Source organism: Capsicum annuum, chromosome 5 (assembly GCF_002878395.1).
Source record: "Capsicum annuum cultivar UCD-10X-F1 chromosome 5, UCD10Xv1.1, whole genome shotgun sequence".
NCBI lineage: Eukaryota > Viridiplantae > Streptophyta > Magnoliopsida > Solanales > Solanaceae > Capsicum > Capsicum annuum.
The window spans coordinates 119,208,861-119,353,039 of NC_061115.1; the positions used below are offsets into that span (position 1 = coordinate 119,208,861).

The following is a 144,179-nucleotide window of genomic DNA, read 5'->3' on the forward strand; positions in this document are numbered from 1 at the left end:
AAGTAATTCAGCAACGACTGAAAACAGCCCAAAGTCGACACAAGTCATATGCAGATAGTAGAAGGAGAGGGCTAGAGTTTTCTATAGATGATTGGGTATTTTTGAAGGTGTCACCAATAAAAGAGGTAATGAGATTTGGCAAGAAAGGGAAGTTGAGTCCATGTTATATAGGCCCATATAAGATCATTCGAAGGTTTGGACAAGTTGCATATGAATTAGAGCTACCCCAAGAGCTCTCATCAGTACTCCGATATTTCATGTATCAATGCTTTGAAAGTGCATCGGAGATCCATCACATGTCACTTCTACTGAGGATGTGCAAGTTGCGGAAGATCTTACCTATGAGGAAGTGCCTATTGTTATTCTAGATCGCCAAGTTAAGAAGATGAGAAATAAAGAGATAGCATCGGTGAAAGTACGTTGGAGAAATCATCAAAGGGAAAAGATTACATGGGAAGCTGAGGAAGCAATGAAATCTAAGTACCCTCATTTGTTCAAAAATGAAGAGAAAGTTCAAGAAACGGAGTTAGAACATTAACAAGTAAGTTTTTTTAATATATGCATAGTATTTATGTGATGATGTCAATGTTAATGATGGACTTGAACTTGTTTCGGTTAAATAACTACACTAACATTCGAGAACGAATATCCTAAAGGGGGGAAGGACGTAACACCCCATATTCAAGTACGTGTATTGGCATATTCAAGTACGTGTATTGGTCTTATTTATATAAAATTAATTTTTTTATTTTATTTATACCAGAATTTGCCCGTCGATGATTCCATGCGAAGGTTATTGAATAAGATTTCCAATGATATAAAGATTTCCAAAAACGGATAGGTTTCAGATATAATCGAGCACGTTCGAAACTATAAAATGGTGGCCGGGATATTTGGGAATAGTAAATGTGCAGGAAAATTTTCTGCACACAAACTACTGAGGCCAGCCAAATTTTTAGGTCAAATTTGAATAATCATAACTCCCTTAATATAATGAACTGGGAGATTTGCAACCTATGAAAAGAAATATCTTTTTGTTTTCTTTCCAATGAAATTGGTTTCATCCAAATCCAACGTCTAAGTAAGGAGTTATACTCGTTTTACTTCAGCCTATCAAAATAGATTTTTAGGATCAAATTCAAACGACCATAACTCCTTGTACAAGACGAACTGGGTGGCCTACTTTATATGAAATGAAAGCCCTTTGAATTATCCTTCCAACGATACCAATTTCACCCAAATCCGATATTGTAGCAAAGAGTTATGGTCGATCTACTTTAGCTTATCAAAACAGTCCACCAAAGGACAGATTTGACATTATTTAAATTTTAAAGGCATTTTGGTCATTTCCTATTATATTATGGACGGGAATATGTGTATATATACATGTATATGTGTTCAAAAACTCATTTTCATCATCAATCATTGAGAAAGAACAAACCCTAGCCAAATTTGACCTTTAAATTACTTTTGATTCAACCGTAGAAATTCCAAAGTAATCCGATAACTGCGTTTGTCATCTCGAGAGGTTCGAATGACATGTTTGTCATCTCGAGAGCTTCGAACGACACCTATTATTTGTTCAAACAGGATTGCATAATCAAGAGGTGAATTCTAAGGTATGAATATTGTTTGCCTTTGTTCTTTTCCATATGTATATGTGTGATAGAGGATTATATGTATCGGTTGTTATTGAAAGGTGATGAAAATAGGATTATGGACAATTTTACATGGTTTGGTTGTATTGAACTGTGGAAGGTGGATATGGTAATTGAGTTATGGAATGTGGATATGGTGATATACTATTGAATTGATGATTATTTATGTCTATGGCTCAAGTTGGTTTAATGGATTGGTTGGAAGGATAAATGAATCCAAACTTGATATTGGAGGATGTTGTATGAATATGCATGGCATGTGAATGTAATTGGATTATAAGAGGGTTAAAGTGACACCCTTTATGGTGTAATTAAGGCTTACTACTTAACCACTAGTTCGGTGAATTCAAATAATTGAATTATGACGTTTGGTCGCTAATACTAGATTGCTATATATGTTCATTGTAGATAAGTAATCCAAAAAGACGGGAAGTCCATTTGGGACTAGTATTGAAGGTTGACAGTCAGGTGTGTAAAGCATACTCTATACCATATCTTTGGTATGAAAGTGAACAATTGTTCTATTAAGAAAGTTTCCAAAGTTATTCAGTAACATGTGATCCATAATGGTTTTGTATGATGTCCTACGTTACCAATGAACTTGTTTTCACCCTGCAAGATGTCAAGACATTCCAATACTTACTTGTTTTCCAAATCTTACATGTTTATTGCACTAATGAATGTCAGAAGGTATCCGGTTACTCAAACAAAATCCATGTGCTATTAATGACTCCAAAACATTTCATTGATATATCAATAAGTTCCTACTTCATTGTTATGGCATTGATGACTCCAAAATACTTTGTTGATGTGACAATGAGTTCTTACTTCATTGTTATTGCATTGATGGTCTATTTATATGTCTCTTATTGATGTATCATTGTTTCAAAGTATCAAAAATGCGGTGGCGACCGAAATAACAATCTCAAAGATTAATTAAACTAAGTGATGGAAGTTCTCTCTTATCGGGTGGTATCCCAAGGGCATAAGCCTATCATGGGTCGATCCCTATTTATGTATTTATGGGTGGTATCCCAAGGACATAAGCCTATCATGGGTCGATCCCAGTTGATATGTACTGGAGGCAGCCTAATGGTCACAATACAGTATAGTAATGATTACAAAGATGATAAGAACGAAGGTAAAGTGATTGAATAAATACAATGTACAGGTTGTCACAAGTTCTAGTAAGTGTGGTCCACTCCGATTACGATTTATTCACCTGTTTCTGATTCCTATTGAGCTCCTATATCATATGTGATCATCTATAGCTTTACATACTCAGTATATATTTGTACTGACGTCCCCCACGGGAAACCTGTATTTCATGCTGCATGCACTGGTACCTCAGCTCATACACCGCACAAGTAGGAGCCAGGGTATCCAGCTGCTTTTGGTGAGCTCCAGTTTGCTTTGGGGCTTTCCGTGTCATATCCAGTCACTTTTGATATTGTATAGAAGTTAGTTATACGGCGGGGTATGTCCCGACCTTAGTTAAACTCTGTGTATTGTCTAGAGGCTTTGTAGACCTAATGTACAGTCAAGGTGATGTTTTGTTAATAGACGTGATGGCTCCAACGGTCAAATATTGTATATACATATATATGTGTGCTCGAGCTTATACAGGTGATTATTTCCTTTTATATGCGACATGATGTTGTCCGAATTTTGGGTTGTCATAGAGGTATGCATGGGAAGTATAAGGTTATGAGCTGGTTCTCCTGGGCCTCCTCGATTACGGGTGCCAATCCGCCCCAATAGGATTTGAGGTGTGACAGGGTATATCCACCACAAAAATTAGTAAAAACAGTATGATCATAATTATACCAGTTTGTTGTTTCAAAAATTGCAAGAGGATCCTCATTAGCCCCAACAGCAGTACCATCACCATTACCACCACCAATAGCTCCATTACCACTAGCACCATCAGTAACAACAAGCCCATCCTCCCAAAGTATTTTTTTTATGACTGTTGCTCCAACCAATTCATTTTTTATTTAATCAATAACCTTAGGGTTCGATAAAGTTTGTATAGACCATAAAGTAAGAAAAAATAGCATCTTCAACTCTTGATTGGTCGAAACAAGCCATGAATGCATAATCTAAAATAAATCAGTATATATATTAGAATAATGATTAAATCATTTAAATAAATCATTAATTAAAATAAAAAATTAATTAGAATTAGACTTACTGATTTCTCTAGGGGGTTGAAAAGATCAAAGATTTTTTATCACTTTTAGTCGACAACCATCTCAAGATTCGTGGACCTGAAACTTCTTCTTGGTAGTTCACTTGTTGTCTGAGATAAGGAGAGACTTCAAATGTCCAAGCCTATAAATTACGCTAATAAATCAAAAGCATTAATCAATAAGACATAAATGAATCATAATAAAAAAATATTTACCATGAAAATCCATATAAGTTGACTATCTTTGTCGATAACGAAGTCAATGAATTTTTGACAACTATTTTGAAGCTTTCATAACTCCAAGGATAGTTGTTAAATGCCTCAAGATCCTCGAAGAGATTTATTAAACTAAGTGGTATTTTTTAGTTAGCGTCTCTCACCTAAAGAATATTATGTACAAACTAAAAAAAGCACAATGATTACTTGTGCTTCTTTGAAAGTCTTTTGCCTTTCAACTCTTTTATCAAATTTATGTTTCTGAAGATTGGACCAACAAGGGATAATAAGTCATCACCATCACTTGACTTCCATTTGCCTTTTGATGTGCGGGGTGCTTTTTAGGGTTAGAATAGGTATAAGTTGAAAAGGAGGATAATATTTTAGTCCAGTAACTATGGAAAACTCCTTCCAACCAAAACAAACTGGCATGCTACAGTAATTTATTCACACCTCATCTATCTTATCTTTATTTTCATACATAAACCTATACTTGACAAGACCATACACCATGATCATTTGGAAACGAGCATTGTTGTCCACAATTAATTTAATTAAGTTCTTAAATTATGCTTGACCCTTTAAGTTGGTCAATGTTACCAATACCACATTCAAGACTTAAAAGTCACTTTTCCTTCAATTTTCTCAGTTTCATGCTTACATTTAGATTTTAAAAAATATCTAATATATAAATAAAGAAAAATATTATTTCTTAATTTTTAGATAGGTTTTTGTACTTTAATATATTTTAAGAGTCCTTAAAAAGTGTCAAATTAATGTTACAAAAATAAAAAGTAAGAACAAAAAAAATCTTTGAATTAAATTTTTAACGTTGGTTTGGGCCCGGCTATATGGCACTAGTTATGGCTTATGAATTTAAACTAATAATAAGTGAAACTTCAGTTGACAACCAGGGTATAATGGTCTACATATATTTCGGTGACAAGTATTATAATTATATGTTTATATTTCTGACACATATTCATCGTCTTGATTTATGGACAAGTGGCTTGTTTCATAATTTTTCAATTTCCATTTCTATTACCCTTTTACTTTTTTGAAAATGCTCATTTTTGTTCTTTTCCTTTCTGCATTATTACTTCTATGAGTTCTTGATTTTTGGGTTATGCAGTATTTGAAGCATTTTGCTGAAAATCAGATATCATGAAGTCATAATTTCAGCAGTTTTAGGTTGTTCAATTTATGAGGTTCTTTTTTCCTTTTTTTTAAACTCCTACGTTCTTCAAGTGATAGATGTCTATAATTAAACATATTTATGATCGTGTATTATTTAATTGAGTATTTAGTATTCTTGACTGTTGCATGTGTAACAAATGTGGAAATTAATAAAATTGATTGTTAGGGTTAATTTTTGGTTGATATTTTATTTGATTGTTTGCCTATTTTTTTTTAGTTCTTATTGATTTGTTTGTAATTCTGGTATATTCATGTTGCATGTATTAACTTTTGGATTTTGCATTATGAAAGTTTTCGTGCACCGAACTACCCTTTAGGTTGTTGTATTTGTCTTCTTCCACTTTTCTTTCAAAAGTTCAGGATTTGAATTGATGTCTTCTTATAGATTTCTGTTTATGGATGTCAGAATTTTCTATTTCATCTGTCCATTTGTTAAAAGAGGAATTGGACGAAAAAGACTATAAACAAAACAAAACAAATCAAATCAAATCAATTGATATTTTTCTCTTTTAACTTTTTGGTTTTCACAGGTGTATTACATGATCACAACTTGAAATGATATTAAGATGGTAGATGCATTAAAAGGCAGATTCATGTTTTATTGAAAAAAATTCAACTTTTTTCCTCAGTTTACTTAGTTGTACTTGGTTTCCTTGAAGATGACTATCTACAATTTTTGTGTGACTATTATAATAGAAGTTACTAATCAGGGTAGCATTAATGTGATAAAGCTAGCTAGGACATTTCCTTTACTGTTCTCTAGGTTCTTATTTAAAGCAAGAATATTTTTTAATTTACTTTCTCAGAGAAGAAAAATGACACAAAAAAATTCTTATTCTTACCTCCCCTTAATCGATGAAGAGAATGGTGTTGTAATTGCTTACTCAAAAATATTGTCTATGATCAAGCAATTGTTATGAAATATTCTTAGATTCAAGTTGTACAAAATCAAGAGATGCGACTGTGTTTTGTTTGGTATATAATGGAGCTATTTACCTTGACACAAGGCCTAACACGTTGGTGTTTGTAGACGAGGACTATGAATATCCAATGAAGGAACAAATGATAAATAAATGTCAAATATATATTTAATATCAGGAATATGACTTCGTAGCGACAATTTGGTGCAGGGATAAACTAAAACTTATCTTCATGTGGTGTGTACTTTCACAGATATGCAGTATGTGGTTTTCCACAACAACATAGCGATGAAGAACCAGAAGCTAACTAGGTACTTTATTCTTCTAAGTATTCAGAAATTTTATATTGGTTCATCGCTTTAAATCCATTTAGAACTTACCATCTATATATTCATGAACTTTATTATGTATCTTATTTTGTTCAAGGAATGGTGCATTAGACATATTGATGGATCATCACGTAATCGGATGTGAAAACAAACAGTAATTTAATGTCTTGAACAACTATAGAAAAAAAATCATCACCACTTTCTCCTAAGTTTTAATCTATGCACTTGATGTTCTGACACTTAGCCTCTTTTTTTCAGTGAGTAATATTTTGTTTCTTTGTCAAGATCTAATAATTCCCTACTTATTTGGTACGAAGGCGTAGTAGTTGTTGTCATTATTGTTATCAAGATTTAATAATGGAAACTTAGTAGAAAAGTAATTGAATCTCAATGGAATTGTTTTTTTGGAACAATTTTCTGATTTCTATTACTGGAAGAAAATAAACTTGTTACAAGAAATAAAATGGTGTTCAACAATAACAACATACCCAATGCAATCTCATAAGTGGGGTCTAGGGAAGGGTGACGTGTACACAGCCTTACCCTGCCTCGGAAGTTAGAAAGAGTTTTTGATAGTCCCTGAATATAACAAAATTAAAGGAAAGATAAAAGGCACATAAAGACCATTGATGGGCTTGATTTCTACAGATAATTAGAAAAAAATTATTAGAAGGAGGAAGAGAAGTATCAAAGAATGAAGGAAAAGAATGTGAAGAGTAAAGAGAGAACTGAACTCCTCAATTTTGTATACTTTTCACCATAGCCCCAACATTTTTAAATGAGCAAGCAAACGGTCGCCTAAATTCAACTAGACACCCCTCACATGATCATTATAGTATCTGAGTTCATTGCATTCTGGCCAATTACTATGTAATGATGTTAGTTATCTGCCATTGACCACTTGATTATTTTAGCCACTGAAATAAGTAATTTTCGAAAGGGTACTATGTTAATTAAGCATTTGTGGTACATACTGACAGCGTGCCGAAAGACATCTCATTTTTTTGCATAGGTCAATCTTATATCATGTCCATTAATTTAGCAATTTCTCTATTTAGAAGAATAAGCAATTGTGTGTTTGTCGCCTTTTGTTGTGTGCAGAGTTTGGAAATTCTTATGCTATGCTTGTGAAATTATTTAATATAATTATAGGACTGAATTAAACACACTTTACATGGATCTTCTTAAGTTCTTTTCATATATTCTGTTGTAGGTCATTGGTGCAATTGTTAATATAGTTAAAAAGCCATGGGGACGTGTCATAAAGGGCCAACAACATGACCATGGTAAGCCTTTTGATTTATGAAAGAATTTGTTGCATATTTCTATAATGAATTTCTCCTAAATGAAGCTTTGACTTACCTTATGCTGCTAATATTATAAATTGTAAGTATTCTTCTTGATTTCTCATCTTTCACTTCGTTGATTTCCTTATTTTTCGACTCTTATGTCATTTCCTTGGGGTGAAATTAATTTTCTTAGACCAGTACATGAGTGATTGGAATTCCTATTGTAAGTTATGATAAAACATTTTGAGTCATAATGTAACTTTTTTTTTCCTACATAATTATATTTTTCATAGAATTAGCCAGCATTACATACATCTTAGTTTTAATTTAACAATATGGTGTCAAATTTGATAAGGCAAGATCAAGTTCAAAATCAAGTCTGAGACAATCTTGCTTCCAAATAATGAGTTATGTCTGTCAAAGCTTTCCAAATAGTTTAAATATTCTTATTTCTCATTTGATCATGATCATATTTGAAAGTTAGATCTTCATGAAAAGCTATAACATTGAGATTGATAATGGCTACAAACTGGTTAATATAGTTAACAAAATAAACCTGACTTACCATTGTAATTCTTGTTTGGCCACATTATGAGTTATTTCTATAGTTTTTATTTTCCTGCCTATCAATGTAGGTGATATCCAAGTCTTATTAGGCAGAGTACTCGGTACCTGTCTAGTGAGGTACTAGGTACCCAGTGAATAATTTGGGATATGTGCAAACTGGCTCAGACACAAAATTTTTCAGTCATTTTCTTATGTTGGTAGCATATGGCCCTTTACTTTTGTCTGTCTTCATAGTACTAAGCCATTAACTTATTTCAGATCTCTAGGATTTTTTATATTCAACGTGCAATTAAATGAATTATATGGATATAAGGAGATTGTATTGGTTGTTATAGGGGTTTTGATTTGTCACCTGAGAGAGTTCTGCCTGCATTGATGAAGACACTTATTGAACTGCAACTGCATTATCTTGATCTCTGTCTGCTACTCCTTTCTTTGCCTTTTTGCGGTATTTAGTTGTAGTCTTGAAATCTAATTGAGATATCTGAACATTTTATGTGGAAACCCATTGGCCCTTTTGTTTGAAGGACGGAGCGAGCATGCCTCTAAGAGCAGGGGTAGTGTCCGACTTCGATTATGAAGGAATTTGGAGAGAAATAAAGATGTTAGTGACAGATAATTGGTACGAGATATTGGAGTATGTAATTTCACAGTCAAGCAACTTAGTAAGCTCCAAAATATTGCACAGATAATGCCTTATGTGTGTCAGGTTAGTTGAATATTCTAATGTCCCTTTTTTTTGGGGGGGGGGGGGGGGGGGGGTATTTAATGGGTGTAAAGTTATGTACTCAGATGGAGATGCACCCTGGATGGAGACTCGTAGTAGAGAGAGTAGTAGGAAAGCTAAATAAAACCCCAGGGCAGGTGCTTGTGTAATGGGCTATGCAAAGAGGAACCGGTACAATTCCCAAATCTGATCATACTGAAAGAATTGAAGTGTTCTTATGGGAAATTCTATTTTGCAAAGTTCCTTAGAGAGAGTTGTCTCGGCCCCCTAGGTATTCTCTACCTACCCACATGTGTCAGTTTTGGGTATAAGTACCTTCTGTCATTCGAGCTTTTCTTGGGAGTGGCATGGGCCAGAGCCAACTTCCAAGCTATTTGTGATATCCCAGATCAGGTAGTGCTCTCTTCTCATTTATATAATATGGTGATTTATAATTTGTTAATAAATTGTTACCTTTGTGAATTGGCATAATATATACATAAACATGCTCTTGAACTTTCCGTTGGCATCTATATATTATGCCTCTGGGTGTGCATGAGTAGACGCGTAAATTTGTATAAAGTTTGACAAGTTGAACATGTATGACACATACTGAAATCATCTCTATGTCTTTTATCTCAAACACTGCACAACATATCATTATTAATACTTTTCTTTCTTTTTTCTAGTTAATGCATGGATGTAACTTTGTTGCCAACTATAACTGCATGAATTCACATTTTTAACTTTGGCACTTTTGCAGCAAAAAATATTATATCAATGTAATACTTTTAGAATCTGTACAAATAAGCAGGACTTACCAATGTAATATGAAGTATAACATTGTATTATGTAACTATAACATGGCACAACTTACTATTTCATTTACTGATACTGCTTTCTTTACCATTAGAAGTCCGCCCGTGCATCGCACGGGCACGAGCCATCTAGTATAATATAAAGTAACATTATCTTCTGCGGATCCGACTCCTCTCAATTTTCACTCGATTTTTTCCAAGTCCCCATTCTGATTATCGACACATAACCTAATTAAATTAAATAACTAAGATTTAATTTATTTCAAACTAAATCTCACTATGATTAATATAATAAATATATTATATCAACTAAAAATAGGTTGATTATTTCTATCGTTTCTCCATATTCCCTCCATGATTAGAGATTTAATTTGGAATAAATTTAAAATAGGTAATCGATCTTTGAGGGAATATTGAAAAATAATAGAAATAATCAGCCTATTTTTAGTTGATATATTAATCATAGTTTAAGATTTAATTTGAAATAAATTAAATTTTAGTCATTTAATTTATTTAAATTGTGTCACTAATCAGAATGTCTCGGGAAAAATGGAGAGTAGAAATGGAGAGCAGCCATCCGTCTTCTGCTGACAAAGCTCCCTCGTGGCGATGGGAATTTGTTTGAAAGGGAAACAAAATGGTAAGTGCAGGTGTCGCCCTGCGTTTTTCGATTTCGACCGAACTCGTCGCAAGGCCCTTTTCTCTCCTCCACCTATTTTCTTCTTTTCTGCTCTGCATTCCCATTTCAATTCTTCTTTACACAATAACAATACAAAAACACTTTCAGTCAAATTCTGCCATTTTTCGTATATACTGCGGCTATTTGTCAATACAGAAACTCATTTTTTTTTTCAATTTCTTTCCCCAATTATCTATCACGTCTGATGAGTATTTGTAATGGCCGTTCCATGGATACACCTTTTCTTCTTCCACATTCTTGTTCACGTTATTTTTCTTAGTTTTTTCTTTGTTTCAGCATCACTTTCTGACTTTTCAATTGTTGATTACAATTTGGATTCCGATCCATTGAATGGCGACTATGCACCCCCATCACCACCACCTCCGTATCCACCACCCCACCCACCCTCTCTCACATGCCATGAAATGCGAGGTATTGGGTCACTGAACACAACATGTGAGCTGAATTACAACGTGAATTTCACACGTGATGTGTACCTTGAAGGTACAGGGAATTTGTTCATTCTTCAAGGGGTTGTTCTCAGTTGCCCTTTTCCTTCTTGTTGCGTTACCATTAATGTAACGGGACACCTTAAGCTCAAGGCTAATGCCAGAATTTTAGGTGGGTCTGTGTATATAGTAGCAGGAAATGCGAGTTTGTTTAGTGGGTCGGTTATAAATGTAACCGGATTAGCGGGTGACCCACCTGAGCAATCAACAGGGACACCTAAGGATTATCAGGGTGGTGGTGGAGGCCATGGGGGTAGAGGGGCAAGCTGTGTTATGGATAATAAGAAGCTCCCAGAAGACGTGTGGGGTGGAGATACTTATTCTTGGGAGTCATTGGAACATCCTTTCAGCCATGGAAGTAAAGGGCAGAGTACTAATAAGGAGGATGATTATGGAGGTAATGGGGGTGGGAGGATCTGGTTGGAGGTGAAAGATATTTTCGATGCTTGGGGAGCTCTTTTGGCTGATGGAGGGGATGGAGGAATCAAAGGAGGTGGTGGCTCTGGCGGCAGTATTTACATCAAGTCCAAGAAAATGTAATGTAATACAAACTTCTCTTGTTGTTTCTTGTGTATACTGTTTTTCATTTAAGGATTTAACCAATATGTGCTGACACTACCAAAGATTTCTGCACTACTACTGCAGTTTGACTGTAACATGTTACTTGTGATGTTTTACAGGTTACCAGCCAGTACTTGTTTATATAGGAAACTGGTTGTGTTTAGCCTTGAAGTAAACATACAATGTAAAAATTTTCTTCACCTATAATTTTCCTTACAGACCAACTAAGTTTGTCTGAAGATGGTTTGCATGTTTTCCCCAACATAAACCCTTTCCTCTTTGATTATTGATTCTTGTTCTAGTGATGGAAACTTTTATCGTCAACTGTCGAGTTGGAGGTTGAGTTATGTAGAGGGGAAATTAAAACATTGTTTATCGCCATTGGAGTGGTAATCCCTAGTTCAAACACAGAATTAATGGTTGAAGGTTCAATTACATTATTAGTAGGAATATTAGCCTAAACATATCTCATTGAGTTTCAATATAAGGGACTCATGCTTCCCTTACATAAATGAAAAATTAGGGTTCTTCTGAAGAGGTGAGGAAGGAAAGAGAGAATACAACTTGTTTTCCTAGGAGAGGTGGGAAAAAACTTTATCCCCTTTTTCGACCTAGAAACTGAAAAAGAATTCTACTTGGGAAAAAATATGAAAAGAAACTAAAGGAGACCCTATCTTATGAGATGGAAAATGTGAAAATGATGAGTTGAGCAAATAGAAATACTAAATCATTGTAGATTTCATAGTAGAGTTCTCCATTGGAAGTTGCTCACCTACTTTGGATTGGAGGTGTATGTCTGATGTCTCAATTTTACCGGGACAATCTATTCTCCTGTTATATTATCATTTCTGGATATACGCAAAATTAGCACTAGCCTGCCAAAGCCTACATGATTGCAAAGCCTACATGATTGCAAAGCCTACACGATTGCAAAGCCTACATGATTGCATGGTGTATGTGTTCAAGTATATGAAACAAAAAGCTAAAGTTGATGTCATGCAAATAAATCTGAGGATTACATTTTTTGAGTTTGGAATAAGCCAAAGGAACAACGCCCTGGGAGATGTACGTTACACGAGGTAACCATTACCTGGTGCTGTGTGTAGTATCTTTTTATATCTTCCTTTTAATATATTGATGAGGGATACCCGAATGTAGAAAGTATCTACAAGTTAAATGGGTGCTCTATATTGATTCCGCTCTATTTATGCCTCCTCTCTGTTTGGGCTTATTTCATTCAAAAACCCAATGGCTAAAGTTGGATTGAAGACATCATATAAAATGCTCAGGCATGTCTATCGAGTCCAGAAAAGACCACTTTTCCTGCAATAATTTAAATTTTCTGATTTTTTTTTTTGAAAAGTTTTTCCATTAACTATTCATCAGTTGTTAATATAAAAACTATTGCTATTTCAACCGGGGGGGGGGGGGGGGGGGGGGGGGAGTAGGATATATTTTGCTGTGGGTTTCAAGTCTTATGATAATTTTAAACTCAAGTTAAGGGCTGAAGCCTGGTTCAATTAAGTGGAATTAAGCCGGAATTCGATGCGTAGAACTACTTTCAGTAGGAAAACCATGGAGTGGGTATGCTTTGTTTTACTGTAGGTTTTAAGAGAACTGATACACAGGTGAGAAGATGATAATTGAAAGAACAACAATGACTAATCTTCTACTTCAGGAAAAATAACAAATAGTAGATCACTAATTATTATCCAAAGGTTATGTGCAATGTTCTGGAAGGTTATTTCATTTAAGATGGAAACTTCATAAAAAACAAGATTTAAGAGCCTTTATTACAACAACAACAAACCCAGTGTATTCCCATAGCGTGGGACAGCGTGGTGTCTGGGGAGGGTAAGAATTACGCAGTCCATACCGCTACCTCTGAAGAAGTAGAGAGGCTGTTTCTGATAGACCCCCGACTCAAGAAGGTCTATTGAATTGTGTAATTACATTATTACATTGAGGCTCCATTTATAGATACTACATTCCAATCCTTTTTCAAGTAGGGTTCTATATGTTATTCCTATTTCTACTCATATTCTCACACTCTCCCTTAAGCTGGTGCATACAAGTCATATGTACCTAGCTTGTTACAAATGTAATTAAGATGAGGACTGGTGAGGGACTTAGTGAAGATATCCACAAGTTGATCACTCGACTTCACAAATTTTATAACAATATCTCCTGAGAGTATCTTTTCTCTGAAAAAGTGACAATCAATCTCTATGTGCTTAGTCCTCTCATGAAACACTGAATTTGATGCGATATGAAAGGCTGTTTGGTTATCACACACGAGTTCCATCTTACTGGTTTCTCCAAATTTTAGTTCTCTCAGCAACTGTTTGAGTCAAACTTGCTCACTACAACCATTGCTCGATATTTTTCTTCCGCACTAGATCGGGCAACCACACTCTGTTTCTTACTCTTCCAGGACACCTAATTATTCGGATGTAGAACGTCTATCAGAGGGTGATCCTGCCCAATCAACATCTGTGTATCCAATGATATGCTCATGGCCTTAATCCTCGAAGAGTAGTCCTTTACATGGAGACGACTTTATGTATTGCGAAATACAAACAATTGCATCCCACATGGGAAAGTCATAAACTGACTTACAACACTCACGAGAAAGGATATGTCAGGCCAAGTCACTTTGAGATAATTCAACATTTTAACCAACTGCCTATACCTTCCAGGATCACTGAGTGGCTCCCTATGTCCCAATAGAAGTTCAGATTCGGATCCATAGGAGTGTCAGTGGGTCTCATCCTATCATTCATGTCTCCTTAAGAATGTCTAAGGCATACTTGCGTTGAGAAATAACAATACCTGATCTGGACTGAGCAACCTCAATACCTAAAAAATATTTTAGTTTGCCGAGGTCTTTAGTCTAGAAATATTGAAAGAGATGTTGCTTCTAATTAGTGATACCATCTTGATCATTGCCGGTGATAACGATATCGTCAACACAAACCACTAAATAAATACGTAGATTTGGTTTAGAATGTCGATAAAACACTGAGTGATCAGCTCAACTACGAATCATGCAAACTCCTAGATTACTGTGCTAAACTTCTCAAACCAGGCTTGTGGGGATTGTTTTAGACCATCGAGTGACCTGCACAATCAACAGACAAGGCTACTCGACTCATCTTGAGCAACAAAATTAGGTAGTTGCTTCTTATAGACTTCTTCCTCAAGATCACGATGCAAAAAAAATTCTTAATATCCAGCTGATAAAGAGGCCAATAACGAATGACAACCATAGATAGAAAAAGAGGGACAAATGCTATTTTATCTACGGGAGAGAAAGTGTCACTATAATCACGCCTAAGTATCTGTGTATATTCTTTGGCAACAAGGCGAGCCTTAAGCCTATCAACCTGACCATTTGGACCAACTTTGACTACATAAATCGAACGACAACGAACAGTAGATTTACCTGCAGGAAGGGAAACAAGCTCCCACGTATCAGTTGTATGTAAAATAGACATCTCATCAGTCATATACCTGCAGGAAGGGAAACAAGCTCCCAAGTATCACTCGTATGTAAAATAGACATCTCATCAATCATAGCCCGCTTCCATCCCGAATGGGAAAGTGCTTCACGTATAATCTTAGGGATGGAAATAGAGGACAAAGATGATACAAAAGCATATTGGGGTGATGATAGACGATGATAATTCAAGAAAGTATAAAGTGGGTTAGCATTATGAGTTAATCTTATACCTTTTTGAAGTGCAATTGATTGGCTAGGAGGAGGCAAGTCCGCAGTAGGGGCAGCTTAAGGCGCATGACATGAATTATTTGGGACTTGTGTTGGACGCAGGTGACGATGATAAGTCAAAAGTGGTGGCACTGCAACTGGAGATGTAGAAGTAAATTGTCGATTCCTCAAAGGTTGGTGTGGGTAAGACCTCAGAGATATCAAGATGATTAGAATTAACTAATGAGAAAATAGACTCTGAAAGACTCTCAGTACTACGTGAAAATGTAGCACGGGGGTGTTTCCCAAGTTGACACGAGTCACAATCTAATGTGGATAAACTAGACAAATTGGGCACAATCTTCTATAGTTTGGATAGAGTCGGATGTCCCAAACGTTTGTGAATAAGATCTAAGAGTTTGTAACAAAGCATTCTGTGAAGAAATTTGAAGAGGTAAGATGGTTAAGGCCCTGTGATTCATGTCCTGTGCCAATCGTTTGTCCTGTACTACGGTCCTACATTAGTAAAGAATCAGCAAGAAAGTTATACTACAATGAAGGGCACATGTCAAATGACTAACAGATGCAGGATGAGATGCAAGATTATAAGGACAACTAGGGACACAAAGAACAGAGTCTAGAGTGACAGAAGATAGGGGTTTGGCTTGGCCAATTCCTTTTGTTTTTTTTGGGATCCCATTGACTAAAGCAATAGCACGAAGAGATTTGTCAATGAACAATATCAGACAAAAGTGATTTATTACCAGTAATGTGATCAGAACCACCTGAGTCCACAACCCATTGGAGATTGTCTAGTTGAGTCTATTGGTAGAGATATATGCTTACTTGCTCGATACTGAAGATACTCATTATATTCCTTGTAAGATAAATATACCCATTGATCACCTCTGGTGTTAGAATGAGCAACATGAGCATTTTTAGGTGGTCGATGATGCATAGAATAACACATTTCATGGGTATGTCCAAGCTTATTACAATAACTGCACTTAGGTCGGGAATAGCATATGTCACGAGTATGTCCAAGCCTTTTACAATAATTACATCTAGGTCTAAATCTTCCAAATCGGCCTCCTCCTCACCAATTCTTCATGGACTATGACGTTTGATATTCTGATTTCCTCATATAGGGTTTAGATTTAATCATAGGACTTAATTGAGCAAAAATGGTTAGTCACCGAAAAATTTGTCAGTTGCCGCAAAAAATCAATTTGCCCAAAAATTGGATTTGATTGTCGAAAACTGGCTAGAATCAAGAAATAGCTAAAGGGATAACCTTGGAATGAAGAGGCAACCTCACTGGAAAAAGAAATCTTGCTAGAAACTGGCCGGAAACAACTACACGTACCGAAGCGTGATGCGCGTGGTGGCGCAGATCTGAGACTGCCGGCGGCGCGTGACAACGCGTGAATCACTGGAACTAAGAGTCGATTATTGGGGTTGCTCGCCCGAGTGTTTTGCACCTCGTGGTAGTGTTGGCTTTTGCACAACACTTATAAAACAGACTAGGGCTCAAATTACCTTGCCGTCACTGGAAATTGACGCACGGTGATTGTGTGATTGAGTTTTCTTCCCTGTAAGTTTCTCACCAAACCTACTCTGATACCATGTGAGAAATGTAGGAGAAAAATATTATTAAATGTTGTGTCTATATTATTTACATTGCAACCCTATTTATAAACATTACTTTACAATCTTTTTCCATGTAGGATTCGATATACTATTCCTATTCCTACTCATATTCTAACAATTGCAAATTCTCAAAAAAGATAGATCCTAAAATTCCTTGTGCGGACTTTGTTAGAGCCAACAAATGATAGACGATGAAATTATGAAGTCTCTGTTACTCCTTAAAAGAAATGCAGTCAAGAATTTGGTATGTAGTTCAAAATACTAGGACAAGGAACAATGGAAAGAAGCCATGAACGTGGAACAATGAAGGTTTTTAACTCAAAATTATACCTCGGAAGGTTAAGGGGTTGAATTGTAGATCCTAAAGAAGAGTGATAAGCATGTTGGTTCTTAAACAGAGAGGTGGTGTTGTCTTTTGTTTTTCGAAGATAAAACTTAAAAAGAAACATTGAGGAGGCAGTTAAGCAGTTATGGGGGAACATGAGATAAAGTATGGATAATTGGAGGCTAGTGGAGCTAAGGAAGTATCCTAATATTGCTGGTTAAAAAATATGGGAAGGGGAAATATCTCAACGGGGTCTCTCTCTCACATGCAAATTCGTATCTCGAACATAACATTTCAATCAGAACATGATCGCGATCTATGCTCCAAATTGTACTAGAGCAAAACAAGAAGTAACAACAACATAACCCGTGTAATCCCACAAGTGGGGTATGCGCAGGGTGGGGTGTACGCAAATGTATAACGTACATATAGTAGCGAAGAAGCCATGCTGAAACTAATGAAGAAGAGAATAGTAGCATTAACAAATAATACGATAACTTAAACAAAGAAACCAATTGGTAACAGTAAAATTGAAGAATACGATAGTAAGAGAGTAATGATAACACTACTGGGAAGGAAACTTGACAACACTCGACTATCTATTAACCTTTAACCCTAATCCTTTACCTTCATATCTTTCTATCTCAGGTCATGTTCTTAGTAAGCTATGGGTGTGTTGTCTCGTCTAATCACTCTCATAATACTCACTATAGACAACCCTCTCTCTCACTAGGACATCTGTGCATCTTCTCTTCATATACACGAATCATCTCAGTTTCTCCTCCACCACGTAGGACACTCTCACAATCCTCCTCCTCTTTATTCGAGTATGAGACTATCAATGTGAAGTTTACATAGGATCCGAACCTTAATTAGTAGAGGTTTCCTTTAAGTTTATTGCATCATGAAAAACTAGATACTATTAACTCTAAATTTTCTTCATACAAACATAAATATGTATTAAGACTCTTTTATCAATATTGAAAACTTAGTATTTACCCAGTGTTTGGTATATGACATTTCTCATGTGAAAAATTAAAAGGTGATAAATTTCCCCCAGTGGATAGAGTTCACTTTTTCCTATTATCAGGAGTCAAATTAGGGAAGAAATTTTGTAATTTCATGTAATTAAAAGGGGAAGAGGGAGAAAGAGGGGGGGGGGGGGGGAGAGAGAAACTTGTCGAGGAGAGATTTAGAGTTAGACAACCGTTTAAGATTTGGGCAGGCAAAAGCTCGCGGTATGATTTAGTAGCGTAATAGTATAATGATAAAAAAATTGTATCATTCAATATTGACTTTTTGAATATTTTTAATTGATTCGAAAAATGAGTAGTGAGATAATAAATGTATATATGATCTTGTTCGATAGTATATTTAATTTGAAATAGAGGGTTTTCATGTAAAAAAGTATCTCTGCAGGGGTGTATAAAACTTTATTTTAGGTTGAGTTTCTTGAAAAAGAAAAGTACATTTGACAAAAACATTATCTGTGAGCTTATGAAACTATCTTGAGCTTGAAATTTAGACGCATTTTTGAAAAGAAAACTTGTCCAACAATCAAATCAAGGTCTAAAATTTTTGAAAGTATACTTTGAGAATTGAACATTTGTGTGCTTTACATAAAATTCTCTTAGAACTTGATAAATAAATAAACATCAATGTTACCAAAGGCCAAAACCATAAAAATACACTGATTGTCTGTTGGGGCTTCAAGCGCAAATCGCGGTTGTAGTGAAGAAAGACGAAAATGATGAAAACAAATATATATATATGTAATTTCAGGGGAATAACCCTAAACACAAACAACAATTATGTGAAATAAGGAGTTGAAACTGCTGTTAATTGAAATATATGAAGTAAAAACTTTTCGATCAAGTGCAAAGATGCGTGCTTGCTAAAGTGGTGGTTAAGCGAAGCAAAGGCCTAAACCGGTGCTGCAGTAGAATATACTAATAAAAAACGCTGATAAGCATAACCCAACAGTTAAACTTTGGATGAGGAGTTTTAAAAAATATATCATGGTTTTTTGGGAATCTTTGACCTCGGCATATTATGGTACGAAGGGGTCTATAAAGATTTTGAAAGAATTCAACAAAGCAAAATCATTATCAAGTGGTTATATGCATACCTTTTTATTATAATTCTAGAAAATAACAATCTAGTGTCCATTGTGTATTTTTCTACTTTTAGTCTATCTATACATTGATTGCCTGATTAAAATTCTAGGGCAGATTGTCATTCTTTTATGACGAGTCTCCCTATATGCTACATTTTGCTATTGGTTAAGTCATGCTATCCGATGAGTGAGGACATGTCTTTTTGAGGTAGTATCATGTATTCAAAGTTGACTTTTCTTCTAAGCAGGACAGGAGGTGGCAAAATAAGTGCTTCTGGGGGGAATGGATTTGCTGGAGGAGGTGGTGGAAGAGTTTCTGTTGAAGTCTTTAGTAGGCATGACGACCCAGAATTCTTTGTTCATGGTATGAATAATTACAAATAAAGTTTATACTTCTCTGTCATTGCTTCACAAGTCGTGTTTTTCTGAGAATTTTGCTGCATTTGAAAACCATCTTTGGTTTGAGGATAGGGTTTTAGGGCATTATAATATTGTTGAATTGTCAACTGAGTATAGGGTTGTAAAGCATTAACAATTTTTGCAAGCTTCAACTTGTTTGTCAAATTAATTATGCTTCAACTGAGAATACGGCTGATGAGCATTATTAATATTAGATTCAAAAAAAAAAAACATTATTAATATTCTACAAACTTCAACTTGTTTATTAAATCAATTATGCAGAGAGATGCAGAACTCATGCATATCTCCTAGGGACCAAATATGAATGTGAACGAAAGACTGCATATATCGAGGTTTTAAGTCTTTGCTAAATGGAATGTAGAAGCATATTGCCCACCCATTATGGTTGTTAAGGATTTCCAACTCCTTAACCTTGATAGGAAGATGGCTTATTCAATAATTCGTGCATAAGGGTAAGGAACTTTGGATGAACTAATGCGAATGGGTGTAAGCCTCGCTGCTCGGAAACACCCAGTGCTGACCACACTGAGAGACACGAAAGCGCAGGTAACGCCAGTTGGCGAAGTGGCGTTAAGCATCCCTAGCGGTACGAAAAGAGGGGTCGTGATGATATCATCTACGTCCGTACCGCTCCTCGTGGAGTAGATCCCGCATCAAACCAAGTCTTTGACCAGGGAACGGGAGAATTCCCACTACCGCTGGCAGGCCAGCCGGGCCGTGAGCGCGGTGGGAACGGGCTTCCCAAGAAGCCAGCCCGGGCCGGGGTCAACATAGAATGAAGGGGACGGCCCTAATCTTGTGTTGGCTTTGCGGGTTGCGGGCGGAGAAAAGCGGACGTGGGGACTCGGGTCGGGGCGCAGCGTAACTAAGAGAGCCATTCCATTTAGGGCGAGACAAAATGGGCGGGCACGGGCGGTCTGGTGTCTGAGCCGATTGGTCAGACGACGACTACTTCACTTATTATTTTAGTATTAGCCGCCTATCCCGGAATGGAATGGGATGGAATAGAAAGAACGCGAAGCGCTAGCGCTACAGGGTCGGTTTTAATTGCCTACCCATTTTAGATGGTAAGTATTTTGGTAATCAAGAGGCAATCTAAGAGCCACACTCTATCTACTCATCTGCCTACTTGAGGTATAGAGATTTCCTGTCACTTTAGACCAGTCTAATGTTTAACACTTGATGCAATGGATGTTAGCTGCAAATTTTCTTTAGGAATCCAGCCTTCCTGAGTCTGTTCCTTCTCCTCATGCTGAACCACAGAATAGCTCTTCCTAATGTGTTATCTACTTGTCAATACTTAAAATTGCCTCATTTTTAAATAAGCTAAATCGAAGTTCTTTGAATACTAGGATAAGCGTGTATCATAAGCTAAAATTGAATCATTTGTTATTGTTTTACAAACCTTGGCACAACCAAATCAGGAAATTCCCATTAATAAACGTTTTTACTGTGATAGGACCTCCCCTTAGGGGATATATGGTTTATATGGTTTTCTTTAGGTTCTCCAAGCACAAGTACCTTTGTTTAAGAAAACATTTTTGGTGTATAAAGTCTAATTCTCAGGATCTTCCATGTATGTCAACCTCCTTTCCCTGCTGATTTGGGGACTATGTGAGGGCCTGCTTTCTGTTCTCTTATTCTAGTTTCTCTTTTTCCCTCCAGCGTAGATTAGAGCTTTTGTTTTAGGAGTTAGGAAAAAGGGCCAAATTTACCCCTTTACTTTTAAAACATTATCTAAATGTAACTTCCATGAATACCATTAGCAAAGTTCTGATTTTTGCCCCTGGCCTGCCGAAAACCCCCTATCCCCAAATCAATGTTTAATTTATTTTCTATATTTATCAGAATATCAAAGAAACAAGAAAATCCATTAAATTGGTTTCTTATTGAGATCCAAACTTAGTATTTTATAAATTGAAGTCTGTTATTAAATTGGAGTCTTTTATTGAAAATTCATTTTCCCCCCAAATCTGTAATTTTAGTCAATACGAATGTTCATATGAATCTAAAATATAAGTGCATTGAAATACTTCAAGTTTGTTTACTTACTTTTAAATTTAGTAAACTGCTTGTAGTTTGAAACATTGCTATCATCTACTTATTATCTCAAAAAAAGGAAACATTTCTATGATCTACTTATAGATTAACTAAGTTATATATATATATATATATAGAGAGAGAGAGAGAGAGAGAGAGAGAGATAGATAGATAGATAGATAGATAGATAGATATAGATATTATATCCACTTTTACCAAAAAAAAAAGTTTTTAAATATTTTAATAAATTGACCAAAATTTTCCATGTAGTAAAAGCACGGTTCTTATGAGCTTAACTGAAGAAGTGAGGATTCATATAGGTGACCCAACTTGTTTGGGACTGAAGCGTAGTAGTTATAAAAGCACGACACTTAATTAACTCATTCTAAAGATAGGGCGCACAAACTCTACCCCTTAGTGTGGACAACTTCGTGTAGTTGAAGGATAAGCAGCGGAGATATTTAGTCAAATCCGCCTATGGTTTCTATGAGAAATAATGGAGAAAAATATTATTGAATTGTGTAATTACATTATTACATCGAGGCTCTATTTAAAGACGCTACATTCCAATTCTTTTTCAAGTAGATTCTAAATGTCATTCCTATTCCTACTCATATTCTAATACTCCCCCTCAAGCTGGTGCATACAAGTCATATGTACCTAGTTTGTTACAAATGTCATTAAGACGAGGACTGGTGAGGGACTTAGTGAAGATATCTGCAAGTTGATCACTTGACTTCACAAATTACGTAACAATATCTTCTGAGAGTATCTAAAGTGACAATCAATCTCTATGTGCTTAGTTCTCTCATGAAACACTAAATTTGACGTAATGTGAAGGGCTGTTTGATTATCACACACAAGTTCCATCTTATCAGTTTCTCCAAATTTTAGTTCTCTTAGCAACTGTTTGATCCAAACTAGCTCACAAGCTGCTACAACCATTGCTCGATATTTTACTTCTGTAGTAGATCAAGCAACCACACTTTGTTTGTTGCTCTTCCAAAACACCAAATTACCTCCTACTAAAACACAATCCGGATGTAGAATGTCTATCAAAGGGAGATATCAAAGGGTGATCCTGCCTAATCAATATCTGGGTATCCAATGATATGCTCATGGCCTCGATCCTCGAAAAGTAGTCCTTTACCTAGAGACAACTTTATATATCGCGAAATACGAACAACTGCATCCCAATGACTATCACAGGGGGAAGTCACAAATTGGCTTAGAACACTCACAGGAAAGGATATGTCAGGTCTAGTCATTGTGAGATAATTCAGCTTTCCAACCAACCGCCTATACCTTCCAGGATCACTGAGTGGCTCCCTCTGTCCTGGCAGAAGTTTAGCATTCGGATCCATAGGAGTGTCCTATCATTCGTGACATAGGAGTGTCAACGGATCTACATCCTATCATTCATGACTCCTCAAGAATGTCTAAGGCATACTTGCATTGAGAAATAACAATACCTGATCTGGACTGAGCAACCTCAATACCTAGAAAATATTTTAGTTTGCCGAGGTCTTTAGTCTGGAAATATTGAAAGATGTTGCTTCAAATTAGTGATATCATCTTGATTATTGCCGATGATAACGATATCTCCAATATAAGCCACTAAATAAATACATAGATTTGGTTAAGAATGCCGATACAACATTGAGTGATCAGCTTTACTACGAATCATGCCAAACTCTTGCATTACTATGCTAAACTTCCCAAACCTGGCTCGAGGGGATTGTTTCAGACCATAGAGTGACTTGTGTAATCTGACATACAAGCCGACTAGACTCCTCGGAGCAATAAAACCAGGTGGTTGCTCCATATAGATTTCTTTCTTAAGATCACCGTGCTGAAAAGCATTCTTAATGTCCAACTGATAAAGAGGTCAATGACGAACGACAACCATAGATAGAAAAAGACAGTCAGATGCTATATTAGCCACGGGAGAAAACATGTCACTATAATCAAGCCCAAACATTTGCGTATATCCTTTAGCAACAAGACGAGCCTTAAGCCGATCAACCTGACCATCTGGACCAACTTTGACTGTATAAACCCAATGACAACCAACAACAGATTTACCTGCAGGAAGGGAAACAAGCTCCCAATTATTATTGGTATGTAAAATAAATATCTCATCAATCGTAGCCTCCTTCTAACCTGAATGGGAAAGTGCTTCACCTGTAATCTTAGGAATGGAAATAGAGGACAAAGATGATACAAAAGAATAATGGGGTGATAATACACGATGATAACTCTAGAAAGTATAGTGTGGGTTAGCATTACGAGTAGATCTTATACCTTTTTGAAGTGTAATTGATTGGCTAAGAGGAGGCAAGTCCGCAATAGGGGCAGCGTCAGGTGCATGACATGAATTATTTGGGACTAATGCTGGAGGGGGTGGCGATGATAAGTCAAAAGTGGAGGCACTGCAGCTGGAGATGTTGAAGTAACTATAGATTCCTCAAAAGTTGGTGTAGGTAAGACTGGAGGTATGGGCAAGACCTTAGAGATATCAAGATGATCAGAAGATTTATAGTAAGGTTGAGATTCAAAGAAGATGACATCGGCGGACAGAAGGTAATGACCTAGATCAGGTGAATAACATCGATATCCCTTTTGAACTCGAGCGTAACCAAGGAAGATACATTTGAGAACGTGAGGGGCTAATTTATTTTTTTCTTGGGCTAAGTTATGAACAAAACATGTGCTCCCAAAAACACGAGGGGTGATAGAGTAGAGATGTGACTGAGGAAATAGTCTGGAATGGGGAACCTGACTCTTAATCGAAGATGATGTCATTCTATTAATGAGATAGCAAGAGAATGATGTCTTAGTGAGAGGCCTAATTTTCTTTTTTGCAATACCGTTCTGTTGAAGGTTGTATGGACATGATGTCTGGTGAATAGTTCCTTAGTAAGTCATAATCTCCTGAAACTGGAAGGATAAGTATTCTAAGGCATTATCACTACGAAAAGTACGAATAGAAACACCAAATTGATTTTGTATTTCAGCACAAAAACTTTTGAATATAGAAAATAACTCAGGATCTTTCATTAAGAAAACCCAAGTGCATCTTGAAAAATCATCAATGAAACTAACAACAACAACAACAACAAACCCAGTGTATTCCCACATAGTGGGGTCTTGGGGGGTAAAATGTACGCAGTCCATACCGCTACCTCCAAAGAAGTAGAGAGGCTGTTTTCGATAGACCCCCGACTCAAGATAGAGAATAGTAAACAAAAGCGTAATGAAACACGAAGCATGATGAAAGGCATAACATATAAAGAGATAAGACATAATAAAACAGAAATTAGAGCAATACGAGATAAGAAAAATAAACGCAATATGAAATAAGAGATAAGAAATAGGACATCAGGAATATGACCCCCACCTAGTAGTAACGTACACTCACAGACCAGAGATACCCGCCGCACCCAAACCCTCCTGACTAGGGCTCCTACCTATGGACACAGTCCTAGGATTACTAACCCGGCTATACATGAGCTCTTGTAACTACTTGCTACAACCCACGCACACATTCTAGCCTTTTACCCTTATCCGCGACCTTCACACCTTCCTATCTAGGGTCATGTCCTCAGTCAGTTAAAGCTGCTCCATGTCATGTCTAGTCACTTCCTTTCAGTACTTCTTCGACCTACCTCTCCTTTTCTTGAAGCCATCCAACGCAAGCCTCTTACACCTACGAACTAGGGCATCCGTGCCCCTCCTCATCACATGCCCAAACCATCTCAGTCTTTCTTCCGGCATCTTGTCTTCCAGCAAAACCACTCCCACCTTCTCCCGGACAGTCTCATTCCTCACTCTATCCCCTCTAGTAAGTCCACACATCCAACGCAATATTCTCATTTTCGCCACCTTCATCTTTTGAATGTGGGAGTTCTTGACTGGCCAACACTCTGCTCCATATAGCATGGCTGGACGGATTGCCACTTTGTAGAATTTGCCTTTAAGCTTAAGTGGCACCTTCTTATCACACAACACTCTCGAGGCGAGCCTCTACTTCATTCAACCTGCTCCAATACGGTTAGAGACATCCTCATCAATCTCGCCATTCCTCTGAATCATAGATCCAAGATACTTAAAACTATCCCTCTTACAAATATCCTGGGAATCCAACCTCACCACCACATCGTCCTCCTACCTCAAGTCACTAAACTTGCATTCCATATACTCCGTCTTGGACCTACTTAACCTGAACCCCTTAGATTCAAGGGTTTGCCTCCAAACCTCCAATTTTTCATTCACACCCCCCCCGCGTCTTATCAATCAACACTATATCTTCCGCAAACAACATACACCAAGGCACCTTCCCTTGAATACTCCGCGTCAACACGTCCATCACTAATGCAAACAGGAACAGACTAAGAGTCGAACCCTGATGCAACCCTGTCTCGACCGAAAAATGCTCTGAGTCCCCTCCTGCCGTTCTCACCCATGTCTTTCCTCCATCGTACATGTCCTTAATAGCTCTGATGTACGCCACCAGGACCCCTCTCGCCTCTAAGCATCTTCAAAGAATCTCCCTAGGGACTTTGTCATACGCCTTCTTCAGGTCGATGAACACTATGTGCAAATCCCTCTTCCTTTCCCTATACTGCTCCACCAGTCTCCTCACCAGGTGGATTGCCTCTGTCGTCGAGCAACCAGGCATAAAACCAAACTGATTCTCCGAAATGAACATGATCCTCCTCAATCTCCGCTCAACCACCCTCTCTCAAATCTTCATAGTATGACTCAACAGCTTGATACCCCTATAGTTGGTGCAACTCTGAATGTCACCATTGTTTTTATATAACGGAATCAACTTACTCCACCTCCAAGCCTCCAAGATTCTCATCGTCTTAAAAATGTCGTTAAACAAATCAGTCAACCACCTTAAACCTGCCCCACTTATACACTTCCAAAAGTCCATCGGAATCTCATCAGGCCCCGTCACCCTTCCCCTCCGCATCTTACGAATATCTCTCTGACCTCCGTAACCTTACAGCGTCTACAATAACTGAAATTACATCTCTTCTCCGAGTGCTCTAGCTTCCCTAACTCAATGCCTCTGTCCCCCTCCTCGTTCAAAAGCCTATGAAAATACTCTTGCCATCTCTTCTGAATGTGGACATCCTCCGCCAAAACTCTACCATCCTTCCCCTTAATGCACTTCACTTGGTCAAGGTCCCGACCCTTCTGCTCTCTAGCCTTAGCAAGCCTATACAACCTCTTTTCCACGCCTTTCTCCTCTAACCCCGCATACAAGCTCTCAAATGCTGCTGTCTTAACAGTCGTAACTGTCAGCTTAGCCTCCTTTTTTCCTACTTTGTAGACCTCACTATTCACCCGCTTCTCCTCTGCATCTTTGCTCTCAATCAACTTAACATAAGCCCCCTTCTTAATCTCCACTTTCTTCTTAACTTCTTCATTCTACCACCAGTCTCCCTTATGCCGTCCTGCTCGACCCCTCGCCACATCCCAACATTTCTCTAGCAGTTTCTGTGATGCAACTGGTAGCCCTATCCCACATAACATCTACGTCCCCTCTACACTCCCACACCCCCAATCCCGCTACTTTCTCCTCTATCTCCAGCGCACTCCTAATTCTAGGCCGACCCCCCCGACCCTTCTCTTCTTGATAATCAAGTCCATCACCAAAAGCCTATGCTGGGTCGAAAGATGCTCACTCGGAATGACTTTACAGTCCTTACATCATCAATGAAACTAACAGAGTAACAAAATCCTAAGGGTGAACTGACTCTGCTAGGACCCAAATGTCAGAATGAACTAATGAGAAAATAGACTTTGAACGACTCTCAATACGACGTGAAAATGTAGCACGAGTGTGTTTCCCAAGTTGACACGACTTACAATTTAATGTGGATAAACTAGACAAACTAGGCACCATCTTCTGTAGCTTGGATAGACTCGGATGGCCCAAATGTTTGTGAATAAGGTCTGGCGGGTATGTAACGGAGCATGCTGTGAAGGAATTTGAAGAGGTAAGATGGTAAAGGTCTTGTGATTTATGTCCTGAGCCAATTGTTTGTTCGGTATTGTGGTCCTGCATTATAAAAGAATCATCAAAAAAGTTTATACTATAATAAAGGGCACGTGTCAAACCACTAAGAGATGCTAGTGTAAAAGGACAGCTATGGACATAAAGAATAGAGTCTGAAGTCTAAAGTGACAGAAGATAGGGGGTTTGTCTTGTCCAACTCCTTTTGGTATTGTTCGGATCCCATTGGCTAAAGTAATAAGTAATAGCAGGAAGAGATTGTGAGTAAACAATATCAGACAAAAGTGATTTGTTACCAGAAATATGATTAGAAGCACCTGAGACCACAACCCATGATCCAAAGGTAGAAGATTGTGCAGTTGGGGCTATTGGTAGAATATATGCTTATTTGCTCGATACTGAAGATAATTATTATATTCATTGTCAGATAAAGATAAATAAACCCATTGATCAACATGAGCATTTTTAGGTGGTTAACCATGCAAAGAATAGCATATTCCCCGTGTATGTCCAAGCCTATTACAATAACCACACTTAGGTCGAGAATAACCTATGTCACGAGTATGTCCAAGCCTTTTACAATAACTACACCTACTCCGAGATCTTCCAAATCGACCTTCCCCTCGTCGATTCTTCATGGACTGTGATGTTTGATTTTCTGATCTCCTCATTAATGGTTCAGATTTAATCATAGGACTAAATCGGGTAAAAAAATTAGAAAATATGGTTCCAGAATCTGGATAAACAGTGTTCAGTCGCCGGAATCATAGATTTGTTATCGAAAAAGCCTCTGAAAATATTCAGAAACTAGATCGGAAAATGCCTTAGTCGCCCCGACGCGTGACCGAGATCTCACGAGAAAATCTCACTGTCGTCAGCGCGTGAGGGAGCGTGTGGAGATATTTTCCGGCGTTTCTTGTCGGGGTTTATTCGCTGGAGATTATCGAGCCTCGTGGTACTTTTGGTTTTCCACAACACTTGCCAAACTGAAGATGACACAAATCGGTCATCGGAAATTGAAGCAGAGTGACCTTGTTTTCTTTTCCTGAAGTTTCTCACCAATGCTCTGATACCATGTGAGAAATATTGGATAAAAATATTATTAAATCGAGTAATTACATTATTACATTGACACCCTTTTTATAGACACTATATTCCAATTCTTTCTCAAGTAGGATTCTATATGTTATTCCTATTCCTACTCATATTCTAACAGATGTAACAACAATATAAGTCCTAACTGGCCTTGGAAGATGATCTGGAAAGTTAAGATCCCCTACAAGGTGGCATGTTTTATTTGGTTGGTGGCCAGACAAGCTGTTTTAACAAAAGACAATTTTGTGAAAAGGGGTTTTAACAAAAGACAATTTTGTGAAAAGGGGTCGACATCTTTGTTCCAGATTGTTTTGGGTGTATTTTAAGTTGAGACAATAAACCATCTTTTTTTTACGTTGTAAAGTGACAGAACAACTCTGGCAGTTTTTCATCAAGTTGAGAGGGATCGGATGGACTATTCCAAGGAATACATCAGAAGTTCTGGCTTTGCTGGAACAGAGATGGCAATTTCTCAGGACACTGGGAGGTATGGAAGATTGTCCTAGCTTGTATTTGGTGGACAATATGGAAGGAGAGAAACTAGAGATATTTTGGAGATAAGAGTAGCACCTTCCAGATTTTGAAGATGAATCGTTTAGTACTCTTTTACTTTTGGAGTATTCATTATTCCCTCAACAGGCAGAGGATTCTAGTGTTCAAGGATGTTTATAAGGTATGCCGGTGGTAGGTATTGCTCTCCGACCACTACTTGTAAGTATTAATGAAAGTACACCTTTTGTGTAGCTTTCTTTGTTGTTGATAGACATGTTCACTTCTCAAAAAGAAAAAGAAAAACTCTATCTCTAGATCCAATAGAGGTTAATTTCTCTTCTTTATTTTTGGCGTAAAGAACAGTTAGTTGATGATGTTGAATCATTACTAGACTTTTTGGTCTCTTTGTAAGTTTTGTTCGAGGCTGTATCTGTAGCTATGATATACCAGGCCTGTTTAGGGTGCTGATGAATCTAACTTGTTACCAATTTCGAAAAAAAAACTCTAGATCCAATAGAGGTAGAAATATCTATAATTGCAAAGATCAACCCAGAAGAAGAAGAAAGAGAGACCGAAAGAAGAAGGGTCGTATATTGGTGAATTGGATGATTTATTTAAAGTGTTAAGAGTATGCTATAGAGGTAACACTATTTGATGATGAATTGACAATGCCCATTTGGAGGTACCTCTTTTACCATGGTACGACAAGTTTATGGGATGATCGAAGAATGTTAGTCATCTTGAACATTTGCAATCTCTAGACGAGTTCAGAGAAATATAATCAAGGTGAGCAAGCAATTAGGGGTAATTACAGGATGTTTTGGGCATGAGATTCTAGATATGCTAATAAAGATGGAGCAATGGAGAATTCATAGATTACAAAACCTGAGCCCAAAGCCAAAAACCAGCAAGTAGAAGAAGAATCAACTGAAATCGGTAAAGTTACACTGTAGTCTGAATTCTGATAGTAATAAGGGGGAAGGGAGGGGGAGGAAGTGCAAAGATATTAGGGGGTTGAACGAGCCAAGCAAGAGGAGGGACATTAAAGTTCTAGTACGACATGGGAAGGCTAATATTGTGTGCTTTCAAGAGACAAAGATTGGGAATTTTTCGAACTCTTTAGTGAGACAAAGACGAGAAATAGATGTGCTTCTTGGGCAGAACCAAAGCAGAAGGAAGCAAGGGGGAAAAGGGATATTATGGGACAAAAGGCCGTGGAGGATGGCGGCTGCGCTGGATAAAATTCTGTGTCACAAAAATTAGATATCCCATTTTAGTTAAGGGAGACCAGTGGTTTTCCTGCACAAAGGGCTTGAGGGCTGAGGGCTTGAGGGCTGAGGAAAGATTACCCTTTATCATATTTTCTCTTCATCCGAGTAATGTGAACCATCAATAGAATGATAAAGTCATCCAATATCAGTGATGACTTTTAAGTAGGGTCAGAACAGGGGAGAAAGTCACTGTTCCACGCCTTTTTTTTTCTTCTTCTTATAATACATTCTGTAGCACTGAGCAAAATTAGACGAGATACATTAAGTTGCTACTCATATTTGATAAAATATTGGGATTACACATTAATCTTTGCAAATCAGTCATCCATCCAGTAAATGCAGTGGACCTGGCAGAAATATTGGGATGCAACATTCATACTTTTCCTACCACATATCTTGGATTTCCATTGTGAGCCATATATATAAAACATCTCAGTGTGGCAGGGAGTAGTTGAGAAGTTTAAGAAGAAACTGGCTACAATGCAATCACAATACTTATTTTTGGGCGGGGGAATAACTTTGATTAATAGTGTGTTGGACAACATTCCAACCTCTTTTATGTCCCTCTTCTCTCAATTCAAGGAAAGGTACTTTCTCGGCTGGACAAAATAAGAAGGTTTCCTTGGGATGGCAATAGTTCTCTAACATAAGTTTCATTTGGTGAAGGATTATTTTGCCCAAGGAAAGGGGAGGTATAGTGATTAGTGACTTAACACTTCTCAATAAAAGTTAATTGATGAAGGGGCTATGGAGATATAGTAATGATGAGGAGGCCTTGTGGAGGAGAGTAGTGCCAGATAAAACATGGAGCAGAGGGTTTTAGACACACTAAAATAACAGCAGTCCCACATGTTAGGGGTAACGTGAAAATACAGGTAGATAATGGAGAAAATACCTTATTTTGGCTAGACAGAGGGAATGGCAACAGGGTTTTGAAAGAAGATACTAGGTAGTGTCTGGTTTTGTTTATGATCCTAAAGCCTCAGTAAAGCAGCTCCGGGAGATTAACTCCTGTAACATTAGTTTCAGGAGAGAATGCCATAGACAATGTCACGACTGGAAAACTGAAGAGATGGTGGAATTTATGACCAAAATTCAAGACATTCAGGTGCAACAACAAGAAAAAGACAAACTGATATGGGGCCAAAAGCCAAGGTGGATTCACTGTCAAGGAGTTGTATGAGGAAATGGCTAGCTGAGGCAATATCATGGAAGATTGCCAGATTGGCCTTGGAAGCTAATATGGAGAACCAAATCACCTACCAAGGTAGCATCGTTCAGCTGGTTGGCAGTTCAAGGATCATGCCTAACATGAAGCATGAAAGAAGAGTAGAATAGTTTTGTGCAACAGGTGTTACATATGTAAATGATGGCGTGACCCTACCAGAAAAGAAAAATTGCTAGAGAAGTGGTCGGAAAGTGTCTCACGCGCCGTTGCGCGGTCAATTCTCGGTGGAGGTGACAATCTTCCGAGCAGCACGTGGAGGCGCGTGGGAGGTCGATTCACAATGGTGCTGGTTGGGGTTTGGTCGCAAGGAGACACTAGACCTCTTGGTGGTGTTGGTTTTGCACAACACTAACGAAAAATGAAACTACGTATCTGAGGAGTCACCGAAAAGACGGATCGAACTACACAAATCGGATTTGAGTCGCTAGAAAGATGCGCGGTGCTACACAATATGAGAAATTAGTCGGGAAAGACGCACGGCGCTATGCAACTCAAATATGAGAAAATAGTTCAGAAATATGCTTGGTGCTATGCAAATCAGACATGAGAACGTAGTCGCTAGAAAGATGCATGGTGCTATGCAAATTAGTTATAAAAAAGTAGTCACCATAAAGATGCATGGTGCTACACAAATAAGATATGAGAAAGTAGACACCGGAAAGATGCACGGTGCTATGCAAATTAGATATGAGAAGCCGCCGAAAAGAAGCATGGTGCCCCAACTTTTGCTAACATAATCATTGACCAGACGAGCAACTAGATGAGCTATAACCGTCCGTCGGCTGTGTAAGCTTTTTTTGTTTTTTAGTTCTCTGCCAAGATCGATGAGACACTGATACCACGTCAAATTATAAGAGAAAGATATTATTGAATTGTGTATCTGCATTATTACATAAGACCCTATTTATAAACGCTACATTCCAATCCTTTTCCGAGTAGGACACTACATTACAATCCTTTTCCAAGAAGGATTCTATATACTATTTCTGTTTTACTTATATTCTAACAACTACGACATCCTGGCATCAGAAACAAACAATGAGGAAACGACTTCCAAAATTTACAGGCAAATAGCAACTCAAGAACAAGCAGGTAAAAACATCAGTGAACTTGCAACAAACCTCCTTTAATTTTATCGGGTTTTATAGTTTCATGGAGTCTTCCGTCTTCCACGTTAACCATCACACAATCTTCTGCAGATATTTAATCACAAATTAGACATTCAAACAATGTTCCTTACATAAGACTTGTAAGCGACAATGGCTATAAAAATGAAAGAAATCATAGAACTGCTATTTTTAACATTATACGAGATGAATCAATAGATGCTTAATCTTTTTGCTTGGAGTAACTCTTCTGATGTTATTGCTCATTAGGACTTTGTAAGCTCCTTGGGCAACTAGGAGAAGATATCTGTGTACTAGTCTTTCAATATTTTTGTAATCAATTGCATCCACTGGATATTGACTGAGTGGAATTTTATTTAACCCGATAAAAAAATTGAGAACTTTATCTTCGACTTAAAATGATAATTTACTTTGTATGTCAAATCTGGAATTTTGTGGATCATGGAATCTTTGTTTTCGTATCCATAATGACTGTAATTGAATATGTGGTACTGTGGGTAGGGTGTTAGTGCCTTTCCTATTAAACATTCAAAACAATGTTCCTTACGTAAGACTGAATGAAAGAAATCATAGAACTGCTATATTTAACATTATGCCAGATGAATCAATAGATGCTTAATATTTTTGCTTGGAGTAACGCTCTGATGTTATTGCTCATTAGGACTTTGTTAGCTCCTTGAGCAACTAGGAGAAGATATCTCTGTACTAGTCTTGCTATATTTTTATAATCGATTGCATCCACTGGATATTGATTTAATATAATTTTATTTAACCCGATAAAAAAGTTGAGAACTTTATCTTCGACTTAAAATGATAATTTTCTTTGTACATCACATATGGAATTTTGTGGATCATGGAATCTTTGTTTTCGTATCCATGATGACTGTAATTGAATATGTGGTATTGTGGGTAGGGTGTCACGGCCTTTCCTTTTTGTTGTTTGACAGGGGGAAGAAGTTTTGGCTGTCCCACAAATGCAGGTGGTGCAGGGACATTCTACGATGCTGTTCCTCGAAGACTCATTGTTAACAATCACGACTTGTTGACAGATACTGATACACTTCTGTTCGAGTTTCCGAATCACCCTCTGTGGACAAACATTTATATTCAAGATCATGCACGAGCTACTGTTCCTTTACTTTGGAGTCGTCTACAGGTCCATCATATCTTCTGTTCGTGTGACAAGTACTACTAATTATAACATAGTCGGGTATTTTGCCTCTGTCAGAATGAATTTGGGATTTGGCAGATGTCGAAGCAGTGGGTTGACTGTCCAGACTGTATCTAGCCTTTTTCTCACTGAAAACTTTCAAGTAACTTGGGCATGTTGTGGCATTTTTTTTTAGTAGTCAAACCCTACGGAAGTAATGTATGTGTAAAAATCAACTAAATAAAATATTGGCTATAAATGGAGCTGTTGCAGTCCGAACGACTATGTTTATGGAGCGGAGTGTTGGCCTGTTAACAACTCCCACATCCAAAAGTTAAAGGTGGCGGAGATGAGGATGTTGCGATGGATATGTGGTCATACCAAGAAAGATAGGATAAGGAATGAGATTATTCGGGAGAAGGTGGGAGTGGCTTCGGTGGAGGACAAGATGCGAGAAGTAAGGTTACGTTGGTTCGGGAACGTGATGGGGAGGGGCTCTGATGCTTCAGTTTGGAGGTGTGAGACACTGGCTATGGATGGTTTTAGGCGGGGTAGAGGTAGGCCGAAGAAATATTGGAGAGAGGTGATTAGGCATGATATGGAGCAGTTACAGCTTACGGAGGACATGACCCTTGATATAAAGGTGTGGAGGACACGGATTAGGGGGTGGGAGTACGTCGATAACAGTAGGGGAGCATTCTTTATTTGTGTCTGAAGTTTCTTGTTCGTGGTGTTGAGTGATCTCTATGGTTTCAGATAGATAGTTTTTAGTATTACCTTGTGGCTCTAGTATTATCTTGTGGCTAGCGGTGATAGTTTATTTTGCATACTGTACAAGTTTATATACATTTATGTTTTGTGTTTGTTATATTGTTATTGGTTCTAAGTTGGGGGTTTATCGGAAACAACTTCTCTACTTCACCTGAGGTAGTGGTATGGTTTGCGTACACTCTACCCTCCCCAGACTGGGTATGTTGTTGTTGTAAATGGAGCTGTTATAAAGATGATACCAAATAGACACCCCAAAAGCGGGTTCAGTTTTTCCAACTGCAGTTTTTCAACCCCATTGAGAGGAATTGGTATGAATATCTGGAAGTAGAATAAACACTAGTGTCGCCACTTCCCTCTTCTTTTTGCATTTTCGTTTAGCACTTCCTTTGTCTTTTTTACTACTTTGTCCTTTTTACGCCTTTCTGGGCACATATCATGTTCCAGGAACAGAAGCCTAAGTTCATAATTTGAAAATTGTGTCTGACATTTGTTTCTAGTTGGCTTTCTTCTACTTCATGCATATAAATTTGACAGTTAATCTTAATTGGGCGTGTGTGAAGTTGATATGCTATTTGTCATTTAGGTTCGAGGACAACTTAGTTTATCACATGGTGCCATTTTGTCCTTTGGGCTTGTACATTATGCCTTATCAGAGTTTGAATTGCTGGCTGAAGAGCTCTTGATGAGTGACTCAGTAATTAAGGCAAGTATGTTCTCTAGTGTTTTACCCTCTTTCTATTCCAGTAAAAAAAATGCACAACCTAAAGTCTCCTTTTTAATTGGTCAGTCTTTTTAATTTATTTCTGGAACATATTTGTTGGGTATTGTATTTAATAGATTCTTGCAAATTTCTAGATCTATGGGTCTTTGCGAATGTCTGTCAAAATCCAGTTAATGTTGAACTCAAAAATGCTTATAGATGGTGATGGTGATGCAATTGTTGCAACATCTTTATTTGAAGTGAGCAATTTAGTTGTGCTAAAGGTAACTCTTTCTTTTACCTTACTCTTACCGTTTTAGTTATATTTTCTTTCTTCATTACCCATCAAAACATTTTGGCTGCAGGGATCCTCGGTGATACAATCAAATGCGAATTTGGGAGTTCATGGACAAGGTTCACTGAACTTAACTGGACCTGGAGATCTTATTGAAGCACAACATTTGATTTTGTCCTTGTTCTACAGCATAAATGTTAGGCTCTTTGTCTACTTAATGCTTGCTCTTTTTATGTTCAACATCTGCTTTTGTCTTCTTCTGTCAAAAACAAGTTTATACTATCCTCATCTAAATCTTCTGAACCAGTATTCATTCAGATCTTGCTATTCAACTTGCTCTCAAACCAGCTGAGTATCAGGATATTTCTCACCTTAATCATTGAGTGTTTCATATCAATTGAATTGTTCTGATTATAAAAATCGTTGAACTGTATTTACCATTTTAACGGTTAGTGAAACTATTTGTACCATACTGGGTAAGATATATAATGTTCGTTTGTGTGGCTTGGAGCAGCGATTGAAACTATTCTGCATCTTCAGTTGTCTTCTCAGAAATTTTTCTGTTTCGATGATAAAGAAACAAGTTGACTTATAATTAAACCACATACTAATTAACCACATACTAATTAACCCAAACCAATATACGCGGAAACATTGATTAGGTCTAACATAATGAATTACCATAAAAGGTAGTAAATCTGATAAGAGTGCAGAAGCTATAAATCCCAAAGCATAATACTAAACATCTCCAAGACTAGGTGTCGCATTGTCACGAAACTAGACGAAAGTTCTAGGGTCAACTAATACAAAGTTCCTCTAGTTAAGAAATAACAATAAGATAAGGGACGTAGTGGCTCCTGCGAAAGAAGGCAGGTGGCTCTCCATAAAACCGGATCCTCAACGTTGGAACTTGTGAGCTTTGCTGAAAAGGGCATCCAAAAATGATCAGAAGTGCAACAACTGTAGTATGGGAACGGAAGTGAAGGTGTAGCCGGCAAGTTCCGATGACCGCTCTCAACAAGGTAGTGGCAAGAGTTACTTTGGAAGAAAAAAACAAACTTACCATTACCTGTGCAATACATAATGAACTAAAGGTAAAAGAGCAATAACAGAAATAAAAGCATGTACTTGACAATTATCAACAATCACAATTCAAGTAAACCAAGTAGATGGATTCAACTTAACTAATGAGTTAAAGCAAGCAAATAATCAAGAAATGGAGTAAAGACAGGATCTTTATCACATATTCCACTTCTCAACCTTATTGTCAAACTCATTTCAGAACCAACGTGCACACTGCAAGGGAGGTACCAAGTCAGTGACTCATGAGGGACGAATTCATATCTACAAGCGCTCCTGATCATTTATATTATCTCACGGACCCTATGGTCCTTGCATGTTACCTTCTCAATCTAGGCCCACATTTCTATATCAACTCAAACTCATATGGTCCACACAATGCCTCAAGATGGGACTCCGACGATCCGCACAACATTTTAACATTGGACTTGTTAGAATATGGTTAGGAATAAGAATAGTATATAGAATCCTACTTGGAATAATATAGTAACGTGGTGTCCTACTTGAAAAAGGATTGGAATGTAGTGTGTATAAATAGGGTCTCAGTGAAATAATGTTGATGCACAATCCAATAATATTCTTCTCTTATATTTCTTACATAGTATCAATGCATTGGTGAGAAACTCAGTCAGATAGGTCATAGTGCGTCAATTCCCGGTGATTGTCAGGGCTGATTTGCGTCATCGTCTATTTGCGTCAATGTTGTGCAAAAACCAACACTATTATTAGCTCCTTTGTCAGTTTTTCAATGAGATTTGTCAAACCCCTTTTGATTTTTCTGGCAGTTTAGTATAATTTCTACAACGTTCATTGCCGATTTTGGTTTACTCATATGATTAAGTCTGAACCCTTAATGAGGAAATTAAAATACCAAACGTCATAATCCATGAAGAGTCGACGAGGAGGAGTTCGTTTTGGAAGATCTCGACCTAGGTGTAGTTATTATAATAAGCTTGGGCACACTCATGAGTAACGTATGCTATTCTCAACCTAAGTGTAGTTATTGTAATAGACTTGGACATACTCGTGAAATATGCTACTCTTTGCATGGTTGACCACCTAAAAATGCTCATGTTGCTCAGTCTAACACTATAGGTAATCAATGAGTGTATTTATTTGAAAATGAATATAATGAGTATCTTCAGTATCGATCTAGTAAGTAGATTTTAGCCTCAACTGCACAGTCTCCTACCTTTGGATTATGCGTTGTGGACTCTGGCGCTTCTGATGATATTTCTGGTGAAATATTACTTTTTGTCAAATATTGTGTATTCACAGTCTCTTTCGACTGTCATTTTAGCCGATGGTAACCAAACCAAAGCTAAAGGAGTTGGACAAGCTAATCCCCTATCCTCTATCACTTATAGTTCTGTTGTATATGTCCTTGGTTGTCCTTTTAATCTAGCATCGGTCAGTCGTATGACTCGTGCCCTAAATTGTGTCATACTGTTTCTGGACTTTCTTGTCATGCATGATCGTAGTATGGGACAAACAATTGGTGTAGGATATGAATCACAAGGTCTCTACTACCTTACCTCTCCTGACTCCTCTATTGCATGTCCAGTTACAGATTCTTTGGATGTAATTCACAAACTTTTGGGACATCCTAGTTAGTTCAAGCTTTAAGAGGTGGTGCCTAGTTTTTCGAGTCTGTCCACATTAGATTATGAGCCGTGCCAACTTGGAAGATACACTCGAACTACCTTCCAAAATAGTGCTGAGAGTCGTTCGGAGTCTTATTTTTTTCTTAGTTCACTCTGTTATTTGGGGTCCTAATAGAGTCAATTCAACCTTAAAGTTTCATTATTTTGTTAGCTTCATTGATGATTATTCAAGATGTACTTGAATTTTCTTGATAAAAGATTGTGGATTTTCTTGATGAAAGATCGCTCTGAAATGTTTCCTATATTCAAGAGTTATTGTGCTGAAATACAGAATCAATTCGGTGTCTATTCGTATGTTTTGTAGTGATATCGCCTTAGAATATATGTCCTCCCATTTTCAATGATTTATGACTCATTAAGGAATTATTCATTAGACTTCTTGCTTGTATACTCCTTAACAGAATGGAGTGGAGTAGCAGAGGGAAGAATAGGTACCTCATCAGGACTTGCTCACACTCTTCTCATTCAATCCATGCTCTGCTACGTTTTTGGGGTGATGCAATTCTTTGTTCTTGCTGTTTAATTAATCAGGTGCCCTTATCCGTCATTCAAAATAATATTCCTTATTTAGTATTTCCTCAGTCAACTCTATACTTTCTTCCCCCTTGCGTGTTTGGGAGTACATATTTTGTTCATAACTTCTCCCAGGGAAAGATAAATTAACCGTTCGTGCTCTCAAATGTGTCTTTCTTAGTTATTCTTGAGTACAAAAGGGATATCATTGCTACTCACCTGTTCTTCGTCGGTACCATATGTTAGTTGATGTCACATTCTTTGAGTTTCGATCTTACTTCACATCTTCTTCAGATCGTGATCATCCTAACATATCTAAGGTCTGACCTATATCAACTTTTGATTATCCTACAATTACTTCTACATCTCCATCCATAGTGCCACCAGTCTTACCTGCACCGACTTTTTGAGGAATCTACAATACCTTCTACAACTTCATCTACAATGCCACCACTCCTGACTTATCATCATCGTTCACATACAACATTAGGCTCAGATGATTTTCGTCCTGCACCTGCACCTCACCTGACCCTGCACCTACTACACACTTGTCTTCTCTAAACAACTGGTTGTACTTCAAAAAGGTATACGATCCAATCATAATACTAATCCTCATTATACCCTTTTTAAGTTATCATCATTTGTCATCACCCCATTATGCCTTTGTATCATCTTTGTCCTTTGTCTCCATCCCTAAGTCCATAAAAGAAGTACTTTCTCATCCAGGATGACAATAGATGATGATTGACGAGATGACTTCTTTACATGCAAGTGGTACTTGAGAGCTTAGTCCTCTCCCTTCAGGTAAATGGTTTGTTGGTTGTTGTTGGGTTTATTCCCTAAAAGTTGGTCCGGACAGCCAAATTGATGGCTGAAGGCTCGCGTTGTTGCCAAGGGGTACATTCAAATATTGGGCTTGATTATAGTGATACTTTCTCTCTCGTGGCTAAAATAGCATCTGTTCGTCTTTTCCTATCCATGGTTGTTGTTTGAGACTGGCCTTTTTATCCAATATAAATTAAGAATATTTTCTCTATGGTGACCTTAAGAAGGAAGTTTATATAAAGTAACCAACTGATTTTGTTGCTTAGGAGGAGTCTAGTCTGGTGTGTCGATTGCACTGGCCACTTTATGGTTTAAAACAGTCTCTTAGAACCTAGTTTGAAAAGTTTAGCACAGTAATTCAGAAGTTTGACATGATTCATAGTGAAGTAGATCATTCTGTGTTTTATTGACATTCTGCTCCAAATCTATGTATTTGTTTGGTGGTTTATGTTGATGATATCGTTCATACCGGCAATGATCAAGATGGTATCATTAGTTTGAAGCAACACCTCTTTCAACATTTCCTGGCTAAAGAACTCGACAGACTGGAACATTTTCTAGGTATTGAAATTGCTAAGTCCATATCAGGTATAATTATTTTGCAATGCAAGTATGGCTTAAACATTCTCAATGAGACAAAAAAGATGAGATGTAAACCCATTGACACTCCTATGGATCCAAATACTGAACTCCTGGCACGACAAAGAGAGCCACTCAGTGATCTTGGAAGATATAGGCGTTGAGTTGGTAAGTTGAATTAGCTCATCGTGATCAGACTTGACATTTCCTATCCTATGAGTCTTGTAAGTCGGTATGTGGATTCTCCTTACGATAGTCATTGGGAGGCAGTTGTTCGCATTTTTTGATATATTAAATCAGCTCCAGATAGAGAACTGCTCTTCGAGGATCGATGTCATGAACAGATCATTGTATATACAGATGCTAGTTGGGCAGGATCACCTTGTGATAGATGTTCTACATTTGAATATTGTATTTTAGTAGGAGGTAATCTGGTGTTTTGGAAGAGTAAGAAATAGAGTGTAGTTGCTAGATCTAGTTCAGGAGCAAAATATCGAGCAATGTTGGTTGCCATTAGTGAGCTAGTTTGGATTAAATAGTTGTTGAAAGGGCTAAAAATTAGAGAAATCCGTCAAATGGAACTTGTATGTGATAACCAAGTTGCTCTTCATATTGCATCAAATTCGGTATTTCATGAAAGGGCTAAGCACATTGAGATTGATTGTCACTTTGTGAGAGAAGATACTTTCCAGAGATACTATTTCCAGAGATACTATTACAAAATTGTGAAATCGTGTGATTAGCTTGCACATATTTTCACCAAGTCCCTCACTGGTCCTCGTATTAATTACATTAGCAATAAGCTTGGTACATATAATCTATATGCATCAGGTTGAGGGGGAGTGTTAGAATATGAGTAGGAATATGAATTTTATATAGTAGGAACGAGACAATCTCCCTCAATATCTAGAATCCTACTTTGTAATAGAGCAAGACCATCAATCCCTATTGTTGTGTTTATCAATGTTAGCCCCCCCTTGTTTTGTTATCCAAGCTCCAGTTGTTCAGTTCATTCCTGGTAGGGAACTGTTAAGTCCTACATTGGTTGAGGACAATATTTTTGAAAGCGAGAAGTAAAAAAAAATGACCAAGGGTTTGCTTCTCGCGCTATTTTAAGAGAATATCATAATGAACATTGCACAAATAAATAAGATAACTAAATCAACTAGAACTCAAACAAAAACAATATCTTTCAATTTGAAATGATAAGATCTTTATGTTTGAGATAGTACTACCATATGTTATGTTAGGTTTGAGTTGAAGAAGCAGAGTAGCATAGGGGTCATCCTATTTGCACTCTTTCTGGATTATAAATATCTACGATTTATGATAAATTATCTTGGGTCTATGATATAGGGAAATGGTGAGATTTACGAGGATGTCTCCCATCATATTGGCGCAAGGTGGGTGAAATAGCGGCTCGCATTCGGAGTCTTGTGTGATAAGAAAGTGCCTCCTCGACTTCTTTATCAGAAAAAAGAAAGTGCCCCCTCGACTTGAAGACAAGTTTTATAGAGTGGCAGTTAGACTACAATGGAGTGTCGGACAATTAAGAACTTTCACATTCACACGATGAAGATGACAAAGATAAGGATGTTGCAATGGATGTGTGGGTTTACTAAGATGGATAGGATTAGAAATGAGGTTATACGTGGCAATGTCGGAGTGACTTTGGTAGAAGACAAGATGCGTGAAGCAAGGTTGAGATGGTTCGGGCATGTGATGAGGAGAGACAGGGATGCCTATGTTCAGAGGTGCGAGATGTTAGCCATGGATTGATTTAGGCGAGGTAGGGGTAGACCGAAGAAATATTGGAGAGAGGTGCTTAGAAATGACATGGAGCAGTTACAGCTTACCGAAGACATGACTCTAGATAGGAAGGTGTGAAGGACGCGTATTAGGGTAGAAGGTCAGTAGGATGGGGCCTAGTAGTTGTAGCGTTTCATGGGTAGGATCTTGTTGGAGTTTTTGGGTGTTGTTTGTGGTTCAGGTAGATTGTTGGTGGTATTATTTAGTGTTAATCTTGTTTCTGCTGTCTGGTGTTTCGTTACTATCTGTTTTGTTACTACCTTGTATTTCTTGTTCTTATATTATGTATTTTCATACGTTGTTTGGTCTCGAGCCGGAGGTCTATCGGAAACCACCTCTCTACCTCACCCCTGAGGTAGTGGTATGGACTGCGTACATTCTACCCTCCCAGACCCTAATATGTGGGAATATACTGGGTATGATGTTGTTGTATGATTTATGATAGGGTAGAATTTTGATAAGTATGTGTAGGAATATAGATGGTAGGAACATAAATACCTGTTAAGGCTAAAAGCCTTAAACATAAAGTACTTTCGATGATGGAATTGGATGGGGGCACAAATTCTACCTTTGTGGGGGACTGTGTTATTGTTCTATCAAACAGCCACTTTGTACTCTGTTTTGGCTATGATCTTCTAGTTTCAGACATTGTATAAAGGGCTTATGTCTCCACTTGATCTCAGGTTTTTAGATTTGTAAAGGTAGTCTGAGATTCTTTTGCTTGATTTTTCGTCTTTGGCTAATGCTATTTTGAATTTTCTTTGCATATGAAACTTGAAAACCTAATACAGCATAAGTATTGATTTGTGAGCGTGCTAATGACAGTATTTCTCTATTTATGTGTGAAGGTTGGTCGTGGGTCTGTTTTGCGTGGTCCCCTCGAAAATGCAGGTGTTAATCACACGTAAGGCACAACTATCTACAGCTAGTTCTTTTTGCTGGAGTTATTATTGTTTTCAGCAAGATATTATTCACGATTGCAGGACAATAAGACTTTCTTGTGGACATGCTGGTTGCCCAATCGAATTGATATATCCCCCTGAGGACTGCAATGTAAATGGCTCACTATCTTTTACTCTTCAGGTATTTGTGCTTATCAAGTTCATCACTCAAGGGTATCTTTCATCTTTGTACCTATGTCTGTTTAAGTAGATTTCGGCTTTGACTGCTGTTCTGTATTCGAGATGATCCAAACATAACTGATCTGTTCCATTCGTGTAGGTCTGCCGTGTTGAAGATGTTTTGGTTGAGGGCTTCTTAGAAGGGTCTGTTGTTCATTTCCATTTGGTTAGAACAGTTATTGTGAAATCTACAGGATCAATAAGTGCCTCAGGGTTAGGTATGCTTATCTCCTTTTCCTTTCCTTCATTATCTTTGCCCTTTTTGTAAGCTTTCATGTTGCTGTTGAACAAGAAAATCCTTTAATACGTAAATGGAGCTTAAAAGACCACAATTTTCTATCAATTACTCTATAATCTTATTTGTCCAGATTCAGAGCTAAATGATGCTTTTTTGTATGAAGGTTGCACTGGAGGGTTGGGCAGTGGTGTGCTCTTACCCAATGGCCTAAGCAGTGGTGCTGGACATGGTGGAAGGGGTGGTGATGCGTATTATAATGGCAGCTATATAAGGGGTGGTATTTCATATGGTGACACAGGTTTGCCTTGTGAATTTGGTAGCGGAAGTGGAAACCATAGTTCGGCTAGTTCAACTGCTGGAGGTGGCATAATTGGTTAGCATTTAGAATTTTTTCGTTATTCTCTTTTTTACTTTCCTTACGTTATCCTCTGGTTTTTATGGTTGGACCACCCAAATCAACCTGCAGAAAATAATCTCAAATACAACTCCGTAAATTATTTGAATAATATTTGAGCTATATATGATAGGTTTTTGTAAATGTCACATGCATAGAATATATTTTTTTAATCCAAAATGTCACATGCATAGAATACTTTAATCCATGGTGGCAGATTACTCTTTTTACCATGCTGGATATTCTTGGACTTTAGTTGTTTAATGTTATATTCAAATTTGCTATCAGCGATTAACTGCTGAGAAAGCCTATTCCAGTGAGATGATGAATTCCTTGAGAAGAGATGCTTGTTGCGGTTTACAGTAAAGGGCAAGCTTATACGTGAACAAATCTTGCAGTTGAGGAATGGTCAAAATTCAAATATTTTCACTTTTTTTTTTCTTTTGAGAAAGTGACGTATTAAAAACCAGCAGTTAGGTAGTGCAAAAAAGATCCCTTTACAACAGAAATAAAAGAAACTCTTGATCCTAGCATGACTCTAAACTCCTAGGATATCTTCTGCTTCTATAGGAGATTTCCTTGTACACTAAAAACAACAACAACAAACAAATCCAGTGTATTCCCACCTAGTGGGGTTTGGGGGGTAAGATGTACGCAGTCCATACCTCTACCTCTAAAGAAGTAGAAAGGCTGTTTCCGATAGACCCCCGGCTCAAGGCACGAGATACCACACAAACACATAGTAAAGCACAGTACAAGATTATATATCATAAATACGGCACCCATAAGTAATATAAAACAGAGAAAAGCCCACCAAGTAATTCCCTACACTAGCGACCCAAACTGGCCCTAGTCCTCTGCCCTAATCCGCGTCCTCCAGACCTTCCTATCTAGGGTCATGTCCTCGGTGAGCTGTAACTGCTCCATGTCCCGCCTAATCACCTCACCCCAGTACTTCTTCGGCCTACCCCTACCCCGCCTAAAACCATCCAACGCTAGCCTCTCACACCTACGGACCGGGGCATCCATGCCTCTCCTCTTCACGTGTCCGAACCATCTCAATCTGGCTTCCAGCATCTTGCACTCCACTGGAGTCACACCAACCTTCTCCTGGATAGTCTCATTCCGAACTCTATCCCCTCTAGTCAGCCCACACATCCAGCGCAACATCCGCATTTCTGCCACCTTCATTTTTTGGATGTGGGAGTTCTTAACTGGCCAACACTCCGCTCCATACAACATGGCCGGACGGACTACCACCCTGTAAAATTTGCCTTTAAGCTTGGGCGACACCTTCTTATCACACAGCACCCCCGACGCGAGCTTCCACTTTATCCATCCCGCCCCAATACGGTGCGAGACATCCTCATTAATCTCACCGTTACTCTGGATCACGGACCCGAGATACTTGAAACTATCCCTCTTACATACCTCCTGTGATTCCAGCTTCACTACTACCTCATTCTCCCGCCTCACGTCATTAAACTTGCATTCCACATACTCTGTCTTGCTTCTGCTCACCCTGAACCCTTTAGACTCAAGAGTTTGCCTCCACACCTCTAATTTGTCATTCACACCCCCTACAAAAGCAAAAATTCTCTGGACTGTCCTACTCCTATCTTCAAAATTTCTAGCGTACCTCTCCCTCCAAAAGTTCACCAAATGCAAGCTGGGATGCTTCTCCAAATTCTCCTATTCTTGGCTCCGCTTCCAGCTTCTTTCCAATTACAAAGAGTGTCAACAATCTTGCTAGTCATTGTCCTTTGTATGCCTCTGAGATTGATAAAAATCTTCCATAGTTGATCAGTAATTCTGCAATGTAGGAAGACTGCCTCTTTTGCTAATAGCCAAGAGAAACATGCCACCTTCAAAAGTGTTTGAGCTTTCCAAATTTGTTTCTACGGCCAGATGTTGTTCGGCCATCTAGTATCATATAGACGCTTGTATTCAAACTTACTTTGTATACTTCTTTGTTGTGTCCATTCCACCATAATCTGTCCATCCCATCTTTCAGCCGTTGGAATGTATCAAGAGATTTAAGCAACTCAACCATTCTTGGAATTTTCCAGTCATTCAATCTTTTTCTATCTTCTTCTGAAGAAGAAATTCCACCCTTGAGGAGACCATATGTCTGCCGCAGTATTGTTCTGATTTAGAGCTAAATCAAACATATCTGGAAACATTATTGATCAACTCATGTTACCTAACCACTTGTCTTTCCAGAAACCAGTTCTTCTACCATCATAGACTGCAATGGTAGTGTGATTAAGAAGAATAGGTCACCAACATCTCATAGATCCCCAGACAGTAACCCCATATGGGTGGCTTGCTTCTTTAGCAACCCAACCATCCAATTGCCCATGGTTCAATTTGATCGCCTTTTCCATAGGGAATGTTGCTCATGAGCATATCCCCACAAACCATTTCATTTTCAAAGCTTTGCTCTGGTTCTTCAAATTCTTCATTCCAAGACCTCTCTGTTTCTTGTCGGTTATCAGCACTTTCCACTTGACCAGCTGATAACCCTTTTTGGTTTTGTTTATTTGCCAGAAAAAGGATCTCCTAATCTTATCTAGCCTCCGTACCACATCTGCAGGGATTGGGAATAAAGTAAGCATATAAGTTGGAAGGGCATCAAGAACATCCTTAACCAAGGTAAGTCTACCCCCCATAGACAAGTACTTGGCTTTCCATCTAGAAACTGTTGACATTTCTTCAGAACCGAGTCCCATATCCTTTTTGATCTTGCTTTAGCCCCCAGAGGCATACCTGAGTAAATAGATGGTAAGGCGGGACTTCACCTCCCATGACTGAGGCAAGAAGATCAATATTTGGAACTAGATTAATAGGGACACATGGATCTTCCTCCAATTAATGTGCAAACCTGAAGTGCCTTCAAAGAGTACTAGAATTATTCTTAAATACCTTAACTGCTCCTCTTTTGCCCCACAAAAGATCAACATATCATTAGCATATTGGAGATGTGTCACCTCAAGGCTATCTCCATTTCTTGTTGCCACCTCAAAACCTGAAATCCATCCATTGTCTTTTGCAGTCTTGATCATAATATTAAGACCTTCAATGGCACGGATAAACAAAAAAGGGGACAAAGGATCTCCTTGTCTTATACCCCTTTGGGCTGCAAAGAAGCCTTTAGGTGCACCATTGATCAATTCACAGTGGACATGCAGAACCTGAAATCCATTTTTATTACTTAATTAATTTGTTCTTGTTTATTTTTTGTAAAATGGTCTCATCGGCTCTTCAATTCAGTTCTCATATTTGTCGTCACTTTTTCTTGATAATCCTTGCATAATGAACATTGCCTCCATAGGAACTTACTTTAAATACAATGTGTAGAGAGTAATTTTTTGTGATATCTCTCTTGAAACAGTTATGGGTTCATTGGAGCATTCACTGACAAGGTTGTCCGTCTATGGTTCAATGCAAGCTGATGGAGAAAGCTTTGGCAAGTATAGTTCAGAGGACGATAATAGGGTTCTTTTAGACATAGGTCCTGGTGGTGGATCTGGCGGAACAATTCTTCTATTTGTTCAGTCTTTAGTCCTTGGTGATTCTTCTACTATATCAACTATGGGAGGGCACGGTAGCCCTAATGGTGGCGGCGGTGGTGGTGGAAGGATTCACTTTCATTGGTCGGACATCTCTGTTGGAGATGAATACCTGCCTATTACAAGTGTAAGAGGCACGATCAATATCGGGTTCGTATCTAATCTACTGTACATACTCATTGCATTACTTGAATTCACTTGCTTAGGAAGTTTTGTTTTCTGAAACAGCAAGTAATAAAGATAAGCTTTATAGTAGCTTATATTGAGTAGTTTCTTTGGATCTGTAACCTTGATTCTTTCAGGCCGTGACCTAGGCACTTGAAGGATAAAACCATAGATATGTACCAAGTTGAATTGTTCCTACTAACCTGTGAACACGGGGTTCATTAAAAGGATAACAGCACATTTGGTTTGCATTATCTTTATTGATCCAGATAATGAGCATCTTAAGAGAGTAAGACTGCTTTTCTTGACTGTAAATGAGAGCAGTTTCAATCATGTAGGTTCTGAATCAAAGAACAGACCGGTATCTAGCTTCTATAACATGAACCTTTGTTGTCTATGTAATGTTCATTAGGTCAGGCACCCAAACTTTGTGGATCAGTGTTACTTTTTGAGTTTTCAAGGCTAGATAGTTATTTCTGCTGTTGCTACACTTGGTTGTGCTTAAAATTTACATTCTTGTACTTTTAATGACACTTGTCTATTTAATTCCAATCCTTATTGGATATCATTCTGATAATGGAAGTGCAGGGGAGGAATTGGTAGAGGTCTGGGGCAAGATGGAGAAAACGGGACTCTTAGCGGCAAACCTTGCCCACAGGGGCTTTATGGGATATTCTGTCAGGTAACCTGTAATTTCTACTTGCATTATTCAAAAAAAATTGCATTATCAACACTTGCAATTTCTACTTAAGATTGTAATTACTTGAGAAAGATTTGGGGCCTGAAGAATTTGATGCTCGTTCAGAAAAACGATAGAAAATTGTATGTGTTGAGATTGTACATTACCACTACTGCATGTTGGCTAATCTTGTTGCACATCAAATGGTTTGATCACACTTGCATTGTTTTTACTTCTGAGTTTTCTCTCTCTCTCTCTCATTCTTGCATTCAATGTGTGCTGTCCATGATATTTGGATAATCTTTTACTCTGTATCTTATGAACGTGGAATCCATGTTTAACCTTATAATTTTCCGTGATTAAATATGTGGATGAAATAACGCAGGAATGCCCTATTGGTACTTATAAGAATGTAAGTGGATCAGATCGATCCCTGTGTGCTAAATGCCCGTCTCATGAGCTTCCTCATCGGGCTGAATATATTTCTATACGAGGTACGTCCAGTCTTTATTATGATAGTTCAGTGGGGATTTCATCCGGCACTTTTGGCGAGTTATTATTTTTCAGTATTAAGTCATATTAATCATATTTCTTACTGGTAGATTTTTCTCGCAACTCCAACTGATTCCGGATTTAAGGATTTCTTGATTGATAGATGTGTATAAGTTGGTGGAAGAATTGGTGAAATAAGATTGTTCTTGTTGAATAATAGCATTACTATAGAGTGTGATTTGTAAGAACTTTAAAAGTTTTCGCAATCAATGATTTTATCATACAAACTTTTTGGGGTGGTGCTTTAATGCTGCAGGTGGTGTCACTGATACTCCATGTCCATACAAGTGCATTTCTGATCGATATCACATGCCACACTGTTATACAGCACTTGAGGAATTGATTTACACCTTTGGTGGCCCATGGTTATTTGGTTGTCTTCTTTTCAGTCTCCTCATCCTTCTAGCTCTTGTTCTTAGTGTGGCTCGGATAAAATTTGTCAGTGTCGATGAATTGCCTGGTCCAGTGCCAGCACGTCGTGGATCTCCAATTGATCGTTCATTCCCTTTTTTAGAGTCATTAAATGAGGTCCTTTGATCCTCCACCTTTATTTTGACCATTTCTTTTTCGGAAAAGGACCTAAAATGTCCTTCAACTATGTGAAATGGTGCAAAAATGTCCTCCGTCTATTTATTGGGCCTAAAATGCCCTTCTCGTCTATCTATTGGGCCTAAAATGCTCTTTCCATCTACCTATTGAGGCTATTTTGCCCTTTTATTTTAAAAAAAATTATATGATACCATAACTTATCTTTATTTAAACTGCATAAAATTCCTATCATTTTTATTAATATTAACCAAATAAATAGTGCACAATATCAATTTTTCGACATTCTAAATTGATCTGATAAATAAAAAGAAAAACAACATAAATAGCCATTTTAAAAAAATTATTGCATATACATAGCTGTATTAGTTGGTTGTCAGCATATAAAATATTTACTTTTATAACATATCCTAATATATAGAAAAATAATTATATATTAAATTTTCATATTTCTTAGTTATTGCCTATTTTTATGGACACCTTTGTTCATTCATTTTTTTTATATACTATATCAAAATTTTATGTTTTTCATTTTTATTGCCTGCTTTCACGTTGCCTCCATAAAAATATATGATATATTTATATCATAAAAATTCATGGTATATTTATATATTATATAAATTATATTTATATCATAAAAATACACGGTACATTTATACCATACAAATTATATTTATATCATAAACATATATTGTATATTTTAGATATAAAAAGTTTATACCATGTAATACTGGAAATATATATTTATATTTAATAAATAATTTTTTAATAAGAAAAGTACTTCCGACATAATGAGATATACCATGAATATTTATCTCATAAATTATATAAAAAATATAATAATAATTGGACTTTGCCATAAATTATATTTACACAACAAAATACATGGTACATCTGTACTTCCAACCTAATGATTTTTATTCCATAAATATTTATCCATACAAAATTATGGTTAACCCACTATATTAGAATTAAAAATACACGATAATGAAATAATATTAGATGATTAACATACGTAAAAACAAAACGAAACATACACGAGCAAATAATGAAATACTTAGTTTATTTAAAAATATTTGAATTTTGAATATAAGAGAGAGATTTGAAAACAGGGATTATCTTTTCCACTTTTAATTTGAATATTGAAAATATATCTCTTAAATTAAGGTGAATTGATAATTAGTTATAGCATTAAATAAATTATAAATTATAATTATCTTTTCTGATTTTTTTAAATGGCTATATATGTAAAAAAAAATATTATTTTTATAATATTGGAAAAGTACTATTATTTATGTAATTAAGTTTTAAGGATGGCCTTTTCATGTAATTTGCCTAAATAAAAGGGCAAAATAGGCCCAATAGGTAGATGGACGGAAAGAACATTTTAGGCCCAATAGGTAGGTGAAAAGGGCATTTTAGGCTCAATAGGTAGATGGGAAGGGTATTTTAGGCCCAATTGATAGACGGAGGGCATTTTTGCACCATTTTACATAGTTGAAGGGCATTTTAGGCCCTTTTCTGTTTCTTTTTTCAGCTACTGTTCAACCAAGATTTATGCGTGGAATGTTAGAAATGTCCTCTTGATGGGTATTCTGATTTAATGCAAGTGTGTTATTTTAGGTGCTGGAGACAAGTAGAACTGAAGAATCGCAAACACATGTGCACAGAATGTACCTTTTGGGGAATAACACTTTTAGTGAACCTTGGCATCTCCCTCATTCTCCTCCTAAAGCAGTAAAAGAAATTGTGTATGTTCTCTCTTATCTGCTATTGGACTTAAGGTTTGCCTATGCATTTCATGCAGAAATACTCAAAACTTGTTCCTCATTAATACTAGTGGTTGAAGAACCTATTTGCAGCCAATATGTTAATGTCTATGTTGATAGTTTTTTTATAACCGCGGTGTACAGGCCAGCTTGCGGACACCTCGACTAATTCCACGGGGTTACCTGCTACGTCCTACTCCGCTTGGATTTGAACCTGAAACCTCATGATTCTCAATCCACTTTATTGACCACTAGGCCACACCCTTGTGTTCTGTGACTGTAATTTCTTTTCATCCAGATGTACTTGAGAATTTTATAACATTCAATGACATTTTCGCATTGTTAATCATATCAGATATGAAGATGCATTCAACAGATTTGTGGATGAGATAAATGATTTGGCTTCATATCAGTGGTGGGAAGGATCAATATATGGCATACTTTGTACTTTTGCATACCCACTTGCATGGTCTTGGCTGCAATGGCGTCGGAAGAAGAAAATGCAGAAGCTGCGTGAATTTGTTCGTTCCGAATATGATCATGCTTGTTTGCGCTCTTGTCGTTCACGTGCGCTCTATGAAGGGCTCAAGGTAATATCATATGAACCTTTCACCTAGTTATCATTCCTTCAAAAATTGTAGAAGTTTGTCAAATAATCTGGTAACCGGTTAGAAAATGCTATTAAATGTATGTAGTAATAGAGTTCCTAAATGTCAGTCAAGATATTTGCGTATGGCGTCCATGCAATTTAATTTTCTCTGTGAAGATATGCTTTTAAATTTAGAAACTTAAACGAAACTCATATAGCCAACCCTACCTTGATTGGGATAGAGATGTAGTTGTTGTTTTTCTATAAAATGCTCTTTTATATCGCGTTACTACAACTCTACTACTGTGTAAATGAGCCACACTTATCTGTATCTATCTTGGCAGTTGAGGGTAGGTTTTCTTCTGGATAGCTTCATTTGAATGACTGAATGATTGAAATGAAATGAAAGTAAGTTGAGTTTCTGGATGTGATCTCTTTTCACCTGAAACACCATCAACCTTTAGAAATATGCTTAGGCATGGGTTTAGCTTGTTTATGAAGCATGAACACATAGTTGCAGCTTGTGAGTAGTAAAGATTGTCTCCAACTTGCAGGAGATTACAGCTTGTAGGATTTAGTCTGATGCTGTTGGTTAGACTCTTGATATTTGCTGCAACTTTTCGATGCCATTTTTTGATTCATTCTCGTGGATGCTTACTACCATTGGTGTTGATCAATATCGATTCTAGTGTAGGTAGCTGCAACTTCAGATCTGATGCTTGCATATGTGGACTTTTTCCTTGGAGGAGATGAGAAAAGAGATGATCTGCCTCCTCTTCTCCATCAGAGGTTACCAATGTCTATACTTTTTGGAGGAGATGGATCTTATATGACTCCTTTCTCTCTTCAAAGTGACAATATACTGACCAGCCTCATGAGTCAGGTTTGTATTTATTGCTTAAGTTAGACAACTGCGTGTTCAGGATTTTGTGGGTAAATCATTTCTTTTAGCACTTCTGTTTCTCCTTTCTTTTAATTAGAAAATTTTGAAATATGATTCTTCTTCTTTTTACATCTCATTGCAGTCTGTGCCACCTACAATTTGGTATAGATTAGTTGCTGGTCTAAATGCGCAACTTCGTTTAGTTCACTGCGGACATCTGAGGTCCAATTTTCGTCCAGTTATTAGCTGGCTCGAAACCCATGCAAATCCATCTTTACTTGCCCATGGCATACATGTTTATCTTACTCAGTCTCAACCTTCAGCCAGTGGTTATGACCAGTTTGGACTACTTGTATGCACTGTCGAAAATGAACCAGTGATGCCATCGGAAAGCCCGAACAGATCTTTATTGCTTGAGAAATACCCACGGTAATTATTCACATGTTACTTTAGTTTTTTGCTTTGATCATCCTGTAGTTCCTTAATTCTTTTTCCTTGAATGCAGTACGCCTGCTAATCGTTGGAGAAAGGCATTTGATCTTGTTAGAGTTAATGAACATGCAGCAATGCAGAGAAGAATACCTGGAGAAATTTTAAATGATAAAAACCTACAGGCTCTTAAAGGCCAATTGACTCTATGCTACCCACTTTATTATATAATTCGTAACACAAGACCTGTTGGCCATCAGGTATGTTTGATCTCAGGTGCTTTGCTGTTCTTCTTTCTTGATCTGTCAGCCTCACGATTTGCTCATTGATGCGTGTACTATTCTTGCAGGATGTTATAGGTTTGGTTATCTCAATACTCTTACTAGGAGATTTTAGTCTAGTCTTGCTCACATTGCTACAGCTGTATTCAATTTCAATGCTAGATGTGTTTTTCTTTTTGTCTATTTTTCCTCTTGGTATACTTCTTCCATTTCCAGCTGGAATCAATGCTTTATTTAGCCACGGACCTGCACGATCAGCGGTGCCTGCCCGTGTCTATGCTCTGTGGAATATCATTTCAACAATTAATGTTGTAAGTAGCCAGGGACTATTTTTCTTAAAGATTCCATACCTCGTGTTCCTTACCCTGTCTTTTCTCTTTCGCCTAGATTACCTTGATAAATAATTGATCCTCCATGCTACAGCTATGCCTTCATTTGCTTGGTGTTTAGAATAGGAAAGGACCTTTTCTGATTCTAGGCTTTAACTCCTTACCCTCCTTTTTTTTCTTCCAAATGAATAGCAAAGTAAATGAACAATTTCTTTCGTCAAACTTACTGTATAAAAGTGAATTCCTATGCCGTATGTTCAGTCCAATTGCTAAAGTTCTGAATGGAATTTGATCTTGTCCATTTTAAGAGTTCAAGGAGCATCGATATGAACTATTATTAGTTAATGTTAATAATTTTAAACCTGCTGGTCATGTGAACGATATAGATCCTACAATCATACCTCTGGATTAGTCTAATAGGCATCATTATACTAAGAATTCTTACCCCTCACTGCTAACTCACTTGTATGGCTTGATGAGCTTTCTTAACAATGATAGGTTTCGCTGACCCTGATATTTCATATTCTGAGCCATTCTTTCTTCTCGAAACATCTGCAACAGGTAGTAGCTTTCATTTGTGGATTTGTTCATTTTCATAGCCAATCCTCCGCGAAAAGACATCCTAACTTTCAGTCCTGGAATTTTAGCATGTAAGGAGCGTCAAGTCATCCTGAGGCAATGGCCACTTACCAGTAAATTACATTATATTGGTGGATGTTATTAATTTTCTGACATGGGAACGCGGTGTTGTTTGTGGGTGCAGGGACGATAGTGGTTGGTGGATGCTGCCTACTGGACTTTTCCTATTTAAAACAGCTCAAGCAAGTCTTATAAATTACCATGTGGCCAATCTTGAGATTCAAGATCGCACACTGTACAGTAATGACCCTGATGTTTTCTGGAGGTCATAAAAGAAAACAAGAAAAAAGAATCTTCCTTTGTCATTCCTTTATTGGTTATTTTCATTGTCTATAGTTTGTAGATAGAGGTCAATTGTGTATAGGATAAAACGAGGGTGTTCTTGCAAGCTGGTATGCCTGTGAGGTATGTGGAACCATGTTACGAATCTTGTGAAGAGACTTCCTAATGCATATAGATGTTGAATTTTATGTTTACCATGATTGATAATCTTCTTAGTGAAACTGTGTACTGCATTTGTGGCTTGAAGTCTGTTTTAGCACTGTACTATTTTGACCTTGTGCCTCGTCTTTTGTCTCAACTACTTGCTACCACAAGTCGAGTTAAATCTCACGTGCTTAGTTTCTTGATGTAGTCGGTAGTCCAGAGAGATTTTTCTTTTTTGCTTTTCTTTTCCTACGGCTATCTGAGAAGCAGGAAATATCCAACTTGACCACTACAAATAATCGAAATTTGAACGTGACAGCGAATCACATCACATTTCCATCCTCAGGCTGGCAGATTCCACCACAACAAACTCGGAATATTGTATACAAATCTTATCTGGACAGGTTTCCTACTAGGACATCCAACATAACTTCCAAAGGTTGGCAGATTCCACCACAACAAACTCGGAATATTGTATACAAATCTTATCTGGACAGGTTTCCTACCAGGACATCCAACATAACTTCCAACATTTCCCATCATCTCAACATCATTCATTCTGGCCACTTGTGGGGATGTTGCCGCCTTTGATTTTATGTCAAAGGAAAGACATGTATGAGTGAATTTCTGATGTTCTCGGCCGGATAAGTGGGAAAGACGTTTAGGTTTCGAGGTCCATGGTTTACTTACCTCAACTGCTCATGATAAAGTTGTCAATTTTCCCCCTTTTAGAGACCTTGGAGATGGAATATTCAATGCAGCAGATGAGATTTGGTAGAAACCGGAAAACAACCAGCATTGAGTTCTGACAGAGTTCGTTTTTGTGGGGTCTAACCCATGTAGTAAATCTCACGTGCCAAATTATTTGACTAGAAAATGAACAAGAAAATATCTGTGGAGAAATTTGGATTTTTTATCCTTTTATTTTTTTTTCTAAAAAAAAAAAAAATTGTACTTGGAGCTCAAGTTTATTCATCGTTTAAGGATGATCATTCTTCATTGTTTAAGCCGTCCCAAAGATTATATATCCTTTGTAAGAGTAGGAAATCGAGAGAGCAATTATCTAAGGTGTAATTGATATATCTCTTTTTTCTTTGCTAATAGTTTAAATGTAGTCGTTCTCTGGTAGAGATGTAGGATCACTTTGATCCGAAGTATGTTAAATTCTTGTATTCTTTCTTTCACGTTTTTGCCAACAACTGGTATTACAGTCGAGGTTCTCTCTGAGTATGCTCAGTGGTTACAGTATAGTCTTTACTTTCACATCAGAAAAGAATTATTGGTCTTCTGTATTGTCATCTACTCCATTTCAAAATAATTGAATTGTTGAGGTATGATACACCCCTTAAGAAAAATCTTTTAGGACATAAATTGTAGGTTATTTTTTACTATTATTCTTTTTATTGTTCTTAAATTACTATTCTAGAAAATGTGAAGTACTTAAGAATCTCATTAAATGAAAGGGTAAAATTGAAAGAAATTTTCAACATATCTCTTGAAGAATTAACAATTCATTTATTTTAGATAGTAAAAAATAACTCAACAATTTATTTATTTTAAAATGAAAAGAGTAATAAATAATCTCTGTAGCAAAAAAGTGAAGAACAAGAACAATGAGTTTCATAAAGTTTGAAAAGATAAAATTCAGTGGGCACAACAAATGTGGGGGCAACAAATTAAATATCAAAAGCAACAAATGTGGGGGCAACAAATTAAATATCTTTTATAATGAAGTTATTTAAGAGTGAAGGTTCAATCTATGCTATCGACGGAAAGTACTCAAAGGCACATCAGATTCAGATAAGGAGAGATTGAAGGGGGGGGGGGGGTGTGTGTGTGTGTGTGTCGAGTGTAATCCAAATGTTCCATGCCCCTAAAGTAATCTGTGAAGCGAGTAAAGAACCAACGAGATTGCCAAACAGTTGTGGAACAAGTTGTAAGTGCTTTACCAGGATCGTTGGTGACAACAAAGGATGTTTTTTTTTTTTTTATAAATCAAAGTCGGACCCATTTATTACAAAACATTATTTTGCTTTACATGATCAAGTCCAATAGTGACCTGGCTCAAACCAAAAAGGAAAAACACTAAAAAGCAACAAAACAATTATTAAAATTAACTAATATGTAATAGAAAAAGGGAAAGTGAAGAGATAGTGGAAGTCTTTAGTCTCTTCTACCATGGAATTGTATTTTTGGAACAGAGAATCATTCCAAGCATGGAATCAAATGTTAGATTGGTGGATTGATTTCTCCATGGAATTGCATTCGATTCACCCCTGCTTCTTCGATGTCATTCAGTCTCCCCTCTTCAGTGTCAAGTTCGAAGTCCACTTTTAGCTAAGTCTCTTAAATTCTTGATATCTTATCTTCATTTTTCTAGGCATTTTAATCTCCTTGTCACTAGATCAGTGAATTGAACCTCATATGAGATTAATACCACCACTAAATCTAAGTATAAAAGAGATATAGAATGCCTAAGAACTATGGATCTTAGCTATTTTCTTATACTGATGCAGATGTACGAAAATTTTCTGATATGTGGATCTGTTAATGTGAAGGCCAAGATCCGTCAAACTTAATTTGGTATCGAGGATACACCCAAAATTCTCACAGGTGCGGATATCCAAATCAATAAAATTTTTTCAGTCTGAGAAGTTAATTGGCGTTCATATTAATTACCAGCATATCTAAGATGCTAAGCATACCTCTAAATCCATGTGAAATTACTGTCGTTTTCCTTTTCTCTGAATTTTAGTATGCCTCTGCTTGCTAGGATACCTGTGAAATTACTGTTGTTTGCCCTCTCTGTTAACAGTGAACCTTGCTGTTATTTCCTCTGTGTGTTGGCTTGACGGCTTAATGTTACTGCTTAGAAAATAGTTACAGAAGTGCTAAAATCTTCAATGATCTCTCTCATAACATTTGGCAGACTTTGCTTGTCTAGGATTAATATATTTTTTCCAATGCAAGGAGTATCTTGAAATTAATTTATTTGATGAGCACTTGTAAAAGAAAACACAAGATTAGCAAAAAAATCAGCAAGAGTATTTTCGTCCCTTAGGGAGTGTTGTACTCTTACTGATATGGTCTCCATTAACTCAAATATACTTCTCATTTCCTCTGTAATGAGCGAAATTACAAGAAATGACCTGAAGGGTCATTAAAATATCCATTAGAAAAGTACTTTTGTCAGCTAAAGTAAAGGATTATGATGTACCTGAAGTCTTGAACAAGTGAAGATATTGGGTCCACATCTCGCTCTCGATCTCCCAAGTAGACTCCTCTACGGGCGGTGCCTCCATCGAACCTTAACTAATAGAATCTCTCTAGTCTTCAACCACCTGACATCATTAGCCAAAATGAGCACAGGCTCCTCCACAAAGGTCAAACGCTCATCCAACTGGACTGAGTCCCAACTAAGCACATGAGAGGAGTCAGGAATGTATCACTGCAACATAAAAATATAGAAAATAGGATGGATAACAGAAAAGTCTGGGGATAATGCTAACTTATAGGCCGCCTCAGCTATTGTGCGAAGAATCTCAAAGGGTACAACATATCTGGGGCTGAGCTTGCCTTTCCCCCCAAAGCTCATCACACCCTTCATGTGCGATACACGGAGGAACACCCGATCAATAATTCCAAACCTCAAGATACGAAGTCTATGATCTACATAAGTTTTTTCCTACTATGAGTTTACCCTCAACTTATCCTTAATCACCCTGACTCTATCCAATGACTCCTGAATCAAGTCGGTACCATCGGGCATAATCTCAAAGTCTCAAACCATCTGATCGGAGAACGACATCGCCTACCATACATATCCTTAAAAGGCGCCATTTTAATACTAGAATAATAACTATTATTATATGCGAACTCTACCAAGTCTAGGTGTTACTCCCACTGACCACCAAACTCTATTATACAGGCTTAGAACATATCCTTAAGAACCTGAATAGTCTGCTTGGACTGCCCATTGGTCTGAGGATGAAAGGCTATAATAAGATCCACCTGAGTACCCAACTCATCCTGAAATACTATCCAAAAGCTAGAAGTGAACACTGAACCCCGATCCGAAATGATAGATATAGGTACACTATACAAATAGACTATCTCACTATTATAGATACAAGCTAAAGTCTCGGTGCTGAAGGACATCTTAATTGGAATGAAATACGCCGACTTGGTCAGCCGATCTACAATGACCTAAACACCATCGTAACTAAAGGAATACGAGGCAACCCACTAACAAAGTCTATGGTAATCCACTCTAATTTACACTTGAGAACAGGCAATCTTTAAATTAAACCATTGGGTCATTGCAACGCCCCGAATCTGATACCCGGAATGCTACACGGTGCTCATGTCTCCAAAGGACCACAAGCTAACCCATGACTGATATCTATACCAGAACACTGCAAAATATACTATATAATGCAGAAATAAAGGCTGAAAGACCATAAGTTTCAAAATTGTAATATAACTGATAAAACATAACATCTGGATGGGGTATGAAATACCCAAAACAACTGAAATAAACTGTTTTAACATGGTAGTCTGAAAAGCCTCTAACTGTCTGAATAAGGAGTTGATGGGATATGTCCCCAACTAACTTCAACTACTAAAATAAACTAAGTAATGAAGAAATAAAGTAATGATCACGTCCTCGAAGGATGAGGACTCACTGCTAACTCTGACTGCTGAAAATGGAATGCTACTGATGCTCTGGAGCTCGTGCTTCTGAACCTATGGTATAAAACACCATAGCACAAATGCGCCGGTACTTTTGAATATACTGGTATGTAAGTAAGGTAGGCTGGATGCAAAGGATTCAAATGCATGAACAATGCTAACTGACTGAATAACATGAACGTGAGAATACATGCATGAATAAGTGACTGTGACTGAATTCGTGATGGTACTGACTATTGAGTCTGATTACTGATAACATGAGTCACTGATAACTGATATAATTGATATTAAGCGATTGCATCTGACAGTCTAGGTTCTAATGGAACTAACTGAGTTGCATACTATTTTGAGTTGACGGTATCTGTCAGTCCTAAAATTCCGAAGAACTATCTGAGTTTTATTACTGAGACTGATTCTGAAACTGTAACTATGGGAAGTAGTCATCTAACCGACATGCCCCAAATAATACATTATAGCTGAGTTGGAGTCTAATCTGTAACCCTAATTGGAAGGGTGTCAATACCGCACCACTGGTAAAGATAGGTTATGGGTGACCCTCATCTGACAGTGTCCCCAAAAGAGAATGGTGGGACCCTCATCTGACAGTGTTTATCCACCTCATCAACCCTCATATGACAGTGTTGATGTCTCAACCTATGCTGGCTACATAGTTCTGGACGCAAGGATGACTTCTAAGAATCATACCCTCATCTGATAGTGTGTGTTCCCATCCTTGGGTTCACTCGGTGCTAATTTCTACTCCCATCTGAATAGACACTGAACATGATTAACTGAACTGGACTACACTGAATTCATGGAGTTCCGTTAACTGACGGAATACTATTGAGATTACTGAAGTACTGAGCTTTCCTGAGTTACATGACTGACTCAGTTCTATGGATCATGGCTTGACTGAGGATATTGTGAAACATGTCACTGACTCTAGGCACACAACTATATTTTTCGGGTACAAGTACCCCCAAGACTCGATATAAGAAAACTGACAAAGCATGATTTTCTTGAATACAGGACCAACATCAACAATACATAATCCATTAGCTAAGGCATTTCATCAAACACTTGACATACATAACTTGTACATGAATGGGGATTTCTTATTATCATACTAGTATAACACTTTGCCTTCACATAGGCCATTAATCAAACATATGGGGAGCATGCTTTGGTTATACGATTATCAACACATCTAATAATCATGTATACATAAACCAACTTATAAATTGAAGGGTTTATCATGAATACCGCATAAATCATCACATATTAGAATCAATTCTTGTAAATAAATAGTCTATAACTTGGAACGAAACCAACCAACAACATGAACATCAAATTTCAATTCAATTAAATCATTAACATTCCTAAATATACAAATCTTGGATTTTGAAAAGAGATTCTTGAGCTTCATCGGTGAAAGAGACCCATGAATCAACACATGACATACCTTAGAATGTAACTCCATAAAGATCCTTGGAGAGATTCTTGATCCTTGCCTTTAAGAATGTATGAAGAAATTGGAAAATATAGAGTGAATAATGATATCCTTAGGTCATGTAGGGTTAAATTTCGTGTTTAAGGCTGAACTAAAATCATGGGAAAAGCCCATTTAACCCTGGATGCATCTTTTAAATTTTGAGAAAAATTTCTCGACCTGGACCCCTGGCACGACGCGGTGCAATCGCACCGTGTCACTGGAATTCGACAACTGGGAAATTGGACGACGGCGCGACGCGGGGTCATTGCGGAGCTTTACTGGATTTTAACAATTGGGATTTGGGAGACCCCCACGATGTGGTGAAATCGTGGAGTCTTACTGGAAATTGACAAATGTCATTTTGGCTTATGGTGCGACGCGCCACTGACTGAGATGACAGTGTTTTACAACTGAAACTTTAAATCGCCATAACTTCTTACCCGGTTATCGAATTTAGGTGAATTTGGTATCGATGGAAAGCTTATTCAATTTTCCACACGATAAAAAATGAATCTTGAAAATACCACATGTATAAAATTGCATTCATCTTTAAAGCATGTCTTTGACATCTTCGGGATGAATTTAAGCTAGGTAGAAGTACGGGATATTACAGTCGCTAATGCTCGGCCTTCACCTGCCGACAACAAAGGCAACGAGCTACAAAATCTACCATATCTCTCTTCTTTCTAGTCCATCAATAATGTTGTCTCAAATCTCTATACATTTTAGTTTTACCCGGTTGAATAGAATATCTTGAGCTACAAGCCTCGAGCAAAATCGACTGAATCAAGTCATCAACCCTAGGAACACAAATGCTTCTATCAAATATCAAAACACCTTCAAAATCTAGGGTAGGCCTCATAGACTCCCTAGGCAACACTTGATCATTGACGATGCAAAGTCTCTTATCCTCAAACTGGTGATCCCGAATCTACTCAAATAGCAAGGACCTTGCCTAAACACTAGCAAGAATCCTCCTAGGTCTAAAATATTAGGTCGTACCATCAAGTTGGCTAAGGACTAAATGTCCCATTCCAACGACCTCTGAGAAACTGAAATACAAGCCAAGCTACCCATACTCACCGTCTTTTGGCTCAATGTGTCTGCTTCCATATTTGATTTTCCTGGATGATAAAATATAGAGATACCATAATACTTAAGTAACTCTATCCACCTACGCCGCCTGACATTAAGTTATCTTTAGGCCATAAGATGGTGAAGACTGATAATCCATAAACATCTCATAATATCTTAAAGATAATTCTTCCATATCTTAAGTACAAAAACTATCACTGCCAACTCTAAATCATGAGTGATATTATTGCATTCGCGCACCTTTAGCTGCCTTAATGTATAAGTGATAACATAACCCTACTACATCAACACACAACTCTAACCAACACCAGAAGCATCACAATAAATTATGAATCCTTCACCCTAAATAGGAAGAGCTAAAATAGGAGCTGAAGTAAGAAATCCCTTGAGTTTTTCGAAGCTTGACTCACACTCCTCAAGCCATTAAAAAGGAACCTTCTTCCTTGTCAATTTAGTCATTGCTACTGCAATAGTAGCAGAACTCTCAATGAACTATCTATAATAACCGACCAAACTAATGAAGCTACGAACATTGATAGGAGATATAGGTTTGGCCTAATCATGAATAGCCTTAATCTTCACCGGGTCCATTATAATCCCATCCTTAGACACCACATGCCTGAGGAATGTCACTGACTTAAGCCAAAACTCACATTTAGAGAACTTCACAAAAAACATATGATCTCTTAACTTTTGAAACACGATCCTTAATGTTGCATATGTTTTTCTCTAATCCTCGAATACACAAGGATGTCATCAATGAACATAATCATAATGGAATCCAAATAAGGACAGGATGCGCAATTCATCAAAATAATAAATGCGGCTTGGGTGTTAGTCAATGCAAAAGACATCACTAGGAACTTATTAGTCAACGCAAAAGACATCACTAGGAACTTATAATGGCTGTAATGGGTCTTAAAAGCTATCTTGGGGATATCCTCAGCTTGAATCTTTAACTAATGGTAACCAAATCTCAAATATGACTTAGAGATCACCTCTGCTTCTGAAGCTGGTCAAACAAATCATCAATACGAGGCATAGGATAATGGTTCTTCACCATTACCTTATTAAGTTGCCTTAATTAATACATATACGATGGATCCATCTTTCTTTTTCACATACAACATAAGAGCTCCCCAAATAGACACACTTGGTCTAATGAAATCCTTACTAAGAAAATCCTGAAGTTGAGAATTCATATCTTTAAGCTTGGTAAGAGCCATATGGTAAGGTGCTATAGAAATAGGTCGGGCACCCAACTCAAGATCAATAACAAACTCAATCTATCCTCGGGAGGAAGGCCAAGTAGATTGGCAGATAAAACATGGAAACTTAAGAACCATAAGAATAGAGTCAAGTGACAAACTCTTTACATTAGCATCACAAATATAAGCATGACAAGACTCTCAACCCCTTAAATTAGCCTCTTAGCACAAATATATGAAATAATCCCTATCGGCTCATGGCTAATAGCTCTCTGTTGTATGATTGGGGGTATATCGAGCATGGATAAGGTAACAGTCTTAGAAAAATAATCCAGTACCGTATGATAGTTGGATAATCAGCCTATGCCTAGAATCACATAAAAATCTGCCATGTCTAATCTAATAAGATCAACATGAGTATTAAACTATCAAATAGTCATGACACATAAGTTGAAAACCTGATCTGCTACTAAAGCATCACCCGTAGGAGTAGATACATATAATATCATAGATAACGAATCCTAGGATAACTCTAACCGTGAAGCATAATAAAAATACACATAAGAATAAGAGGATACCAGATCAAACAAAGTGAAAGCTGACTGATGACATACCAAAATTGTACCTTTAATAATAACATTCGATGACTCAGTTTTGGGTCTAGCATGTACTGGATACAACGGACGACACCTGCCTCATAGCTAGGATTTTAATTGATTCCCTATCCTACCTACCTGAGAACCTCCACGAGCACCGTGGAACTACCTCTATGACCAAATATACCATCTCTAGCTAAGGGATGAATAGATGGAACACTTTGAACTGATGGAATAATTGCTCCACGAATGGGGCACTTCCTTGAGAGATGACCTAAAGCTCCGCAACCATAACATACCCTAGCTTTTGGTCTAAAACTAGAAGATCCAACTAACTCAGAATAAATACCACAATTATAATAGACAAAAGATAAACACCACAACCCTGGAAAGGACAGTCACTAGAACCAAATTAGCATCTATCGATATAATCTGAAGCACAACCAAAATGGGTCTACTAGATTGACCCTGATGTCAATACGGTTGACACAACGAATACCTACCTTGAAAACTACTACTTCTGAAATGTGAGCTCCTACGATTCCCACTGAACCTACCCTTATATTGCAGCCTCTTATCGCTTTCTCCTTGGTCCTAGTGATGCATCTCCTCAATATGCTGAGCATGACTAAAAACATCAGTAAAATACCTACCCGCAAAAACCAAACTCTAAGTAGACATTCAAAGAGAAAGTCCCAATCCCCAGACAAAACAACAAACCTTCTCATACTCAATAGTTAGAATATAAGTAGCATGCCTATCCAACTTATGAAACTGAGCCTCATAATCCACAACAATAATGGAGATCTACTAACCTTGAGAATAATCTCTCAAACAATCTCTAAAAAATACAATCTCTAAGGCTACGAAGCATGTACTTCTCCAAGAAGATCTCAGAGAACTGGGTATATGTCAAAGGGGAAGATCAGGCTGGTCTGGAATCAAGATGAGATGTCCACTAATGTCGAGCTTCCAAGTCTAATTAAAAAGTAGTGTAATCTACACCACGAGTCTCAACTAGGCCAAATTCTCACAAACAATGAATAACTCATACACATCCTCACCCGGTGTACCAGAAAACCTAGGCGGAACCAATCTTAAGAATCTACCCAATATCTTGTACTCCTTAGCAGACATAGTAGATTGGGCAACTACTAGCTGAGCAACTACTGGTATAGGAGGTACCTCAACTCTAGGAGTAACAACTATATGCTTTATCCCTACCTCAGTACGACTCTGATCTGTAGACTGTGCACTATCAGATATGTAATGCCCCACAAAGTCTTCTTCCAGTCTGAGCCTTAGAGCGTATTCAGTAAAGCGGGAATCCAGTCTAAAAGTTTCAGAAATATCTTCCCAAGTATGAAATACTTTGAATCGTGTGGAATTTCCCTAATTTTTACTTTTTTCCATGTAGAGCATTGAATAAGCTTTCCATCGATACAAAATTTGCCCAAATTCGACACTTGGGTGAAGAGTTAGAGCCATTTTAGTGAGAAAATGTGCCACCTGGCACTTTAGCGCGTCACGGAGCCAGCCAAAATGGCAATCGTCAAAATCCAGTGAGCCTCCGTGATTATGGCGTGTCGTGCCAAGGCTTAGTTTCAGAATTTTTCAAAATTCCACTGAAACTTCGCGATTCCACTGCGTCGCGGTATAGTTCCAATTTGCAATCAAGATGGCAACGCGATTTCCACCGCGTCGTACCGTCGTGCAGTTTCCTAATTGTCCTAATTCCAGTGAGCTGGCGCGATTATGACGCGTCACGCCAGCATGTAAAATTAGGATTTTTTTGCAGTTTAATTCCAAGGGCTTTTCGGTCTTTTCCACTCTTCCCCAGCCTCTATAAATACCCGGCCAAGGGATCTCAATCTCATTTTTCTCTTCCACTCCAAAAACTAGGGTTTCCAAAAATCAAATCCTCTCTTCTCCTTCAATCAAAAATCAAGAAGAGTCAAGAGAGATCAAGAAGAATCAAGAAATCTTTCCAAGAACCTTCAAGAAAAGAGTTTCCCCAGGTATGTAGATGTTGATTCTTGGGTCCATTTCATCCAAGAAGCTCAAGTACCCTTTTCTAAAACTCAAAGATTTTATGTTTATGAGTTGTTAATGATTTATGTGAGTTGAAATTGATGTTACATGTGTTGTTGAGTTTTGATTTATGTTTATTTACAAGATTCATGAGCTTTGACCCTAGTATGTGGAAGCCATGTGATGTTTGTGATAAACCCTCTTGAAGTTGTTTTCTATGTGATGTGTTTATGTCCTTTGGGTGTAGAAATGGTGGAATAAGCAAAGCATGTCTCCCATAGGTTTGATAAAAAGCTTAGGTGAAGCATAAGGGCCATTATAGTATGTTGAATAGGAAACCCCAAATTGTGAGCTAGTCCATGCATGCCTAGTGTTTGATAAAATGCCTTAGTGAGTGAAATGTGCCATGATAGTATGAAATCCCCAAGTAGGTGTAAACCCGTACTTGCTTAGTGTTGTTGAAAGACCTTAGAGAACAAGTTGATAAATGATGGTTGTAAATCCCCCAATTATATTCTCCTTGATATATGCTAAGCTTTTAATTCATGCCAAGTGGTTAGCAAGAAGTTATGACACGATAGTGTGAAGTTTTCCCCAAATCTTGTGATGTTGAAATACATGTCAAGACTGATTTAGGTGTGATGTATTTGAGGTAAGCCCTTGTTGAAGGAAGTATAATCTAGTAGCATGTTTCCCTACGCTAGTAAATATTGATGTTTCCTAAATGCTTGATGCGATGCCTTAATGATTGTAAAGGTGAAGGTATGTTATGTTTCCTAAATACTTGAAGAGATGCTTTAATGATAATGATCATGAATGAATGACTGTGATGATGAATGAATGATTGTGATGATGATGATGAATGAATGATTTATTTTATGTTATCGAGTCCTGGGCTTATTTATACCCAATAATTTAGCTGCTGTCTAGAGCCCGTATCAGTTTCACAATAATTCCAGTCGAACCATGACTCTCAGAACTCAGTGAATTATAGAATGCTGTATCCTCAGACAGTTACAGAACTTAAGAAATCTCAGTAGTCTCAATTATCTCTGTAATCTCTGTATCGCTAGTGATATAGCCTCAGTCGTGTAATCAGCTCAGATCTAATAATTTTCAAGTGTGCAATTCTAATCTCAAAAGCGATTCAAGCAACCTATTCAAGCTCTGTATCGTTAGTCAGATACCATGATTTAATACCATTTCTGTCAGATACGGAACTAAGTGATCTCAGCGTAACTCAGTCAGATCTTTTGAGAAACATGATCAGTTTCAGATTCAGTTCAGTTGTGTCCAGTTAAGAATTCAGTTCAGAGTCTTTCAGTTGGGAGTAGAAACTAGCACCGAGCGAGGAAAGGGATGATGGCTCCTCCCATTCAGCGAGAGAGAGTCTGGAGTCGTTAGTAGCAATCCCTAACCTCCAGACCTGCGTAGCCAGCACAGGATACAGGAGTCACCATTAGGAAAAGGCTTTCACCTCCAAAGAGAGAGTATTTGACTATTATATTGCTTTAGGTCGACTTCCTATTGAGGGTCATCCGTCTGAGAGGATTGACCAGAGAGATGTCTTTACCCGTGGCACGGTATTGGCACGGTATTGACACCCTTACAGCTGGGATTACAGGTTGGACCCCACCTATGGTAGGTTGGGGCATGTCGGTTAAGTAACTACTTCCCATAGTTTCATTTTCAGTTTCAGTCTCAGTATCAATCTTCAGAAATCAGGACTGTCAGATACAGTCATTTATCTCTATGAGGAACTCAGATAGTTCCTTTGATTCATGGACCATATGTAAGATAGGTTTGGAGAATATACAGTTATTTAATATCATATTCAAAGATATGCCGCCTGACAGGCTTGATCACAGTCTCAGATTCTATTGAGTATTTTTGTTGTCAGATTCAGATATGATCATTTCCTTACTATTGATAATAGCTTTCTTAATTATCCGTTAGAGAGGTTGATCTTTAATCTTATCAGTCAAGAGCAGTAAGCTCAGAATTCAATCATCGATGTAAGTACATCTAGTTTCTCAGTCATCAGTATTAGATAAGTCAGTGTCTCAGTATCTTAGTGTCAGTAGTGAGTTCAGTCTGCAGTAAGGCAGTATCCAAATTTCAGTCTCTAGAGTTGTGATGATTGTGACTATAGTCTATGCATTCATGTATGTGTATGTGTTCTCGTGCGGCATTTTCATGATTATTCAGTTTAGATATTATGCATGCATAAGCCCTTACATTTAGCCTTACCCCGTCTACATACACAGTACATCCCTGTACTGACGCATTTGCGCTATGGTGTTTTATTTGACACCATAGGTTCAGAGGCACATGATCCAGAGTTTCCTCAGCAGTTCAGTCCCAGCCAGCAGCAGTAGCCATAACCGTGAGTCCTCTTCTTTTGAGGACGAATCTCAGTTTACTATTATTGCATCAGATTTTGTTTACTTTCAGTTGATGGAGTTAGTTGGGGACATGTCCTATCAACTTCACAGTTCAGATAGTTTAGAGGCTTTTCAGAAAGATGTTTTAGTATTCAGTTTTCAATTGTGTATTCATAGATGTGTTGAACCTTATGGCTAGTTTCTGTATTTATTTCAGATATTATACAGTGCACAGGTACAAATATCAGTAAAAGGGTTAGCTTGTGGTTTTTCGGGTCATAAGCACCGTGTGATGTTTCGGGATGAGATCTTGGGGCGTTACAAGATGATGAACGAACCAATCTCAAAAGTTGATCAAAAACATCCCTGAGCACTGAAGGTGAAATAAATCCCTATGGAGCCAGGGATGGTCCCTGTCCCACCGCTGGCTGGGGTAGAAGAATCTTTGGCTTAGGAGTGGGAGTAGGGTATGGGGAAGGATTCATATCCTATCCCCTAGTTGGGGACACATAGAAAGGCTATCCACGACCTCTAGTTTGTCCACGAACAGTGATAAGATCCCTAGGCTAGATCTTGGAGCGGTAGCATATGTCCTAGCCATCCGTGAAAGAGTAAAACCAAATGAATGCTTTAGAAACCCACAAACTCTTAGAATTAAATGAGTGAAAGAATAAAAAATACTCCTAAGAATGTCCTGTATCCTCCCAAAGATAAGAAATAATTGTTATCATTCTGATCTGGGAGACTTCACTAGATATTTGTGCTTGTACCAACAATATCGGTGAAACTTAGGTTCTGATACCAATTTTTCATGACCTAATTTATGAGTCATGATGGTACCTACTTCATCCTGCCAATTGGTAAGTCGAACCATAGCTCGGAGCTAGATGCAATGGGCTAACTTAGTGGAAAATGGCCAAAAAGTTGGAAATTAACAATTTAAACACTTCAATAGAAATTGTAGAACCCTTGGGGGTTACACAACATAGTGAGGGACTAGGTCCCTCAAAGTCAAACACAAGTAATAAAACAGTAAAACAACTATGAGGTGCTGGAAAAACAACAATAGTGCACGGAAGTAAGAATATGTGATTTTTACGTGAAAACCCAGAAAGAGAAAAACCATGGCTTTTCCTCACAAGCACCAAAGAAATCTACTATAATCAACCTCATGATTACTGTCCTGATTTCTGCCTACCTCTAGGCTCCTTTCACTTGTAGCAACTCTACTATACACCCATCTTGGTAACTCTACCAAGGATCTCTATATCGATTACCTCTAATCAACAACTAACTTAGGTAACTTTACCTAAGAACTCACAAAAGAAACACTTCTCCTATAGCATGAGTAGTTCGATTACAAATCAGTACTCACTCAATAATTTCAATTTAAGCTTACATGGATAGCTAAGAACTTGGGCAATGATGAAATGGAGTTTTTCTGCCTTTTTTTTTACTTTTTAGAATTTGAAAAAACCTTTTGATGAAGTGGCTTCTCTTTCCTTTTATAACTGAGTGATGATTTGGGATGAAATATCATTGGAAATATCATAATCGGGTAGTTCCTATATACCTGTCGAGCTATGATGGTTTTACCTACTGTGGTAGAGACTGAAAAGGGATCTACTAAAATTTCGGGACTAATTCTAAAATTGCCTGCTATATAAGGAGTAACAAAAGAAAAGGATGCACCTGGATCTAGCAAAGCGTAAACATGAACATGGAAAATCTGTAACGTACCAGTAACGACATCAGGAGAATTTTCTTGATCCTGTCAGGTCTGAAGAGCATAGACTCTGTTTGGACGTTGCCCACTAGTAGCACTGGAAGTGGCACCTTGCTGCTTTGGGCGATTGGACTAAGCTATGGAACGATTCTACTGACCCTGTAAACCTGACTATGGACACTCTCTAATCCTGTGGCCTGGCTTTCCACAATCAAAATAAACATCGCTACCAGCTCTACAGGTACCCTTGTGGTTCTTACAACAAGTCTGACACAGGGGATTAGTTTGGGCACTGCTGATACTGCCCTGAGACTTAGAGCCTGGTGCTCGATCTCTGTTGTCGTCTCTGAATTTCGGCACTGGGGCAATGACGGAGGAAGGAGCTGGAACTGCTGGCTTAGGATGACACTGCAAACGGTTTTCTCCTTCTGATTTGGGTTGAGCAAAATTGAAACTGCCTGATCTTGCTCTTTTGTTCTGCTCTCCCTAGTCCTAATCTTCTGCTCTTCTATTTGCTGAGACTGGGTCATAAGCCTGGCTAAAGTCATATCACTGTTCAGCATCGCAGACCTACACTTATTTACCATGCTATCATTCACTCCTGACACGAACTTGCTCATCTTAGCCCTGTTGTCTACAACCACATAAGGGGCATATCTGGCTAACTGAGTAAATCAAAGAGAATACTCTTTAACCGTTATATTCCCTGCCGGAGGTTGATGAACTCCAGAACTTTTGGCTCTCTCAGCTCTTGGGGAAAGAATCTGTCTAAGAAAGCTGTGAAAAATTCCTCCCACTCTATAGGACCTGCACCATCTACCCTCTTGGAGTTCCACTGTTTGTACCAAGTGTGAGCAACATCCGTAACTAGTATGCGGCTAACTCGGCACTCTGACAAGAAGTAACTCCCATGATGTCTATGATCTTTTGGGCTTGGTCAATTAATTCTTGAGGGTTTTCATCAGAATTAGACCCGAAGAAAGATGAAGGGTTCATTTGGGTAAAGTCTCGAATCCTAGCTGCGGTTGAGTTGGCCACTGGATTGGCCGGAATAACTGGTGGCCATTCATTTTGGGTTTCCACAGACTGAGCAAATGTCGTGAATGCAGCCCTAAATTCCGCATGAGAAACATGTTCGCCCAAAGGATCTTCGGGTTGAGAGCGGGCTGGTTTCTTCTCTTTGGAGGCATATTCTGAAATAAGAGAAGAACAGATTAGACCGAGAGTTTAACTTGAGATTATGCTCACTAGCATGACGTGAATACTGAAAGAGGGGAAACTGTTCCTAAAATATCTCATAGCCTCTTGCACATAAATGTGGTGCACAACAAACCCATGCACAAGACTTTACTAGATGTGGCTTTCAGACTTCATAGGACTCTATTGAACCTTCGTCTCTGATACCAAGTTTGTAACACCCCAATTTGCTGAACCGAAATGCTACACGATGCTTATGACCCCAAGGGACCACAATCTAACCCATGATTGATATCTGTACCTATACACTGCATAATATACTTGTAGAATGCAGAAAACATGAACAATAGGCCATAAAATTCAACTAAATAGAATATTTGATAAATAATAACATTCATATAGGGTAACAAATACCCAAAACAACTGAAAGCTGAATCTAAAATCTGAACTAAATCTAAAAGCCTCTACATACTGTCTAAAATAAGGAGTTGAAGGAACATGTCTCTAACTAACTCCATCTAACAAAACTGAACTAAAATAATGAATGAAATAAAATAATATCATTCTCGGATGGATGGGGACTCACTACCACTCTGCGTACTGGAATGCTACTGCTACTGCTGATCTGGAACTCGTGACTCTGAGCCTATGGTGTAACATATAAGAAAGCACCATAGCGCAAATGCGTCAGTACAATTGAAAGTACTGAGTATACGAGTGAGGTAGGCTAAATGTAAAAAGGGTTTACATGCATGAACAAAGCTAACTGACTGACTGATATGATCGTAAGAGTACAAACATGTATACATAGTAACTAAAATCATGAATACATGATATCTGCATCTGTACACTAATACATGGCTTAGTGTTATCTAACATGACTGATACTAAAATTTTGATAACATGGATGACTGTGTCTGACAGTCCTGAATCTGATGGAACTACCTGAGTTTCGTACTATAACTAACAGTCTTGGTGTACTGAAATCTGAAGAACTATTTGAGTACTTTTACTGAGACTGGAACTGAAACTGTGGATGGTAGTTTCTTAATTGACATGCCCCAATAATGTATATAGCTAGGTTGGGGTCCAATCTCTGCCCCGACTGGAAGGGTGTCAATACCACGCCACTGGTAAGGACAGTTGTGAGTGACCCTTACCTGGTAGGTACTCGAATGAGAATGGTGGGAACCTTAAACTAACAGGTTAAGCCACCTCATCAACCCTAATCTGGTAGGTTAAGATGTCTCAACCTACGCTGGCTACGTAGTTCTGAAACACAAGGATGACTACTAAGAATCACACCCTAAACTGGCAGGTGAGTTTCCATCCTTGGGTTCACTCGGTGCTAATTTCTACTCCCGTCTGAAGATACTGAGCATGATTTAACTGGCTGTACATGGACTGATAACTAACTTTCGTTGACCGGTGGAATAGTACTACCATCTGAGAATTTATTGAGATCGTGAGATTTCTGAGATTTCCTGAGTCACATGATTGAATGATTTCTATACATCATGTCTTGACTGAGATTATCGTGATAACTTGATATGGCTCTAGGCACACAACTATATTTTTTGGGTACTAGTACCCCCAGGATTCGATGGAAGGAAATTAACACACATAACTGACTTGATCATAAAATAGAGTCCACAATTCACCATATCATAAGTAGGGGATTTAACACAAAGCATAGTTCTCAACATCTTACATATGGAAGGGAAATTCATACAACATGTGTATACTTTCATAGCTTCAATATCATGCTCAATTCGTATCACAACAGCGACGCATATCAATCACGTGGAATTCATGTAAAATCATAAAGCATAGAGCATGGACTTGTCATTTAAGCACTATTAAATCATGGGACATGAGTTCTATCATCCTAGGCCTCTTATCAAACACTTTGCATGCATTCTTTTAGCTTAGGTGTGTTTTCATGATTTTTCCCATTTTAAACCACATAAAGTTCATGGATTTCAACTAATGAACACATATACTTCATGAAAACATCTTTAGATATCATCTTGAAACTTAAACAATAATTATCAACATGTACATACATGGTCATATCACAACAAGACAATCACAATATAATATTTAAAACATGATTCTTGAGATCTATGAACGAAATGGATCCATAGATGAACACTATGTATACCTTATATGAAAGATTCCTGATGATTGATGGAGAAATTTGCTTGAACTTGAATCCCCAATTGAAAACCCTAATGTGTTCTTGAGAGGATTTTGAGAGAAAGCGTATGTTTTGGTGAAATAAGGGCTTAATTCCATGTTTGTGGAATATATATAGGGGTGGAAAGATGATCCAAATACCCTTCTAGATGTGTCATTTAATTTATGTGAAAATTACCCGATTTTGGCCCCCAGCACGATGTGGAGATATCGTGTTGCCCCCTGTTTGTGACCTGGAAACTCACCGCAATGTGATGGAATCGCGGAGAGACACTGAAATTGACAAACGTCATTTTGGCTTACGGCGCGACGCGCCACTGATTGAAATGACACTGCTGAAACTTTAAATCGCCATAACTTCTTCACCGAGTGTTTGTTTTAGGCAAATTTGGTATCGACGGAAAGCTTATTCAATTCTCTACAATTTGGAGGGTATAAATCTGCGAAAATACAACCTATAAACCAAGTTATGCTCCTTCAAATATGACCTATGTGAAATCACACACGAAAACTTGGTAGATTCAAAAGTTCTTAGCTTGGCTTACTCTAAGTGACTCTTATAAACATGATTAACACATCATAAGCTCTATTATCACTAGGATACTCATCCTAATTCATGTACTCCAATATGAATCACAGGATAGGAGGTTTCATGTGTAGGAACAACGGTTCATTTTCTAGCTTAGAAATATACAGAGTATTACACGTATCGACTGACAATGAAATATGATGACTATTAAGAACAAATATCCCCTTCCAAGAATTGATGACTTATTTGATCAGTTATAAGGTTCTAAGTATTTCCTAAAGATTTACTTGAGGTTGGGCTACCACCAAGTGAGGTTCAAAGAGAAAGATACACCCAAGATAGCATTTTAAACATGGTATGATCATTATGAGTTTCTAGTCATGGCCTTTCGGCTAACAAATGCACTAACAACTTTTATGGATTTGATGAATGGGGTGTTCAAGACATTCTTAGATGTGTTTGTGTTAGTTCTTATAGATGATATTCTAGTTTATTCATGATCAGAATAGGACCATGCTAGTCACTTAGCTGTTATAAATTCTTCATGATGGTTAATTGTATGCAAAATTCTCTAAATGTTAGTTTTGGATGAGATCTGAGGCATTTTTGGGTCATATTGTACCTGATTAAGGAATAAAGGTTGATACTCAAAACATAAATGGAACATCTAGATCTAGAACTATTGAAAAAATTCATCTTTCAGTGTCACTAAGATGGGTACGACTTGGGGCTCAAGTCTTACCCCTTGGATACGAGTCGTATCCTTCTCCTCTTCCTGTGTCATATCTTAGGTAGTATGGTGAGGGTCACTCACTGTCCGAGGTACAACTGACCCTCCCCTCAGTCGTACCTAAGGGAATGAGTCATACCTAGGTGAGTCATATAGGGGAGTCATAAGTTTGGAAGTAGAATATTTTAGGTAGTTGTGTACGAGTTAGGGGTGTGTTGTAACCTTTGGATATGACGCAATGGTGTATGGTCATACCCTTAACAATGTGTGTGACCTAGGAGAAGACTAGGGTATAAGTCAGGGTACCACTCGTACCCTAGGGTATGACTACTTAAGTGAGTTGTGAGGTCAATTTTTAGCTTTTAACTAAGGGCCTTGTGGTCATTTACCCTGTCTAAAACCCTAAGACGTCTTACTATATAAGTGTGTGTAGCCTCCTAAACATCCATTTTGGTAGATCAAATGCCTTAAATACTCTTTCAAGCTCATCTTTGAAGATTTAGAGGCTAGGATTTTAAGAGTGGTCTTCAAGAGGCAAAATGGAGTCAATATTCTTGGTGATTCATCTTGTTTAAGGCTTATACCTCTTCCACTTTCTAAATAACTCTAAACCCATGTATTTTCCACTTGGATTATTAAGTGTACATGTTTGTTTTGTAATCAAATGAAAAGGGTTTTGTATCTTAATGACGATTAATTATGATTCTAGCTTGGACTTGTGTTTTAACATATTATTGATGATGACTTGTACATGTAAATGCTTGTTGTTTATGGTTTAACATGCGGGTCATGGGTAACCCTAACCTTGATTATTTCCACCATGAAAATAGCCTTGTTGAAGGTATACACATAAGGTGTTTGTAAAAATGTCTAAGTGAGATGTCTAGTTACATGATGATGATGCTTTGAGATAGGAAAATGTCTAAGTGAGATGTCCATAATACCCCAATTTTCTAAAATCGAAATGCCACACGGTGCTCATGATCCCAAAGGACCACAAGCTAACCCTCTGCTGGTACTTATAACTGAGCACTACATAATATACTGAAATAAATGTAGAAAACTAGCAAAAACTTTCCATAAGGTTCAAAATGTCTAAAATACTCAAAACTGAATACTGAATACTTAATACTGATACATCTATCTAAAAAACCTCTAAACTATCTGAACTGTGGAGTTGATGGGACATGTCCCCAACTAACTCCATTTACTCAAAATAAATCGAATCTAATGCCATAATAAAATACGGATCATCCTCGAATGAAAAGGACTCACTGCTATATCTACTGCTGCTGACTGAGTCTGGACTGCTATGGGTGCTCTGGGTTCCGTATGTCTGAGCCTATGGTATAAGACGCCATAGTGTAGAAAAGTATGCGTCAATACGTTGAATGTACTGGTATGCTAGATAAGGTAAGGCTGAATGTAAGGGCTTATGCATGAACATTACTTAACTGAATAACATGAGAATACTGAATGGGGATATATGCATGAACGCACAGAGCAAAATTGGAATCGCAGTAACACTGAATACCAACTCTGAATACTAACTTACTAATGACTGGGTCTACTAATACTGATATCTGAGTTCACTAACTCTGGTATATTGAATAACTGAATCTATTTGTATCAATAATTGAGTTCTGAGCTTGCTACTATCGACTGACTAAATATGAGATCAAACCTCTCTAACGGATGATCTCTGAATCTACTAATAATGATAAGGAATGATTGTATCTGAGATCAGACCTATCTAGTGAAAGATCTCTAAACGTTTTAATAATAGAAATGATGGACTAAGTTTGAGATCAGGCCTATCGAACGGGATCTCTGGATCTATTAGTACTGATACTGATTAACTTTATGTGAGACCAGGCCTATCTAGCGGGTGGTTTATGAATCTATGGAACTATCTAAGTTCCTTACTAAGATAGGTGACTGTATCTGACAGTCCTGATTTTTGAGTTCTACTCTGTGATATTGAAAATACAACTGTAGGAGTTCTCACTTAACCGACATGCCCCAAATCTAAACTAGTGGGGTCCAACCTGTAACCCCAGATGGAAGGGTGTCAATACCATGCAACGATTAAAGACCTCTACTATGGTCAAGCCTCTCTAACGGGTGATCCTAAATAGGAAGTCAAGCCTAAGGCAATATGATAGTCAAGCCTTAATCCAACGGGTGACTCCTGGTCCTGCGCTGGCTATGTAGTTCTAGAGTTCAGGGAATGTTACTAACGACTCTACCTCTCTAACGGGGAAGCTGTCATCCCTGCCCTCGCTCGGTGCTAGTTTCTACTCCCAACTGAAGGACTCTGAACTGATTCTTAATTGAACTTAGACTAAGCTGAATTTGTTACTGTTCATATTTCTTGACTGATCTAACTGAGTTCACTTGGTTCCGTTATCTGACGGAATGCCACTTGCATTCTACTATCTGGCTAAATGCTACTAAATTTTTGTTAGCCTACTGAGTCTTACAGGAAGTCTGAGATGAATACTGAATACTACTAAGTACTACTGAATATTGGTTACTTCTGAATATTGTTGAGTCGAAACTGAATACTAAGTCGGATTAGACTGATACTGAGACGGGATTGCACTAATACTGAGATCACTGAATATCCTTAAGTTCTATAATTGTCTGAATTCTACTGAGCATAGCATGACTGAGATTATCTTGAGACTGACTCAGCTCTAGATAAGCAGCTAGATTTCGGGTATTAGATATCCCCAGGACTCGATAACATGAATTTCATAACATAGGACAACTCGTAAATGACATAACAATAGGCTATCATCCACAACATAATCACTGCGATATCTCGCCAATCACTTGAATATCATGAACATGTAATGGTATAGAAAGTGCACACCAATATCTCAAAGTTCACTCAATAAGGAATACTCGTGAACGGGAATGCATCCAACATATCATAAATTATTCAATAAGGCTTTTCAACAAACACTTGGCTTACATGAAAGTACACATAATTGGGGATTTCTTGCTAACCATGCTATATTGACTCTATTTCCTTCACGTAAGCATTTTTTCAAACATGTGGGGAGCATGCTTTAGTTATACAACAAATACTACGCCCAAGTATCATGATTTCATCAACCAACATGCAACTTGAAGATGGTTTATCATGAACATCACATAATTAATCACATGCTAGAATCAATTCTTAATACCTGTAGTCTAAATCATGAATTAAAACTGAACAACACATAATCATGAAATTCAACACAAATAAATCATGAAATCTCATAAATACATAAACTTTGTAATTTTTGAAAAGGATTCTTGAACTTCTTGGGTGGAAGGGACCCAGAATCAACATCTAACATACCTTAGGAAACTCTTTCTTGAAGGTTCTTTGAGAGATTCTTGGTTTCTTGAGTTTCCTTGAAGAAGAGTTTTGATCTTATTCTTGGGGTTTTGATCTTGAAAGAAACCCTAGCTTTTGATTTATAGATGAATAATGATTAGGAGCCTTGATCTTATATAAATAGGTGCTAAAAAAGGTGGGAAAAGACCAAAATTACCTTTCTAAAATGACTAAAAATCATTGAATGGGATATGCGATGGCGGGGTGCGACGGTCCGTCGCTGGGTCGACGGTCCAAAGGACTGACCATCGCACCTGGACCAGAACTGGGACTTATTGCCTCATCGTGATGGCCTAGGGTGACGGTTCGTCGTTAGCTCAACGGTCCATCGGTCCTGACCATCACACTTGGCTAGTGAATGGGACTACTGATGTTGGGCGTATCTATACATCTAAGCACCATAACTTACCCATGTTTTAGCTAAGTTTGAGGATAAAATACATAATTCTTGCACTTTGTGAGCTGACCTATGTGATTAGCATGCTTTTCAGGTACTAATGAGGAAGATCACAACACTTTGGGGGACCTGTGGATAACAGAGGAAACTTCACATAAAAGGAAAGCAGCTTTTGGACTGAATGTGATATATGGGAACTTTTCCCAGGCAAACTCAATATTTTTAAATTGTTGAGGAATCAGTAACAATTTATTAGAGAAGGATGTTATTAAAAGCCTTATGGCTGAATTTTTAGAGAGTATCGATTTTATTTTTGAAACAAGAAAAAGACGGCTTAGCTTAGGGGGAGAGGGAGAGAAACATTTTCTCCTCTTACTTTCTCTAATTTGTGGTCACTAAGATCATCCTCTAGTCTTGGGTATGATGAACATTCTTATGGTTATTTCCTTTTGGTTCATGAGTAGCTAAGCTTATTTGTTAGGGTTATGGAAACCTTGTAGTATACTCTCTATTGCTATGGGTTTTTGAATTTATGATGTGTTGACTCACTTATATCATTACTCTCTTCGTTATGATTGAATTCTCGTGGGTGAAAACATAGGGAATGTGCCATTATAGCAATAACTTGTTTGATAGAAAAGTTAATGTTTGGAAAAGAGAGTAGTGACAAGAAAATAGGGTTTCCAACCTCTATTTTACACGTTAATGCCTTAATAGGATTGATGATTTGGTGAGTTTGTATGATAGGTTGTACACTTTGGATTCGAGAGAACTAAAGTGAATTAATCCTTGATGGTTGAGAAACACTTGGATTTAGAATTCGAATACATCTCTTTATAAGTGCATGCATGTATAAATCCTTAATACTCATAGTTAATAGAGAAGTAAAAGCTACAAGGTGGACATAACCGTAACTTGTCATTCTCTGTAATCAAATATTAATACACATATTGCTTCATTGTTATATTGTAACTATCACTTCAGATTTAAACCAAAACCCCCTATTCAGGAGCCTCTGATCAACAGTCTAGTAACAACTATAATACTTAGTAACACAGTATTCCCTGTGGGATTCAACACCCAACTTAGTTGGGTTCTATATTTGACAGCGACCGCTTACATTCTTGTAAGAGAGTTGTAATTTGGGCGTATCAAATTTTGGTGCCATTACCGAGGAATACGGTTGTCAACTAAGGTTGTGTTTGTTAATCGACCTTTTGGTCAAAGATTTCCAAAATTTTACTTTTTGTTTGTTGTTTTTGTTTTGTTCAGGTTGAGTGGATTGCATGCCAAATACGCGGAGATCGGGTCAACCATTATTACCTATAAATCCTGAACCACATCTCATTGGTAGAATGGATGCGCAACGAGACCCAAAAAGGATAGCTGCTCAACAGGAGCAGGCTAGATTAGTTGCTTTGGCAGTTGTGCAAGTAAATCAGCAGAATGATGATAACCCAGGTTGGGTACCCAATCCGGATGATGAAGACCTGGGTGAATATGAGCTATTAATTCCAAGGCGTGTAGAGGATTTGGCTGAACCTGTGAACAGGAATGTCAACAGAGATCGCCATGCTAGAATGAGACCCTAACGCAGATCTGTGCAGTTTGCTTTTGATGATGATGATGATGACTTGGATGGGGCTGGTGCCATGGGGGCTATTGTTCCTCCGCCTTTGGCACCCGAAGCCAAGTTCAATATCACTAGCACTATAATCCAGCTATTGCAACTCAAAGGGCTATTTGGTGGACTTGCAGGCGACGATCCGAATATGCATCTGATTAATTTTATCTCAACATGCAAATAGTTTGACAATCCAGGGGTTGGACAGAATGCAATTCGGCTGTGCTTATTTCCATTGTCTCTATCTGGAGAGGCAACTCTATGGTTAAACGGGCTAACTCCCAACTCTATTACCAATTGGAGGGAACTGAAAGACGCTTTACTAGAAAGATTCTTTCTGCCATCCAAGAGGGCACAATTGAGAGATGAGATAAGCAATTTTAGACAGCTTCCTAGTGAATCTCTCCACGTTACTTGGGAGAGGTTCAAGAAGAAGCTTATATGATTCCCAAATCATCAGATGACCAATGTCCACTTGATGGAGATATTATATAGGGCTTTGAACTCGGTGACTAAGCCAGTGGTAGATAATGCTGTGGGTGGGTCATTCATGGACCTTACTTTTCTTGAGGCATCTGACATGCTGGATCGTATGACAAAGAAGAGTAGAGCTTGGCGTACCAGGGACTCTGAGGTAGCAAGCTCTACTGTATTTATTGGCATGATGGCAGAACAGAGGCGAAGGGAAGAGGAACATGACCAGGATATGGCTCACATAAAAATGCAGATGGACCTTCTTACTAAGCATTTATTATTGGGGAAGGCAGAAAAGGTCAAAGCTGTTGTATCATAGGGAAGAGTTGACTCCAATTCTGAGGAGAAAGCAAATTACTTGAATAATCAGGGGGGTTTCTGAGGCAGTGGCCAAGGAAACCAAGGTCGGAACTATTATGAAAAATTTGGATACAAGGACCAAGTCCAAGAGAATTAGAAGAATAAGAATGACAGGAGCGGTTTGTATGTCCTTCCTGGAAATCATAAAGCTGTTGTATCTAGCTCTGGGAAGATGTCCATGGAGGACATGATGGCCAAGCTGTTAAAAGGAGTTGAGGCAACCAACACGGGAGTAGCTGAGGTAAAAAATGATTTGTCCTCAATGAATCAATTAGTTGACTCGCATTCTACTTCAATAAAATAGTTGGAACAGCAAATGAGTCAACTATTGGCGGCATTCAATCAAAGAAAAGTTGGCACTTTACCAAGTGACACTGTGCAAAATCCAAGGAAAGATGGATCATGTTTTGCCATTACTACCAGGAGTGGTAAGGTGTTGGAAAATTCATCCAAGGGTAAGTCTGTGGTTGATAGTATGGAGGAAAATGTTGTTGAAGCAGATTGTGATGATTCTGTAGAAGTTGAAAATCAGGATGAGGTCATTCATGATACTACACCTAGCTGTTAGAAGTCTAAAAAGATTGATAATGGGAAGCACAATGAAAAGGAAGTGGTGGAGAAAACTCTTCCAAAAACACCACGCCCTTTTCCTTAGAGACTGAAGAAGAAGGCCGATGATACTAAGTTTAGTAAATTCATGACCATGCTGAAGCAGCTGACTATAAATGTGCCTACTAATGCAGAGCTTTGGAAGCTTGACTATGACTACCCACTTAATGATCATACTCAGGCCATGTGTGGAGTGGGGGTAAATTTTGAAGAACCTCTAGATGATGATGTGTCGACAGACGATGATCACCGACTACTAGACTCTGATATGGAGGACAACTCTGGTGATGAAGACTTCGATAATGATTCTGACACCGGGGGTATGACCCCAGATGTAGAGGAAGAGTCTGACTAACCAGGTTTTTGCTTATTTATTTACACTGAGGGCAGTGTGTTCCTTCTTAGTGTGGGGTGAGGGTACAAGTACGCCTTGATTGCCTTGTCTGCTATATTGCCTACTACTTGCACGCATTGTTTGTCTGCTATAGTTTTTTTAGTCGTAGTTTGTTAGTCGTGATTAGTCACTTTTCTCAATGATGGATGGATGACGACCGTCTTAAGAGAGAATTAGTCAGATTGTTGCATGAAATTATTCTTATAGACGACATGGCATTATAATATGAGTTTGTGCTGAATCACTACTATTGAAACATTTAGGCTCTAAGTTGTGACTCGTGCTATGATAATTGGTTGTGGTTTAATTCATTTATCTGTTGGGTCAAGAATCTATAATGCTCCTAATTAAGTTGACCATGTGCCATGTGTGTGAAAGATTATTGTATATTCTTTGTTGCGACTGATGCTAGAACTCGCCTAGTGTGTGTGTGAGGCGAAATAAAGATTATGGGTTTAGGAGATGATTTAGGCATTTCTTTGGCAGCCCTTATTTTTATCTTCTTTTTACCTGCCTTTGTACATTGTCCTAGTTGAACACCCATTGGTCCTTTAGCTATTTTCTTTGCCAACCTCATATGTAGCCTAATCCATTTTTTTTAAAGACCATAATTTGATCCAAAAGCTCCTAAGCGCTTTAAATTGTAGAATCAAGTTGAGTTAAGAGTTTGGAAAAATAAAATAAAAAAGGTGAAAATGATGCCCCAAAGTTTAGTTATTGGTACATAAAAATATTGTGATTGGGAGTGGCAAGGTGCTACACTAAAAGTGATGAATTTGTAGCCAAACATGTTACAATGAACCTGTTTTGGCCCTGGTCCTTTCTTGGACATTGTGCACCTCGACTAAGGCAAATAGCCTAAGCTGAGGGTGGCTATCATAGGGATGCATAACAAGAAATTGATGCAAAATAAAAAGAGTTGTATACTCCCACCATAGTGTTTTTGATTGAGTAATAAAATGGGGTGAAAATAAAAGAGGTTGGTAGATGAAAGGAAGGTAGATTGGTTGTTAAAAGTTGGTCTAAATGGCATAATGTAGTGTATTAAAGCTCTTAGGAAACATAATCACTATTTCTGGCCAAAATAGTCCTACCCATCCCTTTAGCCTACATTACAACCCGTAAAATAGCTATTTGATCCTAACCTTAGCATTCTGATATTAGTGGAGCATTAAACTAAGGACAAGCATATGGTCATCAGTTGTAATCTAAGAATTCTTTGTGAGAGTGAGAGAAAGCAAGTTGATTCTTACACCTACATTTTTGAAGAACGCAAAATTATGAGTGATTATGGGTAACTTTCTTGTGTGAGCGCACATAGTTGATGATTATTGGGTTTTTTTATATGATTTCATGGCTTAACTTGTGTATATTAATTAACCAACTTAATGAGTCTATGTTGGAGGGTGAGTTGTTTCTAGTAATGATCCAGAAATCTACTCTTTGTTAATAATTGTTGTGTATGTCTTCTTGAAAATTTTGTGTTGCCCTTGTGAAGTTTAGCTAGGTATTTGCATGGATGTATGATTTTGTTTGAGGAAAAACAAAGCTTTAAGTGTGGGGTGGTGATGTTGGGCGTATCTATACGTCTAAGCACCATAACTTACCCATGTTTTAGATAAGTTTGAGGATAAAATACATAACTCTTGCACTTTTAGTCTAACTTTTAGTTAAGTGAGCTGACCTATGTGATTAGCATGCTTTTCAGGTACTAATGAGGAAGATCACAACACTTTGGGGACCTGTGGATAGCAGAGGAAACTTCACATAAAAGAAAAGCAGCTTTGAGACTGAATGTGATATATGGAAACTTTTCCTGGGCAAACTCAATATTTTTAAATAGTTGAGGAATCAGTAACAATTTATTAGAGAAGGATGTTATTAAAAGCCTTATGGCTGAATTTTTAGAGAGTATCGATTTTATTTTTGAAACAAGAAAAAGGTGGTTTAGCTTAGGGGGAGAAGGAGAAAAACGTTTTCTCCTCTTGCTTTCTCTAATTTGTGGTCACTAAGATCATACTCTAGTCTTGGGTATGATGAATATTCTTATGGTTATTTCGTTTTGGTTCATGAGTAGCTAAGATTATTTGTTAGGGTTATGGAAACCTTGTAGCATACTCTCTATTGCTATGGGTTTTTGAATTTATGATGTGTTGACTCACTTATATCATTACTCTCTTCGTTATGATTGAATTCTTGTGGGTACAAACATAGAAAATGTTCCATTATAGCAATAACTTGTTTGATAGAAAAGTTAATGTTTGGAAAAGAGAGTAGTGACAAGAAAATAGGGTTTCCAACCTCTATTTTACATGTTAATGCCTTAATAGGATATATGATTTGGAGAGTTCGTATGATAGGTTGTACACTTTGGATTCGAGAGAACTAAAGTGAATTAATCCTTGATGGTTGAGAAACACTTGGATTTAGAATTCGAATACATCTCTCTATAAGTGCATGCATGTATAAATCCTTAATACTCATAGTTAATAGAGAAGTAAAAGCTACAAGGTGGACATAACCCTAACTTGTCATTCTCTGTAATCAAATATTAATACACATATTGCTTCATTGTTATATTGTAACTATCACTTCAGATTTAAACCAAAACCCCCTATTTAGGAACCTCTGATCAACAGTCCAGTAACAAGTACAATACTTAGTAACACAGTATTCCCTATGGGATTCGACACCCAACCTAGTTGGGTTCTATATCGCTGACATTCTCGTAAGAGAGTTGTAATTTTGGTGTATCAACTACTGCCTCATGGCGACGGCTATGGGCGACGGTCCGCCGCTAGCTCGATGGTCTATCGTCCTTTTCATCGCACTTGGGCAGTTCAAACAGCTTTTTGTAAAACGTCTATAACTTTTTACCCCGACGTCTGATTTAGACAAATTTTGTATCGACGAAAAGCTTATTCAATTCTCCACATGACAAATAGTCAGCCCTTGCTCTTCTTAAGGATGAAACTCGACTTAAAGAAAGTTCAGGGTATTACAACGTCCCCCTACTGAAAGGGCCCCAGTGCGTGAAGCCGCACGGCCAGGGAAGAAATCTTTGGATGACTAGTACATCCCCTAAATATATTGTGTGATATCATGCACATGGTCACTAAGACCAAACGCACATTGGCAAATATGAGTTTCCAGTTTAGATCCCCCAGGAGCTCTACCTTCAATCGCTTTGCCATACCTTCCTCCTTTAAGCCTAATTAAAACCATTTTCCATTCAAACTATTATTCCATTATTATAAATCAAGGCTATTAGTAGTGGTATCGTCATACCAATAATAACTTGCAAGTATTATACTGAGCCAAACCTTAGGGGATTTCCATGTACCCTATATGATTTCTAATTAACCAAAATCATGGCCACCAAGGCCATTGCGATCCATTTAAAACCATTTAAACTATTCATATCATTTAGGGTTCTATTAACAAGTTTAAAACATGCATAAGTTCCATTGAAAAACTGATATTATAGTGGGAACATTGTTAAAAGTCATTTAATCGAACACATTTTGGGCATAGTATTTCCAAAACCAAAGTCCAATACCAAATAACAATTTCCAAGAAACCAATTATCCAAAACCACCATTAATGCATATAAAAGCATAATTAAAGCATGGGTAAACCATAACCAAGCATTTATAACCAAAACTCCCAAATCATATTTGAAAACCCTAAATCATACAACATTCAAATCACGAAAATATTGCACAAAATCATGCCTTTAATTAGAACTAACAATGAGGGAAGAAAACATGCCTTAAACAAAGATGATGATGTAGAGAAATCACCAAGACAAGCCCCAATTTACTCCATTATATAAAACCCTGGCTTTCTTTCCCCAAGAACTCTAAAGAGGATTTAAGAGTGTTTTCCATGTTTTTAAGAATAGAATAATAGGGAAAATAACCTCCCAAGTGCAATACAAGTCATGGGACCTTATCAGGATAAGTGGGGAGATGTCCAGATTGTACTTTCTTAAATTGCATTAAATTCTCGTCATACAGTACGACAGACCCTTACGAGTCATACCCAACCTGTATAAGTGGTCCCATCTCTTATACCCTAGGTTTTCCCCCTTGGAACCAACACTGTCCAAGGTACGACACACCTAAACCCATGTTGTATTCAAGTGTACGACTATTACCCATAAACCGTACCCCTTGAAGGATAAAATCCAGGAAGTTTGAACACTGACCACTATACGAGTCCTGGGTATGACTTGTACCCTGGATTAGGGTTCATTGTGGGCCATTTGTATTCAGATCCAACTTAAGTTACCAAGTCTAAGTTTAAGTGAAGGAACCAAATAATCAATATCCACCAGTATGACTCGTACCACCAATTCGTCCTATTCCAGTAACCAAAATCCATTCCATTAACCAACACTGGTCAGTATACGACTAGACCATACCACCCGTACCCAAGTGTATGACTTATTCCCCTAAGTCGTATCTTTCCAAAAAACTAGAAATCAAGAAAATTTTCTAAGGTCCAGAACCTAGGATGTTTCATCCCTGAATGACGGACAAGGTAGGGGTAACCACATATACGAGTCATTACATTATCAGATATATTTCTAATCCTTAACAAAGTTTGAAAACAAAGAGGTAAGTATATTAATCTTTCCATTAACTAACTCAAAAAATAAAGATGTGTTGAAGACACATACCTTCCGCACGAATCCTAGGAGCAGAAAATAGATGTTGATACTTGTACTTTATGTCCTCCTCTGCTTCCCATGTAGCTTCTTCCACCTTATGGTTCCGCCATAGAACCTTAACCAAAGCCACAGCATTGGTTCGCAACCAAAGAACCTGCCTATCCAAGATCTCAACCGGTTCCTCTTCATAAGACAGAGAGTCCAAGATACCTAACCCCTCCAAAGGAACAATCAAAGAATGATCACCAAGACACTTCCTCAACATAGAGACATGAAATACCAGATGAATGGAGTTCAAACTATGAGAAAACTCTAATTCATAAGCAACATTTCCAACCCTCCACAAACCACATAAGGACCAATATACCAGGGACTGAGCTTCCCCTTTTCGCCAAACCGCATTACTCCATTCATGGGAGATACCTTAAGGAACACCTTATCCCCAACTTCAAAATCCAAGTCTCTACCTCTTACATTTGCATAGTATTTTTGGCGACTTTGGGCAGCCTTAAGCCTATCCCAAATCACCTTCACCTTTTCCATAGCCCGATAGATCAGATCCAGATCGAACAGACCCACCTCACCAAGCTTTAACCAACCAATAGGAGATCTATACCTCATACTATACAATGCCTCAAAAGGGTCCATACCAATACTAGAATGATAGCTATTATTGTAAGAAAACTCTACCGAAGGTAGATGCTCAACCCAACTACCACCATAATCAACCATACATGCTCGAAGTATATCCTCCAATATCTAAATGGTTCTTTCCATTTGTCTATCCATCAGAAGATGGAAAACAGTACTCAGACTCACCTTAGTACCTAATCTCTTCAAAAAAAACCTCCAAAAATAAGATGAAAACTGCATACTATAATCAGAGATAATAGAAATAGGTACCCCATGCAGCTTCACAATCTCCAAAAGATATAAATTTGTATAATCCCAAAAAGATAGTCCTCACTAGTAAGAAGTAAGCAGACTTTATCATCTTATCCACGATGACCCAAATCAAATCATATTGATTCTAAGATCGAGGAAGACTGATAACAAAATACATATTGATTACCTCCCATTTCCATTCGGGCAAAACAATCTCTTGATACAACCCACCAAGTCTCATGTACTCAACTTTAACTTGTTGACATACTAAGCACTTGGCCAATAAATCAGCCACATCCCTTTTCATACCAATCCACCTATACATCTCCTTGAGATCATGATACATCTTTGTCGAGCCGTGATGTACAATGTATCTTGATTCATTCACCTTTACCAAGATCCTTTGCCATAAATCGTCGATATCAAGAATGCACAACCTCCCTTTATACTGTAAAGTAGTACCGCCACTGATCTCAAACACAATCACCTTCTGCATACCCATAGTACTCTTGATTTTCATCAAGAAAAGATTTAACACTTGCTTCTCCTTAATCTCTACGCTAAGAGATGACCGAACCACTTCCTATACCATCATACCACTACCCTCGGAGTCTAAAAGACAAACTCCAAGATTTTCCAAGTGGTGAATATCCTTCACCAATTCCCCCTTTCCTTCCTCCACATGAGCCAAACTCCCTATGTATAACAAGCTAAGATCATCAGCAACCATATTAGCCTTACCTAGGTGATAGTGAAAAATCATGTCATAGTCCTTGAGAAGCTTCAACCATCTCCTTTGCCTAAGATTTAGCTCTTTTTGAGTGAACACATACTGTAGACTCTTATGATCAGAAAAGATATCTACATGCACTCCATACAAATAATGCCTCCATATTTTTAAAGTAAAAACCACTGCCAACAGCTCTAAATCATGAATAGGATAATTCCTCTTATGCACCTTCAATTGCCTAGAGGTATAGGTAATCACCTTCGTATGTTGCATCAAGACATAACCAAGTCCCACCCTAGATGCGTCATAATAAACCACAAACCCCTCACTACCCTCAGGCAATGTCAAGACCAAACCCAAAGTTAGCTTATCTTTCAACTTCTCAAAACTCCTCTCACAAACATCCGACTAAGAAAACTTTACCTTTTTTAGAGTCAACTTAGTCAAAGGAGCAACTATCATCGAAAACCTCTCCACAAACCGCCAATAATACCCAGCCGAACCCAACAAACTCTGAATATTGATTGGAGTCGTAGGTCCAGGCCACCTTTTAACCACATCCACCTTCTGCGAGCCCACCATGATCCCCTCGCTAGAAATACTATGACCAAGAAAAGTAACAACGTTCAACCAAAACTCACACTTGGAGAACATGGTGTACAACTGCTATTCCTTCAAGGTCTACAATACCACATGGAGATGATTAGCATGATCCACCTCATTTTTGGAATAGACCAGAATGTCATCAATAAACATAATGATGAAGAGATCCAAAAACTGCCTGAAAACCTTGTTCATCAAGTCCATAAATGCCATTGGGGTATTAGTCAAACCAAATGACATCACCAAAAATTCAAAGTGCCCATACCAAGTACGAAAAGCCATCTCAGGGATATCCTCCTCCCTAATCTTAAGATGATGATACCCAGACCGAAGATTTATCTTAGAAAAGAACTTGACACCTTGCAACTGATAAAATAAGTCATTTATTCTTGGAAAAGGATATTTGTTCTTGTCCGTTGCCTTATTCAACTACCGATATTCAATGAACATCCGAAGGGAACCATCCTTCTTGTGAATGAACAAAATTAGTGTACCCCATGGGGATACACTAAGACAGATAAACCCCTTATCCAGAAGATACTTAAGTTGATCCTTGAGTTCCCTCAACTTAGTCGAAGCCATTTTATAAGGAGGAATAGATATTGGATGAGAGTTCAGAACCAAATCAATACCAAACTCTATTTCCCTATCTGGAGGAATACTAGAAAGATCATTCGAAAAGACCTTAGGAAACTCATTTACCCCTGGAACTGACTGTAAAGAAGGACCTTCCAAGTTAGAATCTTTAACTTGGACAGAGTGATAAAGACAGCCTTTGGAGATTAACCTTCAAGCTCTAAGATAAGAAATAAACCTCCCACTAGGAGCTAGAAAATCACCCTCCCAATTTATAATCGGTTCACCAGGGAACCTAAAGATAACCTTACAGGTCCAATAATCCAAGGATATGTAACAAGAGTGTAACCAATCCATCCCCAGAATAACATAAAAATCTACCATATCAAGTTCAAACAAATCCACCAAAGTCAGCCTACCACAACAGATACCACATACCCCCTATAGACACTCTCAACAATAACCGAGTCACCTACCAAGGTAGAAATAAAAAAAGGATTCAAAACAACCTCAGGATTAAAACCAATACATACAGGCACAAGTGGTGCCACATAAGAAAGAGTGGTCCCTGGATCAAGCAGACAATACACGTCACGAGAAAAGAGTTGCAACGTACCAATAACAATATTAGGTGATGCCTCAAATTCCTACCGATATGTAAGAGAATAAAACCAATTCCAGATAGTACCGATATAAGAAGTAGGAGCAGACACCAAAGCAGCACTACTAGGTGCAGGTGTAGAAGATGAAGCAACCACGGAGCTCCCTTACCAACTAGACATTTTTTGAGTATATGGCCTGGATGGCCATATTTAAAACACTTGTCGTTTCCTTTATCACAATAACCCTGATGAAGACGGCCATAGAACTGGCAAGGAGGGCATAAAGAAATCAATTGACCTCCTACTCACTTGAGATTAGGCACCCTGTGCTAAAAAATTATCACCATCTTGCTGATGTTTATCACTCGACTACCTCAGGTAAGGAGCGTTAGTAGTAGAGAAAGAACCAGAACTCCCCCATTTCTTTTTTGGCCATTTACCTCCATCCTGACCACCTTACAACTAAGCACCTCCCTGATCTAAAAACCAGCTCCTCTTACCCTGCCTATCTTCGAACTCCACCTATTTTCTCTTCTTATCCTCCACCTGATGCATATGAACAGTCAACCTAGAAATGTCCATATTTTTTTATCAGTAAAGAATTTTTTCTTTCCAAGATCAAAATATCAAGATAGCCTAGAAGAGAACTTTCTCATCCTCGCTCTCACGTTAGCCACCAAATTAGGAGCATACCTTGACAACTGGTGAAATGTTAAGGCATATTCCTTAACAGACATTCTCCCTTGCTTAAGATTCACAAACTCCTCCATATTTCCTTTCCTCAACTCTTGAAGAAAGAAATGATCTAAAAAAGCTCCAAAAAAGCATCCTTCTTACTCCTCCACATCACCTCTATCCTTATCCTACTCTTTATATGACTGGTATGCAATATCTTTGAGATGATAGGCTGGAAAGTTTGCACCCTTTATATTAGTAGCTTGTATTACCCTAAATATCTTCTCTATTTCATCCAAGAAACCCTGAGGAGCCTCCTCCACCTTCACACCAATAAAAGTAGGAGGATTTAGTTTTATACAAGGACTAACCCTTATGGCCTCAGCAGATAACCCACCAGGCGTATCCCGCTCAGTTTGAGCAGCAACCAACTAATCAATAGTATAATAGACTTGCAAAATTCTGCATTAGTCACCTCACCCTAAGAAGAACTAGTAGAAGTTGGAGGAACTCAAAAACTATCAGGTATAGGACAATGAGACAGAAGATGAACCCCAGACGTAGGACTTCAACATTGTCCCTAGATGGGACTGAAGAGTTTTTTGTGTTCCAGATCGTCAAGGCATGATCTAAAAAGTGAACAACCAAAATTAGAGAATCATTCCAGGACTTAGACTCCAAGCTTGAAAATAGAATACCAAGAAAGTAAAACATTCCTAAATTCCCTGTAGCCTCTCTCTTATGAGTGTGGCATGCTACACACCCTTAAAAGAGATTCTACTAGACATGGCTTTGTGGACACCCAATTAACCATAAACCTAAAGCACTGATACCAAGTTAACATGACCCAATCGAAGGGCTTATAATAATGGGCATCCCAAGTCAAACCAAGACTGGGGACTACCCCCTGTTACCCAACCGAACCACCAGTAGCATACCTTGAGTTAGCTGAATTTTGAACATATAATAAGATAGCATAACTAAACAAGGATTGACTTTGGGATAGGTCTATTCCATAACAACCCTACTAAGTAATCCCGTCCACTAAACTATACCAACCAAACACCCAAGTCAAACTAATACCAAACCAAGGGACATAAACTAGGCCATAGCCAAATGAGATCCAAAACATAATATGATTAATCCAAAAATAAAATATGATGGAACAGTGATAGATTTTCTCTAATGATTTCAGCCCTAATATCAATGCCAATATTAAGGCCGACTCCAATATCGATCCCGTCCATACCGACCCATAGCAGTACCACAAAGACTCTAACCAAAAGAATACCAAAACCTAGTTGGGACATAGCCCTAACCATAACAAAAATTAGTATCAATAAATAAGTCGAAGTATGAAATAACATACATGAAATGGAGCCTTCCAAATATATGAAAGCTCATCATTCAATCTAAATACTGACTCTGAAGTCTAAATTGCTAAGTAGGAGGAGTGGAATAGCCGATTCCTTCATCGCATAGGGATGCAATGCCCAAAGATGGGTTAACGAGTAAATGCTAACATGAACTCAAGATAAAGATACAATAATTCCATTTATAAAACCAAGTAAAAACTATCCATATGCACACAACCATATATATATACATAAAAGGGGACCGAGTTTAGCATACTATTAAAACCTGGGTTCAGCTTTCCCTACTGGGAAAGAGGACCGAGTTCAGCTTTGCCATCCCAAACCAGCCACGAGCTATATCATCTCAGCTTTCCCTACTGAAAAGGCCCAAGTGTGTGAAGCCGCACAACAAGGGATGAAAACCTAGGATGACTAGTACATCCCCCAAAGATATAGTGTGACATCATGCATACTATCGCTAGGACCAAAACTCATATCAACAAATATGATTTTTCAGTTTAGATCCCCTCGAGACCTCTACCTTCCACGGCTTTGCTACACCTCACTCTTTTAAGCCTAATTAAAACCATTTTCTATACAAACCATTATTCCATTATTATAAACCAAGGCTATTAGTGGTGGTATCATTATACAAACAATAACTTACTTAGCAAAACCATAGGGGATTCCCATGTACTCCATATGATTTCCAATTAACCAAAACAATGGCCACCAAGGCATTTTCTATCCATTTAAAACCATTTAAACCATTCATATCATTTAGGGTTCCATTACCATGTTTAAAGCATGGATAAGTTCCATTGAAAAACTGATATTATAGTAAGAACATTGATAAAGGCATTTTATCAAACACATTAGGGGCATAGTATTTCCAAAACCAAAGTCGATTACCAAATGACCATTTCCATGCAATCAATTATCCAAAACTACTATTAATGCAAATAAAAGTATAATTAAAACATAGAAAAACCATAGACAAGCATTTATAACCCAAACCCCCAAATCATATATGAAAGCCCAAAATCATACAACATTCAAATCATGAAAATATTGCATAAAATCATGCCTTTAATAGGAACTAATAATGGGGGAAGAGAACATGCCTTAAACAAAGATGATGATGGAGAGAAATCACCAAGACTAGCCCTAATTTATTCCTTAAGATGAAACCCTAGCTTCCTTTGCCCAATAACTCTAAAGAGAATTTAATCGGGTTTTCGAGGTTTTTAAGAATAGAATAATAGGGTAAATAACCTCCCAAGTGAAATATAAGTCATGGGACCTTAGGATAAGTAGGGAAATTTCTAGATTACCTCACTTAAACTACATGAATTTCCTATCATAGAGTATGATGGACCCTTATGAGTCGTACCCAACCTGTCTGAGTGGTACCCACCTCTGGTACCCTAGGATTTCCCCTTTAGACCCAACACTATCTAACGGATGACACACCTAAACCCAAGTCGTATTTATGTCTACGACTAGTACCCATAAACCGTACCCCTGGCAGGATAAAATCTAGGAGGTTTGAACACTGACCACCATATGAGTCTTGGGTACGAATCGTACCCTAGATTATGACTCATGGTGAGCCACTCGTACTCAGATCCAACTTAAGTTACCAAGTCTAAGTTTAAGTAAAGGAACCAAACAATCCATATCCACCAGTATGACTCATACCACCAAGTCATACCCATTCCAGTAACTAAAATCTATTCCGCCAATTAACACTGGTCAACATGCGACTGGACCATACCATCCATGTCCAAGTCTATGACTCGTTCCTTTAAGTCGTATTTTTTCCTGAAACTAGAAATCAAGGAAACTTTCTATGGTCCAGAAACCAGGGTGTTTAACTAATGACCTTGTCCCCTCTCTCTAATATGTTAAAACACCTCAATATGTACTTATTATCAAGTCTGCATGTCAACTTTTACTAGTAAGTTTTAGGATTTCTCCATTAACTCAAATAAGACCTATGTATTATTTTTAGCTCTTAAATATTTCATTCATGTACAAACTGCTCCCTACTTTATTGTTATTGTATTAAGTGTTTATTCACACATTGCATATTGGTAGATTATTGTTCCAAAGTATGATAATTTTATGACCAGCAAAGTAACAGTCTTAAAGGCTAAATAAACTAAGTAACGCAAATCTAAATTGAACGGGTGGCAACTCAGGAGCATAAAGTTAGCAATGGTTAATACCAATACCTTTATGTGTGGGTGGAAACTCAAGGGTGAAATCCTAGCATAGGCTAATCCTAATCTTTTTATACATAGGTGGCAGCTCAGGGGTGTAAGCCTAGCGTAGGCCAATCCCTATTTGTATATTTACCACTGATCAACTGGTCATTTGTATAATATGGCTTTCAAATATTATAAAGGAAGAAGGGTGAAATAAAGAAAAAAATGTAAATTACCTAATCCTACAAATATATGTAAAGGTGGTCCACTTGAATCATTTATATACCTGTATCTAATTTCAATTGAGTTCTTGCATCATGTGTAATTACTTTTATCCTTACATATTTAGTACTTACTTTGATACTGACGTCCTTTATGGGGGACCTGCATTTTATGCTGCAAGCATAGGTGTTTTAGCTAATACACCTTCTTAGTAGGAGCATAGAATATCAATCAGCTATTGGTGAGATCCAAATTGATTTCGGGCTTTCTGAGTCTGTTATATATATTTTGGAATTGTACAATAGTTAATAGTAAGGAGGGGGTTTGTCCTTACTTTAACTAAATCTATGTATCTTTAGAGGCTTTATAGACTGATGTAAAGTTAAGTATGGTAGTGTCTAGTCTTTTTGATTTTGTCGCCCCAACTGCCGAGTCTTATATATATAGTTTTGTGCTTTCCTACGTGGTTTATTCTCATCGATGCATTATATCCATATTTTGTAGAGTCTTTGGTTGTCATATTTATATTCATGAGACGTACAAAGTCATAGATTGGTCCTTTCGAGTCTATTCAGCTACAAATGCTTGTCTGCCTCAATGGGATTTGAAGGATGACATATCACAAGTCATATCTTTAAATCATGTCATTAAGAACCTACATAAGAAATATCATTAGCAAAACTCAAAATTAGGATTAATTTTTCCACATCCGACTAACATGATCAATAAATATATTCAATATCTTCAAGTGTCAAACCAACCATTAGTAAGAGTATATCATTCTTAAATAAGTCTACAAGGCTAACACAAGTCATGACCTAAGGTGGATTGGAGGGCTCACTTCTAATCTTCGAAATCTATTTTAGGCAACTTCTACCCTGGACTAGGCTAAGGTATCTAAGTTCATTTCTAGATTTCAAGTAAGCCATAACTAGCCTTAAGATTGTAATCCTCCCCAACAAGAACAACTAAGTTAATCCAAACAAAAATAATAGCAACTAAGGCAAATTTCCCTAAACTTAAGAAACTAAGGACAATCCCACCATAAACATGACTAAGGCAGTTTTACCTAGCTTGAGTAATTAAGGAATTTTCATTCTAAAAATGAACTATGAAGCCCAGTTCTCCTCAGACATGAATAACTACACTAGTTACTTAAAGTTTATGATTTCAAGGTAGCCTAAGCGATCTAACTAGAAAAATATTCTCATTCATACCTCTAACATCTAAATCCTACCCCATATTTAGCACAATATCATAAGTTTACTACGAGAGAGCTCAATCTATGAAGAAGGTAAACCTAGCCTACCTGGATGACAAAGAAAAGCCTGAAGAATCTGTTAAATCGCTGATTTTACCATTCCATAAGTTTCTGCAAGGTACCACGCTATAAAAATAACAGTCGGCTCATAAATATAAGAATAATGATACCCATATTGCATTATTGTTATTTAGGTCAAAAAACATAAAAATCCAATGTGGGGCCCATTTATGAAAATCCAACTTAATGTCCCTCTATGATTAAGGAATATTTACCTTTAAAATGGGTGAATTTCGAGCTATAATGGTGCTAAAATCAAGTCACCAAGCTTTTAGAGATTTTATAAAAAAAAAATAGAGAAAACAACCATAAAAAGAATGATATCTCATTGCAAATTAAATAGGAAATTGCCTAAATTAATGATGCTAAAGTTCTACAATCACCCACAATTGATTTGCTCATGAACTCCCACCTTTTAGGGTTTTAGATTCTAGGAAATGGGTGAAGATGGTGAAAAATTAGGCTAAGCGGGTATTTATACCCTTCCAAGGCACGTGAGTGCGGCTAAAACAAACATTGGGTTGCTTTAGCGGTCACCGCTAAAGAGCCTGGTGCCGATAAAGTGGTATCCGACCCTAAAATTGGGATGCTAAATCGGACCATGGGCTGCTTTAGCACTAGACACAAAAGCACCCAGGTACTGGTTAAGCGATACCTGCTTGGATGTGCGCCCAATTGGCCACTAAAGTGCCCTCCGCTAAAGCACCAAAAAGGCTGCTAAAGTACCATCTGCTAAAGATCCTAAATGGCCACTTTAACGATCACACCAGATATTAGGAATCGGCTAGAGACTTGGAATTTTTTTGAGTCTCTTCCAATCCTCCGAATTCAACCAAAATCTCTATAACAAACTATTATACCCTATCAAATTTGACATTCCAGACTGAATGACACCATTGATATTTCCATACGAGGTTGTTTCAATGAAAAGTGGGTCCCACACGTGGTTATCATTTTTCTTAACTTTCGGCCAATATCCTTAAATAAGTCTAAGTGCTTCAAGACCCAAACAAAAGAACCACCCAACCTAAAATCAACGTTTTAGAGTTGTTGAAGTTGTAAAAATTATAAAAATAAGGTTCTTTGACTAAATTTTTTGCTTGACAGATAATTAGAACCAGTAATGGCTCCATAATAGAGAACTGGCACTAGAAACCAAACAAATTACTTGATAACCAAACTGCCAATTTCACTACGTCATATATGACTTTGGAAAGCTATAGGAAATCTCTAAATAGTGAAAATATAAAAAATGAACTGAAGGGTTATTACACGTCTAATCTGAGAGCTATCTATAGTCTAAAATGCTACTTGTGTAGAACCGATTAACAACTTGAGAGTAGGAAGACCCAGTTTCTATCAAATGCTTCGATGCCAAATAGAGTGGCAATTCTAATCCTCTAATAAATCCATGCACTATATGATGCTCTGAAGGATATAGCATAGGAATATACCTGTCCCAATCAAAACCCAATCTTATACTCTAAACCAACAAGGAACCCTGCTGAGCAACAATAAATGCAACTCTAGATTGAGAACTTCTCAATGAAACGAATGTCATCTCTAACTTGGAGGTATCCACTAAAAGACTTGAGATCCTTAATGCGGAATCTTGAAAGGCCGAAGCCTTCACAAACTATATCAGGGCATGGGTTGGCCTATAATCCTCTAATAAATGCTAAAGATATTCGACAGATAGCCCTAACTTCCTAGTCCGATGCTGCACTGAAGCTTTGGAAATGAGTGTTGAAGTCCTATCCACATCTATTGATAACCATGATTCATCCATCTGGGATATAATAAGGTCAAAGAACGTAATTAAGGCTCATAAAAATACAAATATATGACAAGGAATCAAGAACAAAGTTTCCTAAGAATGCCCTAAAGCCTCCCAAAGATAAGTTACAGATGTCTCCACACCGATCTGTAGGACTCTATTAGACATTTATCTCATGTACCAACACACCGGCAAACCTAGCTCTTATACCAATTTCTCATGATCTAATTTTTCAGGTCATAATGCCACCCACTATAAACCACCAGTAGGTAAGACAACCCATAGTTTGGAACTACTAGTAGTGGACTATCAAGAGAAAAAAAGGAAGATTGTAGAACAAATTTAGAAGAAGACTGAAATACATAAAATAATCCCCAAAACCTATTAGAATTAGTACAAGATCTACTAATGTAATATTATTACAAAATGAGATACAAAGTGAATATATTGCTACAACCCATCTCTGGATAAAACATAGAGACTACTCTAGTATGTAAGAGTGAGAAATAGTAATACTCCGAATGCCAGGAGCTCAACCTATGTATCTGATAATAGTTTCTTTGCATGATATGTAAAATAATAGTGAGAATTCGTACTATGATCTAAAGGCTGTAGAAGTGTAGTATGAGTACCAAACATATGGTACTTAGTAGGCAAATATCAACTGAGCTCAAACGATAATGCAAATATATTAGCTGGTAAGTAGAAATGTAAACAACACCTAAATATCCAACAAACTACATAATAAAGATAATGAGAGAATAATGATAAAATATCTTATTTATATCCAAAAACTAACATAATAAGGCTAAGAAGGTATTAAGGATAAACTATCCCATTCTGGCCATACCCAGGACCCCAAGTACTATACCATATATCACTGCACATTATATAGATAAAGAATAGAGAAAGGATATATATATATATATGTATGAATACAAGGCCAAGAAATGGATGTACAATATGAATAAATGGGAGGGAGGGATATACAGTAATACCATGACTACTATTGATAGATACATTTACATAAGCAAGGTTAACTCAAGGAATAACCTAATAAATCATACTAATATCTCAAGGCCTCCTAATTAGTGTAGGAACTAGAGCTAACATAATCAGGGTCGCAAACCATAAACCTAAAAAAGAGGTGATCATGCATAGTAAAATAAATACGAGATTAATAAATTAAAAACAAATCTCAAATCTCAATACCAGTCCAATAATCAACCTATCATAAACTAAACACAATAACTATAATAATATAAAGTAATCATTAGTCCGGACAAATAATACTTAATCGGGTATTTTATAAACCACCATCGTCATAGGTTTGAAAGGTTTAATACACACTCAACAAACAATAGTCAGAGTCTATACCTATGCAAACCTTCATAAGGTGATAGATATAAGCTCCACATAATGTACTACAAGCAATACTCATACCTATACGTATGCTACCCCCATAAGGCTGATAGATATAGGGCATACTGGTGATAAACAATGCGTATGGAAGAATGAATGCTAAGTATATCTATAATCCCATAATCTATCCAATTACCATAATGTAACCAAGTGTATACACCTTTTCCAACTCAACGGCTTGCAAAGGCAGGAACAATGACAACCTCTCTTCTTCAGTATGTCGGCTCATAGATGAAGGGTCCCCTAGGGGGTTCAAAAGTACCTGTATACACTAACTTGGTTCCAATATAATTTCCAATAACTATCATCATCATCAATCGACTCTATCCAGTACTAGATATATATATATATATATATATATATATATATATATTCACATACAACATACAAAGGCTAAAATAGTGGATGAAAGTGTATAAGTCCATAAATCCATTGCCTAAGATAAATTCCAGGACTAAATCATCCTAATAGTTTAAAAGGGGTCGTAATCTTTCTTGACTAGGGTAAATTGTAGTAGCAAAACTGTGGATCAGAATCCATTATAATCAAGTGTCTAAAGCATCATTATCTAGACTTGAAGGCTAATAAGTTATTCAATAATATGGTATGATTCCCGTTATGAATAAATCCATTTTAAAGGTGAAAAGTAGGAATAAATCCTTTTTTTAAAAAAGAGTAGTAAAACCATAATTTTAGTTGGAATCGTATCATTTACTATCTAACTGATCATTAGTGTACCAAGTCTATGCAATCTATTACTAATATCCAAATAATATGATTATAAGCATTAATATGTCTATAAAATACAGCCACTACCATCACAAGGATAAATATTTCTCAAAATCCGACCAATATAATAATCACAGCCTTGGGCCCAATATAGATATCCGAAATAACATACCATCATAATTCAGGGAAACACCATCACAATCAATTGAGTAACTTATTAAAAATCATACTAAAGGTTCATTATTCTCAAATATGCCTAACATGCTAGCAACCTAAGGTAATAGGATCATTGAAGATAATAAGTATTTCACCTTAAGGGTCAATTACCCTTCTAGCCCTTAAATTCATAATTTAGCCTAAGTCATAGTGTTTTACCCATAATCATATCCTAACATACCTATTTAACATGAAACATATATAAAACACTATCTCAAGAAAAGAGTAGATAAAAGCCTTCCTTGATGCAGAATTGCAGACCCTTAAATCATCCATAAATCATTCGTCTTTACTCCACAATCTTAAAATGATACCACCTATCAAAATAGTAATCTATATGTTTTTAGGAGTAAAACAATATCCAAGTTTCTATAATAAGGGTCAGGTTAAATTTTGGGTCAAGAAAGGGCCCATGGGGCACCCAAATTAGAATCTAAAATTGAACGTGTCATGAGGTCCCTCGAAGGACAAGAAATATATGTTAAAAAGTTGAGCATGAATGGAACACAAATCGGGTGTCAAATAAACCCTAAAGATTTAGATATTTAAAACCTAATTTCTAAGAATTTTACCTTAAATTAGGATGGGAAATCAAAGGGACTATTAATGGGAAATGACCAATAAGAGTTATGTTAGCTTACCGTAACTTACGTGGATGATTTTCCAACTTTTCCTCTCTTTGAGCTCTCAAATAGGTGTAAAAATAATGGAAAAAGTAACCAAAAATAGGGTGGAAAAGCGGATAAAAAAGCTATAGGTGCAGCTGAAGTAGGCACCTAGGTTCTAAAGTACTCTGGCATAAAGTAACGGGTGGTTATAAAGCATCCCCAATAGCGCTAAAGTGGGAACCTCTTTAGCATCCATTAGGAACAAAGGTGAAACACTGCCCATGGGATAGAGCTACTAAAGCAACCTATTGAAACACCCAAGATCTGGACCCTTGTAAAATTTCCTTATTTTTAAACCTTTTTGACTTGGTACAACTCAAGAGTGTCACTTTTACCCTTGGATATGAGTTGGGTAGTGGCTTGGGGGCTCACTCGTACACTGGATAGTAGGGTAGGCATGGTTACTTCCCAAGGTATGATTCATTAATGAATGAGTTGTATAGAAGGATACTAGGGGTACAAGGTAAGTCGTATGTTGCTAAATGGTTGGTCTTGTGGAATCTTCCCAAGGTATGAGATATGGGTATAGTTTGGTGTACCACTCACACTCTAAGATATGAGTTAGGGTGGTGGAGTCATATAGGAACCACTGTGTAGGGTCTTGGCAAGGTCTTGGGTATACATTTGGGTACCACTCATACCCTAGGGTACGGATTCCATGGGTGAGTTGTACCCTACATTATGACTTATTTTAATTCTTAAGTCAAGGGTAGTTCAGACATTTCCTACTTCAGAACCCTTATGTCCTCACGTTATATATCCCATGGTGGACTCATAATACTTTTTAAAGGATGGAAACACTCCAAATACTTCTCAAAAACTTACTCTTGAAGATTGGAGGCTACGGTTTCTACATATGATCTTCAAAGGGCTCAAGAGTCATGTTTCTCTCTGGAATCTTCTTGTATAAGGAATTTCCTCTTTCCTCATTGTTAGTTACAACTAAAGGCATATTTTGTTGTGTTTTTAATATGGATTATGAATCCTAATTGGTGAATTTCGAAATCATTATTAAGGGTCTTGTTGCATATTGTTGGGTATTCGTTTAAACTATATTTTTACATATTTTTGGTAATAGTTTGCACATATGGGTGTTGGTTGGTTATGGTTTAACAAATATGTCTTGAGTAACCCTAATTTTTATGGTTTATACCTTGTTTTTTGTCTTGGTAAAGGTATGCCCTCTTCATGTTCGATAAAATGCCTAAAAGAATGTTTTCACTCTATTATTGAACTTTCATTGGAACTCTTGCATGGTTTGGTTTGGTAATGGAACCTTAAATGGATTTGGATGGTTTTGCATGGTTTAAATGGTTTGAATTATATAAATGCTTTAAATAGTTTTGGAATGGTTTGGCTTAATAAACATAATTGTGGAGTACATGGGAATTCCCCAAGTTAATTGGATAATATGATCTATGGGTACATGGGAATCCCTTGATCTCAAAAAGGTTTGGCTAAGGACAATACTTTCAAGTTTTATTTGGTACGATGATACCAATACTAATGGCTTTGTCTAATAAAAAATGGATAATGAGTTGGTTATTTGATAATGGTTTTAATTGGGCTTAAAAGGGTATGTGTAGCAAAGCCGTAGAAGGTGGAGGTCCCGAGAGAGGGATCAAAACTAGAAATTCATATTTGCCGATGTGAGGTTTGGTCCTAGTGACCATGTGCCTAATATCACATTTTTACATTTTGGGGGATGTACTACTCATCCCAGGTTCTTTTCTTTGGTCGTGCGACTTCACACACTGGGTCCCTTCCATCAGGGGAAGCTGAACCCATATAGCCCATGGGCGGTTTTAGGATGTCAAAGCTACACAACCCAGGTGGAGGTTTTAATGTTATGATAAACTCGGTTTCCTTTACCGGTATGGTTATATATATGTATGGTTTATGTCCATATGGATGGTTTTACTTGGTTTTATAATTGGAATTATTTTATCCTTATCCCGAGTTCATGTTATAATTCACCCGCTAACTCGTCTTCGGGTGACTATCTCCCCACTCGATATAGAAATCAGCTGTTCCACTCTTTCTGTTTAACTATCAAACTTCGAGATCAGAAGTTGGATCAAAGTGGTGAGCTTCCATATTTTGAAAGGAATCTATTTCATGTCATGGATTACTTTATATACTCTTTTCTTTTATGTACTCGGTTTATAGCTATATCGGGGGCATGTCCCAACTAGGTACTTTTTGGTCTGGTTTAGAGGCTTTGTATGGACAACTGTGGACTTGGGTCTTGTATAAATTGGATATGATTTATATATATATATATATATATATATATATATATATATATATATATTGGGTTATTATCTTGGTTATTGGTTAGTTTGGATGGTTGGCTTTAGTTGTTGGGTGGATCAACTTGATTGGGTTAGCCTTAGATATAGGCTATACTAAAGTCACCACATTGTTAGTACATAGCTTAGTTTTATGTTTGGAGTTCATTCGAATTAGGGTACATATTTATTGGGATAGGTGTTGGGGTGGTCTTCGGTCATGATTGGACTTGAGATTGCCCATTATGATAAGGCCCCATTTGGGTCATGTCAAGTTGGTATCAGAGCTTTATGTTTTGGTGTCATGGGGTGTCCACAAGTAAGTGCCGAGTAGAGTCTTGCTTATGGGTGTGTTGTTCACTACACTTATAATCAGGAGGCTACGAGTATTCTAGGAATATTTCACTTTCTTGGTTATTCTACTTTTGGGTTATGGAGTCTAAGGTCTTGAACTCTTCTTTGAATCTTCCTTGGTTCACTCTTCGAATCAGGTCTTCTCAATAATCTAAAGTTCATGGAAACTCACCTGTCCTACTCTAGGACAACATGGATAGACCTGGTCAAGGGTCGCAACTTCTGATTTTCCCTATGGATTCTTACTGGTCTCCACTGACCCTTTCTTAAAAGGTGGTACTCATACTCAGTTACCTCAATAAGGGGTTACCAATACTGAGTTTTGATATTATATTAATCTAGTAACTTAGATAGTGACAACTCTATCACACCAGTTTGGTCCTATCGATATGGGAAGTAATGAGGTAATGTTGGGAAATAGGCAAGGTGAGGGGGTCTCAAATTCTGGACAAAGAGGAGACCAATAATATAGTGGTGAATGGTCTAAAAAAAGAGTTAGGTGGGTCCTAACTCCTATTTTATGGCTTGTGCTCCCTATCCAAAACCCTTGGAAGGTAGGTAATTTCAGATTGGTAAATTCTTCTAGGCAAAAGGTGCATAATCTTGGGATAATAGGGCTCAATCTGAATCATCCTATCCTTTTTGTAGATCTAGTGGTCCGTCGGACAGTGGTTGTTGCGAGGAAGGAAAGAATTGGCATTTTAGTTGTGGTCAATTGGATCACATACAACGGGAATGTACCATAAGGATTTCTTCTTGGGAAAAAGGATATCATTTGTAATTTCTCTAGCTCTTGCACCGAGGGGTGCTACTTTTATAGTTTCGATACTGGTCTGGATCATCTTAATGTTCTTACTATTCCTCGAGAGTCTGGGGCATCTTTTGATGACGACACTAGTATGTTGAAAACTTTTTTCCTTGTGGTATGTATAGTTTACTTGGTCTGGGGTCCCCTCTCTCTTTTGTGGCCCTATTTGTGGTTGTGTATTTTGGTTTAGGTCCCAAGGCTATTTTATAATATTTTCTTTCTATTTCTACCCCGGTAGGTGACTTTGCAATTGCCTAAAGAGTCTATAAGGGGTGTTTGGTATCTATTGGAAGTATAGAGGTCTTGGTAGATTTGATTGACTCGGGTATGGTAGAATTTAATGTCATTTGGAAAAATGGATTGGTTTTACTCTTACTATTCATAATTAGATTATTGGATCTGTAAAATAATTGTTTTTAAGCTCTCTGTTGTCATTTATGAAATGGGAGAATGGTTTCATTTGGTTTCTCAATTTTTAAGGGAAAGGTTATACCATATCCTAGAACTCGAAGGTTGGTTTCAAATGAAAAATCTTTATTATTTTGTCTGGGTTAAAGATTCCAACTAGGAAGGTCCTTCTTTGGTTTGGTTTAGTGGTGAATGAATTTCCTGAAGTCATCTTGACGACCCTCATGGTGTCTTTCTAATGGGGAGGTTTGCTTGAGATTGGTCTTGTTTTGAACATTTGTCCCAATTTCTATTCTTTCTTTATAGAATGGTTCCGATTGGGTTAAAGGAGCTTGAGGGAGATTAAGGGATCTCTTAGATAAAGGTTCTTTTTATCTTAGTATTTTTCCATGGGGTGTTTTGTTCTTGCACGCATAAGGGGAATGGTTTCCCTTAGAATAGATAGGTTGTCATTTGGAGGATAAGGAATTTGGAGTGTCCTTTTTGTAGAGAGGATCATATATGTATATTCCATTTCATATGGGGTACTTTTTTTAGTAGTGCATAGTTTTTGATAGACACTAAGTGTGAATATCCGATGTTTGATTTTTGGTAAATGGAGTATAATAGCTCAGGGATAGCAATGTGGAAATTATGGAGATAAATTGGTCGGTTGGATAAGGTTGATGACTTGGGAAGCACAATAGTAGGAAAGGTTGTAACCTCTAGGTGAGAGGTTCAGGTTGAATGAATGGATATGGATTGTGGGTCAAATCATTAGATAGGCTAGATCATGGAGCTTACACGTATGTTTGTCCCTGTAATTGTACTTTATTGTTGGCATGAAATTGATTATTAAATTCATGGTTTTGAATTTGGGTTTTGGCACAATTGAGGGATTCGACATGATTACTGATTTAATTGATTTTCCATGGATTATGATGCACTATTCATGCTATATTTATGTTTATGAACATTGTGGGATGCATGGGAAAGTTAAATGGATTTCGGTGTACTATGGATTCCTCAATTACTTGGTTTTAGTCTTGGAAATTATATGCCCTCAATCTATTTGTGAAATTGCCATTGAATATAATTTTGTCATATGGTTTGACTATTCTTAAATCTTTGCATTGCATAAAGGATTAAAGGAACATGAATTGATTTTGGTTGGATTCAAATGATTTTTGAAAGGCCTTAGTATCCAAGGTTTGATTTTGAATGGTTTTGGTTTAATTGGAAATCTTGGAGTCAATTTGGTCTCATGGTTTTTGGCATGTCTGCGCTGAGCTCCAGGTAGCCTTGGGGTGGATAAGGTTTTAGGTTTAGGAGAACCAGCCATCCCTGGTGTACATCTTTGGTGATACCCATTAGAACGGAGTATTATACTTGTAAGAGTAATGGGGTGAAGGTTGATGGTTAGTCTAAAATTTTCCTTTAGTAGTGGACTTTAAGGAAAGTTTAGGTTGCATATTCTGGTGATACTATTCTCTCTCGATTAAGAGGGTATCTACTAGTGTTATATGTATTCTTATAGCATTTATGCCTGAGGCTTGTATTTGGTATTCACATTATTCCCTAAATATGAGTTTTGACTTACATTACATTACTCATGGTATATGTGGTTGGGTTTCTTTCGGTGTCCAGCCTTAAGAACTCCTTTTTGGTATGGTGATCGGGATGCTTCTTTATCATTGTTTAGGTTATTATTATAAGGTACTTTATGCCTATAGAGCCATGTCTTGTTTTGGGGGTCTTTGTCGTGCCTTGGGTGGCATGGAAAATTCTTGTAATTCATTTCGTTAAATAGTTTTTCTTGTATTAGGATGTAGTGGAATTGGGGAGCATGGTGATATTGTGAAATGGGAAATATAGAAGTTACTAAGTGGGGGAGAGTCTAGGGTGACTACTAGAGTTGAGGTTTTCAAAGGTGAGGTAAGGTTTTTGTCATGATAAATAGTTAGGAAAGAAATAGGTGGTGGAAGCCTTTGTGAAATATTAAATGGTGTTTGATCTTTGGAAGAGTTGATCATACCTGAGGCATATAAGTGGTAGGCTTGAATATTGTGATTGGTTGGTATACCATTAGTTGTGTTGGGTACTTGAGAGATATTATAAGGCATGGTTTTATGAATTTTCTTCATGACATAGTAGTTGTATGATTTTATAGGTTAGGGGCTTTGGTTATAATGGTTGGATATGGATTTTCCATGTCCTTTACTCATGGTTACCATAATATAATGGTGATGGAAAAGAAGTAGTGTTTCGGGATAGATGTAAGGAATAGGGCCAGGTGGCTGAAGTTAACCGCTTTTAGTTTTGGATAGGCTTGAACATGGAAGTGGTGTATAGTTAGACTCAAGCTCTCGTAGTAATGTGTCTTGGTAAATTCTAAGTTTAATTGGACTTACTCTCTATCCTGAGTCCATTCATCTGGTAATCTATGTGTTTCTGTTGAGATAAGGTGTGGATGGTCCTAGGTTGGTTGGTTTCTTTGAGTGGTTGTGATATCACAGATCCTTGTTGTTTAAGGATGTCCCAATGAGGATTCTTGGATCGATATGTTTGCCGATTGAAAACAAGAGATGTGGCTTCGGTAAAGGTTCCATGGTGAAACCAAAAGTTCGAGAAAGCCATTTGGGATACGAAAGAGGACATGGAGTCCAAGTATTTGCATTAGTTTTTTGCTCTAGAAACTCACTCATAAGGTGTGCGTTTATCAACAAGTCTTTGTTTTCTAACTAAGTTAGAGGTCAGAATGGAGGTGTTGGGGTGTATACTGTGTTTGGATTATGTGGTGATCTTCTCTTCTTGGGTTATGTCCTTGTCCTCTATTTTGTTTGGAGGAAAGTTTGACATGTTTTAATGTGATCACCTTGTGCTTGTTCCTACCCTTCTCCATTATTCAAGGATGAATGATCCTAGTGGGGGAGACTGATATACCTAGATTTATACCCATGTAAAATTTCCTTGGTTTTCGAATTGGTACGACTTAAGGGTGTCACTAGTACCCTTGGATACGATTTGGGTATTAGTTTAGTGGCTCACTCGTATATTGGACGGTAGGGTCGGCATGGTTACTTCCCAAGCAAGGTACGAGTTGTATAGAAGGATACGAGTGATACAAGGTAAGTCGTATGTTGCTAAATAGTTGGTCTTGTGGAATCTTCACAAGTTATGAGATGTGGGTATAGTTTGGTGTACCACTCGTACCCTAAGGTACGAGTTAGGGTGGTGGAGTCGTATAGGAACAACTGTGTAGGGTCTTGGCAAGGTCTTGGTTACGAGTTGGGGTACCACTCGTACCCTAGGGTATGGATTCCATGAGTGAGTCATACCCTACATCGTTACTTGTTTTAATTCCTAAGTCAAGGGTAGTTTGGACATTTCCTACTTCAGAACCCTTATGTCCTCACATTATATGTCCCATGGTGGCCTCTCATAATACTTGTTAAAGGATGGAAACACTCCAAATACTTTCTAAAAAGCTTACTCTTGAATATTGGAAGGCTAGGGTTTCTACATATGTTCTTCAAAGGGTTCAAGAGTCATGTTTCTCTCTGGAATCTTCTTCTATAAGGAATGTTCTCTTCCCTCATTTTTAGTTTCAACTAAAGGCATATTTTGTTGTGTTTTTAATATGGATTATGAATCCTAAATAGTGAATTTTGAATTCATTATTAAGGGTCTAGATGCATATTGTTGGGTATTGGTTTAAACTATGTTTTTACATGTTTTTGGTAATGATTTGCACATGTGGGTGTTTTGGTTATGGTTTAACAAATGGGTCTTGAGTAACACTAATTTTGATGTTTTATACCTTGATTTTGGTCTTGGTAAAGGTATACCATTAACACGTTCGATAAAATGCCTAAAAGAATGTTTTCATTCTATTGTTGAACTTTTATTAGAACTCTTTCATGATATAAATATGATAAGGCACAAGATAAAATAAGGTAAGTCAAGGTAAAAGAGTCAAACCTTGAAATAAACTCCAACGCTATTATACATACATAAATAAATACATATGAAATAGTAACGGAAAGATCACACAACTATGAATACAAGAATGGCCCCCATAAGCTAATAAGTTTGGAAAAGTAAATAACCCAACGCAGGCCTCCAAAAGCATCGAGGGTACAATCAAGGAATTTAATAACCCAATTATCATAAATTACCAATTACCATGTCATAACCAAGAACCCATCCGAACCATATCATATCATAAATAACTCCAAAATGCCGGACTTAAACCGGAACTCAATAGTATTATCATCATAACCATCATTTTATGGACTTAAATCAGAACTTAATAGTATCATCATTATTACTTTCATTTGTCATACCTGAATCATGATCATCATTTGCCAGACTTGAATCAAAACTCATATTATCAGCATCATCACTAAATGTCAACTTGAAATGGGACTCATATATATAATTACCATCATCATTTGTTGGGATCAAACATGAACTCATATTATCATTAGACCATATCAATTGACCTTGTAAATAAACCATAATCATAAGATATATCACTAAATCACCATAATTATACACCAAGAATTAGCTGGAATTAACGCTAACTCTTAACTACCGAACTAGCATAATCAGTAAGCATCTAATCCCTTCAAAGTCCAAAAATAAGCATTAATAAGGGTATATCATGTGTAATTAGGTCTACAAAAGTTAACACAAGTCTTGGCCTAAAGTGGTCCAGTGGGGCCCACTTCTAATCCCCAAAATCAATTTTTTAGGCAAATTCTACCCCCTATTAGGCTAAGGTGTCTAATCTTATTTCTAGATGTTAAATAAGCCCTAATTAGACCTAAAATAGCAATTCTCCCTAATACATGAGAAACTATGTCAATTACGCCTAAGATGATGGTTTTAGGATAGCCTAAACAATCCAATTAATCCAAATATTTTCAATCATACCTCCAACACCTAAATTCCATCCCAAATCCAGAATAATATCATAATCATACTACAAAATTGTCACGACCCAATTTCTCAAGTCATGATGGTGCCTACTATAACCCACCAGTTGGCAAGCCAACCCATAGTCCAGAACTACTAGTGACAGACTACCAAGAGAGATAAAGGAAAGAGAGTGCAATAAGTGTAATAAAAGGCTAACATTCATAAGCTAATCCCAAAACCTAGTGAAATCAGTACTAAAGCTTCTAGTATAATAAGAATACAAAATGAAGTACCAAGGAAATTAAACTAATACAACTTATCTCCGAATACAACATAGAGACAAGTATAGTACATAAGAAGGAGGAAAATAATACTCTGAACATCGGGAGCTCACTCTATGTGTCCGAACCATGGCTTCTTTACATGATGCATACAACACCAGCGATAACCCATACTATGATCTGCAGGTAATAGAAGTATAGTATGAGTACCAAATATGTTGTACTCAGTAGTCAACTGCCAATTAAGCTAAAAGATAATGCATATATACACAACATACAAATAGAAATAGAGTCTAAGCCCAAATATCTAACAACCACATAGTAAATCCAGTGAGATAGTAAGGGTAAACTATCCTACTCATATCCAAGAACTAACATAATAAAGGAAGTATTAACGATGAACTATACTATTCCAGCCATACTCGAGAATCTCAATACTATATCATATATCACTAGCCAATATACGAATAAAGGGCAAAAAAGGGATATATAAAGTACTCAAGGCCAAGGAATAAATATACAATATGAATAAATGAAGGAAGAAAGGGATATAAGGTAATAACAAAGCTAAATATTGGTAGATACACACACATATATATACACACACACATAAACAAGGTCTACTCAAAGTATAGCCTAAATCATCAGAATAACATTTTAAGACCTCATAATCATAACGGGAACTAGTGCTAGTAAACTCAAGGTTTCTAACTCATACGTCTTATCAAGAGGTAATCATGCATAATAATGTAATCGTCAGATAAAAGAGCCAAAAACTGTACCTCAAGTCTGAATACCAGATCATTAACAAAGAAACCACAAATTAACCATAACAATGATCATAAAAATAATAATAACAATAGCAATGAAAATGCAGGTAATCGACTAGCCTTGACAACCAATACCTAAACGATCCTTTCATGAACCCCACCGCTCCAGTCTCAGAAGGTTCAATAAACATACAACACACCACAAGTCATACTCATCACCCATACCTATGCAACCCACCATAAGGTTGATAGATATTGGTGCATACTAGTGATAGACAATGTGCATACAAGAATGAATACCAAGATACAATCCATAACATCATAAACAATCCAAAACACCATAAGTAACCCAGTGTATAACCTTATATCATCTGTATCATAATCAATTTCCAAACTCAAACCAATAAATATAGAATCAATAGTTAGGCTCAAACTGGTAAATATATAATTAATAGTTGGACTCAAACCGATAAACATATAAACAATATCCTCAATATCATCAACATCATCAATCATTGGGTTTTACGTAGAATTCATATCATCAATACAATTATCCTCCTCTGCCCTAAACCAAAAAGATGTATATATAGATATATAGTAGGTGTACGAATTTAAGCCATGGCTAAAAAGAGTGTAAATTCGTAAATCCATTGCCCAAGGTAAACTTTGGGACTAAATTATTATAAAAATTTAGAAAGGGTTGGAATCTCTCATGACTAAAATAAATAATAGTAATGGAATCATGAACCAGAATCTATCCCAGCCAAATCATTAAAACACCATTCTTAATATCAATGCACATAAGTTACCTATTTAGATAGTAGGATTCCCATTGTAAAGAAATTCATTTTTAAAGTGAAATGTGGGCTTTAAATTCTTTTTTAGGGAAATCAGTTGTAAAATGATATTTTGTTGGAATCTACCATTTATCGCACTTAGTGATCATTAATGTACCAAATCTACGCATTCCATCACCAACATTCAAACAATGAAAGAATAAGTCTCAATATGTCTATAAACTACAACCACGTTTTGGACAAGGGTAAACATTTCTTGGACAATATCATAACATGGACTTGAGCCTAATAGTATGTTCGAAATAATTACAACATCATAATCACGGCCTTACACCCACATACATATCCAAACCCCATATCAATAATTATATTCGTAGACCATCTCATATCAAAAAGCCATAGCATATCTGTGAGGCATATCACATCTATAAGATATCTCATATCTATAGGCCATATATAATAACTATGTCTATTCCTATACTATTAATCATGTCGATGGACCATATCATAAATCAAGTCCGTAAGCCATATCATAGCTACAAGTCATTAATCATAATATGGGAAAACCATCATTATTCACCAAGTCATGAAGTAAACATATACTAGAGGCTCAATAGTCTCAACTATGTCTAACATGCGTAAATAAGTTCACAAGGCCTAACACAAGTCTTAGCCTAAGGTGGGCTAGCAGGACCCATTTTTAATCCTCGAGTTCCATATTTAAGAAATTTCTACCCCAGACTAGGCCAAGGCTTTTGAATTAAATTCTAGATGGTACTTAAGCCATAATCAATCCTAAGATAGGAATTCCACCTAGAACATGAGCAATTAAGTCAACTTCTCTTAAATTTAAGTTTCAACATCACTAAAATCATCCAAATAAGGTCAATTAAGCTAAACACGCTTCCCACAGTTAAAATACATCCCTAACCTAGCATCATATCATAAACATCCTACGAATTAGCTAAATCTATAAAGAAGACAAAAGGATCCCAGAACTATAACAAGTATTTCACCTTATAGGTCAAATCCCTCATCTAATCCTCAAACTTAAATAATCAAGACTAAGTCACAGTGTCCTACCCATAATCAATCTTAGAATTCACATTCTCATGTAATATATAAATCACATCATCTTGTGAAGAAGAGTATACAAAAGCCTAGCTCAAAGTCGAACCACAATCCTTGAATTGTCTATAAAATATCTGTCTTTACTCAATGATCTTTAGATTCTGTTATGCTATAAATATCATAATTTATGCTTCATTAGGACTCAACTGACACCTATATTACCATATAATAGGCTGGGTCAAATTTAGGTCAAGAATGGGCCTACAGGGCCGCTAAAGGAATCCAAAATTAAAACTATCACAAGGTCCTTTGAAGGACAAGGAGGTTCTGCTCAAAATTTGAGATCAAACAAAAAACAAATCGGGTCTCAAATCAACCCTTAAAGTTTAAGATTCTGTAACGACCCGAAATCACCTCCCGGGATGTCACATGATGCTTAAGGCTACAAGTAGCCCCAAGCTAACCCTTTGAACCTATTACTACCTATAATAACTCAATTCGAGATGAAATAAGCAAAACACTGGTACTGTCATATCAAATGATAGGAAATACAAAGAAAATACTTGGTCCAAATGACCACAAAACTGGAAATCTCAACATTCTAATAATCTGATAACTAGTCTAACAAAGCCTCTACTACTCAGGTCTACTAGAGAGCCATTGAGACAGGTCCCCAACTGACTCAAACTAAACTGAAAGTAATAATATGTCTACTAACAATACTGAAATGTCCGAAGATAGGTCCTCAAACTATGAGGACTCACCACTGTGTGGATGTAGACAAGGGTACTTGAAAATCACTGACGAGTCTGGGACTAAGCACCTAAACCTACATTATAAGACAATGTAGCACATAGATGTATATGTGGATCAACACTTGGGAATTTATTGAGTATATGGGGGCGTATGCATTTACAGAAAACAATATCCTTACTCTTTAATCAAATCATGCATGCAAATATGAATGACTCACATAGCTTGAATAAGTCTACAATATAAAGCGCATAAATCTTGTAGAATGAAGCATGTAGCACAAATCTCGTGAGTCATTATACTTTAGCTTTAAAATCTGAACTCTTCTGTTATTCTCATTACTCAAAGACTAAAGAAATCTTCAAACAACACTTTCAAATTCATGCATTATCTCATGGAGAGTAAAACTTCTTTAATACTCAAGAACTTAGAACTCTTTTAAACTCAAGACACGTGGAACTTGGAATTCTATAACTCTTACTAGTAGAGAAAACTACTTTTTTCTTGGGAGAATTTTACTTCAAGAAACTATTTTGAAAATATTACTATTAGGAAAAATCACTTATCACAAAGCTTTAAGGAAAATATTCTATCTCAAGGGAGGTTCTCTTAACCGACATAAACCATACGATCTACATGGAGTCCAACGTCTTGTCCTCCTAAGGAAGAAACCACACGTTGGGGAGAGGTATCATATTCTTGCTAGGGAGTATAACCTCAACTCAGTGATCACTTATCTCGGCCTCGAGCCTATAAATCTCAATCCTATGATGGCACGTAGTTCTGGGGTATGAAATCATAGTAACTTACCCAACTCGGTGCTAAATACTACTCCCTTTTAGTTAGCTATGCTCATCTCATGAAAATCCACTTTAAAGATAATGTCATGGTTCATAAAGAACCCAACCATAAAATCTATAAGCTAATGTAGTAAAGTGGATTTCAAAGCTACTATGACCATTAAGGTCAAAACTTTCTCAATAATCTCAAAGTACTTAAATCATGGGTGCTTATAGCACAAAAGTTCATGAAATTGCAAATCTTAAGTAGGGCTTAGTGATCCATAGTCAAATCTCAAGTTAAGATTCATCAAAATGCATACTAGATATCATAAGGACTCATATATCATATAGAAATTTGGAATTTACAGCAATTTGTCTCAAAATCTCAATGTATTCATATACTTCAATTTCTAGAGCATAGCAACCATTAAATTCTCAAGGAAAAACAATATAGGGTATAAACCCAGCTTCAATTTCTTAAGAAAACATGTAAAATCATGCTATTTGACTTTCAATTCATGGGAAACATCAAAAGCTTCCAACAAATAACAATGGGTGAAAAACACTAATTCAATTTCATGTAATTCTCATAAATTTTAAAAAACTTATAGTTTAAAATAAGTCTTTGGGCACAAGGGTGAAAGGATTACCCTTATTCAAAACCCCATATACCTTAGATTGTGTAATTAGATGTACAAGCTTGTTTGAAACTCTTTATCTTACTCTTTGAGAGAGGGTTCTTGAAGTCTTGGACTTGGGGAACTCAAATCTCAACTCAATTTATAGAATTTATGGCAAGTTCTTGAATTTCCTGGAGAAGGGTTTTGGATTTGCTCTTGAGGGAGAAACCCTAGCTCTTGGATGTTTTGGAAGGTAATGAGGCTATCTGCTTCTTTTTGAATATATCAGGGTATTAAAAGGGAAAAGACCCAAAATATCCTTTTAAAACTGACTTAAAAATACTGAACGGGATTTGTGATGGTCGGAGTGATGGTCCGTCGCTAGTCTGATGGTCCGTTGAATCGTCTGTCGTACGTTGGTCAGAAAAAGGCCACACTGCCTTAGTTATGATGGTCCTAGTGATAGTCCGTCATCTTGGCTGTCACACTTGGGCCAGAAGAGGGAGTCACTACCTTGGTTGTGACGGTCCAGGCGATAGTCCATCGCAATCTCGACGGTTCGTCAACCTGTCCATCATACCTGGGCAGTTCCGACAACTCTCAGTAAAACGGCCATAACTTCTCACCCCGATACCTGAGTTGGACAAAATTGGTATCGTTGGAAAGCTAATTCAATTCTCTGCATGACAAAAAGTCGATATTAGGAAAATTCTACATGGTTTAAAATATTTCTCACTTGGGAAGTTAGCCCTTACTCTTTTTAAAGATAAAACTTGACTTAAAGAAAAATCCGGGGTATTATAGATTCAAAGCCCTATTTCTAAGAATTTATCAAGAAATTAAAGGAATCTTACCATGAATTCGAAGGAAAATCATGGAATAATCATTATCCAAGCTCTTCGAGACACCAATAAGTCTCATTTTCAAGATATCTTAGTCTTTAGGGTTTTGCTCTCAAGAAATAGATAAAAAAATGAGCAAAATAGGGAAAGGGGGTCTATTTATACCCATACCAGACATCTGGATGTCACTATTGTGACTAAGCATCGCGATCGCGATATGCACACATAAATTGCATGTTGCGATTGCGATATATGCTTTGGATTGTGATTCTATCAAAAAGAGCATAATATGCATGGACCAAATGTGTTTTACCCTTTGTGATCAAGGTTACACTAGAAATATGGTGTACCAAATTTTCTATGTCCAGAATGGACTTCGATCTGCGGTTCAGGATTCGTTCAGAGACTTGTATACACAAATAAACTATGTAACCATTCCAAATTCGACATTCTATACACAATGGCGTACTAAAAATTTCCATCCAAGGTTGTTTCAAGGAAATATGGCTCCCACACCCAAATTTCTGATTTCTCAAATTTCTGATCAATTTGTTGAAATGAGCTCGTAGGCCTTTGGAACGATCCAAAGATCCACCCAACCTAAAATTGACATTCTGGAGTTGATGGTATTGTCAAAATTCTCATATGATGTCATATACTAAGAGTTTTGGTATGATACCAAATCCAAAACAACGAAAGATCCAAAATAGGTAAATGAGCCTAAAATCCAAACAAACTATTCGATCACCAAACCTACAGTTGCCGCAAGTCATAAGTGACTAGTTGCTATAGGAAAGATAAAAACATTGGAAATGCATGAAAATCAAAGAAATGACATAGAGGGCCATTATAATATCCACTAGTAAAAGGACTTTCCTCCGCAAAAGTCAATGGATAGAAAAATGTCAAAAGTTTAAAAGGATAAGGTACTGGGCCCACATGCACTAAGCATGACATCCTAAATAACTTCCATGAAGAGAGAACACTTCCAAGGGATTTTGCCATATGTATCCCTTATTCAACCAGCTCTCTCGCTTCACTTCCAAAAAACCAAAACTTAGCCTCAACCACTAACTAACCTCTAACTAAATTGAGGAAGGCTGATGCACGTAAATCAAAACTATCACACAATTATACCATCGCAATACCTGCACAAATTAATAAAAGGCTTACGTAAGCTAAAAGAAACTCAAGGCATGAGTCATACAACTGATTTTGAATCCAACTATAACCTTTTTTTACCATTCCACATCTGCTATCCACTCCAAACCAGGAGGAAAATCGCATGAGTCTCATTCGTATAATCTTATCATAGAAAACTCAAAGAACTGAAGTTGATCTATTGAAAGTCTATACGACAAACATAATAATAAGATCATAAGTTCCTATTTAGGTACACAACCAGAGGAAACCAAGATCAACAATTTGCCAATGCTATAACTGGCCTGAATAATCCTCTAAAATTAAAATCTAGGGGTTTGAGCACAACTACTCACCCCTAGACAATACACTCCAGGATGTCCCATCAATCAAGAATTAAACCATGCTGAATCTCACTCAAGCATACTAACATTGAGTACATCATCTGAAAATCTCAACACCAATGCCATAAACTAGAAAATAAACTAAGTAAATCAAGATAAAGAATTTCCATTTTTCCAAATCAAGAAGTGATCATATGAAAGACCACCTGCCTCTAAATTTCTACTCCATTTTAGACAAGAACCATATCACATCAAGAATGGAGCATCCAACTCTATATCAATAACATGGGAAAACCATCACTAGGAGATAAACTCAACAAATCTGAGAGTTGAATCCAGGATATCTCGATTCAATATCAAAGCACTATCAGGGAATGAAATAGCCACAAGCAAAGAACGGACCCTAAATTTTTCCATATCAAAATGGTCTATATAGAGAGGGATAGCAAATACAAAAACCTTTGCAACCCAAGAGGAAAGTCCAAGAATCCCAAACTCAAGAAAAGAAATATAGCTAAATTGCCCACTCTAAAACCATAATAGAACCCCAGAAGGTCAACTTACCTTCAATACCATAATCTATTCCACAATCAGTCTAGCATAGTCCACAAAAGAGAAAAACAACCAACCTCACCTCACTATAAAAAAGAAATCACCCAACCAAACTATATTTTTTGGTGTGTTTCTTGGAGTATCTTTTTCTGATATTATTAAATATGTTAATTTATATTGTATCTTATTATTTTACTATTCTTTTTTTAGATTATTTTATTTTGATCTAGGGGTCTATCAGAAACAACCTCTCTATCTCACATTTAAGGTAGTGGTATGACCTGCATACACTTACCCTCCCTAGACCCCGCTTTGTGGGAATATATTAGATATGTTGTTATTGTTGAATAACAATAAAAATAATATAATCATCAATATCATGAATAGGTGGTACCAAAATGAAAATTAATAGCAAGTACTACTCAAGGGCTATAATAAGGCCAATATGCTAGGGTAAATGGGACTTGAACCCAATGCTACACCCATATGGATAAAATATCAATACCGATTTAATCCATCCACTACTAAAAGAAATAAACCATGGGGTAGCCACATAATCATGAATTTAATAACAAGACACACAATAACAATTATGAACTTATCAAGACATTTAATAATTAATCGGTACGAAAACATGAATACACATAAATGAAAAAAGGTAAATGTGGGAAAGAAAAGTATACCTATCATGGTGAAATCCACAATCTCATGCCTGACGGGTCTACAGGAGAATAAATCTAAATATGTCCAAACTCAAATCGACTGGCTAAATCATCAACCAAAGCATTGAGCACACTATCTCTAACTGAAAGTGCCACAATACTATAAGGTTGGTCTGAATGAGCTAAACTATAATTAATCCCTCACGGAGGACACTCTTTGGAAAAATGTCCCATCTCATTACAACCAAAAAAAAGCTTTTGGAATACTTTGAGGTGCTACACACTCTGATCCAGAATGATCACTATGACTAACCTTAGAGTCACCCATAATCTAAAATGCTAACTGTGTAGAATCAATAGGCTATAAGTGAATTTGATCTCCATCAAAAGGATCCTTACTTTTGGATGAAATACCAATAGCACTATACTGATGGCATGGACTCTTGCTGCCACACCCACAAGTATTAATACATGCTCTCTCTGTGGCCCTCTTATAATCAACAACTAGAGAGAAAAAAGTGCCAATTTCTATGAAGTGCTTCGATGCCCAAAAGAGTAGAAATGCTAAACCTCTAATAAATCCATGCACCATGTCTATCTCAAAAGAATATAACTGAAGAATATGCCTGGACCAATCTAGAAACCCTATCTCATACTTAGAAACTTGTACTGAACCCTAATGAACACCAATAAATCCAACTCTGACATGAGAACTTACTCAGTGAATCATATGTCTTCTCTGGCTGACACTGAAGATCTTTGATTCCATCCCTGACTCTCTATCCCAACACTATATTGAAACTATGAAAATCCATGTTGGTCTCGTACATATCTATTGACAACCTTGCATCATATTTCTAGGGAGAGTAGAGTCAAAGAATGTGCTTGAGGCTTATAAAACACACAATAAGGAGTTATGAAATGAATTTCCTAAGAATGCCCTGTACCTCCCAAAGATAGGTTATGGACATCTTTGTATCGATTCGTGGGACTCTACTAAATACTTAGATCTTATACCAACACACAAGTGAACCTAGGCTTTGATACCAATTTGTCACGAAACTACTAGTAAATGAAGTACCAAAGGAATTACACTGATACAACTCTTCTTCGAATACAACATAGAGACTAGTCTAGTACATAAGAGGGAGAAAAGTAATACTCTGAACGTCTAGAGCTCACTCTATATCTCTAAGCCATAGCTTCTCTGCACTACACAAACAACACTGGTGATAACCCATACTATGATCTGCAGGTTGTAGAAGTGTAGTATGAGTACCAAACACGTGGTACTCAAAAGTCAACTATCGACTAAGCTCCAAAGATAATGCAGATCTATAAAACATATAAATAAAAATAGTGTCTAAGCCTAAATATCCAGCAACAACATAATAAATCTAGTGAGATAGTAAGGCTAAACTATCCTACTCATATCCAATAACTAATAAAATAAGGCTAAGGAAGTATTAAGGATGAACTATCCTATTCGAGCCATACTCAGGAATCTCAACACTATATCGTACATCACCAGCCAATAGATGAATAAAGGGAGAAAAAAAAGGATATATAACAGTATACAAGGCCAAGGATGAATATACAATATGAATAAAAGAAGAAAATAATATACAGTAATACCGTAGCTATATATAGCTATATATATACACATATATATACATAAATAGGTTCCACTCAAATTACAACCTAAATAGTAGGACTGGCATTTTAAAACCTCATAATCATAGTAGGAACTAGTGCTAGTATACTTAGTATTTTTAACTCATACGTCTAATCATAAGCTAATCATCCATAGTAATGTAATCGTTAGATAAAAGAGCCAAAATAGTACCTCAAGTTTCAATACTGGATCATTAACAAAGCTTCCATAAATTAGCCATAATAATGGTTATAACAATAATAATAGCGATCACAATGTGAGTAACTGGCAAGCCGAGACAACCAATACATAAATTAATCTTTTCACGAACCCCCATCGCCTTAGGATCAGAAGGTTTAATCAACATACTACACACCATAAGTCCTACTCATCATCCATACCTATGCAACCCCCTATAAGGTTAATAGACATAGGCTCATGTTGGTGATAGGCAATCCGTATACAAGAATAAATGCCAAGATACAGTCTGTAACATCATAACTAATACAAAACACTATAATTTATGCAGTGTATAACCTCAAATCATTTTTATCATAATCAATAGCCAGACTCAAATTGGTAAATATATAATCAATATCTGAACTCAAACTGGTAAATATATAATCAATAGCCAGACTTAAACCGACAAATATATAATTAATGGCCGAACTTGAATCAGTAAATATATAATCAATTACCTCAATATCATCAACATCATTAATATATTCAATATCATGAATCATCAGGTTTTACTCAAAATTTGTATCGTCAATACCATCCTCCTCCTCCATACCATACGAAAGAGATGTGTATATAGATATTTAATAGTTGCACGAACTTAAGTCATAGCTGAAAAGAGTGAAAATTCATAAATCCATCGCCAGGGGTAAACTTAGGACTAAATCATTATAAAAGAGTTGAAATGGCCAAAATCTCTCACAACCAAAATAAATAATAGTAATGGAATCATTGACCTGAATCTACCTCGGCCAAATCCTTAAAACACCATTCTCAATATTAATGCATATAAGTCATCATTTAGATGTTACGATTCTTATTATAAAGAAATCCATTTTAAGGTGAAATGTGGGCTTCAAATACCATTTAGAAAAAATATTTGTAAAATCATAATTTAGTTAGAATCGTACCATTTACCACACTTAGTGATCATGAATGTACCAAATCTATGTATGTCATCACTAATATTTAAACAATGAAATCATAAGTCTCAATATGTCTATAAACTACAATCACGTCGTTTGGGTAAAAACTTCTTGGATGTCCAACCGATATCGTAACACTATCTTGGGCATAATAATGTGTCCTGAATAATAACAACATCATAATCACGACCGTAGGCCCACATACATATCGAAAACCCATATCAATAATCATATTTGCTGACCATCTTATATATATGTAAGCCATAACATATCTATTAGGCATATCACATCTATAAAGTATTACATATCTATAGGCCATATATCATGCCTATGTCTATGACTATATTATTAAGCATGTTGATAAATAATATTATAAATCAAGTCTGAAAGCCATATCATAGATATGTCATTAATCATAATCTGGGAAAACCATCATCATTCACCAAGTCATAAAGTAAACTTATACTGAAGGCTCAATAGTCTCATTTATGTGTAGCATGCGTAAATAATTCCACAAAGGCTAACACAAGTCTTGAGCTAAGGTGGGATGGAGGAACCCACTTCTAATCCTTGAGTTCTATTTTAAGCAATTTCTACTCCACACTAGGATAAGGTATCTAATTTGACTTCTAGATAGTACATAAGACAAAATCAATCCTAAGATAGAAATTCCACTTAGAACATGAGAATTAAGTCTACTCTACTTAAATTATAATTTTAAGATCACTAAAATCACCAAAATAAGTTTGATCATGATAACCATGATTCCAACACTTAAACTACATTCCAAATATAGCATCATATCATAACCATTCAACAAATTAGCTCAATTTATAAAGAAGACAAAAGGATCCTTGAGCTATAACAAGTATTTCACCTTACAGATTAAATCCCTTATGTTTAAGGATGGTGATGCTAATTCTAGATACTTCGATGATTTAATTAGAGAGATAAAGAGGAAGTTATTCATACATAAAGTCAAGAATGATGAAGGTAAATGGGTACAAGGTGATAGTGATATAGCTACTGCAGTGTGTGACTATTTTCAATGGAGTTTTACTGGAAAATAGGAGGTTGTTCCAGAAGAATTCCTCAACTATATTCCTAGGTTGGTAACTGATAATCAAAACAATATCCTCCAACAAGACCCCACCTTATAAGAGCTTAAGACTATGGTATTCTCTATGAGCCCGCATTCTGCAGCAAGTCCAGATGGCAAATTTTTTTAGACTTACTGGCATATTATTAAGCATGACTTACTACAAGTGGTCCAGTATTTCTTTTGTGGTCACATTATGCCTAAGTACTTTTCTCATGATTGTTTGGTCTTACTCCCAAAAGTAAATCATCAAAATAAATTATCCGAGTTTAGACCCATAAGTTTGAGTAACTTCACTAATAAGATATTTCCAAGCTTATTAGTCTTAGACTATCCCCCATTTCGCCCACCTTGATTTCTCCCAACCAATCTAAATTTTTTAAGGGCAGAAACATCTCAAAAAATATTATGCTTGCACAAGAGATCATACACAGTATTAAGAGCCTAATGAAGGGAGTAATGTTGTGATTAAAGTAGACATGGCAAAGGCTTATGACAGAGTTTCTTGGTCCTTTATTTGCTTGGTGCTCAAAAGAATAGGTTTTGGTAAGAGCATTATCGATATAATTTAGAGAACCATGTCTAATAATTGGTATTAGGTGATAGTCAATAGATCAAGACATGGATTTTCCCACTCTTATAGAGGCTTAAATTAGGGCGACCCCCTTTTCCCAGCTTTATTTATCTTGGGAGCTAAAGTTCTTTCAAGAATACTGAATAATTTACACCATTATCAGCCGTATCATGGTTTCACGATGGAGCTGAAAGGTCCTGAAGTTAATCATCTAAATTTTGCATATGATGTAATAATTTTCATATCCAAGAAAAAAATTAGTTTGAGACATATTATGTAGGTATAAACTAATTATTAGCAGGTTTTCAGTCAGCTTATTAACAAAGACAAAAGTCACTTTATGCTGCACTCAAGTGCATTTCCAAGCACAATCAATAGAATCAACCAAGCAACTGGTTTCAAGCAGAAGATGAGTCCAATCACTTACCTGGAATGCCATATCTACACAGGAAGACAAAGAACCATCTATTACTCTGGTTTGGTTTCTAAAGTAACGGCAAGGACTAGTGGTTGGTAGTCTAAAATTCTTAGCTATGGGGTTAGATCAACTCTTATTAAGTATGTGCTTTAGTCCCTTCCTATTCACATTCTTTCGGCAGTGGTCCCTACTAGTACCACTCTTAAATAAATTTTGAGCTTGTTTACTGAATATTTTTGGTGGTGGTCTGATAATAAGAAGAAATATCATTGGTAATCGTGGAGAAATCTTAGTTATCCTACTGAAGAAGGGGGTATTGGTACTAGACACCTCAATGATATTTGTGTAGCTCTTCAATTTAAGCAACGACGGATTTTTAGATCTAAAGATACCTTGTGGGGTGAATTTCTTAGAGCTAAGTATTTTCAAATAGCTAGTCCAGTTATCAAGAAATGTCATACTAGTAACTCACTGGTTAAGAAACACATGATGCACAACAAACAAATTGCTGAAAATCATATTAATTGGAGATTGAAATCTGGTATTTATTTCTTTTGGTGGGATGATTGGCTAGGTATTGGTCCTCTTCATTACTACAGAAAAGAGCCCATTAGATCTAATAACATCAAAGTCGATCAACTATGGGTGCAAGGTGAATGGGATAATAAAAGGCTCAATTACCTGTTACCTCTGGTTATAGTTCATTAGATCATGGAAACTCAATTTCATTTTCTAGAAGGGGTTGCTGACCAGCCTGTTTGGACACCTACTACTAGTGGTAAGTTCACTGTTTCTTTGGCCTGAGACGTTATAAGACCTCACAGAAGTAAGAAGATGACAAACAGGTATACTTGCCATAAGTATGTTCCTTTTAAGTTTTCTTTTATGTTATGGAGAACACTAAGAGGAAAATTACCAGCTCATGAAAAGTTAACTTCTTTCGGACATGATCCATCAGATTGCCATTGTTGTTATAATCCAGGACCTGATATAGTCAAGCGTATAATGGTTAGTGGTCATTTTGCAAGAAATATCTGGTAATTTTTCTCTAAATCCTTGGGGGTTAATCACACCATAATGCCTCTTAGAATCTGATAATGAGATGGTGGATCCTTGGACATTAAAATGAAGCTCATAAGAAAGTTCTTTATTGTATCCCAATATTCATTTGATGGAACTTATGGAAGAATAGATGTGCGATGAAATATGGAGGAAAGATGTCACACTTTGCTAGAGTGAAATATCTGATCTTCAAGAATATTTCTATGCTTTTAATCATCAATTTTCCCTACATATCTTGGCCTCAAAACTGGAAAGACATAGTGGTATTTTTGGAGGGGTGCTACCAGATAACTAGGGTACAAGAGGTTGTTTGGGTCAAGCCTACTAATTATGTGGTGAAGTTGAATATAGATGGTAGTGTGCTTGACAACCCCGATAGGATTGGAGCCGGGGCTGTAGTGAGATATTATTAGGAAGATCTTATTTTTTCATATGCCATCCCTCTTGGATTCAAAACTAATAATCAAGCGAAAATAAAAACAGCTAGTATTGGTCTCAATTGGTGCTTACAAAATGGTTATACGAAGGTTATTTTAGAGGTCGATTCAGAGCTCAGATTTAAGTGGATTAAGAAATATGCTACAACTCCATGGAAACTTCAAACTTATCTTGACAACATCAAAGAAATTATAGCATAGCTATATGTAAGGTCCCGCAAAGTTCCATCATAGTTCAAGCCTTAGGACGTGTCGAGTGAGACGTGATTCTAGCCCTAAAAGATTGAGAAGTGTCTTACTAAGTGAGTATCATGCTAAGCATGTATAATTTCCCTAACTTTGACTTTTTATCATGTGGGAAATATGATAAGATTTCCATCGATATAATATTTACCCAAATCAGACACTCGGGTAAGAAGTTATGGCCAATTTAAGCTTTCATCATAAAAACTGCATCATTTGAGAGCCTAGAGCATTACAGAGGGTAAATTTAGCGATTGTCAATTTTCAGTGGGACTCCGCAATAGTGGCATATCGCGTAGGAATCCTAAGTCCCAACCAGTGGAAAAATGCATAGCTTCACATAATGGAGGCTGCCAATTTCCTAATTGTCATTTTCCAGGGATCCAATGCGATTACTAGCACGTCGTGGAGGCCAGCAAAATTGGGTTCCATTTCAATATTTCCAGTTTTGTACAGATGTTTAAAAGGGTGTTTTGGATTTTTTCCAAGCTTATAAAATCGTGGAAACAGCAAATCAAAGCCATTTGCAAGCATCCTATAAGGGTTTTATCAAGTTTTCTCTCAACAAGAATCCTAAATATTCAAAAAATCTTCCAAGAATCTCAAGAATCCACAATGGATTTTCTAAATTGAGTCAAGACTCTAGGTTCCCAAGTGAAAAGTCTCAAGAACCCTCATTCTAGAGTAAGAGTAGAGTTCCAAAAGTGAGAGTTCTTTTAAAGCTTCAAATTCAAGGTATGTGGGGTTTTGAACTTGGGTAACCATTTCAATTTTGTGCCCAAAATATTTATTTACATCATGATTTTGGTGAAATTATGTGGGTTTTACATGAGTTTGAATTGGGGTTTTCACCCATATTTATTGAATGCAAAATGTTGATATTTCTCATGAATTGAGAGTTAAATGACATGATTTCAACATGTTTTCTTGAGTTTTTAGAGATGGATAAACCCCATGGCTTTACTCCTTGAGAAGCTTATATTTGAAATGTTGAGATATTGAAGCATATGACTACATTGAGATTTTGAGACGAATTGCTGAAATTTCCAGATTTCCACATGATTTATGAATCTATATACTATATATTATGATTTTGATAAGCTTTAACTTGAAATTGAACTTTGGGTTAGTAATTCCTATTCGAGACTTATGAAATTATGAACTCTCATGCTATAAGCACCCATGATTTGAGTATTTTGAGATGGTTGAAAATTGAATTGACCTAATGGTCCAAAAGCTTTGAAATCCACTTTACTATACGAGATTATTGATTAGATTAATGGATTCGTGGTAAATCATGAGATTGTTCTTAAAGTAGAATTTTATGAGATGAGCATAGGTAATCTAAAGAAAGTAGTATTTAGCACCAAGAGGGTAAGCTACTATGGTTTCTTACCCCAACAACTACGTGCCACCATAGGATGTGAGCTTGAGGCTGGTTAATTATGATTATGAGTGGGCCCGAGGACGATTTTCATTTAGTGATCACTAGTCCTAGGTTATACTCCTTGGTAAGAGTATGACACTCCTCCCCAACATGGGGTCTCTTCTTTAGAAGGACAAAACATTGGCCTCCATGTAGCTCGTGTGGTTTATGTCGGTTACGAGAACCTCCCTTGCTTTTTGAACTTCATAATTAAATGCTTATTTTCTTTCCTTATAAGTTATTTTCCCTAAATTGTTGAATTGCAAAGATATTCCCTAATCAAGGTATTGATTTGAGATGAGATATTTTCTAAAGTGAATGAAATGCCTTCAAGTATGTTTTGAAGTTTTATGATTTCGAATTCCAAGTATATGAGTTTCTAAATGACTGTAAAGTGTTAAGCATTGAATAACTTTTACTCTCTTGAGATATATGCATGACTTGAAAGTGTGGTTTGAAATCCCTTAGCCTTTGGGCATTGAGAGTAAGAGAAGGTTTCCAATTTTAAAGTTAAATAATGATGACTCACAAGATTGTGTTACTTGATTCATTCTACATGACTTATGAGTTTCATATTTTATACTTGTTCAAGCTATGTGAGTCATCTCATTATGCATACATGATTTGATTAAAGAAAATATCGTTACTACTTTATACATATGCATGCTCCCCCGCATACTTAGTATATTCCAAAATATTGATCCACATATATTTCTATGTGCTACATTGTCTTATAATGTAGGTTCAGGTGCTCATTCCCAGCCTCGCTCGTGATTCTTTGAGTACCTTACCTACATTTTCTACATGAGGAGTCCTCCTAGTTCGAGGACCGATCTATAAATTTTTCATTGTTTGAGAGATAATGTTTTATCTTCAGTTCATTTCGAGTCAGTTGGGGACCTATCCCAATGGCTCTCTAGATTTTGATTCATAGAGGCTTTGTCAGACTGGTATTAGACTTGTGATATGTTAAGAGGGATCAGTATTGTGGTTTTGTTGAGATTTCTCTATGTTGTGGTCATATGAACCAATTATCCTTTCTTATTTCCTTTCTTATGATATGGCTATGCGAGTATTTAAGTCTATCCTTATCTTGAATTGGGTGTTTTTAGGTAGAAATTGGCTCTAAGGGTTAGCTTGGGGCTACTTATAGCCTTAAGCATCGTGTGACATCCCGGTAGGCGATTTCATGTCATTACAAACTTTGTATCAGAGCCTAAGGTTTCTAAGAATTCCTGGGGAGTCTTACAAGCCACGTTGAGTAGAGTCTTGATCATCAGTGTGTAGCACGCCCCATAGGAGCTGCCTCCTATATGAGAGGTGATTATACACCTATTGATGCTATTCATCCTACATGTGAAATGCCTCCTTTATGTGATATTATAAGAGATATGCTGCAGCTTACAAATATAATTATCAATACAAATTTCGGATATGTATATAGGCCAAGGGCCATGATTATGATGTTGTGATTATTCTGGACATGTTATTAGACCGAGGGTCATGTTATGATATTGGTTAGATATTTGGGAAGTGCTTATCCCTGTAAATAATAAGGTTACAGTTTATGAATATATATATATATATGTTTGTATATATATCTCTCCGGTATGGGATGAAGGATGACGTGGTATGATTCTTATTATTCAATTGATTGAATGCTGATGATGACATGTATATATTTGGTACATTCATGATTATTATATCAGTAATTGATGTGATTCTAGCTGACAAATGATCTTATGTCTGTTCTTCCTAATTAAGGGTTATGTGGTAGCTAGTTGTCTATTAGGTGACTATAACACTTAATGGCTAGGAATCTAATGTACTAGTTAATAAACCTTGCATAGTTGAAATATGGTAGCTAGCGATGCTTGGTAAATGACTAGTGATAATGTTGGGTTTACCATAGGTGAAGATTAGTTGATATTGATTACTAAGTTTATGATGCCGATTAGTTGGTAAATAGGTATTAGTTAATGAATGGTTTTACTTAATAAAGGATGGTAAGATGACAAGTGGTAATCTGTTGACTAATAATGATTAATAGTTATAGGTTGATTAGTTGATAATGATGCTTAGTGGATGAACGACGATTACGGTCTAGTGATGAATCTTGACTAGATGATAGGTATAGACTACTTAATATTTAATGACTAGTTTCTATCCCATGAAAAAGGATTATGTGAAGGAAAATGTCTAGGATAATAATTAGAAGTCATGTGAAGCCTAGAGAATTAGTGTTTTAATTATAATAAGTGTTGGTTAGCTAAGAACAAATAGTTGGGAAGTATTGACAAGTTAGATATTTTATGATTATACGGTTATGATAGTAAGATACTAATAGGATTGAAGATTTACGCTCCGTTTGCCACGTCTTGAGCCTGTACACCTATTATATGTCTATAAATTTATGTGCATTGATGTTTATGAATATATTGATACCTGGCAAGGCCGGAGGATACTGTGACAATGATATTGATATTCGGCAAGGCCGGAGGATATTGTGATGATGTATTGATCCCTGGCAAAGCTGTAGGATATTGTGATAATGATATTAATACCTGACAAGGCTGGAGGATACTGTGATGATGTATTAATACCTGGAAAAGCTAGAGGTTGATTGCACTGATGATGGAAATAATGATAAAAATCATGATAGAGATCGATATGATGATGAAATTGTGATAATTATGTACCTTGCATTCATCCTACATGCGCATTGCCTATCACCAGTATGCACCTACGTATATTAGCTGATATGGCACAGTTGCATAGATATGGGTGAAGAGTATGCCTCGTTTTATTGTATGTTGGTTGAACAATTTTAAGCTCAGGGCGATGGGGTTACGCATAGGCTCGACTAGGTATTTGGTTGTCTAAAGTTTCCAGTAATTCATGTTGTTATTGATATTGTTATTATCATAGTTATGATCATTATTATGGCTAGCTTATGACCGATTGGTTGATCTAGTAATGATATTGAGGTATGTTTTTGGCCTCTTCTATCTTATGATTGCATTGTTATGCACTGTTATTTCATGTCTAGCCATGTGTATTAGAAATCCTGAGCAGGTAGTATTAGATCCTGATAGTATTATAATAAGGTCCTAGAATGAGGGTATGATGATCTAGGTTATGCTTTAAAATAGCCTCATGTGTATATGAATATATATATATGTATATATATATAGCTATATGAAGTTATGGAACGATCGTATATCCCTTTCTTTGAATGTTCACACTGTATATTCATTTCTTGGCCTTGTATATTGCTATATATATTTATGTCGCTTTTTATTCGTATATTTCCCAGGGATAAATGGTATAGTGTTGAAGTATATTGAATGTGGTAGGAATAAGATAGTCCACCCTGATACATCCTTAGTTTTATTATGTTAGACTCTTGGACTTGAACATGATAGTTGTCCCTTATTATTATTATTGACCTGTTATATGATTTCTGGACCCTTGGATGTAGTTTTCATTCCATTATATGTTGTATATATCTTCTTTATCTTTTGAGATTAGTTGGTAGTTGCCTATTGAGTACCATTCATTTGGTACTAAGAATATATTTTTATATCCTGCAAATCATAGTATGGGTTATCGCCGTTAATGTGTGAATCGTGTGGAGCAATCATGGTTTAGAGACTTAGAGTGCACTCCTGATGTTTGTGTATTACTCATCTCTCTCTTATGTATTAGACTAGTCTCTTATTATATACAAAGATAAGTTGTATCAGTGTAATTCTTTTGATATTTCACTTTTGTACTCTTATAATATTAGAAGCTCTTGTAATGATACCACCAGGTTTTGTATTTTATTATGCATTGACCTCTATTTCATTTATTCCGCATTCCTTTTCTTAAATTATTTAGTCCATTAATAGTTATTCCGGACTACGGGTTGGCTTGCCTACTGGTGGGCTATGGTAGGCGCCATGATCTGAGAAATTGGGTCCTGACAACTACTGAGTGAGATTTTTAATTCACATGCTAGGAATAATGGATCTAAGAATATGCATAAATCTGCAATAAGTGCATGAGTAAGAATTATGATTATGGCATTAAAATGTGAGACATAAGTAGAGAGTCACAATAACTAGAGCACATTGAAAATATTAAGATGGGAATAGGTCTATGTATTTCCATGACTCTAGTTTAAAGCTCACTAACCTTACAACTTGAATCTCAGAACTTGACGGGTTCTACCCTCTATTATCTTTCCCTTAGTGTTACCTTTCTATGTTTGAAGATATGCATACTCTAAACTAAGTTGCCTCATTCTACTATCACGGTCGGGGTACCTCTATACATATAAATACTATGCTCTCTCTTAATGATTACATCAAAAGACACTAAACCTGAGATGGATCTCCCTTTTAAGATACTGATCCATAACTAACTACTCTATATGGAGATCACATAAGTCTCAAACTTGTACCACCACAATCACTAGCAATATTATCAATTTAGATTCATGAATGTGTGCAATACCCGTACTTTTTTTCTTAGCTAGAAAATCATCTCAAGGATATTAGAACTTCCTTTGAAATAATAATTCATTCTTATACACGAGGTAGTTCCATAATTTTAACTTTCTATCATATGGAAAATTGAATAAGCTTTCCATCGATATATAATTCGTCCAAATCTGACACCCGGACGAAGAGTTAGAGCCTTTTTAGTGAGACTTAGAGCCTTTTTAGTGAGACAGTGTTCCACCAGAGCCTTCAGCGGGTTGCAGAGATAGCTCATATGGCAATTGTCAAATTCCAGTGTAGCTCCGCGATACTGGCATATCACGCCAAACTTCCAAGTCGTAGACAAGGTGGCAATGCGATATCTCTGCATCGCGCCACCGTGCAGTTTCCTAATTGTCAATTTCTAGTGACACGGCGCAATAACGCCACGTCGTGCCAAGGGACAAACTCAGGAAATTTTACTAAAAATTTAATGACGTGTCCAGGTTTAAAAGGTTTAACTTCCTACCCCTATATAATCCCTTTAACACGTGATTCAACCAATTCTCACCCAAAACACATTAGTTTCTCTCAAGTTTATCTCAAGAACAAACTAGGGCTTCTAATGGGGATTCAAATTCAGGAAGGTTTCATTATCAGTTTTCACGAAATCATGATCTAAGGTATGCATAGTGTTCAGTCATGGACTCCTTTCATCCACGAAGTCCAAGAATCCTTTTTAACTACAAGTTATGTATTTTCTCCATGTTTTCATGCTTTGTATGTTCTCTTTCATGTTGATAAATGAGAAATTAATTTCTATTCCATGATTTGATGATAAATTCCATGTGGGTTGATTAGTATAGATAAAGATTTACGAAATCTCAAGACTAAAACCTTGTATGACGGAATTGGAATTGAAGCATGATGCTTAATTGTTGTATAATGTGTCTACATGTACTATGCCTACCATATGTTTGATAAAATGCCTAGATGAAGGAAATTTACCTAACTAGCATGATATCATGAAAATCCCCATAAATGTACAGGCTTATCCCTATTAGACATTTGATGAAATGATTCAATAAACGTATTGTGGTGATTATCATGTATTCAAAAATATGAAGTTATGTCAGTTTCTTTTTATTGAGTCCTGGGGGTACTTGTACCCAAAATATTAGTTGTATGCCTAGAGCCATGTCATGTTTCATAATACCCTCAGTTAAGCTATGAACTCTTAGACTTCAGATAGTCTTATGACTCAGTAAAAATCTCCATGATCTCATGACTCAGTCAGTTGTCAAATATCAGTAGTATTCCGTCAGCCACAAAAATTCAGTAACTCAATCTATTGTCAGTTCAGTTCAGTAAATCATGTTCAGTGTCCATTCAGATGGGAGTAAGAATTAGCACCAAGTGAACCCAAGAATGGGGACTTACCTATTATACGAGGGTGTGATTCCTAGAAGTAATCCTTGCATTCCACAACTATGTAGCAAGCATATGTTGAGACATCGTAGCCTGTTATATGAGGGTAGATGAGGTGTCTTAACATGTTATGTGAGGGTTCCCACCATTCTCGCTAGAGTTACCTGTTAAATGAGGGTTACTCATATGTCATCCTTACCAGTGGCACAGTATTGACACCCTTCCAATCAGGGCATAGATTGTACCCCAGCTTAGCTATTATAGAACCTTTGGGGCATGTCGGTTAGATACTACTTCCCACAGTTTTATGTTACAGAATCAGGATTGCCATATACAGTCAAATCAGTCTCAGTAATAGAACTCAAATAGTTTTTCAGATTTCAGGATTGTCAAAAACAGTTAACTTAGATACAGAACAGAACTCAGATGATTCCATCAGATTTAGGACTGTCAGCTACAGTCACCCACGTTATCAGTTATACTTAGATACAGTCACCCATGTTATCAACATTATTGAGATATAGTCCTTCATGTTATTGGTCATATCAGTTACTAGCATGTTACATTATCAGTATACAGACTCAGAAATCATGAAATCACATAGTCAGTTATAGTTACGTATTTAGCCATGTATTCTCACATTTATGTTAGACAGTCAGTTAGCATTATTCATACAAGCCAACCATCACATATAGCCTACCTCACATGTATACTCGGTACATATGTATTGACACATTCACGCTATGGTGCTTTCTTTTTATGTTACACCATAGGTTCAGAGACATGAGTTTCAGATCATCAGTAGATTCCAGATTCTACAGTCAGAGTAGCAATGAGTCCTCACCCTTTGAGGACATAATGATTTTATAATATCTCATTAATTAACTTATTAGTTGGAGGTAGTTGGGGACATGTCCCATCAACTTCTTATTTAGATTCTTCAAACATTAGAGCCTTTTTGACTAAATACAGACTAGATACAGACTATCGTATTTTAGACATCAATTTTGTTTTGGGTATTCTATTACCCCACACAGATGTTACGATATTCAGTTATGTTCATGATTGAACCTTATGGCCTTTTAGTGTATGTTTCCGCATTATTATGTTATCTTATGCAGTATAAAGGTCCAGATATTAGTCATGGGTTAGTTTATGGACCTTCTGGGTCACGAGCACCGTTTAGCATTCTGGTTCAGCAAATCAGGTCGTTATAAACTTGTATCAAATCCTAAGGTTTAATAGAGTCCTAGGAAGTCTGAAAGCTGCATCTATTAGAGTCTTGTACATGGGTGTCTTGCGCGCCATATTTATGTGCGAGAGGCTATGAGAAGTATTAAGAACAATTTCCCTTCTTTCAGTATTCATGTTGTGGCAGTGAGCATAATCATAAGTCAGTTTCTCAGTCTGATCCGCTTCTTCTCTTTATTTCAGAGCATGCCTCTTAAGAAAAGAAATCAGTCAGCCTCTCAAACTGAAGAAATTTTCGACGATCATGTTTCTCATGTGGAGTTCAGGACCGCATTTACCACTCTTGTTCAATTAGTCGCTGCTCATAATGATCGGCCAATGAGAATTTGGGACTTTACCCGAATAAATCCTACAACCTTCCTCGGGTCTAAGGTAGATGAAGACCTCGGGAATTCTTAGATCAAGTTCAAAAAGTGACAGATGCCATGGGGGTGACTACTATTAAGAGTACTGAGCTACATGCATATCAGTTATAGGATGTGGCTCATTCTTGGTTCAAACAGTGGAAGTCCAAAAGATCAGATGATGCAGGTCCTATAGAGTGGGAGGAGTTTGTCACTGCATTCATAGATAGATTATTTCCCTAAGAGCTTAGAGAAGCCAAGGTGCTAGAGTTCATCAACCTCAGGTAGGGCAATAAGACAATGAAAGAGTATTCTTTTAAGTTTACTCAATTAGCCAGGCATGCCCCTCACGTGGTTGTAGACAGTAGATCCAAGATAAGTAAGTTCGCTTCAGGGGAGAACAATAGTATGGTCAATAAGTGAAGATCCGCCATGCTGAACAGTTACATAACCTTAGCTAGACTTATGACCCATGCTCAGTAGATAGAAGAGCAGAAAATTAAGTAGAGAGAAAAGCAGAATAAGAGAGAGAAGATAGGTAGTTTCAACTTTGCTCAGCCTAAGTCAGAAGGAGGAAATCGTTCCCAGTTTTGTCCTAAGTCATTAGTTCCAGCTCCTTATACAACCAGTGCTCTTTGGAGAGGGTAACAAAGATAGAGTGCCAGGCTCTACGACCCAGGGCAGTGTTAGCAGTGATCGCTCCTATCCTCTTTGCCAGACTTACAGTACGCACCATCAGGGTATGTGTAGAGCAGGTAGTGGCATTTTTTTTTGGTTGTGGAAAGATAGGCCATAGAGTTAGAGACTGTCCTCAACCAGGTCCTTAGGGTTAACAAAATCGCTCTTTAGCTCAGTTCGTTCTCCCAAATCAGCAGGGTGCCACTTCCAGTGCTACTAGCAGGCAACACCCAAATCGTCTCTATACTCTTTAGAATCGACAAGATCAGGAAAGTTCTCCTAATGTAGTTACTAGTATGTTACAGATCTTTCATGTGCATATTTATGCTTTGCTAGATCCAGGAGCTTCCTTGTCTTTTGTTACTCCTTAAATAGCATTTAATTTTGGAGTCAGTCCCAAAATTCTAGCAGAGCCCTTTTCAGTCTCTACCCCAGTGGGTAAAACCATCATAGCCCGACGGGTATACAGGAACTGCCCAATTATAATATTTCAGAAAGTTACTTCAGCAGACTTAGTCAAAATAGAGATGACTAATTTTGATGTCATTCTAATCATGGATTAGCTTCATTCCTACTATGCCACAGTCGACTGTAGAAAAGAATAGTTTAATTTTAGTTCCCGATGAACCCGTCCTAGAGTGGAAGGGTAGTGTATCTGCCTTCAGAGGTCAGCTTGTTTCCTCCCTTTGGGCAAGGAAAATGATATCTAAGGGATGTGTTTATCATCTAGTTCATGTTAGAGATTCTAGTTTTGAGGCTCCCAGTCTCGAATCAGTCCCTGTAGTGAATGAATATTCAGATGTCTTTCCCAAAGGTCTTCCAGGAATTCCTCCTGAAAGGGAAATAGACTTCGATATTGATCTTCTTTTAGATACTTAGCCTATCTCATTCTATTATACAGAATGGAACCAACAGAACTCAAAACTGAAAAAATAGTTGAAGGATATCTTAGACAATGGATTCATCAGACCTAGTGTTTCCCCGTGGGGCGTACTAGTCTTATTCATGTGCAAGAAAAACAATTTTCCAGTTTATTGTGATGCATCTAGAGTGGGTTTAGGTTGTTTCCTCATGCAGCATGGTAAGGTCCTAGCCTACACCTCCAGACAGATTAAACCCCATGAAAGGAATTATCCTACTCATAATCTTGAGTTAGCAGCCGTAGTCTTTGCCTTAAAGATTTGGAGGCATTATCTCTACTGAGTTCATGTAGACGTCTTCACAGATCATAAGAGCCTTCAGTATGTCTTTTCTCAAAAAAATCTCAATCTTTGTCAGAGAAGGTGGTTAGAGATCTTAAAAGATTATGACATGAGTGTCCTCTATCATCCGGGCAAGGCCAACGTAGTGGCCGACGCTCACAGTAGACTATCTATGACTTAGAGAAAGTTCAGTTAATTAGAGAAAGACTCCAGGCTGCTCAGAGCCGATAGAAGTCTTATGCAGATGTTCGTAGAAAGGATCTCAAGTTTGAGATCGGTAATCATGTCTACCTCAAGATCTCTCCCATAAAGGGAGTGAAGAGATTTGGCAAGAAGGGAAAGCTCAGTCCCCGATATGTCAGTCCCTTCAAGATTCTTAGTTGATTCAGCAAGGTAGCTTATGAGCTCGAATAGCCTTCAGATCTAGCCTCAGTTCATCAAGTCTTTCATGTCTCTTTGCTCAAGAAGTGTATAGGTGATCCATCAGTCGTAGTCCCTATTCAGAGCATAGATGTTCAGAACAACCTCTCTTATGAAGAGATTCTAGTTGAAATCTTAGACTATCAGAATCATAGATTGAGGAACAAAGAAGTCCCTCTGGTTAAAGTTCTTTGGCGAAATCAGTCCGTCGAGGAAGATACTTGGGAAGCAGAAGCAGATATGCATACCAAGTACCCTAACCTCTTCCCCGCCAACTCAGATCAAGCTCAAGGTAACAGTTCTCTTTAAGCTTACTCAGTTTCATGATTAGTGTGCATCACTTAGTATTCTGTCTCATGCTCATGTTCCCATGATAAGCTTGGTATCAAGTACCACCGTATATTCAGTCATACATTCATGTATCACATCAGTTATATAGTTATGCATCAGAAATGCATTCTCATTATGAGAAAACTTAGTTCTTCAGAACTTTCAGTTATGCATTTATGAATCAGTTACACATGCATCAAATATGCATGTTCATTATGTTATGTTTATCTTGTCGTTCACGTCCTTCATGAGATCATGTTCTAGTTATTCATGTTTAGCTCATTATTTCCCCTCTCAGTCAGTGTCATTCGAGGACAAATGTTCTTAAGGGGGACATATTGTAATACCCGTGCTTTTTTTCTTAGCTAGAAAATCATCTCAAGGATGTTAGAACTTGATTTGAAATAAGAATTCATTCTTATACACAAGGTATTTCCATAATTTTCACTTCCTATCATGTGGGAAATATTATAAGATTTCTATCGATATATAATTTACCCAAATCTGACACTCGGAGTAAAGAGTTAGAGCCTTTTTAGTGAGACAATGTTTGACCTAAGCCTTCAGCGCATCGCGGAGATAGCTCAAATGGCAATTGTCAAATTCCAGTGTTGCTCCGTGATACTGGCACGTCACGCCAAACTTCCAGGTCGTAGACAAGGCAACATGATAGCTCTGCATCGCGCCACCGTGCAGTTTCCCAATTGTCAATTTCCAATGACATGGCGCGATAACGCCGCATCGGGCCAAGGGCCCAACTCGAGAAATTTTACTAAAAATTTAATGATGTGTCCAGGGTTAAAAGGGTCAACTTTCTACCCCTATATAATCCCTTTAACACGTGATTCAACCACTTTTCACCCAAAACATATTAGTTTCTCTCAAGTTTATCTCAAGAAGAAACTAGGGTTTCTATTAGGGATTCAAATTCAGAAAGATTTCACCATCAGTCTTCACGAAATAACGATCTAAGGTTTGCATAGTGTTCATTCATGGACTCCTTTTGTCCATGAAGTCCAAGAATCCTTTTTAACTATAAGTTATGGATTTTCTCCATGTTTTCATGCTTTGTATGCTCTTTTTCATGTTGATAAATAAGGAATTAATTTCTATTCCATGATTTGATGATAAATTCCATGTGGGTTGATTAGTATAGAAAAATATTTATGAAATCACATGACTAAAACCTTGTATTATGGAATTGGAATTGAAGCATGATGTTTAATTATTGTATAACGTGTTTACATGTACTATGCCTGCCATATGTTTGATAAAATACCTAGATGAAGGAAATTTGCCTAACTAGCATGATATCATGAAAATCCCCCAAAATGTACAAGCTTATGCCTATTAGATGTTTGATGAAATGCTTCAATAAATGTATTGTGGTGATTATCATGTATTCAAGAATATCAAGTCATGTCAGTTTCCTTCTATCGAGTCCTGGGGGTACTTGTACCTGAAATATTAGCTGTATGCGTAGAGCCATGTCATGTTTCACGATATCCTTACTCAAGTTATGAAATCTTAGACTTCAGATAGTCTTATGACTCAGTAAAAATCTCCATGATCTTATGACTCAGTCAGTTGTCAGATATCAGTAGTATTCCATCAGTCATGGAAATTTAGTAACTCAGTCCATGCTCAGTTCAGTTCAGTAAATCATGTTCAGTGTCCATTTAGATGGGAGTAGGAATTAGCACTGAGTAAACCTAAGTATGGGGACTCATATGTTATACGAGGGTGTGATTCCTAGAAGCAATCCTTGCGTTCCAGAACTATGTAGCCAGCATAAGTTTAGACATTGTAGCCTATTATATGAGGGTAGATGAGGTGGCTTAACATGTTATGTGAGGGTTCCCACTATTCTTGCTAGAGTTACCTGTTATATGAGGGTTACTCACATTTTGTCCTTACCAGTGGCGCGGTATTGACACCCTTCCAATCAGGGCATAGATTGGACCCCAGCTTAGCTATTATAACACCTTTGGGGCATGTCGGTTAGATACTACTTCCCACAGTTTCATGTTACAAAATCAGTACTGTAAAATACAGTCAAATTAGTCTCAGTAATAGAACTCAGATAGTTCTTTAGATTACAGGATTGTCAGACACAGTCAACTCAGATACAGTACGAAACTTAGATAGTTCTATCAGATTTAGGACTGTCAGCTACAGTAACCTACGTTATCAGTAATACTTAGATACAGTCACCCATATTATCAGCATTATTAAGATATAGTCCTTCATTTTATCAGTCATATCAGTTACTAACATATCACGTTATCAGTATACAGACTCAGAAACATAAAATCACATTGTCAGTTACAGTTACATATTTATGCGTGTATTCTCACATTCATGTTAGATAGTCAATTAGCATTATTCATGCATGTAAACCATCACATATATCCTACCTCACATGTATACTCAGTACATATGTACTGATGCATTCATGCTATGGTGCTTTCTTTTTATGTTACACCATAGGTTTACAGACACGAGTTCCAGATCAGCAGTAGATTCTAGATTCAGCAGTCAGAGCAGAAGTGAGTCCTCATCCTTCGAGGACATAATGATTTTCTAGTATCTCATTGATTAGCTTATTAGTTGGAGTTAGTTGGGGACATGTCCCATCAACTCCTTATTCAGATTCTTTAGACAGTAGAGGCTTTTAGACTAAATGCAGACTAGATACAGACTATCATGTTTGAGACTTCAATTTTGTTTTGGGTATTCTGTTACCCCACACAGATGTTACGATATTCATTTATGTTCAGGATCGAACCTTATGGCCTTTCAGTGCATGTTTCTATATTATTATGTTATCTTATGCAATGTACAGGTCCATATATCAGCCATGGGTTAGCTTGTGGCCCTTCAGGGTCATGAACACCGTGTAGCATTCCGGTCCAGCAAATCGAGTTGTTACAATGTGCTAGGTCAACCTACTAGATCCATTTTAAAAAATTAGCATCATCATCCCAACACAGTCATTATCTTTATCTCATTTAGCAACATTAATTTGAACTTAGATTCTAACATTAATCATGGATAGTCACTCAAATTCTCATTCACGATACCAACCTTCAACTACTATATAGGATCAAGGAAACATTATTCCATCAAAATTCATAACAAAGTATATTAAACTTAAACAAAACCTTCTATCAAACTTCAGTCTACAGGAACCTCCTCTTTAATGATCTTACTATTATTTCTTATTACCACACTATACTCTATGTACTCTTTTTAACCTCATAAGATACTAACTAAATCTACAACTCTTCTAACCATTATATAGTTGTCACACTTCTAGGGTCATAATTATAAATCTGGGCCATTTTTCTTGTAAGATTCTAAGACTGGGTCTGAGAACATATATTATTGCACAATCTATAATTGAAAGAAGGAAAACATTTCCTAAATACCCTGTAGCCTCTTGAAAAAAGTATAGACATCTCCATACTGTTACCCAAGCCATCTCATAGACATAACACGCTGCAAAGAACAAAAATCAATCACAAACCAACCCATGGTACTGCAAAGTTCATGAGAAACTAAATAAAACACATTTAACTAGAAATTTTGAGTGGAAGCAATATCATTAGCTAAACTTATTTAATATAATATTATTTAAGAATATTTACAACATTGGATTATACAAAAAGAAAACTAAAATAAAATACTCTAACTCTGACAGACTGTCTATGAAGCTTCTACTAATAGTAACTATAGGTAGTAGGTACATGACTATCAGCTACCTTTGATTAATACATATGAATAAATCTAAAATACTAAAACTATAAACGGACTTGAGTCCTTAAATAAACAGAGCTCATCACCTGCTAACTGAAAGCTACTATCTTCCCAATTATGATTTTTTGAGCTTGAACTATACCTACATTATGAAATAATTTAGCCATACCGATATATACACGGTCAGTATGATAGAATATACAGATCATGGGGAATGCACGTGTAATGCATAAGTAAAACAACAGTAACAAATCATGTATAGAGTTGAAAACTTGTTAACAAGTATAAATGGCTCACAGTTTGTACATAATTGACTAAAATAGAGTAAGAGCTAACATGATACAAAATATGAATATTTATGTGGTGAACCAATTAAACTAGTTTAGAAATTATACATTCGACTTAGCCATTCTAAGGATTATAATGACTCACATTAAAGATGAAGTAAACTAGAGAGCATAATGAAAATTATGATGTAGTAAGCCATTATATACTTGGTTAAAATCCTTTCTTTCTATGGGATGTTGTTCTCTTAACAGACATGAACCATGTGACATAATACGGAGTTTGATGTATACGCGTCATAAAAGGACTAAATTTTCCTTATATCACGACCCAATTTATGATCCATGATGGCACATACTTTATCCCCCCAGTAGGTAAGCCAAACCATAGCCTGGAGACATAAGCAATGGGCTAACTTGGTGAAAAAAGGCCTAAAATCCCAAAATCAACAATTAAAGAGTTTAAACAGTAATAAGGCAGTAATAACTATCTAACATGTAGATAAGAGAGTAACAACCATCCCAAGACTTGGTAATGTCGGTATAAGAGCTACAAAAAATAAACCATAGGTACTGAATAGTCAAATATAATCTATCTCAATAATAAAAGAATAGACTTAGGTACATAGAAGGTAAAAGGGTAACTCTGACTCCGAGAGCTTACCCATATATTTGAAAATCAACTTAATAGACTGTTGAATCAATCGCAACAACTAGCACTCGGATCTGCACCAAAATCATCCAGAAGTGTAGTATGAGTACAAAAACATAGGTACTTAATATGCACCATCGGCTGACTAAGCTATATCATGATATAAATAAGATAAGATACAAGATAAGATAAACTAAGTCAAGGTAATTGGGCAAACTTGGAAATAAGCTCCAACACCGTTGTGATTAAGTAAACATACAAAATAGTATCATAGAACTACAACTACAAGATAGACCCTCATAAGCCAATAAGTGAGGAAAGGTAAATAGCCCAATGAAGGCCCCTATAATCCTGGAGGGAACAATCATGGAAAGTATATAACCCAATAGACAATAAATTTCCAATTATTATGCTATAACCAAGAATCCATTGGACCATATCATATCATAAATAACTCCCAAAATGTTGGACTTAAATCAAAGCTCAATAGTATCATTATCATTACCATCATTTTCTAGACTTCAACTAAAACTCATATTATCAATATCATCATCATATTTTGGACATGAATCAAAACTCATATATCTTTGTCATCATCAATAGCCGAACTCGAACCGAAACTCATATGTCATTATCATCATCAATAGCTAGACTCAAAGTAGAACTTATATGCCATTTTTCCGTATCAATAGACCCTATGAATAACAATAATCATACTCCATATCACTAAATCACTACAATTATGCATCAAAACTTACCCGAAATTAGCACTAACTATTAATATCCAAACTAGTGTAATAAATAAGTGTCTAATCTCCTTAATGTCCCAGAATAACATTAATAAGGATAATCATGTGCAATTAAGTCAACCAACGCCAACACAAGTCTTGGGTAAGGTAGGCTAGAGGGGTCTACTTCTAATCCCTAAAATCCATTATAGGTAAATTCTACCCCAAACTAGACTAAGGTGTCTAAATTTATTTCTTGATGTTAAATAAGACCTAAATAGTTGTAAGATAGACATATGTCCTAAAACACTAGCAACTAAGTCAATTTCTCCTAAGTTATAGTTTTAAGATAGCCTAAACAATTCAACTAACCCAAATATTGACAATTACAGCTCTAACACTTAAATCCTACCCAATATCTAGCATAATAGCATACTCATACCATGAAATTGCTCAATCTATGAAGAGGGTAAACCTAGCATATCTGGATGTCGAAGAAAAGCCTAAGTTCTACTAAATCATCAATTTTTCTTTTGAAAGCTTTCGTAAGATGCCACACTATCGAAATCAAAATCTACTCATTAATACTAGAACAATGATACCCATATTGCACTATTATGATTTGAGTCCAGAATTATGTAAAAATCCCATGTGGCACCCATTTATAGAATCACATTTTCAAAAACAAGACGTCCGTCTATACTCAAGAAATAATTAACCTAAAAATAAGTCAATTCCGAACTGTAATGGTGCTACAATCAAGCCACTAAGATTATAGGGATTTTAGAAAAAGATGGAGGAATTGACCATGAAATTAATGTAATCTTACCATAAATCTGATGAAGAATCTTGTAAATTAATGATACTAAATCTCTATAATTACCCACAAATGATTTTCCTATGTTTCCACACTATTTATTGTTTTACCCTCTTGAGAATGGGTGAAAAGTGGGATGAAATTAGGCAAAAGGGGAATTTATAAGAACTAGATGCAGCTAAAGAAAGCCAGCCCACTTTAGCTGTCACAACTAAAGTGTTTGGGTTCCTCTAAAGTTGTACCAATACCCACCAGCTATGTCACTAAAGCAGACCATGGGTTGCTTTAGAGCTAGCCGCTAAAGTGGTTCCTGTTGGCAGTGCTAGGGCCACTAAAGCATTCAAAGGTCCGCTTTAGTGGTCATACTAGAAAACATACATCAGCTGGAGACATAAATTTGTTTTGGATCTCTGCCAACCCTTCGAGATGAATTCAAAATTCCATATCTGTAAATGAACTATACAACCCTACCAAATTCGGCGTTTTGGACTCAATGGCGTAGTTGAAATTTTCATTTGAGGTTATTTCGATAAAAAGTGAGTCCTACAGCCACTCTCTATATTTCTTAACTCTTGGCCAATAGCTTGAAATGAGTTTGGGAGTCTCGAGACCTAAACCAAGGGTCTACCTACCCTAAAATCGACGTTCCGGAGCTGTTAGATTAGTCAAAATTTACATACGGGGTTGCTTGTCTAAAGTTTTTTCCCGATAGCAAATTTGAACCAATGAAGGCTTCAAAATTGGGAATTGTATCTAAAAACAAAATAAATAGCCCGGTAATCACACTATCAGTTACAGAAAGTAATAAATGACTCGAGGTGGATATAGGAAATATCTAAACGACAAAGATAAGTGAAAATACAAGAAATTGGTTTAAAATATCCTAAGATCTAATCCGTAACTATTAATACCTGGACCTTAAATCAATCTTTAAAAACACCAAAGTACCTTAAAGCTAGTCAAACAAATCATCAATATGACCAAAAGGATACTTATTCTTAACCATCACTTTTTCAAATATCGATAATTAATACACATATGCATCGACCCATCCCATTTATTCACAAACAAGACTGGCGCACTCCAAGGTGACACACTAGGTCGGATAAATCCCTTATCCATAATCCCCTACAATTGATCCTTTAATTTATTTTACTCTGTTGTGGCCATCCTATGAGAAGGATTATAAATAGGGTTGGTTCCTGACTCAACATCAATAGAAAAGTTGATAAATCAATCCAGAGGCATACCAGGCAAATCCATAAGGAAAATATCAACAAATTCATAGACAACTTAAAAAGAATCCAAAGAAGAAGGTGAAGCAACACTAGTATCACAAATATGAGCTAAATAAGTAAAAAACCCTCTCTCGACCAAGCGACGGGCTTGAAGAAAAGATATAACTCTCTTGGGACCCAAATGAAGCAC

At 37.0% G+C, this 144,179-nt stretch overlaps 1 protein-coding gene and 1 pseudogene across 4 annotated transcripts; both read left to right on the plus strand.

Moving 5' to 3' along the window:
* Window positions 1–7,205: 7,205 nt before the first annotated feature.
* On the plus strand, window positions 7,206–10,482 carry LOC107871899 (annotated as a pseudogene).
* Window positions 10,420–55,192, plus strand: LOC107870850. Of its 4 annotated transcripts, none has more exons than XM_047413141.1 (22): window positions 10,420–11,615; window positions 19,689–19,804; window positions 34,092–34,300; window positions 35,649–35,768; window positions 35,921–36,049; window positions 36,131–36,256; window positions 43,379–43,434; window positions 43,514–43,613; window positions 43,752–43,869; window positions 44,053–44,262; window positions 47,678–48,005; window positions 48,609–48,702; window positions 49,085–49,193; window positions 49,508–49,779; window positions 51,421–51,548; window positions 51,922–52,156; window positions 52,850–53,038; window positions 53,181–53,467; window positions 53,544–53,727; window positions 53,817–54,059; window positions 54,639–54,727; window positions 54,841–55,192. In XM_047413141.1, exons 1-22 carry the CDS (start codon window positions 10,789–10,791, stop codon window positions 54,986–54,988), a joined length of 4,317 nt encoding a protein of 1,438 aa, XP_047269097.1. In that variant the 5' UTR covers window positions 10,420–10,788; the 3' UTR covers window positions 54,989–55,192. The 4 variants fall into 4 exon arrangements, with proteins under 4 accessions (XP_047269097.1, XP_047269098.1, XP_047269099.1 ...); XM_047413142.1 differs by having other exon boundaries at window positions 54,639–54,752; window positions 54,841–55,008; XM_047413144.1 differs by having other exon boundaries at window positions 11,481–11,620.
* The last annotated feature ends 88,987 nt before the right edge of the window (window positions 55,193–144,179 follow it).

What these genes read in the sequence shown, in the direction of transcription:
- LOC107870850 (XM_047413141.1), top strand. Translation starts at nt 10,789, where the DNA reads ATGGCCGTTCCATGGATACACCTTTTCTTCTTCCACATTCTTGTTCAC. An exon ending in AATAAGTGCCTCAGGGTTAG is followed by an intron (nt 43,870 to 44,052) that starts GTATGCTTATCT and finishes TTTTGTATGAAG; the next exon opens with GTTGCACTGGAGGGTTGGGC. An exon ending in TTTTAGAGTCATTAAATGAG is followed by an intron (nt 49,780 to 51,420) that starts GTCCTTTGATCC and finishes GTGTTATTTTAG; the next exon opens with GTGCTGGAGACAAGTAGAAC.